A 105,086-nucleotide genomic window follows, 5' to 3' on the forward strand; every position below is an offset into this window, starting at 1 on the left:
TAAATAAAGTAATTAGCAGAAGCTGATATTCATAAAATCTGAATAGAAGAATAATTTGCTTTTTATCCAATTAAAAGTGGGATCTGAACACAGAGTACAACCCTGCTATCTAGTGGGCAGGGTTTAAACACAAGACTAAATGATCACCCAGATCTTTACATGTGAACTAATAATTAAAATTCAATATTATGTTAATGAAAAATGATACAGTATTACAAAACAAAATATTGCAATGACATCCCAGCTGGTGAGTAACAGAAAACGCTATATCAGTATTTCCTGATCACTGCTAGGGGGGCAACTGCCCTCTCCAGTCCCCTCCATGGCTAAAAGCATCACTAAAGTTCCCTCTAGAGTGGCAAAAAAGAGACAAAGTGCCATTTTGACTGTCCTTCTTATTGAAAGAACAGTAATAAGTGATGGAGTGCCCACTAGAGAACACCTTATTTCAGGATTTTTTATAATATTCTTATAATAGTCTTAATAAGTCTTAATAAGGATTCCCTTCTAAAAAAAAGGGTGCCTCTATTTTTTCATCGTGCCTTTTACACATCATAAACCCGCCACTGTTCTTGACTGTTATACTGGGATGTTCCGCAATTTAATACATTCATAATAAAATATTTTCTTCTTTTCTCTACAGGCCCAAAATAGATCAAAATCCAGACAAGCACAGCAGGCAGTGAAACAGCCTATACCAGCAGCAGCAGCCCAACGATTACTCCTGCCCGCTAAAATTCCCCATTTTCACTCTTTTTCTGCCCATTTCTATTTTTTACTTTCTATCTTCTTTCACTTCTTTTCTATATTAATGAAATGATTTGGTCAGTGTAATCCAAAAGGCTAATTTATGAGCTGAGCTCCATTGTTATAGATGTTGAGCTTCTAGTGTAACAGAATTAAAAAATTTATATTAGTGCAAATGTTTAATTTGGCTCTAAATTTAATATCATATTCGGGGGCAAAACAACAAAAGTGGACACTGTCTGTTGTCTCATTGACTGCTCAGTATTAACTGATAATCTAAGCTCCGTCTATATAGATGTTGAGTTAATTTATGTCAGTATATTTGTGCAGCACACTGAGCAGCAGACATCCCACTTCTCCCGTGACTTCGGTGATTTTAGCGCATATTAATAACGGCCCCCTGATGCCTCCAAATCATCTATAATTTGAGTAAGAGGTGCAGCTAAAAGTAAGACTGAGAGTGCATCCTGATTGGCTACTGCTTGTATTTAGAATTATCACTGAGCTCTGTGAGCATTATTTAGGCTCCACAGCTAATATTAAATTTAGTTTAGAGGGGATATCTGGGCACAGGTAAATTCATTATATATTGTAGAAGTACTGTAGATGATTTGCAGGCATCAAGGAGCCACTATATAAAAACACTGTATATGTGGTCTTAAAGTGACGTCATATCATGAATTGGTCATATGTGGTTTAGACCAGAGGAGGATGGGTCCCCCTTGTGAAGCCTGGTTCCTCCTGAGTTTTCTTCCTACAGGGGAGTTTTTCCTCACCACTGTCGCCTCGTGCTTGCTCACTTGGGGTTTTGTAAAAATCACTAGACTAATAAACTTGATGTGACGTCACTTTAGAGAAACCACATAACAGTGAACTTAGCCATGACCAAATCATTTCATTATATACTGATTCTTTACCCCAAATCCAATCAAATCATATAATTAAAAAAAATGGAAATTATAAAAAAGATTAATGCTGTTGTTATTTGTACCCTACAAACTTCTTTTTCTGTTTGAAATGAAGATTATATTGATGCACATCCAGAGAGCTTTGGACACTGAGGCTAGTCCTGGACATTGTGGGAATTTATAAGGTTTAAGTACTTAGTTACTGTAATTAAGTAAATTGTTGAAGTATCTGTTTTTTATTAGAATGCTCCCAAAATGTCACCTTTAACAAATTTATTTGCATTATTTTTAATCAGTCAGTGCTAATCACACGCACTGCTGATGGTGAGTCTGAATCTGTTAAAGCTTTGGATCGTGTGAAAAACAAACTGAGCTGAAGTTTGATTCTGTAATCTGATTTAAATTGTTTCTAAAATGATTTAAACTAGTTTAATGTGATGAACTACACTGACAGATACCCTTAGAAGTGCCTCAAAGAAGTGCCTCAAAGAAGTGCCCAATTATGGTCTAAATGAAAACACAGACAAAAGGCTACTAGTGTTAGTCACATGTTCAGGATAAAGACCTTATCGCTTTACCTGACTGACTATTTAGGGTCTTCCTGTTGCGCATGCTTTTCTTTCCCACTTATTGTCCTTAAATTGGTAGCATTCTTTGCAATAATCTAAGAGGAGACACATGATAAGGCTGGAGTTAAAGCTAACCTTGTGGAGTTCCACAGGGTTCTATTGTAGGGCATATGAAATTGATGAGAATAATTATGGTACTGTAAGTACGAGAGTACATAACTGAAGTGTGGGCTTCTAGCATGCTAATCACTAAACATAAACTAATATAAACTTGTAAAAATTACACAGGAACTCTTTATAGATTTTAGTCGTTAATATTACAGTGCATGCAGTAAATACTTCGGATACACATACCGCAGTTTGAGAACCAATTTAAAATTAAAGTAAGAGTCACAACACAGTAACAGCATAACTCATTTTTGAGACTTTAATATGGAATCCAGTACAATAACAGGTGTGCCCTGAAAATGTTTCTTGTTTTATCAATGCAGACAAAGTAACTAGGTTTTTAGCTTTTTACTGGTGGGCCGTGCACTTTAAACTGAAACTTATCATCATTTACTTAACAGTGCAAAAGCCAATTTAGAGTCTGTCTATAACTGGAGATTAAAGTTGATGACTGCCTGGATGAGCTCAAGGCCTGGGAAGTCCATGGCGATGATACCGAAGCAGATGTCAGGCACGTTATTCAGATAGACTTCCAGATAACTGTAGAGCCATGGGTCGATCTTCTCCGCCACTCTCTTGGGGGTCAGGAACATGCCCTCGAATGTGCCGATGCCCGTGCCACTGGAGTAGGTCAGAATGATAGAAGATCCTCCACACTTGGTCAAGGCCTGGTTGAGGTGTGAAGAGACCTCTTGCTCTTTATGCTTGATGTGGGTGACCTCATAATCTCCCTTGGTGTCGGTTTCCACCAGAGGGAGACCCAGCCTGAAGCTATCTTTCTGCACAAACACCACCTTGCCTCGCACCTGGCCGAGGGTGGGGACGGTGGAGGACACCCACACGTTCTGGTCGTTGTAAATGGCCTGCTCCACCAACCCCTGAACATTCTCTTTGTTGAGCAACTCTGGCTTCACGCGGACGAGGACTGTCTCGGTTGGGTACTGGGACAGGAACTTCTTGATGGTGGCCAGGGCCTCTTTAAAAGTAGAAAACTCGTAAACGATCCCGTGCATGAGGCGCAGCGAGTCTCCAAAGGCGAATGCTCTGAGGTCCAGGTAGCGAATGCCAGCCTTCAGCTGATCCTCCAAGGTCCAGACCTGGCAGTCGACTGCGGGACCTCCGTACCGTGCCATGGTGTCGTGGGTGCCAGGTAAGGTGAGTTGGGACAGGTAAAAATTGTCGTTCAGGTTGCTCATCCAGTTGATCTGATAGGACTGAGGGAGCTGGAGTTTCTCAGCATCGTTAAAAGCCTGATTTTGGCTTTGTCCGAGAGACTTCCCAAGCAGGCTGAAACAAAGCAAAACAAGTCAAGGACGTTAATTTGGAGAGTTTTTGAGCTTTGCTTTGATTAATATTTTACTTCTCATCCTTTATTACAGATATTTTTCCTTGTTTTAGATGTGATCAGTGAGATATGTTGTGTTAAAGGACTGTATCATGTCCAGGGAAGGCTTCTAGAAGCTACTAGGTTTTGGAGCTTTGCTAGGTTTTGGCCTTACACCCCTCTAGCCCACGCCTGACATCAGGCTTTCAGGTTCATGTTAATTTGCTTCATAGAGTCTTATTCTGTTGGCAGTACTTTTCTACAGGAAATAGACAATCTGTGTTAGCAAAGGTGTCACTTAAAGTCACCTTCGTTCTTCATTACAGTCACATTAACAGCCCAATTTTACATCAGTAAGCAAACACCAAACAGTGGCTCTGTTTTTTCTGAATGCACACTCTGGTGCACTATTTCATCAGGACAATACTTGTGCACATATTGCTGCCAACTTAACCCTAAAACATGTACATTAAAATTTGTAACACCATCACTAACATTGGGTATACACTGTATGACAAGTTTTGGAACACTTTTTTAATTTTACAACATGCAACATCAGATAAAATAAAAAGCTACAATGGATGGCCCTATAAAAAGCAGAAAAAATATTGTAAAATCCTTAACAGGTAATGTCCTAACAAATTCCTGGGACATGTGAGTGCCTGATTTAAACACACAAACACTAAAAACAGGTAAATTACACCCATTTAATAATGTTACTCTCTATCACTAATGTCGGATGAAAATCACCTGAATGCATGCCTCTAGAAAAACACATAGATAGGAGGATATCGACACTCCACACCTATCGTAAAATCTGCAGGAACTGTAGGAGAATATGGAATGGGATGGATTATTGCAGGACTCAATTAGGAACCTCTACAGCTTTGAGGAAGCATTACACACTACTTCTGTATGCGTAGCTCAAAAAATAATGTCCATATGAGTATAAATTCCTTAATAGTTTATTGTTGTATCTTCTTTCTGAAGGAAAATATTTTTGATAGTAAATATACAGTATATCCTTTAATTTCCCCAAAAATTGGTCATAAGGTCACTGCACCTTATGTATGAAATCTAACAGTCAGGTATTAAGAAGCAGTAAAGCCACTGAAGTACAGAGTTATACAGGAGTTTCAGTTCAGTTCTCCAGCACTGAGCCTGGAGCAGTATTAGCATTAGCCACTAACCGTGCTAAGTGCTAGCTCTTTCGCCATTTAGAGGTGAGTATTTGAGACTGTAGTCTGCATGTTTAACGTGTTAAAACAAGCTACATGGAACGAACTATAGTTAATATCCCCCTGACTTACCGTAACACTCCGAGTTTATCAGTGTAGCGCTGCTGGACAGTATTAGAGGAAATCTGGAAATCTAAGCTTACTGTAAATAAACGGAAGAGCTTTACTCATGTTCTCAAGAGAGAAATCTGTGTAGATTAACATCCTTTTTTTATTACAGTTTTGTTTATTTAGCTTAGCTTTACAGGGCTCACCACACAGCGGTATAGACGTTTATTGATAGTGCACCTTATAATCCGGTGCACCTTATAGTGTGAAAAATACTTATGTAATTTTTTACACTATAAGTGTGTAAATCTGTCTGACAGACCAAACTATATATTTATAACAGGCTGTTTGCAGATTAGTTTATTTGGATATAAGAAGGAAATGCTACATTTCTAAACATTTACAGTTACAGTTTCCATACACCAGAAAACTCTTCCATCACTTGAGCCCAATTAATAAACTATGTTTAACAGTGTAGCCTGAGGCCAGATACACATTTCATGAATCAGTAAGTCAGTCTCTTGATTCCTTAAAGTGATTTGATCTTATTAAAACTGTGTTATGTAATGGTAGTGCCACCCTGTACTGCTTGGCCACTCCTTATCGTGTTAACAAATACACACACAGGATAATGCCAGTCTAATATGAGTTTTAAGATAAGGAGCATTAGGGCACATTTTCCTCATTCAGCAATTGAATGCATGGATGGCAGCAAACCAGATTAATTCATTTTATAACTTCATTTACAAAAAAATAAGTTTGATGCTAATGTAGTGCTAATACTAATGTGTTAAGGCCATACATGATTTCCAGATTTCTCCACAAGTGTTCTCCATTCAGTTCACATATGTAAATTATTTTTTGTCTTTTAAACTATTTATGTCCAGAGATGCATAGTAATCAAGTAGAACTACTTTATTACTGTACTTAAGTACAATGTAAAATGCTGTATCTGTATCTACAGGATGATATTTTACCTGAGTTAATACTTTTATTCTGATACATTTTTATGTGCTGCATTATCTAACCACGTAAATATCATAAGTGACTTTAAATGTATTAATCATCATTTAATCATGTATTTATGTGCATACTCACACAATAAGCAACGACACACCCAACACTTGATTGAAGTTCTTCATATTTGCCTAAAATTTCAGACACAAAATAAAATAAAAAGAAAGCAGATAAATAAAGCAGATTCAATTACACACAAATTCCACTAACCCCTGCAGTTAGAATCTGTATAGTGATTGAAAGTTTAATAACTTTTATATAAATTATGAATTTGATGTTGGAATATGTTAATGCACTTTTCTTGTCTACTGTCTAATTGCTTCATAGTTCATAGTTGTAAGACTAATATAATATTAGATTACAATGTAGTATAAAACACAAATAATAAACAAATATTATTGAGAATGTGTGTCCAATTACATCTCATTACATTCAAACATTATATATATATATATATATATATATATATATATATATATATATATTAACACTGTTGTATATATATATATATATATATATATATATATATATATATATATATATATACACAGCTGGAAAAAATGAAGAGAGCACTTCAGTGTCTGAATCAGTTTCTCTGATTTTGCTATTTATAGGTTTATGTTTGAGTCAAATGAATGTTTTTTTTCTATAAACTACAGACAACATTTCTCCCAAATTCCAAATAAAAATTGTCATTTAGAGCATTTATTTGCAGAAAATGAGAAATGGCTGAAATAACAAAAAAGATGCAGAGCTTTCAGACTTCAAATAATGCAAAGAAAACAAGTTCCATAAGGTTTTAAGAGTTCAGAAATCAATATTTGGTGGAATAACCCTGGTTTTTAATCACAGTTTTCATGCATCTTGGCATGTTCTCCTCCACCAGTCTTACACACTGCTTTTGGATAACGTTATGCCACTCCTGCTGCAAAAATTCAAGCAGTTCATTTTTTTGTATTGATGGCTTGTGATCATCTTGTGATCATCTATCAATTTTGTAAAATCAAAGAAACTAATAATTTTTTTACGTGGTCTCTTATTTTTTGCCAGAGCTGTATGTATATCTAAATAAACTAAGATCTACAAGTTAGTATAAAATTTATCAATTCTATTAAATGAAAGAAAAATAAATATTACAGTTTTACACCCAATTTTCTGTTTTTCATTTAAAGCCTCAAATGTTTAAAAAACATACTAAAAGATGCTAGTCTGGCAGTAAACTGATTAAAAGGTGAAATAATTAGCCTTGATACTCACGTGTTGTGATGGAGGGGCTGCAGAGCTAGCTTTGCTGCTGGTCTTCGCAGTGAATTTGGACCAGGAGCTTCTGGCTTAAATAGTGCTGGAGTAGGGCGTTCACACCTAACATTAAACAAAAGAACATTAGTGAATGTTATCTGCTCACACCCAGCTTCTAAACACTGCACTGCAGCGCTTGGTCTTTTAGGGTAATGTATGAGTTTGAAATGAGGTCCAGATTAACGATAGTCATATTTTCCCATCGTGGATTTAAGATAGTAATAGTACAGTGTGCCTATACACACATTATAGGTCTGATAACAATAGGTACAGTGTGATTTGCATGATGTTGCAACGGGGTGACAATTGTTTCTTTTTGCATAAGATTATGACCACCCCTTTGTTTCTATACACGCTAACCATTTTCTCCACTCCACCACTCAAACATAGCACTTTGTAGTTCTATAATTACATACTGTAGTCCTGTTTTCACAGAAAATTGCATTTAATTGTAATAATTATTAACCTGTAAAGCATGGGAGGCCATGTGAGAGGATTTCTCACAGTGAGGGTCATTCCAACTCTCTCAAGGTTATTAGATAAATATGGCACCACAAAATTACATAATACAGTCAACCTTTGCTGCTCAAAATATGGTAATGTAGAATGTAGACCTAATCTAGAAATCTTAAAGGAGAACTCTGGTGTAAAATGGATTTATGTGCAGTAAAACATGATAAAAAGTACTTACCTTTGTTGCATAGCCCTCCTCCGCTCTCCCACAGCTTTCTGAGATCCAGTAATTTTATGCTTTTTGCCCAGCACTCTTTACAACGGCCTCTTTGGGGCATAATTAGCCCCGATAATGCTAGCTTCAGCTCCGAGCACCGCCATCACTGTACTGATAATAACATAGATATGTATACATCTGGCGTAGCAGCCAGATCCCAGTGCATTTATACACCTATACAGTGATGGGGGCTCCCGAAGCAGAAGCTAGTGTTATGGGATTTAAACAGTGGTTTTTAATAAACTTTTTGTGCACTTTTTAAGTTATTAATGCCTCGTTTTAAATGTCAGGGCTCTCCAGATTCTACCAATGAGTTGTGGGGCTACCTTGAGCTGGATAACGATGGAAAAAGCGATTTATCAGGGGCAAAATATGCCCCCAAGCGGCCATTGTAAAGACTGCTGAGCAAAAAGCACAAAATTACTGGATCTCAGAAAGCTGTAGGAGAGAGGAGGTGGGGTATTCAACAAAGGTTAAAACTCTTCATCATGTTTTACTACACTCAAAGTCTATTTTACACCAGAGTTCTCTTTTAAATCATTATTTAAAGGAGAAGAGAATGTAGATAGATCTGGAACATGCTGGGTTAAAGGCATGTTTATCTGTCAGAAATCTGGGTGTGATTTTTGATTCCAATCTAAATTTTGCTGCTCACATTAAAAGGCTTCTTCAATCTGGCTTTCTTCAGCTCAGAAACATTAGTAAGACCAGATATTTCCTGACCTTTTGTGACGCTGAGAAACTCATTCACGCCTTTGTCTCCTCTCGATTGGACTACTGTAATGCCCTGTTCACCGGTTTGAGTCAAAGAGAGGTGTCTCGACTGCAGCTTATTCAAAATGCAGCTGCTCGCCTGTTAACCAGAACTAAACGTAGGGAGCATATCACTCCAGTTCTGGCCTCTCTTCACTGGCTACCAGTGAGATTTAGAATTGATTTTAAAATTTTAGTGTTGAACTATCAGGCTGTACATAACGAGGTTCCAGCGTACATTACTGAGCTGTTATGTCCACTTAATAATGTAAGATCTCTAAGGTCCTCTAACCAAGGGATACTGAGTGTTCCACAAACAAAACTAAAGTTAAAGGGTGACTGGGCTTTTGTAGCTTACACTCCCAGACTGTGGAATGATCTCCCCACTGACATCAGACTCTCAGCTTCGGTTCATGTTTTTAAGAAACGTTTAAAGACCCATTTTTATTCTCATGCTTTTAGTAAGGCATGAACCTTGATTATTTGCTTCTTTTATTTGTCATTTTACTTGATATTTTGGTTTGTTCTTTTGTGTTTTTGATTACTTTTATTTATTTTATTTTATTTATTTATTATATGTATGTGTATGCATGTTTATGTATGTGTATATATGTATATGTGTATGTGTACATGTATGTATGTATGTACATGTGTATATGTATGTATATATGTATATGTATGTATTAGGTTTTTATTTCTGTCTGTAAAGCACTTTGTGAGGTGCTATAGAAAGGTGCTATATAAATAAAGCTTACTTACTTACATACTATTTACTTCTTAGTTTAAAAGCTACTATTCAGCCCATTCTGGCTTCGTTATTATATAATCACAGATTGGAAACCAATGGAACATTATAGAAAGAGCAAATAGTACATACAGGACTTAATGTTTTTTCACATTTATTTTGACTTTTATTTTATTGTAGACAGTATGAACCAATTATGGGAAAAAACTATCCAAACCAGTCTAGCCCTGTGTGAAAAATTGTTTAATAAATTAACTGTGATTAATCACACTTTTTGGAAAGCTGAGTTCAATTTCACTTCTAACCACAACCAGACCTGTTTACTGCCAGACCTGTAGAATCAAGAAATCACTTAACCCTTGTGTGGTGTTCATATTTTTGTTACTCGTTTACTTTGTTACTTGTATTTAATTCAGCAAAATTAAGCAATTCTACATTCAAATGCTTTACACATACTTGCTTCACCTAAATTGCAAGCAATATAAACAGCTTACATGGTTAATATTTGCCCTTTACCTTTCTTATGTTACATTTCTTTTAAAAAGTGCTGCTCTTTTTTTATTAGTTTTTTAATAAAATGTAAAAGAAAATGAATTAAACTCAAAATAGAGAAGAAAATTTGTTTAGTTTCAAATTTACAAATGAAGCAATGTTTATTAGCCCCAGGCCAAACATACTGTATGTAATATAAATGTGTAAGGGGGGTACCGTGTGTGTTTATCAACAATGTGTTTTGATATATGTTTTTCACAAAAAATGAGCCAATGTCAATGTGTTTGAGTTAGAAAAAACATTTTTTAGTATCATTTGATGAAAAATTAAAACAGGTCCCACAGACCCCAACACCACACAAGGGTTACATAGAACCTGTCTGACAACATGAAGCAGATAAAAGACCTCAAAAAGCAACACATTATTATACCCTAATCTGAAGAAATTTAAAAACAGATAAGACAACAAAGTCATTGATCATCTATCAGTCTGGAAAAGGTTACTCCAGAGAACCACAGTAAGACATAATATTCACTAATGGTGAAAACCTTCCCAGGAGTGGACGGCTGACTAAAGTTACTCCAAAAGGGCATGAACAACTCATCCAGGAGATCCCAAAATAACCCAGAACAACATTTAAAGAACTGCAGGTTGCATTAGTTAAGATCAGTGTTAATGATTCAATGGCAAGAAAGAGACTGGTCAAACATGGTCTCCATGAGCGTACAAAAAACACTGCTGACCAAAACTACACAATGACCCTTCTCACATTTACCAACAAACATCTTAATGATCCATCCAGATTGTTATTTGCAACAAATCCAATAAGATATGGTTTGCCATGGTATAAAAGCGTGTATTTCAGTACACTTTATTGATGCAGCATTAATGCAGAAAAGTACATTATAATCTTACAGCAACGTTTGCCGTCTTTTCTGCAAAGGACCACATCTTTTACAGGGATGTTTAATACAGTTTCCAACACATTACTAAAGCATGGCTGCAGAGGAAGAGGGTTCTATATCTCAAAGAAAGGGGATAAATGTGAGGTAATATGGGAGGTAATCTTTGCAACATATCCTACTTTAGAAAAAACAACTTTGATTACTAGAAGAATGGCTATTTTACCCTTTCAGGCATGCAGAACATTTTTAGATTTTATACATATTTTAAACATTTATATATGCTGCTTCATACCAATTTTGCACTATAGGCAAAGGTCATTTCTTCAATCATTAAGTGATCAGACTTTATTAAATCTTGATTACATAATGATAGTGCCACCTGGTACTGGTCTGAACACACCCGGCCATTTATTTAATTTGTGTCAATACATACACTCAAACAATTACGTAAAAGAAGTGTCAGAAGGTAGATAAAGTGCATTAGGACATATTGTTCTCCTTACTGAACTGGATTTAATGAAGCTACGTGAGCCCAGGGATCTTTATAAGGTAATAGGTTAGATAACTGCTGCTAATCATATGTAGACATAAACAGAGAAAGTAAATTAGACGGTGATCAAAAAGCTGACGGTTAGCACTTTTTATTTAAAAATGTATTTAACTTTTATGTATTTTGTCAATACCTGTTTACTGTAAACTGTGATATAACTAAATTGCACCAAATTAAATTTTAATTAAATACTTAAAAACTCCTGCTATATTAATAGTTAAGTTATCTATGTATTCCAAAAAAATGAATTTACTTAGTTCTGATAGTATTATTCTTTATTAATATTGCATATTTTCCTCTTAAGTCACCTAAACAGCTTCTACCCATAGACGTCTGGGGGTTTTCTTAGTACCAAGACTGAAAAATGGACTTTTGTGCTTGGACTGAAATAACCTTACAAGAACAAACTCAGTAGAACACAAGAACACAAGAACGGATGACCAATATATGCAGTGCACTTGCTATTTTAGGATATTAAATAATACTCTACACTCTCAGGTTAGTCACTATTATTAAAATATTACCATGCTAAGGCTAGCAAAATAGAAGAATAAAATTTACCCATTTTTTACCCATTTCCAACATTTTTCTTTTTTGAAAGCAGAACTAATAGCACCATTTGTTTAAAATAAAATAAATAAAATGTTTGATAACTGCTGCTAATCATATGTAGACATAAACAGAGAAAGTAATCAAGTAATCAAAAAGCTGACAGTTAGTACTTTTTATTCAAAAATATATTTAACTTTTATTTATTTTCTTAATACCTGTATACTGCAAACAGTGGTAGAAATAAACTGCACCAAACTGAACATCTTACATTTCTTAAATTCCAAATAATTTAAGAAAAAACAACTCCTGCTATTTTATTAACCCTTGTGTGGTGTTCGGGTCTGTGGGACCCGTTTTCATTTTTCATCAAATGATACTAAAAAATATTTTTTCTAACTCAAACTCATTGGCATTGGCTCATTTTTTGTGAAAAACATATATCAAAACACATTTTCGATAAACACACACTGTCCCCCCCCTACACATTTATATTACATACAGTCTGTTTGGCCAAGGGCTAATAAACATTGCTTCATTTGTAAATTTGAAACTAAACAAATTTTCTACTCATATCTTGAGTTTAATTCATTTTCTTTTACATTTTATTAAACTAATAAAAAAGATTAGCACTTTTTGAAAGAAATGTAACATAAGAAAGGTAAAGGGCAAATATTAACCATGTAAGCTGTTTATATTGCTTGCAATTTAGGTGAAGCGAGCATGTGTAAAGCATTTTAATTGCTTAATTTTGCTGAATTAAATACAAGTAACAAAGTAAACGAGTAACAAAAATATGAACACCACACAAGGGTTAAAGTTATCTATGTAATCCAAAATTAGAATTAGCTTTTTTGAATTGGTTTATTCTTTATTAATATGGCATAGTTTCCTCTTAAGTTACCTAAACAACTTCTACCCATAGACGTCTGGGTTTTTTCTTATTACAAAATTGAAAAATGTACTTTTGTTCTTGGACTGAAATCACCTTACAAGAACAAACTCAGTAGAACACAAGAATATAGGACCAATATATGCAGTGCACTTGCTATTTAAGGATATTAAATAATACTCTACACTCTCAGGTTATTGAAATATTGTCCTTGGTTTTTAAGACAGAGCAATAACACATCTGGGAATTTTCTTGATAAATGCATTCTTGAGTAATCTCAAGATTAAGTTCATCTGTAGTTATGAAACAGTCCAGCTTCTTAATAAAAGCAATATCTCAGAGTTTCGTGTAAGATATTTGTGTAAACCTTCCTCCAGAACAGTAAGACCCGTCTACACACGCCACACTGGAACACTCTCTCTCTCTATTTCTCTCCTTCCCCTCTCTCTTTCTCTCTCTAATTCTCTCTCTCTCTCTTTCTTCTTCTTCCTGTCTTGTTCTCTCTCTCTCTATTTCTCTCCCTGTCTCTCATCCTCTCTCTCCTTCCCCCCTTCTCCCAGTCTCTTTTTTCTTTCCTTTCTTCTTACTCACTCACTCTTTCTCTCACTCTCCCTCACTCACTCTCCCTGCCACTCTAAAATTGTATTGGTGGTCTGGAAGTGAGGTGTGTTCAGATCAATTTCTGGCATATTTCCCAACTTTTACATCAACAAAAAACTAAATACTATTAAAATAATTAATAATAATAACAACATTGCTGTTTCTGTAAATGATCTGCTCATACATCTGTACAGCGTGAACAAACAAGTCAGTTTTCTCTGCTGAAAAGCGCAGAAGCGCTGGTATAAAATACCAATCCGCCAAACTCAGAGCGCACCTGGCTCTTAAAGGGAATGGCGAGTGACACAATGATTGGTTTATTTACAGTATGCCCTTTGCACTTTTTAACCCTTTGAACCCTATGGACGAATTTTCCTTCCAAAATCGCACCTTGTGTTCTCAGCTTAATTACTCAGGAATCCCTTCACACATTAACATAATCCATATATGATTAGAAAGGGAAGAACTTACTCTTTCTAAAAATAGTGATCACATCCCAGTACTTACTGTAGCATCTACAAAAAACCCATTGAGAAAAACACATAATAAAGTGGGATCTCCTGCCCCAACCACTATTATTTACCTTTAGTGCTTCAAACACATTTATATGATGTTTCAAACCAAATAAATAAAGACTCAAAAGTGTCCACAAAAAAAGTGTGAAACTACCTGCTTTACTCAAACTAAAGCTAGGTATGGTGTGCGCACTACTTTATATAGTTTTTATTTTACTTGCACATTTTTATTAAGTAGTTATTTTGCACTAAACATTTTTATTTATTTAGACTGAAAAGTTACATTTTTGTATCTAGTTTTCTTTGTGTGTCCTGATTAAAATACTGAAAGGCATAGTCTGCTCTGAGTGTCAGGTTTTTAGTATCTACATGTATCCTAGAGGTGTGATTATTGATTATCAAGATAAATAAATCCACCTGATGCTGTTTCTCCATGTATTTTGTTAAAGTAATAAATAATAAGCTATGTAATGAACTTTCATCAATATTCTTATTATTTTAACTCATAAACACTCTAGTCTAACAGTTTTTGAAAAGATATCTCAGGTGTAAATATATTTTAAAGTCTATAGATTCAAAAATAAGTTAAAAAAAAAAAAAAACAGGCACTTGGTAAAATTTTGACCAAAACATGATCAGTTCCCTTTTACATTTTAAATGATTATATTTTTGAGCAGTCGTATGTCTTCTGGAGTAAAAGAGATCAGGGCATGTGACTGTCTGATATAATTACTGTGTTATAAGACCTGAGTTCATAGGGTTAGATAGAAACAGCCTAGGGTTCAAATGGTTAGACAGACAGACAGACAGACAGATAGATAGTTTTGGAACTTTTGGCCATCCAGCAGCAGATATACACAATACACAACAGTTAGTAAGGAAGGATAAAATAAAACAATACTATGAAATATAAAGTATAAGTACAGTAGTGTGTAATGGAGGTAGTGCAGTTGAACACATTAGACAATGAACACCAGTTGATGTGCATATTATGAGGGTAACTGATGCCAGCCATACAAAAGGTGCAAATACATAGTTATATAATAATTTAAATTTGCAGTGCAAAAACTACTAGTGCAAAATGAATCTGCACAGAACTTTACTGTAGCTGAAAAAGACTTGGTCAGGTCCAGCATCCTTCCTACATTTCTACCTTAGCAAAATCTGACCTCATGCTGCCTACAGTAAAGAGATGGTGCTATGGTACTGGTGAGTGGAAAGGTGAATGGTGTACTGGTACCATCTACAGGGCAGAGTGGGCAATGTTCTTAAGTAAACTGATCCCCTTATACTGAATCTAATAAATATCAGCATGAGCCTTCTTTTACCCATTATAGAAAAAAAAAAACATATAAAACAGAACTATTTGTTCCTGATGTGCTTCAACTGTTTTAAATTCATTTAAAAAGTGTACAAAGACCATTACAACCATTATAATTAAAATCTTGTTGCTTTCAGAATGGTGTATTTAATGCGTGAACGTATTCTGTATTTATTTATTTATTTTAGTTCCATCAAACATTGTTTGACACCCAATTTCAGGCCAATATAGGCCCAATATTAATAATTGGTTGACACCCAACATCGGGCCAACATAGGCCCAATATTAAACATCGGTTGGCACCCACCATCAGGCCAACATAGGCCCAATATTAAACACCAATTGACAACCAAAGTATAGGTCCAGTGTCAAATAGCGGTTTGCATCCAACATCAGGCCAACATACGCTTAACGCCAAAAATTGCCAAAGTAACCAAAGTCAATATCAGTAAATTTACCCATAGTACATGTAATTCGTTATTTTTTTCATATTTTGTCACAAAGTGTATTAATGTAATATTAATGCAGTTTCTCTGATTTTGCTATTTATAGGTATATGTTTGAGTAAAAATAACATTGTGGTTTAATTTTATTTATTTTTATAAACTACGGACAATATTTCTCCCAGATTCCAAATAAATTTGCTTTTATTTGCAGAAAATAAGAAATGGCTGAAATAACAAAAAAGATGCAGAGCTTTCAGACCTCAAATAATGCAAATAAAACGAGTTTATAGTCATAAAGTTTTAAGAGTATAGAAATCAATATTTGGTGGAATAACCCTTGTTTTTAATAAAAGTTTTTCATGCATCTTGGCATGTTCTCCTCCACCAGTCTTGCACACTGCTTTTGAATAGCTTTATGCCTTTACTCCTGATGCAAAAATTCAAGCAGTTCATCTTGTTTTGATGGCTTGTGATCATCCGTCTTCCTCTGAATTATATTCAGAGAAACTCTTTAAGTTTTTAAGTGGTCTCTTATTTTTTCTAGAGATGTATATGTGTGTGTGCGTGTGTGTGTGTAAAAGTGTGACTGGGCGCGCGCGGCTCCGCGTGGGGGCGCTGTTTCCGGTCCGCTCTTGTCGCTGCTCTCGCGGCTCTTCTCGCGGTGACGTGATGAAGTGAAGAGAGCAGAGAAAAGATGGCGGAGAACAGCGGCGCGGACCCCGCCGTGGAGGGAAAATCCGAGGAGAATGCGGCGACCGGCGGCACCATCATCATGGTCACCGTCAAAACGCCCAAGGACAAGGAGGAGATCGCCATATCCGAGGACGCGTCCGTCTCACAGGTAACCCGGGCCGCCGCCGCCGCTCCGTGTGTTCGTGTACATGTAGCTGTGTGTGTGCGGGTGTGTAGCTGTGTGTGTGAGAGCGGCTCAGTCAGCTGTCCGACATGAATCGGCTGATCCAGAATCAGCGGCGATCAGTTCAGCGCTGCTTTTCGGGCTGAAACCGTCTGTGTAACTCACATTTGAACACACAGCTTTAATGTTACACTCCTTATTAACTGGTGTGTGCGGGTTTTGAGTGGGTAGTGCGGATTTAACGCAGCATTTATGAGGAAAATGAAGAGGAGAAAGTCGGCCTGGCTCTCAGTTCATACCTGGTGTTCCGTCGAGTTCTGCTAGCCGTCGAATTTGTGCAGCTCAAGCGTTCTGCGCATGCGCGGACGAATTGTTCTTTAGACATATGACGTGTTTTTCGTGATGATTCTGTTTTTAAATCATTTTAAACTTCATTTCTATCCACCCCATTCAGTTTGTAACTGTTTTATTTAGGTTTATTTACATTTTAGTTTATTTAGTTTATTATTTATGTTCGTTATTTTTTATTTTATACTTTGTTGTAGCTTTTGTCATTGTATTTTTACATTTTGTTTCATTTTATTTTCCGTTTTGCCTTTTAGACTATTCCATTATCATTTGTTTTGTTTTTATTTGTTGATTTTAATGTCCAGTCTTCATTTGATTTTATGTATTTTATTTTATTTACACTTAACATCACCTTCCTTTTATTGTTTTTAGCTACTTAAGAAAATTTTGTATCTGTTTTATCTAGATTAAGAAGCTATATATATTTTTTTTACAATTTGTCCTCTTAATAGGATTTTCTGAGAAATATTTTAGCATTTTGAAACATTATAACCCATAGCATATACTATACTTATATTCACGATTTTAATTAAAATCATTTTAAACTTGTCCTCCACTCAGCTTGTAGCTGTTTTTGTTTTTTTATTTTAACTTTTCATTTTCACTTTTTATTTCATAGTTCATTTTAGCTAGGTAGCCTCATTGTACTTTTTTTTTGACAGATTTTATATTTTTCTCTTTTAATTTTCTTTTACGTTTTGTATTGTCTTTTTATAATGTCTTAGTAATAAGTCTTTATTTGATTTTATATATTGTATATAGTTTGCACTTTTCTATCCTTTTATTGTTAATTAGCTTATTATTTTCCTCCGGGCTTTTAGCTACTTAAGATTCTTTTTAGATTGAGAACCTATATACATTTCTCTTTTTCCCGCTTAAAAGGAATTTGTAATATGCTTATTTTACCCTTTTTGAGTATTATAACCCATATTAAAGACTGTTTTATTTATTTATAGCGGTTACACAGCCTTATCTATAGTAAGGTGTACATTGTAACTAGACGGTGGTAGCAGGTTTCGAAAGGGTAGCACAAATCGACAGGACACCCGGCTAGCTTCTATGGCGGCAGCGCGTAGCTAGTTAGCTATTCCTTCCTACTGAAACAACCTCTTTTTGTGCGTGTAAAGGTTTTAATCGCTACTTTAACCCTTTATTATCAGTTTAACGCGATTAAACACGGCAGGTTTGCTTCATAAGTGCTCGTTTTGTCTCTCTGGAGAGGGTAGCGGCTGTTCTGCGCACTGTCTGAGGCGACGGCAGATCGAGCTCGGTTGGCTACCGCTAAGTAAGCTAGGCTGTTAGCATTAGCTTAATATTAGCTGAGTTAGCCTAGCCGTTAGCTTAGCTACGGAAGGTTCTAGCCCTACAACTCAGCTGCTAATTTTTACTTAGTCATTTCCCCTGTTTTAGAGGGTTTTATTCACCTATAGTGTCCAAAAGGAGGCGAATTAGGCCTGAATTCACTATATGAACACTGATGTTTCACTCAAACGCAGCTAGTTAGCGATATAAACACGGTTTTAGCCGGTTAACCTGCTAATTGTTGATAATGGGGATTTAATTAACAGTGATGGTTAGCTAGCTAGTTAGGTTGGTTACTAATGTTTTAATGTGGATTTAAAGCAGATTAATGAGCTGGTAATACATTTTGTAGGTCTATATCTTTAATAAACATCAGGTTCAATCTGTCTATTTAAACTCGAAATACATTGAGGGTTTCACTCATTTACAATGTAGCCAAGCCAGTACACAGGTAAGGGACTGTCAAAGAAAAAGAATGAATAAATAAATAAAGACCCAGAATTTTAATAAGATTTTAAAATTACATCTCAAACAAATGAGATAATAAGAATAAGAAATTAGTTGGAATTATAAATTTACAGGTTAAAGGTAATAAAAATGTAAGGTATGCAGTTACAGATGAATGAATGAACAAATACATAAACTTGATTAAAATAAACCCTTGTGTTTCTCTCGAGGAGCAGGAGAGAACCAGCCAACTTTTCATACACTATTTTTTATTCAGTTTTTTGCTTTATTTTGTCAGCTTGCTAAAATGTCCATCCCTGTGCAGATGAGAGATTCCCTGTGTTAGATATTAGTAGTTTGTTTTATTATTTTATCTGGACCCTCTCTTTTATTTTCCTACAGGTCCAATAGACATGGCATACGTACCAAATATAAATCGTATGTCATAATTAAACTACGTATATAAAAATCTATACAAATAAATAAATAAGGAAAATAGAAAAACAACTACAACATATAGTTGTTTACAAAATGTGGACGAAAAAAAAAGGGGTAATGTTTGATATTCACAGTACATGTTAATAGTATACTGTTTGTGGATTTACTGGTATTTTGTCTATGCTGTAATTTGATAGTGGCCAATAACTGATTAGTTATTGGTTACATTTGTAGTGTTTTTTTTATGCTCAGTACATCTTAGTACGTCTTATGAATTGTAAAAAGAAATGAAGTTTTATTTATAAAGTTTTAATACATAATACACCGTCTCTGTTTTTACCGGTGTTCTGGGTACGTATTAATTTGATTATGCTGTTTGATAATTTGGTGTTTTTGTTTATGAAAGCTATCTTAATCTGCTGTTTATTGAACATTGTATCATATGTTTACACAATCTTTGTGTACACTGAGGTAACTTTCTGTTTGATTTTAAATGAATGAAAAAATGTTAGCCCTTTATGAGTCATTATTTATATTGTGTTAAATTTAAGATTGATACGTTTGATTGCTTTACTCAGAGTAGATTAAATAATCAAAGAATATGAGGTTACCTGTATACCTGATTGTATAGACAAATTTAAGTGTTTAAGCTCTAATGTTGAGTGAAAACTGAAGATTAATCCTCTATTTACTGATTCAATAATTTCCTGGATCTGACTGGCTTTGTTGGTTATTTATATATTTTGTTATTTAGAATTATTATTTTATAGATTACAGATTATATAGATTATTTGTGTATTCACTGTAGTTTTACAGGTGTGTGTTTAAATGTTCATTTGATTAATTGTTTATGCTTTGTTGTATGTAATTTTTAGAGGCTTGTTCCTTATTTATTTGCTCAAACCAATCACAAATGAAGGTTTATGCTTTTTTTTATTCTTGCTTAAACAGACATTTTGTCCTAGCAAATAATGTTTTCTTATTGTGTAAAATCCAGAAGAGCAATATTTGATTGGTGTACCCTTTAGAAGACTAAAACAATTGCCAGAGTGTGCTCAGATTGTGAAACAGAGCTCCAGTGTTTTACAGTCCTCTTCTCCTTATCTACAGTTCAAAGAAGAAATCTCCAAAAGGTTCAAGGCAAAGCAGGACCAGTTAGTCTTGATCTTTGCCGGTAAAATCCTGAAAGATGGGGACACGCTCGGTCAGCACGGTATAAAGGATGGCCTCACCGTTCACCTCGTCATCAAAACTGCACAAAAGTAAGATGCTCACAATACACTCAGAACTGCAGTCTCACAATACACTCAAAGCAGCGGACTCTCTGTACACAAGTTTAAAGCTAAATTTCACAATAGCCCTGCCACAATGACCATCTTTTTAGACAATGTTTTGTCCATAATGTATAAGTAATTTTCAGATCAATTTTAAACTACTGAAATTAAGAGAATACAGTGACATCTTTGTAACTGAAATATTAAAAGAAAGAAATAAAGCAAACCAATTGATCTTCCACACTATTCTAAACACAATGCGCAAAATTGAGGTAATGTCCAGTCAGTGATGTAATTATTGTTACTTATCTGTTACTTATATTGTTATTTATTTCTTATTGGAATAGGCTACCTGATTTGGCATTACTGGAATAAAAGGTTTATTTGTAGATAGTTTAAATATCCAGTGGACATAGATGGTCAATCGTTGTTGTGATTTTTTTTTTTTGTTGTATATATTTTAATGTTTGTGTGTGTGTGTACAGAGCTGGTTTTAATGTTGTGGCTGATCTCTGTGCTTGATCTGCAAATGTAAAAAGTATTGTGCAAAGTATACAATAGAAAGGTACACATTTTAATAGGCTTCTTGATGCTTTATATGCACACAGGAATGGTTTCCCAGAGTGGCTTACCTAATACTTACGTGCAAGTAAATTTGAACAATAAAACTAATACCACAAAGACAAAAATAATTAGGCGTTATTTGTTTGACATTTATTAAAACCATATTTAGAAAGTTTATAAGGAATAAAAAAGTGAAATAGCAGCTTATAGTGTTATTGAAAGCAGTTGAGATATAAAGAATAAAGTGCTATTTAGCTATAGAAGTGAAAAGAGAATTAAGACAGAGAGCAATGATTTGGATTAAAGTTGAAAGGACTGTTTTTGCTGGTGGAGCTCCTTGACTTTTCCACTCAAACATCTTAATCTCTGCTCTCTGCTTTGTCTTCTACTTCTTAAAACCCTGGACTTCTGAGTTTGGCTTTTGTTTGCTGTAATCATTAAGTTTTCTGTTTTAGCTAATGTTGAGAAAATCGATTCCTTTCATGTGTGAATCGATTCATGATCATCTTTGTCCAAATCGAGATGCATTTAAAAACCAAACGTTTCCCCCACGCCTAACATGGACAAAATATTGATACCCCTAGATCTAAAATTGAGTGTTAAAATGAGGTTATCTTGCTTTTGTTGCTGTTAGGATTTGATTGCGTTTAACAAGAGCATTAGAAATGTCAGGATATCTTTAATATGTACAGCTATTTGCAAATATTCTAGTGGACATTATAAACATGCTATATAATGCTATAAAACAGCATGTCTGGACCAATGCATTATTTTGTGTGTTTGCTTCTCCTGCAGAGCCACAGGTGGTAGTTCCACGGCTGCTTCATCCAGCTCAGGCACGTCACAGCCGAACAGCAGCAATGCGGGCACTGCTAACCCCGGCTCAGCTGCCAACCTGGGCACATCGCAGGGCAGTGGGCCGTCGCCAGCCCCCTCGCAGCCAGCCAACTTATTCAGTGAGTGTGTCTTTATAAAATGTTAAAAGTTCACTTCTAAAGGCAGCTTAGCGGTTCTGCGGTTCTTTAAAGTCTCTTAGTTCCTTTTGCTTGCTTCTCCTCCTGCCATGGAGGAGAGCCAGGGAAGGTCTGTAGAAGTGGTTGAATAAATTCAAAGTGAAAATGAAAGGAGGACGTCTTTTTTAAAAGGTGATGCAGACCAAATTTGGCAGGGGACTTTTTAATGATCTGTTCCTCACAGAGGAAAACACGTCAGAAAAAAAAGTTCAGTTTACTAATGGGCAATACTTGAAGCAGTAGTTTACATTTTATATTATTGAAGTATTGTAGAAGTGTTGGACTAAAATGCACACATTTGTAAATGTATTTATTTCATACTCAATTTGAATGGTAAGACTGGTTCACATTAGTTTTAGATTGATAGATAAGATTGAAAAAGGATGCAACACAATCACCCCCATCTTTTCTAATTTTCATATTGTAATGTGTGTTATTGCTTATAATGTGGATAATAAAAGTAAATAATTAATTGATCACAAAAATAATGTTACTGCTTTAGGTAAAAAATATTATTATTATTATTTTTATTTTTATTATTGGTAGTATTGGTAGTATTAGTAGTATTAGTAGTAGTAATAGTGATGAGAAACCAGGGTCGCTCATGTAAATTTCAAAGGATCACAATCGGATGAAACAGATCCAGATCACTATTGTATTAGATTTAGTCTGTCATGCATAACACTCTGCACAATTATTACTGTCTCACAAATAATACAGGGTAAAAATATGAGTCATGCTTTTAATATTGTGATTAACAGTAATATAAATCTAATGTAATTTAGCAAGTCTAACAGATTTTTTTTTATTCAAATTTAAATATGCATTATTAAAGGCTGTTAAGGCCACATGGTTTACACATACATGTGCTGTGCGTTTGATATTTGCACGAAAACCGTATTAATTGATTAATACAGTTGTGGTCAAAAGTTTACATACACTTGTAAAAAAACATAATGTTATGGCTGTCTTGAGTTTTCAATAAGTTCTACAACTCTTATTTTTCTGTGATAGAGTGATCGGAACACATACATGTTTGTCACAAAAAACAGTCATAAAATTTGGTTCTTTCATAAATTTATTATGGGTCTGCTGAAAATGTCACCAAATCTGCTGGGTCAAAAATATACATACAGCAACATTAGTATTTGGTTACATGTCCCTTGGCCATTTTCACGGCAACTAGGCGCTTTTGGTAGCCATCCACAAGCTCCTGGCAAGCTTCAGGTCGAATGTTTGACCACTCTTCTTGACAGAATTGGTGCAGTTCAGCTAAATGTGATGGTTTTCTTGCATGAACCCGTTTCTTTAGCACTGTCCACATGTTCTCAATGGGGTTTAAGTCAGGACTTTGGGAAGGCCATTCTAAAACCTTAATTCTAGCCTGGTTTAGCCATTCCTTTACCACTTTTGATGTGTGTTTTGGGTCATTGTCTTGTTGGAACACCCAACTGCGCCCAAGACCCAACCTTCGGGCTGATGGTTTTAAGTTTTCCTGCAGAATTTGGAGGTAATCCTCCTTCTTCATTATCCCATTTACTTTCTGCAAAGAACCAGTTCCACTGGCAGCAAAACATCCCCAGAGCATAATACTACCACCACCATGCTTGACAGTAGGCATGGTGTTCCTGGGATTAAAGGCCTCACCTTTTCTCCTCCAAACATATTGCTGGGTGTTGTGGCCAAACAGCTCAATTTTTGTTTCGTCTGACCAGAGAACTTTCCTCCAGAAGGTTTTATCTTTGTCCATGTGATCAGCAGCAAACTTCAGCCAAGTCTTAAGGTGCCTTTTCTGGAGCAAGGGCTTCTTTCTTGCACGGCAGCCTCTCAGTCCATGGCGATGTAAAACACGCTTGACTGTGGAGACTGACACCTGTGTTCCATCAGCTTCCAAATCCTTGCAGACCTGCTTCTTGGTGATTCTTGGTTGACTCTTGACCATCCTGACCAATCTCCTCTCGGCAGCATGTGATAGCTTGCGTTTTCTTCCTGATCGTGGCAGTGACACAACTGTTCCATGCACTTTATACTTGCGTATAATTGTCTGCACAGTTGCTCTTGGGACCTGTAGCTGCTTTGAAATGGCTCCAAGTGACTTCCCTGACTTGTTCAAGTCAATAATTCGCTTTTTCAGATCCACACTGAGTTCCTTTGACTTTCCCATTGTAGCTTTTGTAGCTGAGTCTAATCACTGGGTCAAATGAGCCCTATTTAAATGGGCTCATGAGAAGTCAACAGCTGTAGTCAATCAGAATCACTTACAAGAAGTGAAGAGGCCATGACATGAAGCTAATTTGATTGACACAACTCGCTACATCACCAAAATTGACAAATTTTGTTGCTGTATGTATATTTTTGACCCAGCAGATTTGGTGACATTTTCAGCAGACCCATAATAAATTTATGAAAGAACCAAATTTTATGACTGTTTTTTGTGACAAACATGTATGTGTTCCGATCACTCTATCACAGAAAAATAAGAGTTGTAGAACTTATTGAAAACTCAAGACAGCCATAACATTATGTTTTTTTACAAGTGTATGTAAACTTTTGACCACAACTGTATATGTAGTACGCAATTATCCTTTAAGAAGCGCAGGCTAGTACAATATAAAGTCTTTCACAAATTTTTTTTGTGATTAAATGGTATGTTTTAATACAATTTTAATAACAATTTAAAAACGTAATAAAAATAGCAGTGTTATTTATTGATTGATTTATTTACTGACTTGCCAAAGTATCGGATCGGAATTCTGCATTGGCAGATATTTTGCATCAAATGAATCTGGCTCTGGGCCAAAAACAAAAAAGCATGATTGGGACAGCCCTGCTTATAATACATTAAATTTCTTTTTGGCAGAATGTTAATATAATTGCACAATTAGTTTTCTTAAAATCTCTCAGTATTTACAAAAATCTGTTTTTGTAAGCAACATATCGATAATAAAATTTCAGTAATCTCTGATTATGCTAAGCAATATTTAATGTCTTTAATTTATATATAAAAATGTGAATTAATTGCCAGTTCATCACAAGGTGACTTTTCTCTGATTATTTGTTAATTGTGTTTCTGTTTCTTGTTAGCTGGCTTCGGTGACCTGTCCAGTCTGGCTAACTTGGGCATGGGCTCCTCCAACTTCATGGAGCTGCAGCAGCAGATGCAGCGGCAGCTGATGTCCAACCCGGAGATGCTCTCCCAGATCATGGAGAACCCCCTGGTTCAGAACATGATGTCTAACCCAGATTTGATGAGGCAGATGATCATGGCGAATCCACAGATGCAGCAGTTGATGGAGCGCAACCCGGAGATTTCGCACATGCTCAATAACCCTGAGCTGATGAGACAGGTGGGTGGTGGTGAAGAGCGGGCTTACTGCTGTAGGATTCTAAACGTGTCCCTTTTAATATAGGTTCAATGTAATTTCTTAATGTAATGTAAAAGTATGCAGCACAGACTATATTGATATGTCCTATATATTTTTTTCTTCTTTTAAGTAAGCTGTCTTAAATTGTAAAATATATAAGACCTTAATTTGTGTTAAATTAATCTTTCAAAGTCTTAAAACTTCTACAGATACTAAATACAGTTTTATTTTTCCTTTTTGCATTACATTTTGTTTCCAAATATAGTATGCTAGTTGATTTGCTTTTTTTATATTTTGAGATGATACTTTAGTTATGGGGTCAAATAACCCCAATTTTGCAGTGAACTCTATTTTTCCCCCTTTTTGTGTGCGAAGAAGTTAACTTCTGTTTCTTTTAAATGTTGGTTTACAATTTTCACAAGCTTACTGTAAAGCCTTTAAACATATTAGTGTTTTGTGCACTTTGCTATTTTGTTAAGGTCGTATTTTGTCTTTAAATGGTTTTAAACAGTCTTTAAACTCCTTGATTTAATGTCCTTCAACATGCAGATACCCTGACCAAAAATAGCAACACATCCTAAGTCAATAAGATGTTTTTTGCATATTCATTAGAAGTCTGCAGCTCTGGTGACTTTAAATAAATCCTTTAATCTTTATTTAGACAATGGAGTTGGCAAGGAACCCAGCAATGATGCAAGAGATGATGCGTAACCAAGACAGAGCGCTTAGCAACCTAGAGAGCATCCCTGGGGGATACAACGCTCTACGGAGGATGTACACTGATATCCAGGAGCCCATGTTTAGCGCCGCACGTGAACAGGTATACAAATGTGATTCTGCTGAGGGAAAAGGTCTTTTTGTATAGTAATGTTAGTTTATTACATGTAATTAATTAATTAATTATGTATTTGTTTTAGATGCTTTAAAGATTGTAACTGGCCAATAAAAAAAGTATTAGCTGAAAGCAAATTGTGTTTGCAAGCTGCTTCTTATTTTATATACTTAAATGACTTATCAATTTTTCCTTTCTTTTGTTTTGTTCAGTTTGGAAACAATCCCTTCTCTGCCTTGGGGGGCAACGCAGACAGCTCGGGAGCACAGCCCTCCAGGACGGAGAACCGAGAGCCACTGCCAAATCCTTGGGGGCCCCCTGACGCCAGCTCTACTGGGACTGGCACAACCACCACCTCTACCACAACTTCCACCACCCCCAGTGTCTCCAACCCCCTGGGAATTGGTTCCTCTAGCTTGGGCAACGGTATCTACTGAAAACTAATGTCACATATATGTACATATAGTTGTATTGTGATATTTAAAGACATTTTCATGATGAACTATACTTATGTTGGGAGTAGGGGGTTCTGGATTAAGGTACTACTAGTAGTTCTGGATAGTACCAGTCAGCTGCACCCCTAAGGGTGGACGAGTGCACTGGTCCTCATCCATCTCCTAAAGCTGTCAGGTGTTTGCTCCTAGCACCACACCCCAGTACACTACCTTAGATGGCGGGCTAAACCACCGGTCACGACAGAGGGGGGGTCTTTGGAACTCAGTGGTTAAGGCCCAATCCCATTTCACCCCTTGGCTCTACCACTTATCCCTACCCCTTGTTTTTGAGTGTAACCCTGCCCCTTGGAACATAGTTATCAGATTATAAGGTGCATTAAGTTACACTAGTAAGGAACAGTGTCGTCGCCATGTTTCCCTTCTAATTCAGCAGGTCTTGCTCTGGGGACGCCTGAGTAAACAAAACTGTAATTATTATTTAATTATTTATTACTCTTCTGAAAACTGTTTATTTGGGCCATTTCTGTTTATTTACAGTAAGCTTAGATATCCGAAATTTTAGCACGGTTAGCAGCAGGTTTAAGCGCTACGAAATGCTGCCCGATAGCGCTGCACTGAGAAACCCTGAGTGCTCTGGTAAGCCAGAGCGCTATCAGCTAGCGTTTTGTCCCAGGTAAATTGTTTTAACAAGTTAAATGGGCAGGCTACAGTCTGATATACTCACCTCTGACTGGCGAAAAACCTAGTACTATGGTTAGCGGCTAATGCTAATGCTACTCCAGCCTTGGTGCTGGAGAAACTTCACTGAAACTCCTGTATAGCTCTGTACTTCAGTGGAGTGGCTTTACTGCTCCTTAATACCTGACTGGTAAAATTCATATATAATGCAATATTTGGGAAAATTAAAGGATTTTAAGTCCCCCTTACATTGCTGATGAAGAATAATAATAATAATGATTATGATGTGAATATATTTTTCTCCTCTGCTTGCACAGGTGTATTTAACAGCCCTGGCATGCAAAGCCTGATGCAGCAGATCTCGGAGAACCCCCAGCTGATGCAGAACATGCTGTCTGCTCCCTACATGCGCAGCATGATGCAGTCCTTGGCCCAAAACCCTGAGGTTGCATCACAGGTTGGACATCTTCATTATTAACCCTTATGTGATAATTGGTCTAATCAAAGGCACTAATCTCGCTAACACTGAGTAAAAGGCAGTGCCTACTAATTAGAGCCGACAAAGGCAGACATACTAATTGCTGAATGCAGAGTGTAATGTTGTGCCAGTTGTTTTAACTGTTGGGTTTTTATTCTCTGCTCCCCAGGTTTTGATGAATAACCCTCTATTTGCTGGAAACCCCCAGCTACAGGAGCAGATGAGGCATCAGCTGCCTGTATTTCTACAGCAGGTGGGTCTGAATGTTCTGAAACGTTAGCTGAAATTACCTCAATTAGACATTTCTCATAATTCACCTATAGAAACATGTTCCCGCTTCTTCAATTAGTGAACTTTCAGCTGTGAAGTGTTTTGGGCTTTAGCAATATTTGCTATTGGACTTGGCATTAAAGCTACTTTAATTACTTTAATTTGCACTATTTGCTGATGCAGACAAGTAGATGCTCATGCACAGCTTTTCCTGTCCCTGTAAAAAGTCCTGCCAATAGATAAGGACTTTTTGAAGCCCATTAACCTAAGCATGTTTGCATAATGCCAGATGTGGGCTAGAGAACTTTAAAGCCCCAGTATTGATGAGTGTTCAGGCCAGTCACTGTTTAAGTCATTATAAGCAATATAATGAACATTGCTCTTTTGTTGATATTTCCCTTAGTGTACCACTTTGTAAAAACATTGACTTATTTAGGATGTTAAAAAAAAAAGGTCTATACTGCTCCGCAACTCATCCCAAGAGTACTGGAGCACAGTCTTTATTCGCTTTATACCCCTCTAACCCACACCACGGCACCAACAGGTTCACGTTTCTCTACTCCAGTAGTCTTTTTCTATTGGTTAAACTTGTAGTTGTAAGTGTTAATTTCCACCTCTGCAGTGCCCTTTCAGGTTTAACTGTGCTATGTATGTGGATGCCGTGTTTGTGTACTTTGTTATGCATAAATATTACCACTATCAGAGGCACACAGCTCTCTCTCTTGCCCCGCCACTAAACCCATACATCTCTCCTGCTACTCAGGTTTTGCCATTATTGCACAGCAACTACTAAACCAAACTAGATAGAAACAAGAGTCCAAACAAACAATTTGGCCCATAAAGTTCTGCCCAATTATTTGTTTGCTAATTTGCATAAAATGCATTACCTATTTTACGAACTATTATTATTATATCTGAAACTAGAAACATAGTTTATCACTTTTTTTTTCTCTAGGACAAGCGTGACTAGTAATGTTTGTTTCAGTTTTTGGACAAATGGTGTCCTTTTCAATCAGATATTCACAGCAGTGCTCCAGAATTGTATTATAATTATAATTTAAATTTTATATCCTTGTATTTAAATAATGAATTGGCAGGTGTCCCAATACTTTGGTCCATATTGTACATCTTGTTTTTAGTTGTCTTATTCAAAAACAGGTTGTGTAATAGTTTAAAACTTCTGTTTTTCTTGATTTTTCAGATGCAGAATCCCGAAGCTCTCTCTGTGATGACAAACCCTCGAGCCATGCAGGCCCTGATGCAGATCCAGCAGGGTTTACAGACCCTCCAGACCGAAGCCCCAGGACTCATGCCCAGGTACTACACATTCGTTGGCCTTGTGAAAGTAGATCATGTTCTGTAAATGTTTTGAGTTGTGGTTTGGGAATTCACAGGGTACATCCTCTTTATTGAAAGTTCTGTTTTTCTTAATACGTTACAGACAAATCGAGCTTTTTCCTTTTTTTTTTTTTTTTTTTCAGAAGACTTATGCTTATATGCTTATACCTTTACAATAACACATTGATTATCTCTCCTGTTTAACATGTATAAGCGGTACAGGTTTGAGAATTTGCAGTGCCAAAAAATGTACTTCCTCCTAAACTGCAAAGTCTTTGTCTTTTCTTTAGTCTAATTCCTGGCGGGGTCCCTCCCGGGGTTCCTCCTGGGGTCCCTGCTGGAGTTCCAGCTGGAGTTCCTGTTGGGATTCCCACGGGAGTTACTGTAACTCCAGAAAACCCTCCGCCTCCTTCCTCTGGACTGGGCTCCACCCCCGCTGCTGGAACCAACCCCACCCAACAGCAGCTCATGCAGCAGATGTTACAGATGTTTGCTGGAGGGAATGCATCGGTACATTTGCCATTGGTTACATTTACATTCTAGGAAGCAGTGTTTGCGTGCTGCTTTCAAAAGTAATTATGTAGATACATTATGGTCCAATCCAATTTAACCCCTTGGCTCTACACATATCCAGCGAAAGTGCGCTAAATAGGGGAGTGCGTTTATACTTGTGCGTGCGCCTATCAGCAGCTCTGTGTCACTCTGTGGGCTGGAACATTAAAAATGCTAGTAGTTCATTTCAGTAGCTAGCTAGCTGTCCTGTTCTGTTCCACCTTAAATGGTGCAACAGATGACCGAGGCTGCAGCATTTAAAGTGAAATGTAAAAATAAAAGAAAATAATAAAAGCTAATAAATGCTAATTTCAACTTCCCATCACAGAGAAAGTAAGGAATGGGCAATCAGAAACAATTGCTGCACTACCAGCCCCCTTTCTGATGACATGCGATGCTCTAAAGTTAACTAGTTAACCAGCTTTTACGTTGCTGAACTGGCCACTGCTAGATGCTATATATTTGTGTTGGGTGCTTGAATGGTTGTCCCAATTCTTAGAGGAAAGATTTCACCCCTTTTAACTCTGTTCTAGGGGGAAGGGTTACACTCGAGAAGTTCTGCCAATAGAAAAAGACTTCTGGAGCAGAGAAACGTACATATATTAGTGCCTAATGCCAGGTGTGCCCTAGAGTGGTACAAAGCGAATAAAGTGTAATGATGGTGCTTCAGTACTCTTGTGAGGAGCTGGGGAGCAGTATAGACTTTTTTCTTTTAATCCCTTTGATTTCTGGAAGAATAAATGAGCAAATGTCTTAATGTGTTGTGTGTGTAGTGTAGAAAGATGGAGATAAATAGATGAAAAGAGAAAATATGTAATTTGGCAATGGAGTGAGTGCAGTACAGTACTGTGCAGTTTAAGCAGAATGTAGTGAATGACTAATAAATGATATAATTTATAATTAGTGTAGAATGTTACATTTGCAGGTTTAGTGTTTCTGAGCTGACCTGTTCTCTTCTCACCTCTCCATCTAGACCCAAACACCGGAGGTGCGTTTCCAGCAGCAGCTGGAGCAGCTGAGCGCAATGGGCTTCATCAACAGAGAGGCCAACCTGCAGGCCCTCATCGCCACAGGGGGCGACATCAACGCCGCCATCGAAAGACTGCTCGGCTCTCAGCCCTCCTAATCGCACCGGGGGCCACACGCAAGGGGCCCGAAGCTGAGGAACGAGACATGAACACAGTCCTTCATCACATAATATCTGACAAAGCCCCCGTTAATAGACTGAATTCCAATTACTTCTTCTCTCTTTTACTCGGTTGATCTGAGAATCGTAGGAAATTGGGGTTTTCAAATTCTTTTCCTTTCGACCAATAAAGCAAAAATGAAATTGCAACCGAATAAGCCGAGGCTAGCCCCTCTCCTCTCCTCTCTTTCGTTTGAGTGCCCCCTCGTGCTGTGGGGGGGAACGATGCTTCTATGAAACGAGTGTAGGCGACCATTCCTTTTAAATTGAAACATGCTCACTCGAGGCACTACTTTCATGGTTTGTTTGGGGATTAGGGGACGAAACAAACAAAACAAAAAAAAAGCTAAATACAAAAGAGATTCTCGGACAGAGGAACCCTTGTCTATCATGAAGATGGTCAGTTCATATAATTTTTCTCTTTCTCTCTCTCTCTTGCTCTCTCTCCTACTTCATGCCTGACTAAACCAGTATTTATTGCAGACCATGTAGAGGAAGTTACCAGTTACCTTTTACTCCCTTACCGCACCTCAGCGATTCACAGTGCTTTAAAAGACGTCCTCCTCGTTTGACATTGTTAATTGAGAACCTAATAGATGATGACTATCATAATGATGATTATAAAAATGTTGGGAATTCCTGTTCGAGCATTTCTAACAGCCTCACGCAGACGACCGCTTACTCTTCTTCTTCAGCTGTTTAGAGAAGCAATGATTTGTTAAAAGTGAGATTCAAGCTATTCAAGAAGATACTCAGTCATCTCTTTAGTCTTTTACCTTTTTGAAGGAGTGAGTGTGACTGAATTGCCAGCACGGGCTTGTGGTTGTGGGGGTAAAAGGTTGTAACAAGGCACCAATAAAGAAAATTTCTCCGGCTTATGAGCAACACCGACAGCAGACACACTTTTTTTCTTTTTGACCATATCTTTATGCTTTGACATAGAAGTACTCTAGTGCGTGGAAAGGACTTGCATTGTGTACTGGATTGTGTCATCCTATACAGTTGATCCGGCAGCAGAACCTGGTAACAGCATGAAAGAAAGATGATGCTAGCTTTTCTGTGCACCAATCTCAGTGCTAACCAACAGCGATCTAATGGAACTAACAGTTGAGTTTTGATGTGAATTAAAATGTGTTCAACTTTGCTTTTTTTGCTGCACGTTCATAATCCACTCTCTCTCTCTCTCTCTCTCTCTCTCTCTTTCTTTCTTTCTTTCTCTCTCTCATCTTATTTGATTAATTACATTGCAATAATCTGAACTCATACTTGGGTTGGTATGTGTTTTTGTTTTGTTTTATGAAACCAGAGCAAGTCTGCAGGCCGTGAAGCCATGTTTAACCGTGGTGCTATTTTTTTTAAACACATTGAAGAAGTGAATAAGAGATGTGTGAGGAATACTGTGGTAACATTAATTGAAGAAGCTGACCTTGGTCACTTTGCCTTACTTGAGGCCTCATGTACTAAAGTTGTGTACGTAGAAAAACATTGTGTAGGCCATATTTTACGCTTATAATCTTTTTTTCTTAAATAATAGTAGGTCTATGCTTCTTCAGTGTTGCAATGTTAACATTATTCTAAACAGATTTAGCTCATTTAAACAGCCAGGATTGTTTTTTTAAAGCTTAATTTTAACACTGCTTACTAAAAAAATGTGGGGTTTAAATCAGGCTCTGGCTCAAAATGACAGTTTATGGGCTAGATTTTTTGGGGCCCGATCTAAGCTCTAATTATTGGTTAAAATCAGTCAATTTCTCATTTACAATTTCATTGGTTTATTAAATAACTTTAATGAACCTGTTTCTACTTAAATGTTGAAATGTTTAGTCTGTATGTTTGAGATGGCAGCGTTTGCAACAAGCCGAAGTGTTGTGCTTGTGCATGTGCGCTCAAGCTAAAGTGGATTTGGATATACTGAGAGTGTGTGCGTTGCATTCTACTTGCATACGATTGAATAGATCTGGGTTTTTTTTAGTCTATACACAATATTTTAGAAGGAATTCCACACAAGTCTTAGTACATGAGGCCCCTAATGTCATGTAATGCACCATTACCAATAATGATTATGTTTAAAACAAATTCACCATTAATAGCAGCCTGAATACACTTCATGCATTGTTCTAGTCATTTACATGTCCTTCACTTAAGTGTCTTTAAGGGGTTGCCTTGCATTGCACTAAGCTATTTCTCCATGTGTTTACCAGAAGCCAGTTGAATGAGTTCATGAGCACGAGGTTACAACTTTAACTCACTGACACTTTCATAGTATCTATAGTTTTACGTATTTAAAAACAAAACTCAGATTTCAGCAGCAATGCCATCAAAATAACCAGTATTAAAGTGTGAAGAACAGTTTTTTGTTTAGGTGTTCACACCTTTATTACCAACACGGTTCTTTATGGACCCAAAATTATGCTAACCACATTTACATCTGGCTTTATTCCCCTTTGGGTATTGTGACAATCTCATAATTGCATCTGGATCAGGCCAAGCTACATAAAAATGCACTCAAGACACTTAACTCATACAAATCCAGTAAATCAAACCTGTTCAGGATGTGACAAAGCATATTAACAATTTACTATAGCACTGTAAAGGCATCCATTACTACAAGATGCATTTAACAACCAAAATCCCTCCCAGTTTAACTGGAACACCAGTAATAACTGCTATGTAACAAGCAAATTTGCCAATTCTACGCCACAACAGCAATCAGATTTCAGTTTGACTAACCAGAGACACACAACTACTGAGTTTAACTACATGTGGCTAATGTCTGATCAGAATCCAATCCAGATAAGTTACTTTGTCAGTAATTCAGTTCAAAAAGTGAAACTCCTATATTATATAGATGTATTACAAACAGAGTGATCTATTTTAGGTGTTTATTTCTTTAATTGTTGATGATTATGGTTTACAGTCAATGAAAACCCAAAAATCAGTGTCTCAGAAAATTTTAATATTATATAAGACCAGTTGGTACTTTTGGCAGTGTGGGCAGTGTGCAAAGTCCTGCTGGAGAATGAAATCCACATCTCCATAAAAGTTGTCAGATGCAGAGGGAAGCATTAAGTGCTGTAAGATTTTGTGGGAAAACAAAACTGCACAGACTTTAGACTTGATAATAAAACACAGTGGATCAACACCAGCAGATGACATGTCTCTCCAAACCATCACTGATTGTAGAAACTTCACACTAGACCTCAATCAGCTTGGACTGTGTGTCTCTCCACTCTTCCTCCAGCCTCTGATCCCTTGATTTACAAATGAAATGTAAAATTTACTGATAATCAGTGATGTTTGGAGAGACATGTCATCTGCTGGTGTTGATCCACTGTGTTTTATTATCAAGTCTAAAGTTTGTTTTCCCACAAAATCTTACAGCACTTCATGCTTCCCTCTGCTGACCTTAACTTTCATGGAGATGTAGATTTCATTTTCCAGCAGGACTTGGCACACTATGTACACAGCCAAAAGTACCAATTTGTTTTATATAATATTCTAATTTTCTGAGAAACTGATTTGTGATTTTCATTGACCGTAAGCCATAATCAACAACAATAAAATAAATAAACGCTTAAAATAGATCACTCTGTGTGATATATATATATCTATATGAATGATATTTAGATTATTTGAGATGCACTCATATTTTTATTTATAGACCATATGAGTATTTGTTTGATGCATTGTGGGTACTGCAGTGTGAGAGAACATTCAAACATGACAAGGATACAAACTCAGGCATTTGCAGCCTGTCAAGCAAGTGAGGTTGAGGATGCAGTGCTTAAGTACAGTATACGCAGTCATGCCAAATGTCATGGAACTGGTATTGTGTCCCATGACTTTTGCAATGTTTAATTGAGGCTAAAGGACACTGCATTTAATATGCATACTGTATTGAAATGGGTGTGATTGATTTATGCCACAGTTGCTTAACTGTTCACACAGACAGTTCAAGCCAGATGCTGCTGGACACCAGCATTACCACCCACTGCAATTTTCTGTCCACTGGGGGTGGTAATTACTGCTTATGATGTATTCCTGCTACACTGTAGATCAAGGAATGGTAAATATCTCATCCATCTGCTCCCACTATCAGTCCTCCCTCCAATTCCCATAATTCACTTTACCTAACATTCAACCCCACTCACAAGATAACACCTCACAACTTATACATATGTGGGCATTCACAAGTTCCAAAATTCCCAGAGGTAACACTTGATCCATTAACATACTACTGTCACATGACTTGTGACATGTATCCTAGTATTACAAAACATAATATATAAGATTAAATATCAGAATTGTCCCTCAAATAAGTATTTTTTTATATTGAACATAGAATAACCAATAATTAGAATAGCTGAATAAAATGTCAGCACAAGCCACCAAAACTGCTTAGAGAAACGTACATTAGTTTAAATAGCTTCTAGCGTTTAATTTCCTTGGGCTTACGACTACTGGTAGTTGCTTTTAAATTAGAATTAATGCGTTAATGTGTGAGCACTAGTACATGTCTCTGAAATTACACCCTAATCCACCCTAATTTTGAATCCCAGTTTGTTCAACAGTTGTCTTGTGACTCACGTCAAGAAGTCATTAGTTACATATAACATATAGGGCTCTATCTTACACTCTGTGTAAAGTGCGTAGTGATGCTAATTGCTATCTTACAACCCGTCAACAGTCTTTTTTTCAGCCTGTGTCACTAAAATAGCAACAGAGTTTAAGAATATATCTACGGCAATGGGCGTGGTGGTCTGGAAGTGAGGTGTGTTCAGGTAAATATCTGGTGTATTGCTATCTTGGCAGTGGCAAACACAGGTGCTCCACTGACTGATTTAAACCCTGTCAACAGTCACCAGTCAGACGTCCATACCTATCTTAGCAACTCTGGGTGCATTCTGTGTGCTCAGCACACATACACTATTTGTTACACACAGCTGCAGTGCACAAACCCAACCTTTACATCAACAATAAACAAAATCAAGAAAAAAAATATAATTGATTTTCCTGTTAAATTGCTGGCTTACCTTCACAGCGTAAATGAGCAGGTCAGTTTCCTCTAAAGAGATGCGCAGAAGAGATGCACCCTTGAAATAGTGCACCTGACTCTTAAAGGGAAAGGCAAGTGACACCTGCTCTTAATCAATTTAAGAGAATTAGTACATGTCATACTTTTTCTAATGTTATGATAGCAAAAACACACTGGCATGCCCTCAATTAAGCTGTGCGGTGCATGGTTGAGGCTCACCTGTAGATCGCTAAAATAGGGCCCATAATAAGGGGCGGATTTTACCACCACGCAAACCACGCAATTGCTTGGCCAAAAGGTTGGCAAAAAAGAAAAAAACCTGCATTATTTCTCTATTGTTTGACACCGAAGAGACACTGTACACGCAACATTAAGCTAGGCGAGGTAGACTAAGGTACCTTTGGCACAACCATTAAACGGTCTTAAAAACAACCAATTTTCAAGTGTTTCACACTGAAGGAATGTTTCCTTCAGGATATTTACAGGACTTTAATGGAAGTCAAAGTAAAAAGATTTTATTAAATTCAAAATGATTTTGGAGAATTTCTCTTGGTCCAAACAACAGAAATTATTTTTTTTCCATGACATCAGCAGTGTGTCAGTCCTAATGGCACAGTACAGAAAAAAATTAAACACAAGTAAAGTAATGGATATGAGACATTTAAAAGGAAAACCAAGAATATAGCTTTACAGTAGGACATGCTTATATCCCCTACTACAGTGCTGTGAAAAATATTTGCCCCTTACAGATTTCTGTTGTTTTTGCTTTTTTGTCATACTTATAATTATCACTACATTTACAATACTATGTACTTAAATTTTCCAAAAATTGCAAAGCCATTGATCATCTATCAGTCTGGAAAAGGACCACAGTGAGAGCTATAATTCACAAATGGAGAAAACATTGTACTTTTTATGTTTATTCATGCTATCTTTGTCTGATATTAAACTTAGTTTGAAAATGTAAGTATAATAAAAAAAAGCACAAAAAAACATAAATCTGTATGGGGACTAATACTTTTTTACAGCATTGTATATACAATATTTATGATCAGCTATTTTCATCTACATATCTTTTATCATTTCAATAAAAACAACCTTTTTATATTTAGTTTTATTATAAAGATGCATAAATGAACTGTCTATACTCTTTTTTGTATCAAAAACAAACTGTGTATTCTCTTTAGTTTGATGATAAAGCTGCATAAATTAACTACCTATGATCATTTTATCAAAAACAAACTGTTTCTATAGTTTAATTATAAAGATGCATAAATGAACTACCTATGCTCATTTTATAAAAAATAAACAGTTTGAAATCTTTAGTTTATTTATAAAGGCACGGAAGTAAACTATCCATGCTCATTTTATAAAAAACAAACTCCTTAAACTCTTCAGTGAAATTATAAAGGTGCATCAATTAACTACCTATGATCATTTTATCAAAAATAAATCGTTTGAAATCTTTAGTTTAATTATAAAGGTGCATAAATGATCAATCTATACTCATTTAGCCAAAAACAAACTGTTTGTACTCTTTAGTTGAATTATAAAGACACATAAATGAACTAGCTATGCTCATTTTATAAAAAATAAACAGTTTGTTCTCTTTACTTTAATTATGAAGACGCATAAATGATTGATCTATACTCATTTAGCCAAAAACAAACTGTTTATACTCTTTAGTTTAATTATAAAGATGCATAAATGAAATATCTTAATTATAAAGGTGCATAAATGAACAATCTGTACTTATTAAGCTAAAAACAAACTGTTTATACTCATTTAGTTTACTTATCAAGGTGCATACTTAACTATATATGCTCATTAAAAAAAAAAAAAACCTTTTTGTACTCGTTAGTTTAAGTATATAATTGTATGAATAAACTATCTACGCTTATTGGGCCCAAGACTACATTTCCCACAATCCCCCTCGTGCCTGTGTTGCGGAAGTGTGTTAGTCAGCTGATGTGTGTGTGTGTGTAAGTTAATGCTGGCTGCTGTAAAAGTCCTGGTTTCTGTAGTATTTTGAGGGATTTACTGGGTTTTCTGATCATGTTAAGACCTAAAGCTTTAACTCAGGTGCTCAGCCAGGCCAACACTAACGGAGTCCAGAGCACGCTGTGAGTATTATCCGCTCCGTTTACCGCAGATGTGGAAATATTGTGGCTAAGGTTGCTAAGCTAACTCGTTAGCTTCATTAGCTAGTATAGGTTCAGAGTGAGATAAATATATAGAAACACAGTGAAATCAGTTTATTAATGTGGTTTAATGTTTGTTTACGTGTTAAATCTGCTTCAATCGATATGATAGTGTCAGTGTTAAGTAAGCAGCGCTTCTGTTTCTGATTAATTTATCTTCTTAGCATAGCTAGCTAGCTAACCTATCTAACCTAGTTAAGTATAAACCAGTTAATGTACTAAAGGTTGTTTTTATACAACAAATAAAGTAATTTAAGACATTCACATCACTGTTTTGCTTTAGTAAAGATAATATAAATTAAATGGGAATTAAATGGTCAACCTAGTGTCAAGTATTAAGGTATAAAAAGTAATAAAGCTTTTGTTTAACAAAATTTGCGAATAATAGTTTTTATATGATATAACATCAAGTTTTAAGCCACCCTAGATGTGTAGAAACTGTTGCTGTAGTAAATGTTATTAATAATAGTGATAAATTGCGATTACTTAAACTTTTTTTCTCCGTAAGGCTAAGCTTTTAATATATATATATATTTTTTTTGTGTAAATATCACATCAGTATTATATTTTCTAAATTAAGTTATATATAATAGGTGTCATTTGTTAAAAAAAATGTTATTTAATTATGAATCATATCATTATTCAAATACTTTAAATGCAGGTATTTCCCTGTATTTTTTATTTTTTATTTGTATGTGCTGACTTACTAAGTTTAAAAGTGAGCTTTAATGGAGGAAGTAAATGTTAGTGTAGCTCCATATTCCACATTCAAAAATGTATAAAGAGGAAATGTTCTGAACTCTGCAGTAGCAGTGCTGTGTTATCATGCTACATAAAAAAATGTAGTAGGATGTACTGTTGCTGCTAATTGTCTACTTTTTTTTAGGGTATTTATCTTTATCTTTATTTTATGGAAGCCCATTCCCGCCACTTAAAAAAAAAAAAAATCCAGCATTTTTTTTATTATTATTATTAAGTAAACTGCAATATCTCGATATTTTGACACAAGTCATTATTTTGAGAAAGTAAGTCATTATTTTGACATACTATCTCAATATTTTTTGATACTAAGTCATTATTTTGAAATACTATCTCAATATTTTGAGATAATAAGTCATTATTTTTGAGATACTGAGTCATTATTTTGATATACTATCTCAATATTTTGAGATACTAGTATACTGTACAGAGACAGAGGCAGGTGAGACAAAGACGCACAATGGATACTATTACTATATAGCGGTTTACTTAATAATAATAAAAAAAATGTGCTGGATTATTTTTTATTTTTTTAGGTGGCGGGAATGGGCTTCCATACTATTTGGTATATTCTATTTTTATTGTTTTTTTTTTTATTTTGTTATCTTATTTTATCTATATATCTATTTTAACAACAGCTCTTGGGTGTAAACTGGATCATGAGATCACAATTTCGTTCCACCTCATGTACCACGTGATGCAAATGACAATAAAATCTCCTTGAATCCTTGAATTAATGTATCTTTATGAAGGTCTAAACTGCATTGTTAGGCTTCTAACTGGGCAAAAACTTGTCAGGACAGCGGATGTTGTGTTGGTTTTGATGCTTGCTGTAACCAATTTTCCGATGTCACTTTCTTTCTTTCTTTCTGTGTTAGGTTACTAAATAATGAAGGGTCACTTCTGGCCTATTCTGGCTATGGAGACACAGACGCGCGAGTAACTGCAGCTATTGCCAGCAACATCTGGGCAGCCTATGATAAGAACGGACATCAAGCCTTCAACGAGGACAAGCTGAAGTTTATTCTCATGGACTGTATGGTAATAACTGTCAAAAAAATCAAAAATCAACTTACGGTCCTATGTTTACAGTTTCTATTTATTTATACTTGCGGTTTGTGGGTGGCTTGTTTGTTTAGACATCTATTCTGTAGATTTCAAGTGTAATTAATGTAGTCTGGAGTTCCTCTACCCACTATCAAAGCGCCTTGCCATGAGCATGCTGACCAGTAGTCATCCTAACTCACAAGGTAACACCTCACAAATTATACAGGTGTCTGAATTCCCACTTCATTATCAATTCACAAACTCCTGTCACATGATATTTGAAGTATATTTGAAAAGTTTTGTTTAGCAAATAAAGCTTTTTTTCTTATATACACTACTGCCTTTTAAAATGTTTAAATAATATTTAATTGTTATGATTTTATAGCAGTTGCACAAATGATCACCTCCTACTTAACTTAATAACCCATTGCTGAGCATGCCAAACTTTTGCTGATGGGGTCCATTCAGATTCTATTCATTGATCATACTGGACTACTAAATTACCAAATAAAAAATTTGATTGTATAAGCTGATACTGACAGTTAACAAAACATTGGCAAAAAATTGTAATGCATCATACAGCTCAGGAAAAAAAAAGAGACCACTTAATTGAAAACCTCTAGAATATAATTAAGAGGAAGATGGATGATCACAAGCCATCAAACCAAACTGAACTGCTTGAGTTGTTGCAGCAGGAGTAAAGGCATAAAGTTATCCAAAAGCAGTGTGTAAGACTGGTGGAGGAGAACATGCCAAGATGCATGAAAACTGTGATTATAAACCAGGGTTATTCCACCAAATATTGATTTCTGAACTCTTAAAACTTTATGAATATGAACTTGTTTTCTTTGCATTATTTGAGGTCTGAAAGCTCTGCATCTTTTTTTTTGTTATTTCAGCCATTTCTCATTTTCTGCAAATAAATAAATGCTCTAAATGACAATATTTTTATTTGGAATTTGGGAGAAATGTTGTCCATAGTTTATAGAATAAAACAACAATGTTCATTTTACTCAAACATAAACCTATAAATAGCAAAATCAGAGAAACTGATTCAGAGCTGTATTTATAGCAGAGTCTGTTATTAAGAAAAATGGAATAGTTAAACAAAATAATTCTATAGTGCTACAATATTTATTTTATTACAATGTTTGTTTGAGGTTCTGAAATGCGATTCAATACGGTATGCAAGAGCGGACAATAATGTCAGTAATGCACTTTTATCTAAAGCCATATCTTGTAAAGTCTAAAATATTTAACATATATATTATATCAGGTGTTTTACTGATTATTAAAATGTGTAGCCTCTCAAAAACTAAAAGCTTTACCCTGTGTACAGCATTTTCCTAGTGCTCAGTTCTTGCTGTATATCCCCTTTCAGAAAGTGTGACATGTTTCACTATCCCTTTACGAGTTTCTGCAGCACTCGAGCTGCTCTGAAACCCACAGACTGAACAGCTCAGGCAGCCACAGATTGGGAAATGTGGGCAAGTGTTCTTGGGTAAGAACTTGTGTAACGCAAGCCCGGCATAAGTAAGGATGAAATCCTGATATGAATCCTCCCTCCGGCCTGCTGCACCAAAATAGAACAGAATTAGAAGAAAAAAACTTTTATAATGATTAAAAATCCACAGTTTGGCTTAAGGCTGTTACACCAGGGCTCGCTCTGAGATCTGGGTGTTCAGGCAGTGCCTGTACCATCAGAGAGATAATGCAATATTGAGTTATGGAGTTCAATAAAATGTTAATTAGGTCATTTAGACCAGCATACAGTGTTTTCTGCTTTTGCCGATGCTGACAATATTATTCTTGTTTATATTCTTGATTACAGGAAGGCAGAGTGGCCATTACCCGGGTCGCTAACCTGTTGCTGTGCATGTATGCCAAGGAGACCGTGGGCTTCGGGATGCTTAAAGCAAAGGTAGGCTGGGTTCTTTAGTGTGGCACAAGATATTGCTTCAGCATTCACACTTCTCATTTTTCATGATGCTATAAAGTGGGGCAAAAAATGTTTTTACTCAGCCATTGATTGTGCAAATTCTTCTACTTAGAAAGATGAGAGAGGTCTGTAATTCTCATCATAGGTACACTTACCATTCCTCCAGGCAGAACACCTCTAAAGCAGTGATGTTTTTGGGCAACTCAACCCACAATTTTTTTATGGGGTTAAGGATTAGAGACCGGCTAGACTGACTCCAGGACCTTGAAATGCATTTTACAGAGCCACTCTTTCGTTGCTCGAACGGTGTGTTTGGGATCATTGTCATGTTCATATCATTCATGATATTCAAAAATATTGGTAATATTATTGTGTACAATACGATATGGCACACTCATACCACCAGGCAAGAAAATGGAAACTTTTGAGGGGAGAAATGAGAAAGTACAGGCAGCTACAATGCAGGATTGTAGTCAAAAGGTCAGTTTTAATACTTACTAAAAACAATTGGGATTTAAAGCAGACTTGGGCTCATAATGACAGTTTATGGTTCCGGACTGATTAGGTCAGGCTTGGATAGAACCTGCACGGGCTCGGGTTGAGTCGGGCTAGCTCACTCTAGCCTACCTCCTTGACGATGAGATGACAGTGGGTCTATGTTAATCTGCATAAGAAATTCTCTGTTCTATTTTGATTTGCACATCTGTTGGTACAACAATTGGTACAACTTCTTTTTATTTTGCTGAATGTGTTCATTAGAATGGGTTACAATCATAACATTCCACATGCTTATTTCACTTCAGATGTCCCTTCTGTATTTCCCAGCTTGTTAAAAAAGTAAAAAAAAATGTACACCTGTTTATAATTAGCTGCTTTGAGTGTGTTTTTTTTATTTGCAACAGAGGTGACAAAGTGAATTACATTCCCTAACTATAGGGGGAGCCCAGAAACAGAAAATACTATTTCTTACAAAATGGGCTTTTAAGTATGTGTTAATATTTAAATAATAGACCTTTATTCTTGAAAAGGGCTTCTGATTTTTTCTTACGTGATAGATTTTACTCATTTTTAACATAGTATGTCCAAAAACATATAAATAAGTATATTTTAGATTACATACCAGTAATTACATGAACTTCACGTGACAAAAACAGAGAATTCAACATTGGCTATTTTTCTGTAGCTTAGTTCCTAATATATATATATATATATATATATATATATATATATATATATATATATATATATATATATATATATATATATATATATATGGACCATAGGATGAATGGTGGCAGGGTTTGTGCAGTCATGAAAACAACTGAAAAATCATGGAATTTGAACATAGCAATTTCCAGTCCTGAATAAATTTAGGAAAAATACAACCCATAAAGTTTTGGAAAAGTCATAATTTACTTCAAATTAGCTAGCTTTTTAGAGTTTTAGCTGCACTAATTTCCTAAATTTCCTTTGGGATCAAAAAAGTGTCTGTCTGTCTGTCTGTCTGTCTATCTATAACTGTAAATTCACAGAGAAAAATAATAATTTAATGTTGTCCATCTTCATTCAGACAAATACAAGCCATAGATAGAAATGTTATTCAGCTAGTAAAATGTCCAATATTTCAAAGTTCTTTCATCCCTTTTTAGGTAAGATAAAGGCCTACTATAATCAGCTTTTTACATAGATTTTTAGTTTTATTGTTCATGTCTGTACTGATGTTTTAAAGATTGTATCAGGGTTCCGTAGGGTCATGAAAAACCTGGAAAAAGTCATAGAATTTGAAAATAGCAATTTCCAGGCCTGGATATGTTTTGGAAAAATACAAATACCCAGAAAGTTTTGAAAAAGTCATGGAAATTTGGTCTATAAATCGTTGTTTTAGTTTATTGATGAAGAAAATCTATTTTGAGCTAACAAATACGTAATTTAAGCCTATACAATGGAGCTCTCAGGATCTGACACACATTTTATTGTTAAAGATTGTGTATCAACATTTAATCTGATTCATTTTAGACCTACTATAATTCATTTCGATTATAGTTTTAGTTGACTTTTGGTTTTATTGTCCATGTCTGCGCTGTTAAAAAAAAATATCATAAAATATCATAAATATCATTAAATTTGCCTTGAAGGCATGGAAAAGTCATGAAATAAATCATGGTAATCATGGTATTGATTAAAAAGTGTATGAACCCTGTCGTATGGTTATGAGAATTTTCAGCAAAGCAATGGAAAAGTCATGAAAAAGTAATGAAAATGTACTGGTTAAAAAGTGTATTAAAGCTGTGGTGGGTACATCAACCTTCAACCAAAGTAATCTTCTATAAATAGAAAGGGAAATTCATTTGTGGCCTTTTAATAAAAGCAGGATTGCTCTCTGAGTGTTAAAAGCAGAGGCCTGTGTATTTTAAGCTCAGATGTTTCTTTTGTGTGTTTCAGGCTGAGGCCCTGGTGGAGTACCTTCAGGAACCATTAACTCAAGTGGCAGCTTCATAGAAAGCTGAATCTTGAATTGGTGTTTCTCCTGGGATTTTCTCACGCGTCTGAATTTTTTTGCTTGATTTTGTGACAGTCTGTATACTCTCTATAACTCTCCAGCTTTATTTATTTGCTAAGTTTTTTCATGCTTATCTTTGGACATGCTGTCAGTGCAGCTCTGCAGTCTGAATGTGAGTTATCTTTAAGCAGAAACCTGTTAACAGGCCTGTTTTACTTTATGTCAACCCTGATCTCTCAGTATTTTTGTGTGATTGCAAATAACAAACAGTTAACATAAATAAGCCAATATTTGGTGAAAAATAAAAACGATTTGTTTTCTAAATTGCTGTCTTCCTGTTTTTTTCCTAGTAACATTATTATTATATTCTTAGTTTTAATTGTGTTTTGTCCATGTTCCTCAGAATGGTGTCTCAGAATTAAACATTGTGTTCATTTTTAAGAAAATCCAGCATAACTAAAATTTCACTGTTGTCGATGTCACATACGAGTTGTGTTTTAGTTAAACATTTAGATAACTCTACACTACTTTAAAACCTTTCCAAAAACAGTTGTTTTGGAAAAACAATTTACCAGTGTTTTTATGGTGAATTCAGTCGCCATGTCCCATTTTTCATGTCACAAGTTATTACACATTAACCAGTTTAATTCTTTAATTAGCTATTTAAAAAGCTTAATTCAATAAAATTTTATTTCTATAGCGCTTTCTACAACAGAAGTTGTCACAAAGCAGCTTTATAGAGAAAACAGGTCCACACCTCTTATGAGCAGCACCACAGAGATCCTGTACATTAAGAGGAAGAAAAAACAAACAATAGAACAAAACAACAGTACGGTAATATAGAAACAGAATCTGTGTGTGTTAATGTTGATCAGTGCAGGGTTGTAGGGCGGTGGAGAGCCTGGCCTGACAACATCAGGAACAGGGCATCACCATACATGTAGAAGAGATAGATAGAGAAAACAGAAAGGAAAGAAAGAGGAAAAAGGTTAAACTGTCCATTAAGTCATGGTAAACTATTACCATAATTAAAATTATTTTAGGAAAGACAAATGTATCTTTGAAACAGAGCAAGGTCAATGTCTGCAAATCTAGATTAATCATGTTTCCACCAAATGCCAGTTTTCATTCAAATTGTCCATATTTTAGTACAGCCAGGCATGTTGCGTCAAGGCAAGAAAACCAATCAATTGCTTTGGGCCCCAAGCTGGCCTGGGGCCTCCACACAACAACAGGTTAAGCCCCATATATACGTTTGTGTGCAGAGTGATGCAGAGCCGCAGTGCAGAACTATACACGCACCCCACTGCGTAGCATACTCTGCATAGGCTACGGTGTAGGTTCAACACAGAAGTATAAATTGGCTTTTAAATGAATTAAATGCAACAACAACAAACTGTGGGAGCGGCCCTCTAAATTTTGTGATGGACAGTGCAGGAAAATACTACAACTCTGTTTTCAAAATCCCTCTCAAGGAGGCGTCTCGCACCAATCTTTATGCTCCCTAGCAAATTGAAGCCCTTTTTTTCCAGTTATCTTCACTGATAGGTGGTTTTCGTATGGCGACACAGCTGTTTAGTCCCAATCACTTGAGTTCCCTTCGCACTGTGCGTGTGGCAATGCTTTTACTTTCACTATTAAACACAGCCCTGAGTTTTAGTGTAGATTTTCTTCACCCAATTCACCCAACTTTTAATTAATCGCAGATTACAATAATCCGGCCACATTTCTTCCTCAAAGATGATGGTACCCACTAGTCTTCCAGTTTTTAATAATGTGTTGGACAGTTCTTAACCAAATTTTAGTCATTTCTGCAATTTCCTTAGATGTTTTCTCTGCTTGAAGCATGCAAACGATTTGACCCTTTACCAAAGAGACTGAAATATTTTTCACGACTACTTTCGACATGGTTGTTTAAGAAATGAAAAGCAACTCACTGCAGCAGTTAGGGTTAAATAACTTGTTGCCAGCTGAAAGAAAATCACACATGAAGTAGTAATTATCCAATATAGGAGGCTCGTACCTATTTGCTTAGTAAAATCCAGGTGGGGACTTTTTTTGTATCTACCAAATGGGGGTCCATTCTGCTTGGGGCCCCCAAATGCTTTGAAATGGCTCTGAGTACAGCTTGTCATGACTGGAAATTAAAGTGATAATAAAAAGTGATTAGGCAAGAAAATGTGATTTCTGTGAAGTTTAAAGTAAAAAATATGATAAATAGTCAAGTGATGAGATGCCAAAAGGTGTAGTTTTCTGATTATACATAGAAAATGCAGGATATTGGCCCTTTAAATTGTTCACCAAACTACCTGGTGAAGCCATTTGTGAAGAAAACCTCCACATAGCAACAGATGTCATCTGAACTGTTTGCACCAGGAGAGGCTCCCTGGAGCTTAGGCTGGTTCCTTTCCTGCTTTGGATATAGAGGACTGAGGGCCTGATTGGCTCTTCCTCATAACTGGGAGGAGCCTGAGTCTGCCTGTACCCTTATTGGCCGGGCAGGTGCAGCATATAGGAGTGAGTTTCGTGTGACTGCACCTGTCCTCGCCCTACTTGTTCAACCTGCTTTGTAGTCTCACTCACACACAACCACAACCACACACACACACACACACACACACACACAGTTACCAGCCCCACCCCACCTCCATCCCCCAGTCCACTTGTCAGCGGAAATGCCTGGCTGAACACTGCAGGTAGTTCCTCGTAGCAGCAGCAGGTAAACTTTCGCACTCAGGTGGGACTGAGAACACTAGCTATAACTGAGTCTGCTCTGTTTCAGTTCCCTGATCTACAGCTGAGACCTGGACCAGTGGGAGAGTTCCTCATTCCTGCTGTTTTTCCCTCTTCCCATTCGCACAAGCTTGACTCAGGGGATCTTGACTCATGCTCTCATCCAGATTTTGAGAAAGAGGAACTCATGTGAGAATGGGGTCAGATGAGGCCTACAACTTTGTCTTTAAAGGTGCGTTCTATCATCTGTTTTCACTTCTGTTTTATTGTCTTGCTGCTAATTTAAAAAGGAACATGTGTTCTTGTTTTAAGAAGTCTTTAGGGGTGTAAAAAAACATTGACATGTCGTAGGATTGTGATATTTTGTTTCGCAATATAACTTTTTTAATTATTACACAAGTATTTGGGTAGTAGAATGTTTTCTGAAGGTTTCAATCAACATTCTTATTACGTTTAATAATAATATGGCTGTTCTTAGAACATTTTTATTTAACATTTTATTCAAACATTCTGGTAACGTTGCTGCAAAGCCTCTTGGGACAATGTTGTATTTTAGTCATTTTTGTACTGAGTGATACTTTTAACATTTACATAATGTGAGAATTCATCTAGCCTGGAATATTTTGTTAGAAACATTCTAATATCTGTAACTTTGTCATGCAACAATTATTATGTCACACATTTTCAGAACATTCCTGAAATACTATTTCTGTATTGTTACTGCCTAACTTTTCTGAAAATTTTTAAATCATTGCTGAACATTCTTTTAATGTGTGGGTTGGAAATTTAGGTAACAACATGTTTACAGCAATGATTTCAAATATCCTGCCTTAAAAGTAGTAAAGTTTTAATGTAATTTTGTTTTTTAAAAAACAGCCTATGTTATAAGTAATATGTGGTGCTGTCACCCAAACCAATGTCACATTTGCTGTCATGTCATGTCTTATTTGACATCAAAATGTTCTCAGATTGCAGTTAAATTATACCTAGTATTGTATTTTTGCACTATAAAGGGCACCGGATTACAAGGCGTACTGTCAATGAATGTCTTTTTTCTGGTCTATTTTCATACATAATGCACAAGTGATACTGGGGAAAAATAAAGGATTTTAAAATATGGTACATGATAATGCATATGAATCTGAATAATCTAGATGTGCATCACTTTATGAGCTTAAAACCTTGTTTTTCCACTCTACATTTAAATAAGGTTATTTTAACACACAGCAGGTAAAAATGGCCCAGGTTTCATCATGCATCATACTATTATATAAACTGTCACTAAAATAATTGTGAATTTTCAGTTCCTATATGTAAAAAAAATTGTAAACAGGCAACACCAGTTAAAATGAAGCAGAACTTGGATCTCAATGACTTCTGTAAGAGAGAGAAAGAAAGAAAAGACAGAGAGAGAGAGATACAAAAAAATATTTTAATACAATAAATTTAGGCTATAAAACTTGATTCACATTCCGAACTCACATTCCGAATGTAATCCATCGCGTCCGCGTCCACGACCACTTCACTAGGTGGCAGTTTCGCGAAAACATAGGGTCCTAGAACTGCGGTCCTGAAACTGCAGGGTCCTAAAACTGCAGTCTCCGAGGCTGCAGCTATACCCTTCTCGAAACTATGTAAGAATATTCGAGATGTGTGGGATGGATTATCGCAGGATACCATTAAGAACCTCTGAAATCCATGCAAAGGTATCTGACATGTTGCATTACATATACATTACACATACATTACACACTACTTCCTTCCCATATCAGTTCCCATATGATCATTTATTGTTCCTGGTGATTTTTATTGCACTTCCAAATGCAATGCAGTCCAACATTTTTTTTCCAATTGTTTCTTTGACAATGAGTGTACAGTAGAGTATTTTTTCAGAGCAAGCGTTTCTGGGTGGGACTTTGCAGTTTGGTTTGACCCAATGTGAAAAACGCCAAAGTAGGAGAGAAAGACACACACACACACACACACACACACACACACACACACACACACAGTGTGGCAATGTGTAATACAGTCTATTCCTGCTGGATAAGAGTGAAATAGTTACAGTTTTATTAGCTGCACTGTTATCAACAGTGACTTGTATATTAATGCACCTTCTGTGTGGTAACAGGATTACATTTATTAACATTGCTAATGTTAATGGCTATAGTTGGCTATGTGTTAAGGAGCTGCTGTACTACTACATTAAAATCATGCTATATTATACAGTAAGTACAGAAGTCCTGCCGGAAAATAAAATCCTCATCTCCATAAAAGTTGTCAGCAGAGGAATCATGAAGTGCTGTAAGATTTTGGACTTGATAAAACACAGTGGATCAACACCAGCAGATGACATGTCTCCCCAAACCAACACTGATCATCAGTAAATTTTACATTTTATTTGTAAATTTAGGGGTTTAGAGTCTGGAGGAAGAGTGGAGAGACACACAGTCCAAACTGCTTGAGGTCTAGTGTGAAGTTTCCACCAATCAGTGATGGTTTGGAGAGACATGTCTGTCATCTGCTGGTGTTGATCCACTGTGTTATATCAAGTCTAAAGTCCACTTACTAATTCTAATCTTACAGCACTTCATGCTTCCCTCTGCCGACAACTATTAAGGAGATGTGGATTTCATTTTCCAGCAGGAATTGGCACACTGCCTACATTGCCAAAAGTACCAATCGGTCTTATATAATAAAACAAAAATTCTGAGACATTTATGTTTGCGTTTTCATTGGCCGTAAGCCATAATAATGAACAATAAACTAAATAAACACTTTAAATAGATCACATTTTGAACTGAATTACTGAAATAAAGTAACTTTTCAATGATATTCTATATTTTTTAAATGCACTAGTTTGTTCTTTTGGCCTGGGAATGGGGGTTGAGGGGTGAGGGATAGTGGTGAGCGAGAAATTCGGGGATTGAAGCCTTAATGCTTTCTCGCTGTATTTAATTTTTGTCTGAATGTCCCAATTGTCTGAATATACACACTTCCAAACATAGACTACTGTATATAGTGTAGTGTTTTAGTTCCGTGTTTGTTGTACGTTTGCCCTTTGTTGTGTATATTGTACTGTTTGTTCCATGTTCCACTGTTGCACCATGATTCTAGAGAAACTATTTCATTGTAATTTCAGTGCACTGTGCACTAGTACTCAGATGGAACGACTGACAGTAAAAGCCTCTTGACTGGACTTGAATTGATTAAACACAACTGTGCCATGTTGGAGTCCTTGAGTATGGTGGAAACTGTGAATCTGGTTTCATATTAACTAAAATAAAAATACCAGTGCTCTAGTAGACCATTCACCTCTGCTGTTTCTCCAATCACGGAAATCACTGTAAAACCTTACTTTCGGCTGTGTAAAGTAAGCCTGAGAGAAAAACACGCACTCCCCCTCCCTCGCTCGGTCACCTGGCTTGTGCAAACAGCACCCTGGTTGCTATGGCAAATCTGATTTGCGACCTTGGAGCTTGTGTTGATATGTTGGGGGAGAGAGACGAGTTCTCCGCTGGGTGAAAATATCCCAGCACAGTTTTTTTAATTTTTTTAACACACACTGATCATTACTTTACTGTTTATCTTATGTTCTGCTGCTGCAAAATTGTTTTAAATTGCAAAATCATTCAAAAGCAATCGTACTCTTCCTTCTCGAGACCGTTTACCTGAATCCTTTAGTTTCTAATCACTAAAATCATGCAGAAGTCACCAGTCACCATACCTCATGTGACCAGAGTTACAGCCACAGCTCCGCATACTTACATCAGCACGTCACACTGAGCTAAATCTACTTCCTCTTCAGAAGCACTGAAAACTAGATGACAGTGAGGCATGACACACTGACACACAACCATCCACTGGTGGTAGCATCAGACCATCTGTACTGTAACTGTATCTAGAAATATAATGTACAGTAACAGTCATAATGTAGGACAAACCATACTATTCAACTATGCACACTTTATTGCAATTACTTGTCCAAACACCCGTTGTAATAAATGCAGCATTCTACCGCTCACTGCTGACACAGGCATGCAAATGCACACAAATAGTTTGTTTAGTTCCTGTACAGAAGTATTGCTAATAGAATTAGACTCTCTGGATACCTAATGCCAGGCGTGAGCTTCTAAAGTGGTATAAAGGTGTACAAAGATTTCATTTTCCAGCAGGACTTGGCACACTGCACACACTGCCAAAAGTACCATTTGGTTTTAAATAATATTCAAATTTTTTGAGAAGGTCAGGTTGAGGCCTTAATAATAAAAATTACACTTATATGCACACTTCCACACATAGACTACTGTATTTATTGTGTTTTTTGTAGATTTATGTTTTTCCACTGTGGTGGAACATGGAAAAAACAGTATAATATGCACAACAAAGTGCAAACATGCATCAAATTGTGCAACTATGTTCTCTGGACTTATTGTTGAAGCCACATCCAGTACGTTTTGAATAATTTGGGGGTGTTCATTTTCAAATCCTTACATCAGTGCAATCCAAAATCTAGTAGAAAGCCTTCCCTGGACAGAAGAGACAGTTACTCCAACAAAACCACATATTAAAATATTACACTGATCTATATCCAATTTTTTATGTGCCTGATTTTAAAAAGTAGTATATGGGGTCGTTTAAAGATTTCTTTCTTTCTTTTCACATATTTACTATTATTTTACTTGTTGTCTGAGGACAACATTATTCAGTTACACCACATTTGTTATGACTGTCATGATGAAACAGTGGCTCTGAAATCTAGTCTGCATGTTCTAGATGCTTTCCTTCTCCAACATACCTGATTTAAATGATATATATATATATATATATTTTTTTTTTTTTTTAAGTAAAAATCAAAATATTTGATATATCAACAGGAACCCCCAAAACTAGACATATTTTTTTCTCCCCAAAACTTTAATTCATGCCATAGAGGGTTAATACCGTTAATTTGGGTGGCATGGTGGCTTAGTGTTTAGCACGTTTGCCTCCCAGCTCTGGGGTCTTGGGTTCAAGTCCTGATCTGGGTGGAGTTTCTATGTCTTTGCATGGATTTCCACCAGGGACGCTGGATTCATCCCACCATCCAACAAAAACAAGGTGATAGGGTAAACTGGACATTCTGAAAGTACCCAGAATAATTAAATAGTCTAAATTGATCTAGTGTGTGTAAATGTATGGATGGATGGTGGATGGTGGTTTCCAGTTAAGAGTATGCTGTGTGCGATTGGCTGTCTCTTCTCACCGGCATGGGCATGTGTGAGAAGAGAACCCGGTGCTTGGGGTGAACGTGCTGACCACTAAGCCACCATGCTGCCCAAATCAATGGTATTAATCAATGGTATTAACCATCTATGGTATGAATTAAAGTTTTAGGGAAGATTAAAATATTTTATACAATTTTTTTGAGCTTTGGGTTCCCTGTAACTACATTCATTGTTTTAGAAAATAAATAAAAATAAACAGGTTTCCCAAAACTTTTGTCCATACAGTGTAGCCACAGTACAACAAAGAGGGACCTTAGCTACTCAGGTATAAAGTATAATATGTGGTGTGGTAACATATTGTCTGAATGGACATTGTCTTGCTTATACAGTATTTTACCAAACCTCACACTCCTTTATGTGATTCACGCTCTGTTTAGATGGGTGTGACGTCCATGTTCAGTTATGAAACACCGAAATCTCCTCTGGCTTGTCTGAACATAGCTGCAGTTGTCAGTTGCTGTTGTTAGAGGGTGTGAAGGCTGGAGTTTTTAATGGTTAACTCTTAGAAAAAGAAAGAAATCATCTCAAATGACTCATAAAACCACCAACCCACACTTTATTCTGGTCTTTTAATCCTTGAATAGGCCCAGACTGTCTAAACTGGGCTAACTGTTTGGCAACCATGGTTGCTAAATAACTAGCACAGGCCAGAACCTGTAGCAAGGACATTACATTGTGGCTTATGGTTCTTTATCTGTTTTTCATTGGTGCTAATAGGGAAACAGCAGTGAGACATTTACAAGATATAGTACTTTGAATAGGCATTTTCTATTTGCTAGCTATGGATGCTAAATAGCTAGCAAAGGCCAGCCAGGTCCTTTATTAAAACCATTACCAAAGGTGTGAAAAGTATCTCCATTCATTACTCTGTAGGTAGAAGTATAGATACTAGGGTTTAAAATATTTCTGTAGAAATTGAAGAATCAACTTAAGTTTTTACTCTTTAAGTAAAAGTGTAAAAGTACTGCTTTCAAAACGACTTAAAGTATAAAAGTAAAATTAATATAAGGAGAAAAAATCAAGCCATTAAGAACAAAAGCTTAGACTGGTCCACATGGTCCTAGTGCACTACCCCCTCTCCCCAAAACACATTTTTCTAAAAGCCATATTGACTATAATGTTCTTTTAAAATGTTAATCCTTTTTTTAAATACTAGAAAACACAGCAACTCAGACTCAACTCGACGAGGCAAACTATGAGCTAATTTTTACTAGTTTTATGGGGTTTAGAACACTTTTTATAACCTTTATCACTTTATATTAGGGATGATTGGTCAGATAAAAGGTCAATATCAAATCTAAAATAAAAATGCTAAACAATGCAATGGACATTAAAAAGCAATGAAATGTATTAGCTATTATGATTTCATTTTTAATATAGAGTTTATATTAAAATATAACAGTGCTCATAGAACAAACTGCATTCTTAAATTCATATATTCTTATATTATTTCATCTCTGGAACATAATTCAGGTCTGAAAAAGTTAATGTTAATAATATTATTTGGGATGCACTAGGCTGTTTCCTGTTTCAGCTGTATATATGCTGATAGTAAATGAATGTATTTTAGTAGAATAGAGTAAATATATTAAAGGAGTTTAGTTAGACTGGAATTTGTCTGGAGTTCTCTTGAGTCTCTGCACCGATCATCTTCATACTAGACTCCATACGTCTGCTATGTTCTTACTGGAGTGTGTGTGTGTGTGGGTGGGGCGGGACGTGTGCAGGTGTGATGAATCACAGTATAAACCAATAGGGAGTCGGAATGCTATATGTTCATACTTCTCTACATCCAATCACAATCAGATTCACTCTATCTGGATGGAGAGATTTATCTGGATAGGGGTTTTATTGAAGGATGAGAAGCCGGAATTAAAACGAGCTGAGATTAAATAGGAGTAACGAGGCTGTTTTTAAAATGTAAGGAGTAGAAAGTTCAGATCATTGTGTGAAAATGAAGAAGTAGAATTAAAAAGTCGTTTGAAAAATAATAATTACTCCAGTAAAGTATAGATAACCTCTGAACATAACATTGCCAGGACCTCTAGCAAGTACATTACTGGGAGGTTAATGGTTCTCTGTTTGTTTTGCAGTGGTGCTGATAGGGGAGTCCGGCGTAGGCAAGAGTAACCTGCTCTCACGCTTTACCAAGAATGAGTTCAACCACGACAGTCGGACCACCATTGGCGTGGAGTTCAGCACCAGAACTGTGCAGCTAAACAGCTTGACCATCAAAGCCCAGATATGGGACACAGCCGGACTGGAGAGATATCGTGCCATCACCTCAGCGTGAGTAGAGGCCCTATGCACAAATATCACACATATACAATAGAGAGGCTATTAGAATGTTAAATATAGCCTGTGTTGTGGAGTTAACACTAATTATGCTCAATGATGCTTAGAAATTCCATAAATTACTCAAGAACATGTTTGTAATATGTTATTCCCTCTTAAAGAATTATCATCCAGAATGTATCATTCCTTAAAAGTAACAACGTGTTTTCATGTTTTATTTGTTTTCTGGCATAAACACAACAATATTACATGATAAAGAGCTAAATGAAATTTTCTGTGTATAATATGTTTTTTCATCTGCCTTAGGGTTTCGTGTCTAGTTTTTAAGTTTAAGTAATGTATAAATATTTGGATTATTGTATATATAACATCTACAATTTACTACTATTTCATCAATAAAAATGACTTTTAAAAAATAACATGTTAGCAAATCAAAAAGTTTATTATTTTTCTTATGTTAATTTTTATTGTTCCTACTTTTTATTTATTTATGTTTATTCATTTGTTCATTTATTTTTTTATTTTTTATTCTAATGATCTTAGTTCATTATTATTCATTTTACCATTTCTTATCATTCTTATCATTTTATTTTATCATTTACTTTTACGATTAATATTTTGTTTATTTTAAATTTGATAAATGCTTTACTTTTTATGTGTTAATTTTTTATGGTATTTTTATTTACAATTATATACAATATATAATTATATACAATATACATGCATATAAATGTTTTATTTAAAGTGTATATTTCTTGTATTTCTCCTTCCTATTATTATTTTCCTATTTTTATTTGTTATCTAATGTTTTTAATCCCCTTTATACTGTAAATGTTCTCCCGAGTTAAAATAAAGATTGATTGATTGAAACCTGATTGATTAAAAGTACAATACTAATTATTACTTAAAAATCATTAATAAGACATATAATGTAATTAACATTTCATTGCAGCAAATTAAACTGTAGGCTGCAAACAACTATATGATAATGATGATGAAATTGTTTTCATATAGTGCCTTTCTAGACACCAAAGGATGCTTTATTATCATGTTCCACAAAGAATCATTTACACTCAACACTAATCCACAAACACTCACACTGGCGAGAATCAGCAGCCAATCGCGCACAGCATAATCTCAACCAGAAATGACCGTCCACCTGAAGAACTGCAAATATAGATAATATTGTCAATACAGCATTTTTAGACCAATCCACATTTTCAGACAAATAACACAAACTTACCTTTTATATACAATTTCAAATTAGATTTAGTTAAAGTGTTATCTGCAAATACCTGAGTTTCAAATATCAATTCACTAGAACGAAATCCACAGATCTTTGCTTGGTCCAGCACTCTCCTGTCGGACTGTAAAACTGTACAGTAAATCAGGATCATCCTGTGTCAGTTCAGTACCTGCCCTGTTCAGTCCGGCTGACCTGTCTGTCTTCTGTTCCTCCTCTGCAGGTATTACCGCGGGGCCGTCGGAGCGCTGCTAGTTTATGACATTTCAAAGCACCTGACCTACGAGAGCGCAGAGCGCTGGCTGAAGGAGCTTTACGACCACGCGGACCCCCACATAGTGGTCATGCTGGTGGGCAACAAATCAGACCTGGCATCGATACGGTCTGTGCCAACAGAGGATGCAAAGGATTTTGCAGGTACTAAACTGTGAAGTGAAAACAGACCGTGTTCCAAGCATTTTTGGAGCAATACTGAAACTGAAGGATTAATATTTTTCGGACTATAAAGTGCACCAGATTATAAAGCGCATTAAGCGATACTAATAAGAATGCCTACATCGAAGTGAGCAAGGGTGTCACCATGTTTCCCTTTTAATGGGAAGTTTTGGGGAAGCGCCTAAGTGAACAAAACTGTAAAAAAAAAAAAAAAGCATTTTCTTTCAAAGTCAAATGAGTGCTGGATGTTAATCTACACAGATTTCTCTTCTGAAAACTGTGTATTTGGGTGAATAAAATGCTTCCGGTTATTCACAGTAAGCTTAGATTTCCAATATTTTGTCTAAACATAAGTTTTCAGTGAAGGTTCTCCAGCACTAAGGCTGGGTGCAGCAGCATTAGCATTAGCCGCTAACTGCAGTGTTAGCGGGACATAATTGCCGCCCGATAGCGCTAGAATCCTGTAATCCAGGGCGCTATCAGTTAGCGGTTCATCCCACGTCTTGTTTTAACACGGTAAACACGCAGACTACAGTCTGATATGTTCGCTTTTGAATGGTGAAAGAGCTAACATTGCCATTAATGCTAATGCTTAAAACGCTGTATTTCAGTGGAGTGGCTTTACTGCTTCTCAATACTTTATGGGTAAAATTCATACATAAGTACACTGTAAAACATTACAGCCACATTAAGTTATGTGAACTTATTTGTTCTTTTCAATTCCAATTGCCATGACAAGTTTAGTATATTGAACTCAAGTTCCTTCGTTTTACATAAAAATAACTTAAAATAACATATTGTCTTAACTTCCTGTGAGTTATTCAAATTTACCCAAGTTTATTCAACTTTTTGAATAAGTTTTTAAGTTATTGTTTAAAAAAATGAAAGTGTGAAGATTTGAAAATGCAGAGAGGTAGAGTGATAGGCAGCAAGTTAGAAAAGACTGGAGTACTTTTTACAACTTTAAAACCGTGGGCACATTGGGCTAAACACTTTTTAACCGACGCATAGCAGTTAATAATAACAAGGAGCAAAAAACTAAAGGGGATTACTTTCAGCTGCGTGAGTCACCAACACTCCAAAAAGTAATTCTGTGTTTTAGTCAGAAGAACTAATGTTATTAAGTTGAGTGAACTCACCGGCCAGTACAACTCCATTGTTTTCAATCGGAAAACTTAAAAAGGTTTGTTGAGCCAATGAAAAACTTTTAGCTCTTTCTACAGAGTTGGTTCATGCAGCTTTCCTATTGGTTCCTGGTACCATATATCTGCATATTGTGTGTAGCCGCTCCCTTACTTACCATCTTTGTGTTGTCTGTTGCCCAAAGCTACCTTATTCTGGGCGTGCACTAATTATAATATATACGTTGATTGCCAGGCCAATATTTGCATATTGGGTGTGGTCTCTCCCTTACTTACCTTCTTTGTGTTGTCTGTTGTACAAAGCTACCTGATCCTGGGCGTGCAGTAATATAATATATGTGTTGATTGCCAGGCCTCAGCGTTGTAGAGCTGTAAGAGCACATTAACTTTGTTGTGTTTGTAGTGATCACAGTATGCTGGCTTTGAGCTACAGAGTTCACTCTTTACTGAGTTTACTCTTATTCTGCCCCAGCAATATACTGTCAGTATTGGCAGTTAAATAATAATGTTAAAAATGTTTCTAATACTTATGTTTAACTTAAAATAATAAGTTGTGTGAATATTACTGAAGTTTTACTAACTTGAAAGTGTGTGTTAAAATAAAGCTGAATTGTTAGTTTATTGACTAAACAGAACATTTTTTTAAAAAAGGACAAATTAAACACTTGAGTTGTTTTAACTCAGTGCATCAAGTTGAAACAATAAGTAATGAGTATTTGAACAACTTGTTTAACTTAACATCTTGAGTTCATACAAATGTTTTCATCAAGTTGAGTTAACTTATGTTGCTGAGTTTAACCAACTTAAAATGTTTTACAGTGTATAAATAAGATTTTAAGTGCGCCTTATAGTCAGAAAAATACAATAATCTTAACTGATGTATGTTCATATAGTGGCTCATGTGGGTTTTATATGATGGGTTTACGTCTTATTCTGTGAGTTTATTGGCTGGTTTTAAAGCAATGATCTGATTATTGCATGCATTGCAAGTCTCATTATCGGATTATTCAAGTTCGTTTAAATCAGTTAAAGTACCAAACTCTGCCCTTAGAAGATGTTTTTTTTCTTTTATATTTAGAAAAAAATGGACTCCTGTTTATGGAAACTTCAGCCTTGGAGTCAACAAACGTGGAGATCGCCTTCAACAGCGTCCTGGAGGGTGAGTTTTGTATACTGTCAATAGCTCTGCTCAGATTTCTCTGTATTGTGCTTCCTCATATCCTTGCTCTTGGAATTAATGTGCACTTGTTGTACTCCTGCTTCATTACACTGTGGGATGCTGTGTAGAATGTTAATAAAAGAACATTAAAACAGATTTCAATGATGTGCAAATCTCTCAGTAATACATAGAATACATATTAGAGCTGCAACTTATGGTTATTTTGCTAGTCAACTAATGTAATGATAATTTTTTAGATTAGTTGATTAGACTACAGAAACAACAGAAACAGTACATGAGATTTAAAGGGCTTTTAAATGTCTTGATGTTGTTGAAATGTGGAAAGTTCTGATATTTTGTAAGTAAATATGTAATCTATTGAGTTAAGTTTGGTTGTGTAACCTGTGTGAGTGAGCCATTTACCCATCTCCCACTGTGCTTCTGTCCCCAGCACTTGTGTAATGCAGGACTGTCGTCGACAAATTTAAAAAATCGTCGCAGCCCAATTACATATCAGAAAATAAAAGCGAGACATTTTACCATTTTATGAAAAAACTCACCTTAATTAAACTTCTCAACAAAGCAAAACAAAAAACTGTAAATTTAAATTGACTGGGTACAAAAAGAGCATTTTAGAGAAGCAGAGTCTCTCAGAAGCAAAGATGGGCAGATGTTCATCAAATAAAGAAAAATAATTTGTAACATGAAATTGTGAAGATTTAGAATATCCCATAATTAACAGTACATAATGTTATTAATGGATTCAGATAGTCTAAAAAATGTGTGTAAGGGACAAGGTGGTGGCCATATTTGTGTAGTGATGATAAACACACAGGGCTATTACAATTTTTTAGAGGATAAACAATCACAAAAATGCAAATACCATGAGAAACAGCTTGCTTATGAAGCTTGGGTGAAGTGGATGCGTTGGGTGCTTGCTTATGTTAACCTTTATTTTCACTCTGTAATTCATTTTCAATGCAGCCGAACATTTACAACTTAAAGGGACTGAAAAATAAATCGAAATTAAAATTAAGTTTTGTACGCTAAAATAAGGAACAAGCTAATACTATAAGATTTAGTAAAGAGGAAATAAAATAAATCAGAATAAAAGATAAATGAACAGGCTAAAATGTGAAGCAAAAAAATAAAGAGCTAAAAAGAGATAAAATGACAAAATAAATAAAAAAAGGTAAAAAGTCCAAAAGTAAAACAGGTGATAAAATAAATAGAAAGATGAAATTAATTAAATAAAAAAAATTTAAAAAACCTAAAAGCTAAAACAGAAAATCAGATAAATACAATAATTAAAAGGTAAAAGAAAAACTAAAATAAACAGTAATAAAATAAACACACCCTCCTAGTGTCAGGAGCATTACTAGTGATGTGGATAGACAAAGGTAGTGGGTGGTTCATTCTAATCATTCTGTCTATAATATGGTGTTAATCATAAGTTATATATATGTATGTATATATATATATATATATATATATATATATATATATATATATATATATATATACATAATTTTTGCCCCAGTAGTGGCATTAAGTTACCCAAAAGCAGTGTGTAAGACAAGTGGAGGAGAACATGCCAAGATGCATAACAACTGGGGTAATTTCACCAAATATTAATTTCTGAACTCTAAAAACATTACTAATATGAACTTAAGGTCTGAAAGCTCTGCATCTTTTTTGTTATTTATAATTGTTTGCAAATAAATGCTCTTAATGACAAGATTTTTAATTGGAATTTGGGAGAAATGTTGTCTGTAGTTTATAGAATAAAACAACAATGTTCATTTTACTCAAAAATATTCCTATAAATAGCAAAATCAGAGAAACTGATTCAGGAACTGAAGTGATCACTTAATTTTTTATTGTAACATTAAATCTTAATAAATTTGGGAATTTTCAACTCTTGAACTTTGTTGTTGAGAAGTAAATATGTCTGATATCTCTTACAGAAATCCATAAGAAGGTGAGCAGTAAAGAGGTCACCCGCGGGTCAATCAACGCCGTGTCACTGTCCAGCCCCCAGCCTGCGCAGTCCGACGCACAGGAAGAGAAGAAGGCCTGCTGTAAGAACTTGTAGGACGTTCTTGAGAAACAGCAGAGAGGCAGAGAGGACCAGAAGAACTTCTCCATCATCATCCATGAATGGACAAAGGGCTCTTCCATTCACTTTTAATCCCCAAAAATTCATAGGAACCACTTTTTCGATGACTGACATAACCTGATGTATTCTGCATGCCATGTGACGACTGCATGACTGTCATGAGAAAGTATTTTTGTATGTCTTATTGTTTCACAATTCTTAAAAAAGTTTAAAAGTTTTTTTTTGACCTGATCTCTATTGACTTCATCTGCATAATAGAATAGATGACCAAAGACTAGGTGTTCAGTACTCTTTTGTATAATAACAGAAAACCCTTTTACTTAAATTAGACTTAAAATTGAAGCCAGTGGGCAGTTGCTGAATTCTATGAATGATTTTGAGATACAGTACCAGTCAAAAGTCTGGACACACCTTCTCATTCAATGGTTTTCTTTATTTCTTTCTTTAATTTATTTTCTATATTGCAGAATAATATTAAATATGTGAAAACAATCAAAGGAGACTTTTGTTGTAGTAAAACATGATAAAAAGTACTAACCTTTGTTGAATAGCACACCTCCGTTCTCCCACAGCGTTCTGAGATCCAGTAATTCTGTGCTGTTTGCCCAGCACTTTTTACAAAAGGGTGCTTCAGAGCATAATTTGCACTGATAAGTCACTTTTTACACCATTATCCAGGCTCAAACTAGCTCCACACCTCATTAATAGAATCTGGAGAGCCCTGGCATTTAAAACGAGGCATTAATAACTTTTTTAAAAAGTGCAAAAGAAGCTTATTAAAAAACACTATTTACAACCTGTAACACTAGCTTCAGCTCTGGGAGCCGTCATCACCGTATTGGTTAAGGGACACATATGGAATTATGTAGTAAACAGTAAAAAAAAAAAAAAAAAAAAAAAGTGTTTGTCCTCCACAATCCCCTGATCAACTGAGATGTAGGGCGTGAAGAAAGAGCAGCAACTATTGTTCAGCACCTCCAGGAACTCCTTTAAAACACTGAGAAAACACTCTTGGTATTTATAAAAATCTGTTTAACAAACTCAAAATCAGCGTCAGCTTTAATGTCTTCAATATTAAATTTACAATGTAAAAAATCAAAAAAAGAAAAAAAAAACACTTTGAATGAGAAGAGGTGTGTCCAAACTTTTGACTGGATATATATGTGTGTATATATAAAGGGAATCCAAGGCCTTAACAACTGTTACACTCTAACAATGCAAAGCAACTGACCAAAGCTCTCAATTCATTTTTTCTGAGTGCAGACCTTAACTTTAACACTACATTTCCCTTTAAATGCCACTTTTTAATTATGTACATTACAAACTGAGCAAATATTATAGTATAACGACTACTGCGCTGGCCTGTGGGATGTGGGTGGGGTTTCTGCTAGAGTCGCTTGTCTGTTGTCTGCTTACGTGGACAATTCTAGCCAGATGCCGCCAGTCACCATTATTATCCACTGCACTGTCCACTGTGGGTGGTAATGCCTTCTGTGACATATTTTCTGTACATGTGTGACACTGTGAATGCCATTACATCACCACCAGAATATATTCATTTACAATGGTTTCTGTCAAGGGATGAATATATATATATATTAGGCAGCAAGTGAACAGTCCAAAATAAGACAGCTGGTGAAGTAGTGACCAAAGCTCAATAATTTAACACATAGAGACCCTAACTCACAAGCACAGGACACATGTATTAAAATCTTCATATGTGGGAATCTGTCATTATGATACAGATGTGGTGGACAGAGATTGTGTTTAAGAAATGTTGAAATATTTCCTTTAAAAATGATTTATCTGCCTATCCTAATGTGTCCACATGCAAACCAGTGTATATAAATATGTGAGGAAGATGCCATTCATGGAACTCTACAATATGATCTTTTAATTTTAAATAGTGAGATCAGATTAAATATATTCCTTCTTGTTACACTAAACTGTTGAGTCTGAATCATTATGTAATATTCGTAGCAAATTATAAATAAAATTAAATGCACCCATATAGATTTACTGTTTTATCAGAGAGCTTTGAGTGCTGTTAAAAGATGAACATTATCAAGGAAAAGGTCAGCTTTAATACTAATAAATAAATACCACATTACGATTTGACTCCAGCTTTATTGTGCTCCAAATGCTTTATTACAACAGCAGACTGTATAATATGTTTTTTAAAGTAAATTTAGGTTAAGTCTAACCATATTTTGACAGTTGTTTTTTGTATTTTTCCTGCTTTTGTTCCTTCTTATATTCTCTATACCAGGGGTCGGCAACCTATGGCACGCGTGCCACTGCTGGCACGCCAAGGCATAATCACTGGCACGCGACACGCTGAACCAGCATCAGCAAAAAAAAAAAAAAAAAAAAATCAGACTGACAGCACGACCCTTCAATCGAATTCGCTCCTCAATGCTCTGCACTCAGCTCCCGCCCACTTTCCCACAGACCCATGTTTAAATTTAGCCTAATCAAAATCAGTTAGCCCACCTAATAGCGTTACAACAGATGACAGAGCTTCCAGCTTAAAAAACAAAGCTAGGGTATTTCAGCCCTCCTGGATGTAAGACTATGGTTTTGTGTATGTCAAAGATCGTGTCGCAGCTCTGATCGACTGGATGGATGTACAGGACGTGGAGATGCAGCTGATAGAGCTGAAGAGCTCACCACTGTAGGTGACGAAGTTTGCAGAGCTCCGAAAGCAGTTAGAATCCACCCCTGTGCAACAGCACGGAGCCTGCATCCTCGCACGCTGGACATCTGCACTAGAAAAGTTCGGCTGTCTCAAGAGCATTGCATTGGCCCTCTTGGCAGTGTTCGGCTCAACATACCTGTGTGAGCAGGTATTTTCGCACATGAAAAGTGTGCTGAGCCCTATCCACAGCCGTTTGACGACGGACAATTTCGAGTCATGTTTACAATTAAAAGGGACAAACTACAACCCCCAGATAAGAAAGCTCAGCCAAGAAAAGCAAGGACAGGGATCACACTGACTGGTAGGCAAGATATATTAATTCAGTGCAAATTACGCTTATCTATAAAGCCACGTTAATCCAGAGCTGGACTCACTGTTATTCTGATTACACAACAACAATAATAATAATAATAATAATAATAATAATAATAATAATAATAATAATAATAATTTTATTTGTAAAGCACATTTTCTATGTAAAAAAAAAATCCAAATTTGTAGAACATATTCCCGTAGTTTGTGTGTGTTTTTTTTACCATTATTGTTGATAGTGGCACACTCATTGACAAGAAATGTTAAAATTGGCACTCCATGTCTCAAAGGTTGCCGACCCCTGCTCTATACTGTTAGCCAGTATAGGGGGGGTGGTTCTTCTTTAGAGTCTTGGTTCCTCTCAGTGTTTTTGTCCTGACAGAGTCATCCTTGGCATCACTCAGTAAGGATCTAAATAAAAAGCACCTAATAAATAAAAAATTGATAAAAAAAACATAAATGTGTGTGGTTAGTCGAGAATATATATTTGGGTGGTGGGTCATTTATTCTCAGCACTGCAGTGATTAACACTGATAAGCATGGTGGTGGTGTATGAGGTGTGTTGTGCTGCTGCTACAGTGAGTGGATCAGCTACAGCAGTGCTGCTGGAGTTTTTAAACACTGTGTTCACTCATGGGCGTGGTAGTGGGGGAAAAGTGGACCTGACTACCCAGGGCCCGAGTAGAGAGAGGGACATTGAGAGTGTTTACAGGGCCCAGAATTTGCTGCTATGCCCCTGTGTTCACTCAGTGTCCTCCACTCTATTACACACTCCTACCTACAACAGCTCCAGTCAGTTGTTTTCTGCAGTTTGTGTTGGTCTTCCTCTTGTGTTTAAAAACTCCAGCAGCACTGCTGTGTCTGAGCCACTAATACCAGGACAACACACATTAATACATAATTAACTGAAGATCAACAGAACCAAAAGATGACAATCTGTTGTTATTTTTAGAGTGTACATAGGCAATATGTATATGAATATAGTATAGAATAGTTTGGTATATTATTATTATGGCAGATCATTATTATTATGGCAGATAAGCAGTCATTATTAGTATTGCAATGTATACATTATATGCACACATTTGGGGACCTGATTTGTGTAATGTGTAAAATAAAAATGAATAGAAATTAAATACAGCAGGTAAATACAAAGGTGTAACACATAATATTCCTTTCCCCAGAATATGCAGTGTTTTTTTATATATTTTTGGATACAACCGGTTGTGTAGTACTTGTATTTAAAAACATTTTGCTGTTTATTTATTATATAATTTTATATAATAATAATAATAATAATAATAATAATAATAATAATAATAATAATAGTAATAATAATAATAATAATAATAATAATATACATTTTAATGTTTTTAAGTTTTAAAGTAAGTCTAGGTACGGAAATATAATAAATAGTACAAATATATAAATATATAAATAAATATATAACCACACTGATGGGATATAAGTCACACCTGTGATCTATTTACAGCTCATATAATCCATTAAAGCCCCTGTGATCAGTGATGATCAGTGTGAGAGTGGTCAGCATTAAGCCCACCTTTCCTTTCCAGTCCTATACACACCCTCCACACCTGCCTACACACACCTTCAGAGCACCTGTCCCTCAGCCCGGGGCTGATTCTACCTGCGCTCGCTCATTCAGGTGTTTCAGCTCCTACGTGGCACTTCAGGTGCTGTCATCGCCATCTGTACTGTGTCACCGGGGGGCGGGTCTTTGAGACGCTGACGTAGCGTACCTGGGAACGGCAGCGCGTACTGAATTCTGATTGGACAGCGGTGCGTGATTGACAGCCGGGTGAGCCAATCAGACGGCGGCTGGTGGCAGGTGCTAACGTCGCTTAGGAGCGAGAGACGGGGACGGGGGCAGAAAGTTTAGGTAGTGTTAAAACCCGGTTCTGAGCGGCGGTTTCGGGTTTAAACTCGGGTTTATTCGGCGTTTAGTGCGGGTTTAGCTCATTAAACCTGGTTTAAGGGCAGAGTAAGGGAGGAATGCGCGTTTTGGGCGAGTTTACACGAAGTTTTAAGCTGCTGCCGCCGCTGTTTCATTCATGACAAGTTTCTCTGACGTTTGTTAGCCTGAAGCTAACTAGGCTAAGCTAACTCAGCTAACTAAGTTAGTTTAGTGACTGTAGCCTGGCTAGTTTTAACTCGACAGCTAGCTTTAGCTAACTGAGCCTCTCTCAGAGGAGAAATACGCGCTTCACTCGCTGATTATCTCTCCTAAAGAAGAAGAAGAAGAAGAAGAAGAAGAAGAAAATGACGGGCAGAGAAGAGGAGTATGACTATCTGTTTAAAGGTGAGTAGTTAACTAGGTAAGCTAGCTCAGCCTAGCTAACAGCTAGCTTAGCTAGCTAACTAACCAACCAACATCTACAACTTCACCATATCAGCTAAACTTTGCTGTCACTCTTCTGCACCTAACATAACTAACATGTAAGTTATATGTGTGGATATACTTAAATGTGAGCAGTTTGATATATTTGTGGGAAGTCCTGCTGGACAATGAAATCCACATCTCCAAAAATGTTGTCAGGCTAGTTATTGTCTATAGAACCAATTTTGTAAAAAAAAAATAAAATAAAAAAATAAATAAAATAAGTGAAGTTCCTCACACAGTTATTTCTCTTGCACCCATGGTTCCTCTTAGCTGTCACTCTTATTCACCTTGCATTCAACCAACGTTTCAGCATTTAATGTTGCTAATTTAGACAATAAACAACAATACAGCTCTAAATCAGACTAAAGTCTACTTTAAAGACTACTTCATATTGCTTTTTAGTCTACTAGTGCATCTGAAAATTTAGATTATTATTAAAAAGTTACTTTATTTCATGAATTCAGACTAAAATAGTGATCTATTTTAAGCGTTTATTTACCCAAAAATCAGTGTCTCAGAAAATTAAAATATTATACCAGACCAATTGGTAATTTTGGTAGTGTGGGCAGTGTGCCAAGTCCTGCTGGAAAATGAAATACACATCTCCATACAAGTTGTCAGTAGAGGGAAGCGTGAAGTGCTGAAACATTCTCCTGGAAAACACTGCACTGACTTTAGACTTAATAATAAAACACAGTGGATCAACACCAGCAGATGACCTGTCTCTCCAAACCATCACCGATTGTGGAAACTTCACATTAGATCTCAAGCAGCATGAACTGTGTGTGTCTCCACTCTTCCTCCAGACGCTGGTCCCTTGATTTCTAAATAAAAAATATATAAATAGCAAAATAGCAAAAATTACTGATGGTCAGTTATTATTTGGAGAGTCATGACATTTGCTGGTGTTGGCCCACTGTGTTATATCAAGTCCAAAGTCAGTGTACGATTCCAACAATGCCTTTACTTCCATTAGCTTGACATTTTTTCAGAATTTAATCAAAAAGACAAACACAGCTTAACATTATTCAGTTATTTTAATTAGTATGAAGTAATGAACTAATCAGATATTAAAGCTGAAGGTGTTGACAGTTATCATAGCTGTGAAGTACAATTGAGATGGGTAGGTGTATTTTCTTTTTGAACAGTTTTTTTTGTACTAATTAAAAGTAAAAATCCACCTCAGGTTTACATAGCTAGGTTTACATAGGATCTCTGGTGGATTTTGCGTTTTACAGAGACTCTAAGACTAGGTCAGTGGCTGAACTGCACTTAGCAGGGCATTACCAATGTTGTAAAGTAACATATGAACTTGCAAAGTGTAAAAATGTCTTTATTTTAAATAGTTTCTAACTGTAATCCGTCTCACTGCCTCACAGTGCTGTTACAGATATGTATGAAAATTCATAAGCAAGAGCCGATATCCTATTGTTTCTCCCCTTCACTTCTCCACTGGACTAAAGCAGCGTTATATCGAATCACCAGAGTGCTTTTTTTTATCCATCCATACTATAGACCACAACTAGACATTTAAAAATGAATGAAACAATTATGGAATGAGACCTTTAAAGTAGTTAACACTTTGCAGAAAATGGCAGTTTGTTTCCAATTAATGTACTTTATGAATAGGCAGTCTTTCTAATTGTAACTCCGGTTTCTGCTACGCCAAACATGGGTAAATCATCCAGCAGCACACATTTACTCCAGCTTTATGAAAAGTAATTCACAATGATGGTCACCAACCATCACTATTAGTTTTTGTTTAAAAACGGAAGATGCCCAGATGCAGTAGAACTGGAAATACCTGCATGAATATCTTACTTCAGCTTGTGTTTCCCACACAGACATGGAAAGGTGAAGAGAACTCGAGCCACCGGCAGTGTTAGATTTTAGTAGATATGTGATTTCTTGTTGACCCAAGGTAACAAAGATTAGCTTATCTTAATTTAGTCCTCTACTGTTATCACATGTGGCTTCTCACAGGTCCAGGTACAGCAAGGAGGGATTAATGAGCAGCCTGTGGGGGTGTTTCATTCAGACATGCTTTGAATCTTCTCCTAAACAAAGAGCTCCACCTCTCTAAACTGCTGCTGCGCCCCTCACTGCATGGTCATGACTCAGTCTGGGCTAATGAATCACTGCTCGGCCGGCCGGTTCCTGCTGAATAGCCAGTTGACCAACTTTACTTCAGGTGTATGTTTTTAGTCAGAGATAATATACATCTGTCAAAGGTTAATTTTGGGGTCCTTGTTGTTTTGTGTGTCGTAGGTTGAGAAAAAATTACCTGTAGTTGACAGACAAATGGAACAGTACAGGCATATGTAAAGCTATATATGTAGATAATGTATTTATCCATAACAGCACTAACTTTAAAATAACATTAAAAAAACGATTATTTAATAAAAGGAATTTTTAGTAGTAAGGAATTTATTTGCAGTAAGGAATAAAAAAGTAAAGATGTCTGTCTCTCTCTCTAGCTTTTTCAGTGATGTCAATGGGCTGTTACAATGGCATCACAAGTGTTTGCTATGGTGCTGCGGTGGTATCCCAAGATATTTTCAATGTGTTGCTAAGTAGTTACTATGGTATCTCAGATGGTTGCTAAGGTTCAGCCTGGCAGTTACTATGGTATCCGAGTTGGTAGTTAAGTTGTTACTAGGTAGTATTCTACAGTATGTGGTTGCTTAGGTATTTGCAAGTGGCGGCTATGCAATTGCTTCAGTATTTTAAGTGATTTCTTAGGATTATAATATCCTAGTTACCACAGTGCCATTTTACAAGACCTCTGAAGTTTAAACAAAGTTTCTACGTTAAGCCGCTGAGATTCTGGAAGAATAATAAGCAGTTGAAGAAGAAGAAAACAAGCACAAACAAGCACTGTATTAATGTCTCACAATGACTACTTTTACATTACAAGGCTAATCTATTTAAAATCTGATTTAAATCAGTTTTTTCTGCCTAAATATGGCACAGATCTATTTTTTTCAGGTCTGTGTGGACATGTCAAATCTGATCTTTTCAAATCAGATTTGAGTCACTTTGGTTGTTTTCAGGTTGCCAGTCTAAATCAGATTTTTTAGGTCTCGACTGTATTCAGAAGAAATTGGCTGGCTTTAAAATAAGTTTTTAATCGGATTTGTACACGTGTCTCAGTCTGGATATATACATTTTATTTCATTGTGCTTTTTGCATCAATCACTCACAACACAACAACAATGACCTGATCGCATGCTCTTATGGTACATGTTTACTAGCACTTTAGCCTTGTCGCGTCATATTCATTTTAATAGAGATAGCTACAACATGCTGCAGTACATAATGGGTTGCTTTGTGTCGAATGCAGCCTCACCGTATGGTAAAACAGTTCGGCATACTTAATACAAGCTGTCTCACTGCATCTAGCCAATTGGGGTAGGTTGGTCACACACATACAAGTATCACACACAGGACATACACACACCAGTGCATGCATGCATTCTGTTTCATGTACAGATTAATTTGAATTGCAGAAAGTCACAATCCAGTAAGGAGAAGCCACTACTTTGCATATTCTGTTCATTTTTGTGTAGGATTTTCATCAGATAAATATTAAACTAAAAAGCAGTTATTGAGAGCTGTATATCTAAAGCTATTGTTGCAACAAGACAAAAATAAAGCCCAATAATCCCCAAGCAGTTAGGTAAATTCAGTATGCCTTAAGATGCATTTAAAGCACACCCTCCATTGCTTAACAAGCAGGCGAGTCTAACTCTTTGAGCTATGTTCTGTATTAATCCTAAGGCTTTTTATTCTGTAACTCCTGTGTATTATTGAGTAGCTGCTGTGCAACTAGACTATATGTTCAAATGTTTGGGAACACCCCTCCTAATAAAAGCATTCAGCAATTAGGAGTTGCACCCATTGCTGACAGTGATGTGCAAGTGCAAGCACACAAACACACACAGCTAGTTTAGTCCATGTAGACAGGTACTGCAAATATAATAGGACTCTGTGGAGCAGATAAACACAGACATATTGGCACCATGGCATCCTAATGGCAGGAGTTGGGTAGAGTGAGCTGTGGAGCTGTTTGAAATGTGTTCTCTAAATTGATGGTGATACTCTCTCTTAGTATTTTGAGATGAGGTGGGTGGATTATACAAAATTTTGACCCAACTAATTCTCTTTTTACTGAAAGCAATACAATCCTACAGAACAGTGCTCTTTTCTGTATAGTAGAAACAGAGATCTTTATTATAATGAACTTTATTTGAGATGAATTAATGGATGAGCAGGTGTCCCTATACTTTTGTCCATATGGTCCATATTGTCAATGAAAGTGATTAATGTGTGTTTTGAATCAGCATACATAGTCACATAGTATTGTTTTAACGTATATATTTACATTTTAATGGGCTTTTCTCTGCAGTGTGACAAATCCCTTTGCAGTTTCTTAACTTAATGCACCACACTTACCGATCCACCTCTCTGTAATCTCACTGTCTGCTGTGTTGAATCTTCCTCAGTGGTGCTGATTGGAGACTCTGGTGTCGGGAAGAGTAACCTGCTGTCCCGTTTTACGCGCAATGAGTTTAACCTGGAGAGCAAAAGCACCATCGGTGTGGAGTTTGCCACCCGCAGCATCCAGGTAGAGGGCAAGACTGTCAAAGCTCAAATCTGGGACACCGCGGGCCAGGAGAGATACCGTGCCATCACCTCAGCGTGAGTATTAAAGCAGCAAACCACAAGAGATGTCTAGATTGTTGGATGAACATTTCTCAATAATTAACCCAGTTTGTGTCTGTGTGTGAGGTTTTTAAGTGTTCTTTGGGAGTTCACCTCATAGTTGAGTTGATGTGGCATTTCAACTATGTATCATAAACGAAAACAATACGATAGATCACAAAATCAATGTTTTGTTCTTGTAAGAGAGGAAGCAATGCATTGGTTATAGTATACTCATACTAAAAAAAAATGCACAAGAAGCTTATTATAACCACTGTTTACGTCCTATAACGCGAGCTTCAGCTCTGTGCGCAGTCATATTTGTATTAATAATGTCATAGACATTAAAGACGAACTTGAAACACTGCATTTCAGACATTCTCACCTTTTATTATTCACATTGCCTTGGGTGTTTTTGCAGATACTACCGTGGTGCAGTGGGTGCTCTCCTGGTGTACGACATCGCAAAGCATTTGACGTACGAAAATGCAGAGCGTTGGCTGAAGGAGCTACAGGACCATGCTGACAGCAACATCGTCATCATGCTGGTGGGCAACAAAAGCGACCTGCGGCACCTGAGGGCCGTGCCAACAGACGAGGCCAAGGCATTTGCAGGTATGCTTTTTACATGGGCAGTAATATTTTTTGCAGAGTTGTAATGTCTCAGGATAAACCATTTGCACATAAAGTAGCCTTTACATTCAGTTTACACTCATTTTAGGGTTCATGTGCTGAAGCGAGACTACGGCTAAATCCCATTTCTCATGTGTACCCATAAACCTTGTTTTCAAGTGTAACCAATCCCCCCTGAAACAGAGTTACAAGGGAAAGGGTTGAAATCATCCCCCTAAGAATTGGGACAAACTTCCGTGCTCTGTAGGTGACACTACTGGGCTGAGGTGATGGCGCTAATGTTTAGCAACCTAGCTGCTGGTTAGGAAGTTAATTTAATGGCATCTTTAATCTTTGTTCAGAAAGGGGGCTGGTGGTGCAACAATTGATTTATTAATGTCCATTTCTTAATTCCTTTGTGACGTAGTGCTGAAATTACCTTTTATTTTTTCGTTCTACCTTAAATGCTGCAGCTTCTGTGATCTGTTGCACCATTTAAGGTGGAACAGGAAAATTTGCTAGCTGGTGTTTATATAGTGTTTATCGTAATTTTAGTAAATAAAATACTTAAAGTAAATACTTAAATTTGTGGGGTTTTTGGTTGATTGTGCCTCAATCGTATCAGTGATTCTCAGCCATTTGGAGCTTTGGGCCATGCAGTCCTAACACTTCCCCCTCCTTCTCCAGCCTAACAAGAATCGCACAAAACAGAGGGGTAGGGTTAATTAGCAGGGCCAAGGGGTAAAATGAGATTGGGCCTAAAACAACAGTGCTGAAATAACGTTAGAACATAAAATGAATTAAATTAATAGAGAATTTTCTTCTTCAGCATCATAGCGTCTTTTTTCAGAGGTGTAGTCTATACATAACACAGGTTATTACCCATTAAGTCACTACAAATCAGACAGTAATTGTTGGTGGTTTGTGTTTGTATGCCTGATTAATCAAGCTTTATCATATCATACAATTAATAATAATGCATAATAGCTTCACACATTGGACTGTTTTACCACTGTATGTAAGATTTTGGAAAACCAGTTTTTCTAAATTTACTCAAATCACAGCATTGGTGTTCAGCAGTGATCCTGACTTTTTGTACCAACCTGAAAGATCAGGTTAACATTTGCTTGCCCATTCTTCCCTGTTTGTATCAGCATCAAATACATCATTACTTCTATAACTCAAAATAAATTACTACACAATCCAGTTGTTAGTGTGCCGTGTAAGGATGGTTAAATTAATATTTTTGCACACTACATTTAGGAAATTGAAATGCTGTCCTGGTGCAAACTTAAAAAAAATGTTTAAAATTTCCTGTGTGTTTTTCAGAGAAACATGGGCTTTCTTTCCTTGAGACTTCTGCTTTGGACTCTTCTAATGTAGAGCTCGCTTTTCAAACCATTCTTACAGGTAAGCACCTATGTTGATTTTCTAAGTGTAAAAATGTTTTTCTACAGACACACAGTTAAGTTTAAAAAAAAAATCTTAATATAAAAAAAGATATTGGTATAAAACATGCAGAAATGTCTTGTATATTTCAGTGTGTTTCCTGTAAAATATTTATTTACTTTTATTTACTAATTTTTCCAGGGGTGCATGCAGCTAGAAATCATTGCTGTTATGCAAATTCCTCATCTCTAAAATAGCAACTTTTAGTAGAAATCAGTAAAAAAAAAAGTGTTGCATTGATTTGACTTGAATCAAATGTGCACATCATTTTTCAAATGAATAAAATGTCTGACATAAACACAGTTTTTCTTCCAATCTATTTTTTAATTAATTTCAATAACTATGACCAAACTTTTGTTAATCAATACAGTAATAATACACACATCTGAATCTGTTAAATTCAGTGCAACATTTCTTTGTCTGTCAGACAGGTTATGCTTCCTATAGTTCTAAATATCTGCCATTAGGTGGCAGCAGACTGTAAGCCTGTGAATTAACACGTTTTCAGGTCAAATAATCATTATTTGCTCTACTAAAAGTGTAGATACATTTCAGAGGGTGGTTACTAACAAAGCCTTTCTAATTTAGTTGTATATGATCACACATATTGGCCTTTTTGCATATTGTGTCTGAGTATGGTATAGTTTATTTGCATTTAGCATTTTTATTCACTTTGGAAGATGCAAGTATTGGCTGAAAGCTAATTCTCTCTCTCCTTCTCTCTCTCTCTCTCTCTCTCTCTCTCTCTCTCTCTCTCTCTCTCAGCAATCTATCGCATCGTTTCTCAGAGGCAGATATCAGGGCGTGGCGAAGCTGATTTCTCCCCCAACTCCAACGTAGTGCCCATCACAGTGCAGCCCACCCAGAGCTCCGCCAAGCAAACCGTCTGCTGCCAGAACAACTGAGCAGCCACCACAGCACCACGGGATCATGGGTAAAACCGACATCAGGCTGGCCACAAGCTGCAGGATGAGTCTCGCACACGTACAAGTCACTCACTATGCAGCCTGTCATTAGCACATGCAACAAGCTTTATCGGTTATGCCCTTAATTTAGCAATTTATAAGCTTTAACGGTGGAGATGGAGAGAAAGGAACAAGGATTTTTTTTTATATAAATCTGAACTGGACTGATATATATTCAAATAGTTCTGTATATTTTCTCACTAGTTCGAGATTACACTGGGAAAAACATGTTTTTATGCACTTTTGTCAAAAATAAGAAAAAAAACAAAGCAAAAAAACTAGTTACAAACAAAATGCTGGAAAATACAATATGCAGTGGTACTCAAGAGAAAGCAGACACTGTTTTTATTATAACAGTTTTAGATAGAAATGGAGGACACTACAGTGAATGAAATGAAAGTCTGTGCATATTATTTTATTATTATTATTATTATTATTATTATTATTATTATTATTATTATTATTATTATAACAACCATTACACCTTGAGTCTATTAAAGGGAAGGATGCCCAATATTTAATGGCATCCTTGAACAAGGGAAACACAAAACAATTCAGAATTTATCTCATGATGTCCTCCTCTATATTGTGTCTTTGTTTTTTTTTTAAAGCTCAAGTAGTAAAGTGACCTCTTTTTATTTAATACATTAAAATATCAGAGATTATTTTGTTGAGATTAAATGGTGAGAGCCTGTGGATTTAAAAAAAAAAACACATCACAGCAGATTTGTTGTCTCGTGGTGATGTTAATTTGTTGTTCTGCCTACATTTAAGACTTTCTTTTATTTATGGGTTTATGAATTTATTGTATGTCAATAATTAATACTGTGTTCTGTACATAGGACACAGCTTACTAGGGATGCACCGATATGAAAATGTTTGTTCGAAACCAAAACTATGAGTTATGAAATTATGAAATAAAAAAACAGAAATTGTACAGATTTTTTTTTTTTCATTTTGTTTAAATGTTTAAATTAAATAAGCTAAATTAGTTTTTGTTTTGCTTTTTAAAGTAAAAACAATTAATAAACTATACAAGACAATTTAAATCAAATATCTATTGGACGCCGATCTCAGCAGACAACAAAGCACAATATAACTGAATAAATAATTCAGTGTTTTTAGTTATTTGGCCAAACATTTAAAATATTTTGCCCTTTTCAGACAAATAATTTTGAATATTCTAATATCTGGTGCATCCCTACAGTGTACTCTGAGCTTAAAGTGTCTGTCATTTTAAGTTATTCGACAGCTTTGCTTCACATGTTCAATAGAGATGATTGTTAGTTTATACTTCACATGCTGTAAATGATGTACTTGGAAACATGCACAATTAGCACAAATTTTTCTTTTTCTTTTTTCTTTTCAGTGGTTTTGTTGAGATTGTCTTGATGAATGGATTTAAATGGATCTGTCATGCATTAACGTCTTTTTTGGTGTTCTTCTTTCGGTAATAGTGATTTCTATCCTATTTTGTTTCCCCCTTGCGGCTAGAAAACAGAGAGGCAGGGACTAAGACCCAGGCAGGAAGCAGGCGCTCTCAGGCTGGAGGCTCATCCTCTAGGTGGATGTATTATGTTGCAGGATTGAGCAACAGTGGCGCTGGGAGCTGCTCACTGAGGAGTTTCTGATGTACTGGAAGGGGCTTGTCTTACTGTAAGTGAAATCCTCATTGACCACCACTATGATCTGCCATATGTAACCTGAAGAGAGCCATACCCTCCGGGATCCCTGTTAATTGTGTCCCATCTCTCTCTCTCTAGCAAGCACTCCCTCGCTCTTTCTAGTTCTAGTAATTGTGGAAAAATAGCTAGGTGGTGTGGTCAAAAGGGTTCAGGGCTAAATTTGTAGGTCAGGTTAGGAAAAGGAAAGTGCACTGTGGGGAAAGTCGTATAATCATTGTTTACCAACAGTAACAAGCTATTTAATCTACTTCAGAAAATACTGCACAATCACAGTCTGCCACACCTAAATCATATTGCTACTTTCATGCAAAATCCTTGTATCTCCCTCTTAAATCTTTCTTAATCATTCTGCTTAGAGAACATTTTGAGTCTCTATATCTTATTACAGTAAGGTGTTGAACTTGACCCAACCTGTTTGTACCATCTCTACTAATCATTAGAGCATTTAAAAAAGAGTACTTTTTAAAAATATGATGCTTATACAAGTGTTTGTCTGTAAATCACAGTCCACACTTTTTAAGATAAGCATATTTTTACCAGCATATTACAGTTAACCTGATTAAAAAGTCATAAAATTAATAGCTTACATGTTATTCTGCTTGATTATTATCATTTATCTGTATTTATGTTTTATGTTCAGATTTCTTATCACACAGTGTGACCTCAAACGTTTGGCAGTGGTATATTGAGAATTAATTTGCAAAATTGTTTAAAAATGCTATTTTTTAAACATATATTTATCTGATTTTGAAAATGAACAAATTGATTTTATTAATAACCCAACTACTTAAACTGTCGAGTACATAAAGGGTTAACTATTTGACGAACCCTGGCTTTATCATTCTGTTAATAATGCAGAAACTACTGTGAATTATTTGGTGAAACATCATTATATTTAGCGGAGACCCACATGGTTCTATTTTAGGGCCTATAATACTGATGACACTTATAAGAGTGATGCAGATATAAGGGTTAATAATTGAAGTGTAGGACTATGTCAACTTTGAATGGAAGGCAATGTAAAATAATGTTATACTAATATACAAATTTAAGTAATTTTGGCACATTTCTGTAAGTCCATTAACAACAAAATTCAGACAGAGTGTAAAGAAGAAATTATTATAGAGATACAAGGTTCTTGCATGACAGCAACGGTACATGATTTAAAGGCATTTTCAGGTTCTTAGTAAAAAGGGAAAAAAAAGAAATACTTGTTGACTTTAAGTGACAGTTATAATAGGAAACAGTGGGTGTGGCAGGTGTTAAAGTGACCAGAAATACTCTTGAGATTAAGCTAAAAAATTCTAATAAAAATAAAGAAGAGACCATATACTGTGTAAAGTATGTATACGACCTGTGTTAACTGTGTTTAGCAGTGATCACAGATTATTGCTCATTTTTACAACAGTTTTCCGTGTATTCCTGTTTTATGTACAACACCTAACAAAAACGATTTTCATACAGAGTTAATTTTATGCTTTCTTTAATAAAGACTGTTCTTAATAAAACAATCGCTGCATCAGAGCTTCAAGTAGGGTGCAACAATACCTTTCACCCAATAATAATAATAATAATAATAATAATAATAGTTGTAACAAAAATAATAATAATAGTTTCAGTTTAAAAGGGCAATAAGGTTTGTTGGGTTTGTTTTCCCAGAACACTAATGGAAAATTACATACTATTCCACTGCACTGAGAGCGGAACATTACATGGTGATGTGAAATTAAGGCTCACAGCAGTCTATAAGCTGGGGCTGTATAAAATGCCATTCTTTCCTGTGGTATTCAGCAGAAATATGCACCTTACATCTTATTGTGCTCACATAACTGGACGTGTGGCCGACCATGTGACCCTGAATGAAAATGCCTTGGACAAGTTAAATAAGACAAAGGAAAAAAGAGAAAATGTGACTTTGCTGTTTCTGTTAGCACTAGTGGTGGTGTTCACACTGGACGGGATGGAAGAGTGTTATGTTGTTTTTTTGGTTATTTTATTTCTGTGTAATATAAATAAAGTGTATATTTGCGCTTGCCTCATTTAGTCTCACACTGGTCTTAAGTTCTGAAATCATGAAAATAAACCAAAATGTCATATTATGATTTGTACAACTAATAAATTGTTGCCACAAAGCAGCTTTACATAAATGGGACATAAGTGGGACTAAGAATCAAAATAAAGCCTAAAACATAGAACCCCCAGTGAGCTCCTCTGGTCAAAACTGCTGATCTGATTAATCATAAAGACTTGACTATGGTAAGTCGCTTTGGACAAAAGCGTCTGCCAAATGTAATGTAATGTAATGTAATGTAATAAAGTCATCATACAGCCATATAGAGGGTTTGTACAGTCATGAAAAACCTGGAAAAGTCATGGAATTTGAAAACAGCAATATTCAGGCCTGGATAGGTTTTGGAAAAACAAAAAATATCCAAAAAGTTTTGTAAAACTCGTGGAAATTAGGTCTACAAATCATTGTGTTTCCGTTTATTGTTGAATAAAATCTACTTTGAGCTAACAAATACGTCAGCACAGAGTTAATTTAGTCATTTGGCCCTACACAATGGAGCTCTCATGATCTGACACACATTTTATTATTAAAGATTGTTTGTGAGCATTTTTATAAGATTCATTTTAAGCCTCCTATAATTGATTTTGTTTAGTTTAGTTATTTAGTTTTATTGTCCATGTCTGATCTAATGTTTTAAAATTGTATGATCATGAAAAGTTGCTTTGAAGGCATAGAAAAAAATGGAAAAAAAGGAAATTTATTGGTTACAAAAAAAGTGTATAAACCTTGCATATAGCTCTAAAATGTTCAGGTGTATATCGGATATAATCATAATAGTGGTGATAATATAGGAGTAAAATGAAAGTTATGATTGTAATAATGGTTAGGCCTGTCACAGTGACAATTAATTGTGATCTTCTATTTTACTTTCTTCTTTCTAATACCATAAAATATTATACCACTGATGTCATGATTGTTTAACAGTGTAATAATGCACTAACACCCTTTTTAAAGAGCAATAAACTTCCAATTGGAATGTATATATTTATTTAATATCCTAAATGTAATATTTTTAAAAAATAAAGTGCTGTATTTAGAAAACAGTAGATTAAAGCATGCTATTATACATAGTATCAAAAGCTTTTAAGTTTTAGTAATGGAATCTATATATATTTTTTTACATAATATTCTATATAAATAAAATATAAATGTAATAAAAGTGCTGGCATTACACAAAGAAAACATATTCACATGGCTTATTCACATTAATGGGCGCTCCTTTCTAAGAAAAACACATGGCCCAATAATATTGAGGTCAGAAAAACTTTGGATACTGAGGTCATGTTCACATATTGTATAATAGGTCAGTGATTAAATTATTGTGACAGGCCTAATGATAGTTTATGGTAATAAAGGTAACAATAACGTTAAAAGGTAATTTTAGCAAACAACAGGATTTGTAGCAGTTAGAAAGTTAATAGTGTGCGTCCATGTTAACTTTTTCTAAATATTAGTTGACTAACTTGCACAAAGTGCTGAGGACAGAAATGCAATGGACAAGGGCTTCCGATGCACACATACAGTTCATACAAATGCATTAAAGATATTAAGTGTAATTTATGCTCCAGTGATGGGAAAATACAAGAATTCTGTTTTCTGTCTTTAACACACAAAAAATACTAATATTGTAATATAAAAATAACATAAAATGAATTAACATTTTTTTTTTTATTTCCAACCATCTCTAAAGAGTTAAAATAAACCTGATAGAAGTGATCTACATCACATAAACTTACTTTCTCATGTTGGCTCAAGTTCTGCTTGTTTTATTTCTAGGTGTTTTTAGTTTTGTTCAGGATTATAAGAAATGTAGTGCTTTTTAGTGAACCAGCCCTTGTTTGCACCAGTACTAGTATAATCAAGAATAAGTCACAAAATGGGTTTCACTATTGCTTCGTGCTCCTGTACAACTAGACATGCCCAGAGATGTAGTTACGGTTTGTGCTTTAAAAAAAAAAAAAAAAAAGAAACCTTCTATCTATCTATCTATCTATCTATCTATCTATAGGAAAACACGTGATGTCCATTGTAAAAGATGCAGGGCCCAAAAGAGTTAAAAATGTGAACAAATGTAAAAACAAGCCAACAGATCTGGAACAATTTGGAGATTATTAAATTTGTTTTATTAGAAACATTTACAATACATTTGAAATTTGAAAATAACCCGAAATCAAAACTAGTATGGCATAGATACATTGATCAAATATCAAAAAATGGAAACTCACAAAGAACATGTGCTAAGAAATCAACCTGCAATTTTTCCGTAATGCCTCGTGTGGGCACGACACTGAATGACAAAAGTATTTAAAAAAGAAGACTTCTGAAAGTATCGGCTAGCCAAAGACTATGGTATGGCAAACCCTTCTCACTCACAATCGAGAAACCAAACACTAACAGCAGGAGATGCTGGTCCAAACTAATGCACTAAGACCACTACATGAGTTTTTTATTATATGAAACACTTCTACTGTGTTGGAAGATTCTGAAAGCTACCAAAGACAGACCGTTGGACCGGAGTTACCCATCAAAAGCAAGACCAAGAAAATGATCACCCCTAGAGCCCCCTTTTTGTGTCCCTATCATACTGAAAAACATACCACGCTACACAGTTACCTTTGCCATTACGAAGTCAAAACAGTTGAGATACACTTTCACCATAGATAGAGCTGTTAAGAGCTGAGGACCGTCCTGTTCGGCACGAGCTTGAAATCGACAAGCCACCGTTTACGTGTTAAACGTTACGCTAGAATTCCAAGTGATGGTACGAAAATCTACAAGCGGAAAAAAGAAGAAATAAGCTTCAGCCCTTCAGTGTGTGTAGTGTACACAAAAGCCCCCCCCTCCCACTTGTACGCAACTTAACATCTTCAGTACTGCGTCCCACCAGGCCTGGTGATATTGATGATGATGATGATATAAGATACATGCATTGTATTGTACTGTATTTACTGTACTACTGTATTATGAAGTATTATGAACTATGATGGTTTGAGTGTTGAGAGTGTCTTGTTTTGTGTTCTGTGTGTGCTGCCCCAGCATAGATCTACTACATTCAATTTACAAATCTTACTTAATAGAAAAAGACTATTCACTTCTATTAACTTCGGTTCACTTCTGTGACACTGGATCGGATTGTTCGTACACCTCCTGTGTACACTTCTCCGGCTCTTTATGTAGTAGATTTAGGCTCGAACGAAAAACAAAACCAGAAAAAAGAAAATGTGTATATGCACAATTATACGCCTGCTTCTCCATTCTAGGCACCTCTGGGATGCCCGTTCACTTCACTTGATTTAACTTAACTTCACTTCACTGCAGTCAAAACACAGATGAAGCATTAAAAAAAAAAAAAAGAAATTATTAAATCAAATGAAAATGTACTCTTTTGTAATATATATATATTTATAAATATAAAAAGCAAAAAATTAGGGAGAAAAGGGTTCTGTATTCAGTCAGCAGTGTGTATGGGGTTAGTTAAAGGACATGCAAGCAGCAACACTTTTGCCAAGTGTCGGTACAATGCAAAAATGTGATTTTTTTGAGGCACAAACTCGAAGTGACTAAAATACCTCCTAATCCTAAAAAATATTTAATTATTTTTTTTTTCCTGAAGAAATTATTCCACTGTTAATGCACGTCTTTCTCTAAAACCGTGCACCTCTGAAGTTAAAATATAAGCCTTTGAAAGCCCACACCGACCACCTCATTTTACACTGTTAGAAGTATGAAGGACTTATCTAACTTTTATAAATAAAAATTCTATAGTTTTAATCATTTTAGTAGAAATCAACTTCATGTGTTTTTTTTTTAGAAATATATTAAATTTTACTTTGTAATAAAAAAAAACAAAATGTCTTGAAGTTACTTATAAATAGGTTTGCTTCATTTAAGATATTCATAAATAACATCCAGATACTGACCTCTCCCTCTCTCTATGAAATAATAACCCGTGTTAGCAAAATAGAATCTTACGAAAATGCTATAAGACTTCTTTTCTATTTTCTTCTTTAGTTGCTTTCTACAGTGAGAATCTAAACAGAGGTGGGTGGAGCAACTAGTTTCTCTAAACCATGGCATCAAAAACATAAAGCTTTAGTCTTTGACTGATGGTCAAAAAGGCAAAAAATTATACACTGATTGGGTGGTCTTTCTTATTATTTTTTTTTTTTTTACATTCAAAATGCATTGGCCATCTATATTGAAGAAAAGGCATTAGAATTGCTTTATTTAGTGCATTATGTACATCTCGTCTCATCTTTTCACTTGACAATACGAATGCTGATGTGTGTGTGTGTGTGTATATAGATAATAGATAAATGCCTCGAGCCCTGCTAACTGGATTATGTAAAAGTAGGGGTTTCTTGAGCTACTAAATCAATCAATCAATCAATCAATCAATAAATAAATTGTAAATATTAACACTATAACACTATACAAAAAGTTAGATTGTACCCTTATAAAAAAACATCATTGTGACAGTCATTTAAAGTTTCATTTTAGGTAATTGTGCATTATATACTATAAGTTGGCGAAGAAACTAAAAAAAAAAAGGTTTTGGGGAAACAAAATAAATTAATACATTATTATTATTATCATTTCAAACACTAGATGACGTAATTACTAAAGCTCTCTGTATTACATGTAGCTCTTTTTATATCCACATTTTTAACGGATAATAGGTAAATGCTCTGTTTTAATTAATCAGCATGCATAACCAATATGTATCTAAGGGATTAATTATCAAACCATAAAACACTATGTACTTACTATAAACCACAGTGTTTCTTAATATTTACCTTCACAAATACAAACACATTGTCATTTAAAACTAAAATCTTTCCTCTTAAATCCTTAAATTATGAATTGGACCACTTTTCCAGCTCTGTACTCTCATTTTAAGCATTTTACACCTGCGCCCGCTATGCATTTACAACACTGTCGGTCGTACTAGATATAGTTTTAAGACAAACAACTAATTATGTAGATAATTAAGTATAATAAGGTGTGTTTTCTATCCACATAAACTGATGTTGAAAGACGGAAGTGTGATTAGTGTACAATAGTGTACCATTATTGCGATTTTGTGATCGGTATGGTTTACATATACATAAATGAATAACTTGGGCTTGTTTTAAGTGGACTTTCTGAGTAGTACCTTTTCTCTCTGTTAATTTAGAAGGCTTTCAGCCTCGTTAATGCTATATAGCAATATCTAAACTGTACGTTTCTTAAAACAAATCTTTTGAATCTCTTCTCAATTCTTTGGCTACCATAAACACTTTAACTTAAAACTTTCTATTGGGTTAACAACTAGTTATACTATGATAATAATAATATAAACAAACTGTCGAACAGAAGCATTAGTAACTTTTAAAATATTTTCATAATACTGAAATATATTCTCGAGATATGCCTATGGTAGTCACATTTAATATCTTATTATCTTCGTATATGTGAGTAAATACAATTCTTTTAAATTTAATAGCAAATAAATGCTACTCTGTTAAAAAAAAGTGTACCTGACTCCTGTACCTTGCTATGATGGGCTCGGTTGTTATACGTTCATGTTTGCTGGGAAAAAAAGTTTATATTGTATTTTATATATTTCATATTATAGCTGTAATCCATCCCACACAAAAATGCACTGACTATCTGTGTTGAAGTGTGAATTCAGAGTTCATGTCTTGCCACAAACATTCTACTGAATTAATTCAGTCTGAGTACTAATAAAACCATACTGAAAGTAGTGCTAACTTGAAAATGCTGGTAGGTTCTGCTGCCTGGAATTATGCATTTCTAATTCGTCAAACAGGAAACGTTACTTTAGAGATTATGCACTTTAAGGGGGCTCCATCTCATCATCAACATTTGCGTCATTGTTCTGTATGTCAAGATCAGTAACAATGCAGGGATTATAATAAACCGTCACAATGCACAGACCTTTCTGTGCTAAAAAAAAAATTAATAATTAAAAATAAAAATAAAAAACCTGACCAAAATAAGAAAGCCTGAATGAGACACTTTAAAAAACTAAAAGCTGAAAACGCTGACGTCATTTCCAGCTTTTAAGAGCTACCCATTAGGTTGTTCTAGGCTGTTCTAGTAACGTTACAAATAACAAATATATACTTTGTTATTGCTTTGTGTATTCCCTGACTCGATGAATGTACAGATCCAGGAATACGCTTGTGACACCTTGTTTTTTCTTCTTCTTCTTTTTTTTTTATCTACATGGGCACAGTTTTCTAAAAGTCCAAGCCAGCGAATGTGATTTGCATAATCGTTTTTAGGTGTTTGGCTTCAAAGAATACACATACAGATGTGCATACATACATTCCTCCAAATATTCCATTTGTGTTTCTTTTTTTTTTTCTTGATCAGAGAATGGGATTGATTTAATAATGAAATCGTTACAATGGAACACATGTGAAGCATGCGCTGCTTTGTTGTATTATGTTCGAGAAAAATCAAATAAATTAAAGTATAAGCCACTGTTTGCAAATGAAGCACACAAAAACCTCGGCACACGAGAGCCGGCGTCACCCAAATTCTACGTTCAAAGACGAGAGATCTGTTGAAAGACTCTTCATTCATTTTTCGTTTGTACCAGTGCAAAAGTTATAAAAAATAAAATGAAAAAAGTAACAGTGTAAACATCAATACTTATAACAGTAATAATAATAATGATAATAGCAATAACATTAATATACATTAATCAATCAAGCTGAGAAAGGATGGTTCTTCAACTACTATGAGTAATATGTTTGGTTTCAGACATGCTATTTGCCTCGACATAAGGTGCTTCACTCTTTATCCAAACGTTAAACAAGGGTAGTTGGAGCGTAAGTGCTTTTAATAGCTTTATATGGATCTCTTTGTGCACTAAAATCTCAATTTCATTTTTGTTTTAGTTCAAATGTCCAAGCCCAAGTGTAGCACTGTAAGCACAGGTTCAAATCTGTAGTTTGACGATTTTGTAGTATTTTTTTTTTTCTTTCAGGAACAAAAATCAAGGACATTTGTACGTAGTTGTGAACTACACAAATATTAAATTCCTTATCTACCCAAAAAAAATAATAATAATAATCAAACCCCTCACTGAATATAAACAGAGAGAGTATCATCAGTGAGGGATATATATATAAAAAACGTACCATCTGCTCTATTGTTTGGTGGTACAATCGTGAGCTTACCCTAACATTCGACCAGTCCCACACATGTGGCGGTGGCGCATGGAGTCTCCAAAGGGACAAAACTGACCCATTTCAGATGGACTACATTTTTCAGTGGCTCCTTTCTCTCTTGCTTTCTTTCTTTCTTTCGTTTGCTCGCAGCAGCCCTCTCGAGGAGGAAAAAAAGAGCGAAAAAGAGAGACTCTTTCCCTATCTCCCAAACACTCTAATCTCCTCTGCCAAAATCCCCTTGCCTGATATGTGGTAGGCGGTGGGTGTGTAATTTGATTCAGCCTGAGCAGCAGCTAAATGGGGCGTTTCCCCCCCTCGCTCTCGTGTCAATTACAATTGTCTGATTTCATTTCGGAGTTCAGGATCGCTCTCCTATTGGCTGCCCGAGGCCTCTGGCTGGCGGGGCTGTCTCGGGGGGCTGGGGTGGGGGGAGCAGCAGGATGTCCCGCATATGTTAGGAACTCCATGGAAACTTTGACCGACTTGCAGTCCCTCTCACGCACATTAGGGACTCGAAAAAGAGACAAAAAGAGAATTAATAAGAAAAAAAAATCCAACAGCAGGTTTTATTTCAAAGAGAGACTAAACCGAACACTAGTGTTTAATGAAAGGTTTAAAAAATTGGTTCATTTGTTACCAATTACAACGTTGGGGTAATGAAAACTTTGCTCAAACTAAAAACGCAAAGTTAAAGTTGGTATTAATTTACACACATAAACAAAAACAATAGATAATAGATAAGGGATTAGCGATGTGGTAAAAAAAAAGTGTGTAACGATATTTAAATAAAGTTTCACTTAAGACCATATTAGTAGTGAATTTTTGATTCTGAAAAAAAAAAAATACAGCAATTTTTTTTTAAATTAATTAAACAGGATTAATTTACAAGTTGCAGCTGATGAAATTCATCCAATCCAATATTCTGAAGAGATGCATATTATTAAATCACAATAATGAATTTATCACAATGTGATAAAATATCATAATATTGTCCCGCCATATAATGCCTAACATGTCTAGTTTGGAAGTAGTGTGAATCAAGGGTGAATTAAGGAACAGGTTAAAAAAATCTAAACAAATGTATTTGTATAAAACTGAAACTTTTAATTTAGAACTGCATCAAATAAAACATGCTGTAATCCATTTTTAGTGTGTTATCACAATAATGGATTCATCACAATGTGAATAAATATCACATTGTTCAGCTCTATAATGTCTTAGAATGTCTAGTTTTTTAAAGTAGTGTGATTTAAGGGAAGATTGTGGCAGATCAAATAATTTATCAATTTGTTTGATCAAAATATTAAATATGTTCATTTTTATTTTGTGGTTTTACAGCTGAGAAGCTACATCAAAATATTATTTTTCCATCACGCAATAAATTTTTTTATTAAATATTGTATAGCTTAACTGTCCCATTTGACCTTACTTCTCCTTCCCCTGTTTTATAAAACTAATAAATGCTAATAAATCCCAACTTTCCACACAATTTTTAGTTCTCACGTTAAGTTTGGACGAAACTGCGAACATTTAAACATTTAATTTAACACAACAACATAAGTGGACTAACTGTTGGCCAGCCTCGATTTAGGCTCTCTCTCTCTCTCTCTTTGAAATAAAATCTGCTCTTGGATTTTTTTTTTCTTTGTCAGGACAAAGGAGGCCCCTTTCTCCAATGGGAATACTAAAGCTCACAGGAGCAGGAGAGCAAAGAGAGGAGGGAGGAGGAAGAAGGAGGGGAGAGAGGGAGAGAGTGAGCGACAGACAGAAAGAGAGAGAGCAAGATAGAAGGAAAGGCAGAGCAGAGCAAGAGAAGGATGAAGGGAGGGGCCCCAGCTGTACCTATTCGAGCCCTTCTTCTGTGAGGAAGTGGTGTTGGGGCGGAGGGGTGTGTGTATATTTGTGTGGGTGTTTAGAGCACCATTCAGCTGCATGCACAGTGTCCACTGCAGCCCAGACCTTCCACATTGACCACATTTACTACAAACACCCCCCTCCCCCCCCCCCTCCCCACACACACTCTTCTATCTCAACTGCCCACTAGCCACTAGCTTGCACCTGGTCCATGTCACATGACTAATTATCAGCTCCTCATTGGGAAAGGCCAACGTCTGAGCGCTCCAGGGACCGTCCCACCACTGCGACAAAACAATGCGCGCTCTGGGAAGGGCCTGTGTAGTCGAGCAGTTGTAGTCATTAGAGCCCAGGCAGGAGGACGGTTGAGCGGCGAGTGCGATAAGGGCACTCCCAAAGAAAAGAACTTGGGTCAGATTTGGAGCACAATATGAAACACCTGCTCCTGAACAGCTCCAATAAAGACGGACAGGCAGCGGGCACTTTGCAACTCAAATGCAGAGCCGTGGGGACCAGGGGAGCTGCTGCATATTGTACTATAGCTCCCAGTCTTTCTCTCCCTCTCTCGCTCTCTTTCTTTTGTGCACAATCTATTCAAGCTCAGATTACCGACTGACCACCCCTCCCTTCGTTTCTCTTCTAATCTTTTTCTTTCTCCTTTTTGTGTAACCCAGAGCCATTTGTGATCTACAATTCGTGTGTCCACGCTAGAAAACTGCTCACCAGTGTCCAAGCTGAAGAGAAAAATGTGAATGAACCTAACTCGGGTCATCCCAGTGGACGAGTTCCAAAACGTTGAGCTGACAAATCAGTTTACTACCCAGTACTAAAAGCAGACCGTGCTGTTCATAAGGGTGTAAACATCTGACCTTTTCCTCTTTCTCCTATTAAAGTTTTGTAGTTGTGTAGTGTAAACGGAAAAAAAAAAATACAAAATTAAAAACGAACAAAACAAATCCATTTTAGTATCAGTTATTGATTGACAATTGGTATACGAATAGATTACACATTAGTTCGCTGTCCATGTGTGATTTTTTTTTTTTTAAGTTTCGAGTGCACAGTGTCCTGTGTCTTGATTCAGGATAGTGTGCATTTACAATTTCTTCCCATTTTTTTTTTAAGTTCACATCTTCACAGAGGCAGAGATACAAAAAAAAAACAAGTCGTCTTTTTCAGTGCCGTCTGCAGTTGTTGACAATCAAGCTATCAATTTTAAGGTGCAACAATAGACGTAAGATTCAGTCAATATCTTCCTTTAAAAAGCATATTTGCCCCTTTGCAGAAAATGCTGGGATGTAAAACTATATTCTTTCCAATCTTACAAATTAATAATAATTTATATAATAATAATAATGGTAATAAACTTACAAAGTAAAGCAAAAGTGTAAAATGTTCACATTATTTCCTCTGTTTCCGTCCACACTGCAATCCGTGTGGAAAAACAGCAGCAGTATAAAATTAAAATTAAATTAACAAAAACAAAAAAAACACTAAGCGCTAACTTTTCCCCCATTTTAACAAAACCTTTATAAAATATATATATGTATATATGTGTACATATAAAAGAAAAATCTGAAAATACTTCTTACTCTTTTTAGTAAAGCAAGCAGTGTCTTCTAAAATATCTGCTTGTTTTGATTTTTTTTTCTCGTTTTCTGAAAAAAAAGCAAGGTGTACAAGGGGCAAATACTGACAAACGAACACTAAAACAATAGAGGTAAAGGAAAATAAAAATAAGATAGTCAAATGAATGCACCAGAAAAAAGAAAAAGGAGAAAAAAAAGAGCTTTTAGGAGAAGATTCGGATGGCCTGTGTGACGAGGGTGTGGCAAACAGGGCATTCAGGATGGTTTAGCTCACAGATTCGAATGGCGCACTCCATGCAGAAGAGGTTGTGGCCACAGGGGACCAGAGCGGCTGTCACCTTGCTCTCAAAGCAGGTCATGCAGTCCCGGGCCACGGCAGGTGGCGAGTCCGGCACTGGGAGGCGGCCAGCGAACGGCGTGGAGGCGGAAGTGGGCTCGCTGTGGGCGCGGCGCGCCTGGGCGTGGGGAGACCCGACGCTGGTAGAGCCGCCGCCGGTTCCGCAGGGCTCCGGAAGGCTGGGTGACAGTCTGGTCAGAGGGAGGGGCAGGCCTCCGAAGCTTTTGGAGCGCTGCTGGACGTAGTAGGCCACCTGTTTGGGATAGTCGGGGTCACCCCAGCTCTGGGAGCCCTCCGAACCGAAATAAGAGCACGGCTTGTCCCCGTTACTGGGATTGGGGAAATCACCCTTACTGTAAATCCCTCCGCCCCCTCCTCCTCCGCCCCCACTACTTCCAACCATGGCGTCTGAGAAATTCTGGCGGTAGCTGCTGGTGAGCGGCTTGCGCTGGCCCCCCTGCAGCCCCCACACCTGCTGCAGGCGGCTCTCCAGACCCCCGTTGCTGCTCTCGGGGCCCAGGCAGTCGTTCTCGTTGTTGTGGTCGTGAAGGCCGCCTGTGCGGAAGGCGATGTGCGCCTCGATCTCCTCGCGCGCCCGCTCTGCGTTCCCTGGAGAACCGGTGATCTCGAAGACGGGGTCGCGGTCCCTGCTGGGCGTGACGATGTAGGTGCACGTCTGCTGCTGGATGCGCTTGATGGTGGAGCCTTTGGGTCCCACCACCAGACCCACCACTCGGTAGGGCACCCGCACCTGGATGGTGGTCTGGCCAGGCAGCGGAGTTGGAGGGGAGCCGTTGAAGGAGACGCCCAGCTTGTTCCTGGATGCCCTCAGCATGGAGAAGTGCTCTGCTGCAGAGATGATCTCACGCCTAGCCAACGCCACGTCTTCCTTTCGCCCGGTGATGAGAAAGACTGGCTCTTCGCCCCGGACTGGGGTCTTGATATAGGTGTTGGTCTTGGCCCTCAAGGCTTTGATTTTGCAACCTGTAAAGTGGAGAGGGGCAGTATAAGTAATGATGATATGACCAAAACTCACAGTACACTTTTGCTTCTTCCTGAATAAACATTTGTTTTTGTTTTTAAAAGTTTGCATCAGTTACCTGTGGTAAAAAATTACCAATTGATCATACCCAAGTTTACACCTCAACAGGCTTTAATTGATTGTAAATTATTTTTAATGTCCATTTTTGGTATATTTTTGGTGAACAAATTATTAGAAAACACAAACTTCTTTGTACTTTGTACATTGTGTGAAACAGATATGTTCCAAAACTGCTTGAAAAAAACGTGTCATATTAGCGAACATTAAGTCTAAGAATTAAAACCTTTTGCCTTTAGTTTTAATTACATTTATTGGACAAAACTATTGAGAGACAGTACATCTACAGATGCTTTCATTTCATTCAATATTAAGTTACACCCCCCCCCCCCCCCCCCTTCCAGCTATAACAGCTCAATTCTAAGAAATAAGATTTGTAATTCCACAGAACATGTTACCACTGCTGCAGAGTGCAGTGGCGGGGTGTGCTTTACATCACTCCATTGGATGCTTGGCTTTGAGCTTTCTATGTCATGAATCTCCTTGTGCTGTGCAACTGCTTTTGTGCTGATGTTAATGCCAGAGGTTTAAAACTCTGCAGGAAAGTAATTATATCCAATTACAGTGCCATACGTGAATTCATGAATGAGCTCGTAGGTGCTGACTTTTATTACACCTGTGGCAATGGGGCTTGATAAAAAAAAAAAAAAACTAAATTAAGGATGCACAATATTTTAGCTTTGATATTAAAAAATACAGAAATTTCCCTAAAAAAGCAACGATTCAACATGTCATAATATTAATAATTTCCTCTATGTATGAAAATTTAGTAAAATAAATATACTGGTCAAAACATTTAAGCTTTCTCTTTTGTACTGAAAACGCTGTAGCATGATTAGTATGATGTCATTTTCCTTACCTGACGTGTTAACACTGCAGTGACGATGCTAAAATGATATATTGTGCAGCCCTAGCCTAAATAAAGTTATTAAGAGATGTGTCCCAGTACTTTTCTCCATAAAGTCTGTATTAAAACCCCAGTGCATTGTTACATGCAGAACACACTGGCTGAGATATTAATATTAATTCCCACAAATCAGAAATGTAATTTTCCCCCAACCTCTGGTTATGCTTTTATGGTCTGGTGTAATTAATGAGATACTATTAATAAGGTGCACTTTAGAATAAAACTGTCTGTGACAGGACTGTTGCAAGACATTTTTTCTGCACCTTTGAATTAGTGTAAATTAATCCAGTAACCATTTGCTCTCAGAATGTAGTGACGTGTACTTATTCCTTTTTTAATTGCATCATATATTCTTGATGTGAAGCTAAAAAAATAGTCTTACTTCAAATACAAATGTCTTAAAAATGAAATGTTCCAAATATCACCTAAAAGAGATTTTTTATCTTCTTATTTCACAGCACACAATACATGACATGGCAGTGCAATATGAACCCTGTATCACAATAATATGATGAATCGCTAGGCCTGTAAAAAATAATTACAGTATCAATGTATCTTACAATAAATGACATGCACTTAATTTTTACTGACCTTAAAATTGCCCATTGTGTTTACTTACTAGCTAAGGAAATTCCTTATATATGTTTGGGCCACAATGTGATTAACAGTGGCTTATTATTTATTTTTTTATTTAGGATATTTACATATTTTTGTATTCTAATCACAATGTCTGAATATCATTAAAATAATTCTTAATATTTTTGAATGCCATTAAATTATATCATCACTGTGGCAAAAAATTGTGTAAATGACCACAATATCACAAAGATTTCTGGAAAAAACGCTACACGCTTATTTTAAAAGCAAGTTCCAAAAAGTATTAGGATAATATTTTTAAGATAAATAGTGTATGATTTAATTACTGGACAAAACCATATAACTCTGGGGGCTTTAAAGGTCATTTGGAAGCAGCAGATCTGTGAGCAGGCCTTCTGATGTAATAGGAAAGTATGCGTCATGTCAAATTTAACACATTTATCGCAAACCAGCAAAATTGGGCATCTCTAAAACAAGGCTTTTATTGCTTTGTCTGCTGTTTTTACCAAACTCAAGCAATGTTATTTGTGAAATCCTCAATGGAAAAATTAAATGGCCTTTGTTTCAAAGAACTAATAAATCATTCATAATTGTTTTGCCCCCATTCTGGTAAACAAATAACAGGCCCTTGAATTTCTTGCATGCTGTCTAAATTAAATTCAGTCTGAAGTAATAAAACGGTGCTTAACTAATAAGTCGCAAACAATTACTAATTGCAATCGATTAATTCACTATTAATAAAAAGCCTTTTAAGACAATTACATCAGTGATATTGTACAGAACTAGAATAAACATATATACACACTAGAAATATTTATTATCACACAGAAATATTATCCAGTTTTGTTATGCAGCACTGTATGTTGGAGAAGCACTCTACATGCTATTGATTATGCTAATGGAGAAAAAGGTCACCTGAGGACAAAGAAAGGAATATGTGAGATGCATTTAAAATCAGATTAGTATTCAAATAGGCGAATTCATGCACAAACTGATTAGCAAATCCGCATGGAATTATTACATTTGTTTGGCGTACAGAAATCTAAACCAGAAAGCCGCAGTATTGTGTCGTAGAATCTGTTTGGGTGGTTCACATGCAGCATAGCGATGTCTGCCGCCGCTGTGATGCTTCTTAAACGCCTGACTGCTGAGTGGGATTTGGTGAAGGCCGTGGCCGAGGGGCACGTTTCACAGCCAGATCATGGCAGCAGCAGATAAAAAAAAACAACAAAAGAAACACTAGATGGAACATCTAGCAGTGACAACCAGCAGTGCAGGCTCCTCTCCCACTGTTGAATAGCTCTGCACGCTGCAGGACTACAGCCCCCCTAACAGGCTTGGCAGCCACTGCAGGTGAATGAAGCATGCTTACTACGACCATTCAGACTGAGCGCGTTTCCTACGAGCATCCAAGCAGACACTGCTGTCTAATGACTGGAGGAGGACCATGTGGCCTTGAATGATGGCCCATATTGATTGGGTTCTGGATATTATAGCTAATAATGCTTATTTTTGTGGCGTGTTTTATGATGTAGTCAACAAGTCACGTCTCTAAGTGCCTTACGTCAATGATAAAACCAGCTGCGTTTAGACAAATAGTGTGGAAAAGGAAATAAAGGAGTCCTAATTAATACCAACAATTAACAAGGCATGCGGACATGCCTTGTTTACACAATTAGCCCTTTACAAACTAAGCAAACAAGACCATGATAAAGGGCAGTATTCACCAACACTTGCAACGAAAGGTCTTAATTCAATTCCTCCAAATAGAAATCTGTAAATGCAACAAAACACAACACACTTTTGTGTCATTTTCTTCTGAGCACAAGGAACGGCAGCGATAAATTCTGAGTTGCCCAAAGCAAAGTGTGCACTCGAACCGACTAATAAAGCACCAAATCAAAAGAAGCTCTTCCCAGATCCTCCTAATCAGCACTTTTCAGTCAAGGCAAAGCCCTCTGCTGCACTTGGACTGCCTGGTCCTACCCCCACGGTACTACCCTCCTTCGTTCCCCGCCATTAAAATTCAAGGGCACACTTCACAGTACCCATCCAGAGCCACATAGGAAAACGCAGGCACTTTAGTGAAACGTAATGAGCCCACATGTACAGGATTGAGACAGCCAAGGAATGGGTTGCGCTTCTGCCTTTCAGGGGGGTGTGGCATGTTGAGTTTTGCATGCAGTTGGTGTACGCTTTGATAAAAGCTCCATGCTCTTGCTGTTCTTCCTTGGATCCTCCCCTGACCCCTCGCTGGTGAGCATGTGGATGAAGGAGGAGAGCTGTGAGGACAGTGTATTAGTTGCCTGGGTGTGACTCTACAGTGCTAGAGTGAGCAATGACAGCCCTGAGCTCCAGCAGCCCTTCTTTCTTATCCGATCATCTCCAAAGGCTGAACAAAGCCTGGCACTGAGGGGATGCGCAGACATTGAATTAATAAAGCATCTGTTTAATAGGAAGCCGCCCAAAACGGGACAACAGAGAAGACAATGGAAGGAAGCCTAACTGAACTAACAGCAGAGGGGATTCACCTTAAACTTGAATGGGTTGCCCAACAATAGGCCATTACGTCACTGGGTAGCAGGGTCATACTTATAGCTCATATCTATTATTCACACTGGTCCAAACAAAAGCCATTAGTTCATCCAGATGAGTCATGTTTTGATCATCTTGTTTTGAGCGAGGACCAGTCTCATACAGGCAATCCACCACAGCATCACCCTCAAACATCAACCTGCCATTTCCTCCCCACCCTTTGTTTGACCTTAATCTAAAACCACCACAAAGTCTTGGAGACAAGCTTAAATTTGCCATTGCTGTTCAAGACTCATGCTCTCGAAACTTCAACAAGCCCACTCTCTGGACACCATTCGCTATTGTTATCCAATCGTGTCAACAAACAAGCCATGTGAGCCAGATCTGTGTCTCTTTTATGACTGACTAATATATTAAACATTGCAGATAACAAGCTGTGAACAATTTCATTCCAAAAAGTGAAACTGTATTTTGTGTATAATAAGCCAACATATATTACTTCACTTACTACACATTTCTAAATTTATTATTTACATATACTGCATGCTGATCTAATTTTGTTGGTGTTTTAAACAAATGTGGATACTGTAAACCAATGGATTTTAAATTTAATCATACTTTTCCACTTCTCTGAGACATTTTGAGCTATAATATTTTAAGAAGCCTATGAAGGCATAATGCAATAACTGGGTTATTTCGCTATTATTACTATATCTGTGGCACAAAATAATCTTTAAATGGCAAGATCATTGGTGATGGTAATTATTTCCAGGACTGATCTGTTCCTGAAGTAAACAAAACACACTTCCATTCCTTTGTTTAACACCTCAACTGAAAAGGAAACCACCACACAAAGACAAAGTCTTCAAGACAAGCTTAAAAGTGTTCTTGCTTGCCAAGACACAAGCCTTCTAAACTCCACTCGCCATTGTTGTCTGTGTCAGCAAAACAACAACTACTTGCACTGGTCTGTTTGCTTTTACAAAGAAACTTTAAAGACAACTTGAAGAAAACAAACATAAGCAATCTTAGTATCATTAAAATGCCAAATTCAACAAAACTCAAAGCTCAGACACTGTCCAGCATCATTTATTTACTCCAATCATTATAACACCTATGGTTGGGGTGAAGTGTGTAGGGTATTATTTCATCCATGGCTTTGAGTCATGTTTTGTTTTGATGATCATCTTCATGTCAGAGAAGACCAGTCCTCAGACAGACAATCCCCCACAGCATCGCCACCAATGTCCACCTGCCACACTTTCACCTCACTCCTTTGTTTGACACCTTAACCACTAGAAAGTCTTGAGAGACAAGCTTAAAACGTGATCTTGTTGTCAAAGACACAACATTTTAGAACTTGCACAATCCCACTTTTTTATCTTAATATTCTTCTAAACAGTCCAAATATTCTTCGAAATAGTCCAAAGCCATAGTTTATTAGATCATGTTTTGATGATCATCTTCATGTCAGTGAAGACCAGTTCTCATACAGACAAATCCCAACAGCAACACCACCAACGTCCACCTGCCACACTTCCACCTCACTCCTTTGTTTGACACCTCAACCTAAAACCACAACAAAGTCTTGCGAGACGAGCTCAAAATGTGTCCTTGGCTCAAGACATAAGCATTCAGAACTTCCAAAATCCCACTTTTTATACAATATTGTGCAGTCATACCATCTTACTATTCTTCTAAATACATGACTTTGAGTCATGTTGTGGTGATTATCTGTCAGTGAAGACCAGTCCTTGGGACAGACAATCGCTCACAGCATCACCACCAACGTCCACCTGCCACACTTCCACCACACTCCTTTGTTTACACCTTAACCTAAAACCACTATAAAGTTTTGGGAGACTAGCTTTAAATGTGTCCTTGCTGCCCAAGACACAAGCCTTTAGCACTTCCACAATCCTACTTTTTTATTCAATACTGTGCGGCCATATCATCTTTTTATTCTTGTACATAGTTCAAACAAATGGTATTGGTTTATTTATGGCTTTGAGTCATGTTTTGTTTTGATCATCTTAATGTCAGTAAAGACCAGTCCTCAGACAATCCCCCACAGCAACACCACCAACGTCCACCTGCCACACTTCTTTGTTTGACACCTAGCACGAGAGCCTAAAAATACCAAGAAAACTCTCCTTCCTGACCAAGAGACAAACCTACAAGGCCTTGAAAAACTTCAACTTCAAGCCCACTTCACTTTCACCACACCACTCGCCATTGTTGTTCAACCGTGTCAGGAGAAAGCCAGCCACTACTACAAGCAGTTGTTCCGTGTGCTTTTACAAAGAAACTGCGGCGACAACTTGAGGAAAACAAGCAGGAGCGGTCTTGGCTTCCTTGAAATGTCGAATTTGACGAGAAAAGCGTAGAAAAAGTGGAGGAAAACGTTGAGAAATCGGTGAGAAACCGCAAACTTAGCCGCCATAGCTCCTCAAGTCTCTCAGGCTAACGGTTAACGTTTTTTTTTTTTTTTTTTTCAAAAACACTCCCTCGCGCTCAGACGACAAAGGAAGCGCGCGCTTCCAGCCCCTGAAAGTGTGCACGCTGCCACGGGGATGCTTTTTCGCGATAAAACCGAGCAGGAAACGAGTTTTCACCCCGTTTCTTTTGCTCTTCTCCCTAAAACCACACACTCTCTATCATATGCACGTGTTTTTTGGCCGGTGCGTGCCAAGATAGCCGCGTTGAACAGTCCTTTGTTTCGGATGCCTCTACACACAGCAGCGTGGCAGCAGCAGCGGCAGAAGCAGCAGCAGCGTCTCGTCTGAATAACAAAAACATGCAGCACCACTCCCTTTCTCCCTTTTTCCAGCGTGAGTGGAGAGAAATCAAGCTGCAGTTTTTTTGTGTGTGAGTGTAAGTGTGTGCAGAGAGAGGAGAGGAAGGCCTCTAGTTAACTCTAGTTGTTTAAAACAAGCAAGCACTCTTTATCTATTTATCACTCTTTCTTTCTTACCTTGCCTCCCCACTATCTCGGCCACATGCTCGGAGCTTGGCACAGGGACGCACTCAGTGATGTTGCAGCCCCGCGCCTTAGTCTCGCCTGCCGAGCCGTCGTACAGCGCGCACAACTTGCTCTTGCCCTGCAGGATGCCGCCCGCGTCTCCTCCACCTCCACCGCCTCCCCCGGCGCCTCCGCCGCCGTGCCCGGGCTGGTGCACGCTGCCACCGTTGTTGTTGTTGTTGCTGCCTCCGCTGCTGCCGCTGCTTCCCCCACCAGCAACGCCGCCGCGCTCCTGAACCACCACCCCGCCGCCCTCCTCGGCTTCTCCGAGCCCGAGCAGGGAGAGCTGGCCCAGAGCCACGCGGAGCGCCCGTGACTCGTCCTCGTCGTCGTCCGGCGGCGGGGCGAGGAGGCCCTCGGCGCCGAAGCCCGAGGCGGCTAGGTCCCCGCCGTAGCCCCCGTTCTTCTCCATGATCCCTGCTAGGAGCAGCAGGCTAGGCATGGCTAAACAAAAGCGAGTGAGGAGACAAAAGACGCGCGAGCGAGACTGGAGGGAACTGTAGAGCTCGTGCCGCCCTCCTCCTCCTCCGCCCTCGTGCGCTCGCCCCGCCCACACGCCCCGCCCATCCTATCCATCCCTCCCTCCCTCTTTCCAGCCCCGGTCCTCCACTCACTCTCTCACTCACTCATTCATTCTCGGTTGCAATGCGATGAACTCCATACCCTCTATGTTCTTATGTACTAGTGCATCTCATAAAAATCTTACAGCACTTCACTTTTATGGAGATGTGGATTTCATTTTCCAGCAGAACTTGGCACATTGCTCACACTGCCAAAAGTACCAATTGCTCTTAAGTAATATAAAAATTTTCTGAGACACTGATTTTTTGTTTTTTTATTGGCTGTAAGCCATAATCAATAACAATAAAATAAATAAACGTTTAAAATAGATCACTCTGTGTGTAATACACAATTTCCACAGAATTACTGAAATAAAAAAAATATATATATATTTTTTGATGAACTACTATGTAAGTAGGAAAGCTGTCAATCGACAATAATTTTAATATGCTATGGTGCGATAGCTATCATGATACAGGATACAGGGATACAGCGGTTGCAATTCAATATATCACACAATTTATAGCGATGCTGCAAGCAAGCCTTATTTATAAACTCTGAGTAAAAAAAAACTTTTCATCCAATTAGAACAGTGGGATCTTTCATTGATTGGTACATTTTCTTTTTTAGGGGGGGAATTCAGTAAGGTTTTGGACTTCAGACTTGTAATTGAACTTATTTCTGAACTGTTAGATATTAGACTGATTACATCCAGTGCTTTTGTTGATGTGTGATGAATGTGTGAGTTGGGAATGTGTGTGTTAGTGTGTACTAGTTGTAATTATTGTGAATCCAAATAAATTGTTATTTGCAATAAAAAAGAACATTAAGATCTAATGACATGTAAGGACAGAGTACAGCACTGCTAACTAGTGGGTGGGGTTTAAAACACAACACTAAAGGTGTTTTCACGTTCCCAGCAGTATGCTGCATTTCTTTCTGTTTGGCAAAGTTGGCCAATTGTGGTCGTGCTGTGCTGCTGCTCAGCGTCATGTTTTTTAAACCCTTCACGTTTGTGACCTGTATTTTGGTGTAGCTACAGCATCTGTAGATATGTATCTGTCTCTCCGTGTCGGAAAAAAAAGCTTTGATCTTTATCTTACTTCTATTACCTCTTACTATATCCTATTTATCATGGTACTTTAATATTTTCTTACACCACTATTTACTATTAAGTTACTGTATTTTTTATATATAATTAATAATATACATTATTGTTTTATTGCGTATGATTTAGGCACCTAAGAACCTTATTTTAAACAAATTTATCTCAGCTATAAGAGTTTTTGTTACTAGCAAACTCCTGGGGTGGAAAACTCAGTGGCTGGTGTGGCTGCAGGTGTTCATTCTAAACAACCAACAGCACACCTAATTCCACTTGTTTAATCAATTGGTGTGTTTTCAAATAACTTGTGACATGCTTGTGCATGGCTGCACTCTTGAACCGTATTATGCACAGTTCTGGGAAGTAACAGCACTTATTTAGGGCTGACAGCAATGTTTTAGCTGTTTATGATTAATTAAATACAGCTCTCTGATACAGTTTCTGAATCAGTTTCTCTGATTTTGCTATTTTTAGGTATATATCTGAGTAAAATGAACATTGTTGTTTTATTCTATAAACTTTGGACAACCTTTCTCCCAAATTCCAAATAAAAATATTGTCATTTACAGCATTTATTTGCAGAAAATGAGAAATGACTGAAATAACAAAAACGATACAGAGCTTTCAGACCTCAAATAATGCAAAGAAAACAAGTTCATATTCATAAAGTTTTAGGAGTTCAGAAATTAATATTTGTTGAACTAACCCTGGTTTTTAATTACAATTCTCATGCATTTGACATCTTCTCCTCCACCAGTCTTGCACACTGCTTTTGGGTAACTTTACTCCACTCCTGGTGCAAACATTCAAGCAGTTCAGTTTGGTTGTTTTCTTTGCACTATTTGAGGTCTGAAAGCTCTGTATCTTTTTTGTTATTTCAGTCATTTCTCATTTTCTGCAAATAAATGCTGTGATCATCCATCTTCCTCTTGTTTATATTCCAGAGGTTTTCAATTTGGTAAAATCAAAGAAAAGCATCATTTTTACATGGTGTCTTATTTTTTTCCAGAGCTGTATAGTAACTAACCATTAAAGACAGCTTGTTCTATTACTTTTATCCATTGGTTTAGAAAACAACTTTTTTTTCCATCGCCACTACATGAAGGACACTAACCCTACCCAAAATAAGAAATTACTTTTATTACTCTACAATTCCCTTGATACTCATATTATACCATTATATACAATTATAACAATTTTATGGAGTAGTAAAATGTGTCAATTTATTAACAAGACCATTTCCCAACCTCACTTTATCCCTAATCAGTGAACGGGTGCTGTTTGTGTTGCTGTGTCTTTAAGACTGACAGACTGTGTGTAAATAACATCTGTGTTGATTGGTTACCCCATGTTCTTTCCTAATTCAAAAAGCAGCCTGGGCTGAAACACTCCACTCATCTGAGTGTGAATAAGAAAGGGATAAACTGCTGTAGACTGAACTGGCGGATGATTCTCATGACAGAAACAGGGAACGCAAAACTGAGGCTTAATTTGAAAGCAGTAGTTACACACTAATTACACACTTTTAGCCAAATAGATAGACAGACAAACTCAGAGTTAGATATCACACAAGTTTATTTTAAGTATAAGTCAAAAAAGCTTCTCTGTGTTGCCAGCAAACGCAGATTTAAATGAAAGGGAGAGGAATGCAGTCTCAGTTCCTAGTCTAAAATACAAGGGTTTGGTTCTTGTCTCCAGCATTATAAGCCTCTTGGAAGCATTAGCTAAAAGCATTGTTTTGTAATGCTGTGGGTGAATGGAGGTGGGCTGTTCAACAAGTTTATACTCGTTTTCATGTACCACTCATATTTAAGTATTAGTAAACAACTTAAAGAAATGTATATAAATGTTTTTTTTTTTCAAAATCCCGATCAGGCAGCTTGCCATCAGTTGCCAGAGCCCTGAGAGAGCACAATTAGTCTTGCTCTTTCTGGGTGAGTAGATGGTGCTCTTTCCCCTCATTACTACTAGGGTGATGTCAATCAGCACAAGGCTGCGTCTGTGAGCTGATGTATTGTAACCGAGCTGCTATGCTTTCCTCCGAGTGCCCTGTGATGCTACTCTGTAATGCCGCATCAGCAGCAGTTGGAAAAGAGGTGAAGTCTGACTTCACATGTGTCGGAGGAGGCATGTGCTAGTCTTCACCCCCCTTGTGTGGTGGCATCACTAGTGATAGGGGATATACAGCTGAGTAGTTGCTGAATGGGTGGGATAATCGGCCTTGCTAAAATGGGAGAAAAATTGGAGAAATTAAAAATATGTTGGATATATTGTAAGTTATGTTGGAAGATAGTTTCTTTCTTCAGATGTGTTTGTTTAGTTATGGAAGCACCATGTTCAAAAGAAACTCACATTTTAAATATACTGAAAAAGACAAATGTTTTCATGGGGTGTCATAATTGTTCTTTAGAGCATCTGCTCTAATGGGATGCCTTAACATGCCTTGCCCATATACAGGATACAGGTGTAGGTGATACAAAACACTTTTTCTCTGCAGTAAAAGAATTTACATATTTATTTACATTCTGAAAATTTGAGGGCTTTAAAGAATCTCCTACAGGACACTTGGGCTGTTCACTCTCTGCTTCACTTAATAATTACAGATCAGTAACAGGAATCAACCCAAATTCTGCATGTTTGAAAATAAAGATGTAAAAAAAACTAGACAAACATAATGAAACTAAAGGTTTGGAGGAAATTAACTGTTTGATTTGTATTCAGGAAAAAATTGATTTTAAAATGAAGTTCAGGAAAGAGCCAGTTTTATGATTTTATTCATTATATTTTGACATTAGCAGATTTAAGAATTCAAGTATTCAAGGAGACTTCATTGTCATTCACATCACATGTGGTACATGAGGTGGAATGAAATTGTATTCTCATGGTCCAGTTTACACCCAAATATTAAACTAAAATAGATACAAAGTAAAATCGAATAAAAACAATAATAAAATAAAACAAATAAGATAAATACACAGAATGATATAAAGGAGTAGGGAAGTAGCAGCAACATGAAGTCCAAAATGCAAATTGCTATAGGAGCATGATGATTGAATGCATATCAGTAACACAAAAGTAAAAAGTGATAAAGTGTCTCAGTGCGGGTAAAGTGACAGTGTTGTTTTTAATGTGTATTGTTCTTGTAAAGTTTCAGTGCAGTGTGTTGTCTAGGTGGAGTTTAAGAGTCTTACAGCTTCTGGAATGAAGCTTTTTCTCAGTCTGGTTGTTTTGCACTTGATGCTCCGCAGCCTCCGGCCTGAGGGTAATGAGAGTAATGTTTCTCATCAATCATGAAAGCTTTTTATGTAATGCTTGAATAGAAATCTTCAAGATTTAGTGGTGTAATGTCATGCAGACAATTGAAAAAATAAAAAATCCTGGGTTTTATGGTAAAAAGCTCTTATTACTGCTGACAGTAACTATTTATAAAACCTGTAAAATCTCTTTATAGTATTATATATGTGGGTTTTCTGCTGTCAGTGTGCTCTTTGATAAGCTGGATATGTGGATATGAGATCTGTGCTGTAGGAATTACACTGAACTGAAGTGCACTGGGGGCGGGGCCAGATTGCGCCACTGGGCGGGAGATGGGCGGGGCGTGTCGCGGTGGCCCCGCCCCGTCTGGCTGAGGTCTAGCGAGCCGCCCGCTTTCTGCTCCAGTCTGGATCTGTCTCGAATCCCTCAGCAGACTCTTCCCTCAGTGCTGCTTCTCCCTGCTGCTCTTCTGCTGTGTTATCTATCTGCTCTTATCTGTCTGCAGCTCATCTTCAGGAGGAGCTCGCGGCCGCTGTGATCGCTGGGTCATTGTTGTGTTAGTGCTGTTAGAACGCAGCGCTGAGGATGAGCAGGATGGAGACCCACGTGCTTCTCCACTCTGTCTCGGCCATTTTCTCTCAGACCGACCCCCTCCCCCCCTCCACGCGCACGCAGGCGTACAGGCTGATAAACAGCGCGGGGCTCCGCCCTCCGGAGGGGTTGCGGTGGGTCAGAGAGAGAGAGAGAGAGGGAGGGAGGGAGGGAGGCGGACTGCGGAGAGAAAACAGCGCGCGAACAAAGGAGGAGCGACTCCTGTCCAGACAACAGCGCGCGCGCTCACACACCTGGACCAGAGGAGACACTTCATCATAAACACTGTATAGTAATAAACACCTTCATTATACATCTGCTTTAATCATCAGGAAAAATAATAATAAATAACAGCATATATTACACCATGCACTGATTTAGCACTAAGTATAATACATATCATAAAATAATACATTTAAAAATAACAAAAAGTAAACATGAATATTACCAAATATTTATGATAACAATCAATACAATTAAGTACCATAACGAAAAAAAAAACATAATTTAATAATAGCACTAAACATATAATATAAAGTATACATAATAAATATCATAAAATAAAAATAATAGGTTTAAAAATTACAAAAAAAGTAAAGATGAGTAGTACATACCCAATAATTATAATAAAAATAACAACAATAAATACTATTAAATACTATAACAACAATAATAATAATTTAATAATAACACTAAAAATAAATAGAATATAAAGAATATATCATAAATAAAAGTAAAGAAGAAAAATAACAAATATTAAATAAATAATTAAATAAAAAGATAAATACTGTAAATGCTATGACAACTACACTAATTTGATAACACTAAAACATAATAGTAAGTATATCTAATACATATCATAAAATAAAACCAATAGGTTTTAATAATAAAGTTAAGATAATTAACACCACTGATTATTATTAATAACTAACTAAACTAAAAAATATATTACAGTTATAAATAATAAATATCATGAAATGATTTTTTTTTTGGCAATAAAAGAATAATTATGAACTATTTCTAATAATCTATTTCTAACCTCATTCCACTGCTCCCCCTCCACCTACTTTTTTTTTTGCCTTGGATACTTGATTTAGTCCTTGATGTCCTCTATTGCTACATTATGTAATGTAATGTAATGTAATGTAATTACACCAAATATGTCTAATAATAATAACAATACATAGTAATAAATTTAATAATAAAGGTAATAATAACTCACTAATAAATCAGTACTCATTACTGTAATATGATGGTTTTGAGTTCTGTCTGTTACCTGGGTTTTTGTCTTTGAGTGTGTTTGTAGAGGCATGTCTAGCAGTCAGCAATCTCTCACCAGGAGGTACACTACCCAAAAGCAGCATCTGAGAGGTGTTTTTTAAGGACTTTCACAGCCTGTTGTGGCCAGAAGGGGTGGACGAATCGATTAAAAATTTTTATAGTATTGATACTAACGTTGGTATTGGGTATTTATCGATACTTGTGTGATAAGATCGATTCTTAAGTTTCAGTTTATCTTCGGTACTCTTCCCTCACTTCACTCATGCTCAGTTAATGCAGATTACCACCCCAATTAACATTTCTATAAACATTTCTGAGTTACTTAATAAAAGTATTTTATTTGCCTGAAAACTGTGTCCTGTGTTTTATTATTATAAACATGATTAATTAAAGGAAAACTAAATAAATAACTAAATAATCAATTGAATAATTCACATATTGATGATGCATTGACTTAATATATTATGATACTTGGCTCTTCCTTGCACAAATGTAGATGGTAGTAGTAAAAAGTATCGGTATTGGTATCGGTACTGGCAATACTGGCCCTGTATTTACTTGGTATTGGAGCGATACCAAATTTTGTATTATTGCACAGCCCTAGTGGCCAAACCACAGACCACACCTGTAATAATTTAAATATATGCCTCAGATGAAAACACACGTCAAGTTTAAAAGCAATCAGGGGTGTGTATTTTTGTCAATGTGTTTATATGCCAACAGTGCCACACCTAGCGCCCCTGTATTTCCAGCATTTACATATTTCTCTCTCCCATATTGTCTCTTTTATTACCTAATACATTTTAAGTTCATGTAATATACTTTTTAAGTACAGTGAACCTAACAAATACATATACATATATATTTAAAATTAATATTTTGAACTCTGATCTTGTATTTAGTCTTCTTTCTGGTTTCATTCAACTATTTTTTTTAAATACTCATAGAAAAGTAGATGAAAGAAAAGAGTAAAGAATTAAAAGTACTGAGAGCACAGCAAGAACACAGAATTACTGCAGCTCAGTAAATGATGCTTGTTCTTACAGCCTACAACACAGATGCCAAGTATTTAATCATAATATATAATCTACAAGTTTACCTAACCTAGCCTGGGAGGAATCAGTACACACTGATGGTGAGAGTTAGTCAGAAACTGTTGGACACACTCAGTATGCAAATAGATTGTGAC

At 36.5% G+C, this 105,086-nt stretch overlaps 6 protein-coding genes across 7 annotated transcripts; 4 read left to right on the forward strand and 2 right to left on the reverse strand.

The window, feature by feature from the left end:
- Window positions 1-2,637: 2,637 nt before the first annotated feature.
- On the reverse strand, window positions 2,638-7,381 carry LOC103041431 (1-phosphatidylinositol phosphodiesterase-like). The gene is made up of 3 exons (XM_049467664.1): window positions 7,277-7,381; window positions 6,101-6,150; window positions 2,638-3,679 (listed from the first exon to the last, which is right to left on the reverse strand). Exons 2-3 carry the CDS (start codon window positions 6,142-6,144, stop codon window positions 2,818-2,820), a joined length of 906 nt encoding a protein of 301 aa, XP_049323621.1. The 5' UTR covers window positions 6,145-6,150; window positions 7,277-7,381; the 3' UTR covers window positions 2,638-2,817.
- Window positions 7,382-16,476: 9,095 nt separating this feature from the next.
- ubqln4 (ubiquilin 4) lies at window positions 16,477-32,356 on the forward strand. Its single transcript, XM_007242164.4, has 11 exons — window positions 16,477-16,657; window positions 20,318-20,469; window positions 21,841-22,001; window positions 25,143-25,405; window positions 26,085-26,243; window positions 26,468-26,681; window positions 27,706-27,845; window positions 28,036-28,119; window positions 29,338-29,453; window positions 29,765-29,984; window positions 31,000-32,356. Exons 1-11 carry the CDS (start codon window positions 16,511-16,513, stop codon window positions 31,150-31,152), a joined length of 1,809 nt encoding a protein of 602 aa, XP_007242226.2. The 5' UTR covers window positions 16,477-16,510; the 3' UTR covers window positions 31,153-32,356.
- A 5,832-nt stretch (window positions 32,357-38,188) lies between these two features.
- On the forward strand, window positions 38,189-45,017 carry lamtor2 (late endosomal/lysosomal adaptor, MAPK and MTOR activator 2). Its single transcript, XM_007242165.3, has 4 exons — window positions 38,189-38,370; window positions 40,086-40,248; window positions 42,086-42,175; window positions 44,636-45,017. The coding sequence occupies exons 1-4, from the start codon at window positions 38,303-38,305 to the stop codon at window positions 44,690-44,692; spliced, it is 378 nt and encodes a 125-aa protein (XP_007242227.1). The 5' UTR covers window positions 38,189-38,302; the 3' UTR covers window positions 44,693-45,017.
- A 2,251-nt stretch (window positions 45,018-47,268) lies between these two features.
- rab25b (RAB25, member RAS oncogene family b) lies at window positions 47,269-63,196 on the forward strand. Of its 2 annotated transcripts, XM_007242166.4 has the most exons (6): window positions 47,269-47,389; window positions 47,476-47,658; window positions 54,787-54,982; window positions 56,455-56,648; window positions 58,887-58,967; window positions 60,935-63,196. In XM_007242166.4, exons 2-6 carry the CDS (start codon window positions 47,622-47,624, stop codon window positions 61,060-61,062), a joined length of 636 nt encoding a protein of 211 aa, XP_007242228.2. In that variant the 5' UTR covers window positions 47,269-47,389; window positions 47,476-47,621; the 3' UTR covers window positions 61,063-63,196. The 2 variants fall into 2 exon arrangements, with proteins under 2 accessions (XP_007242228.2, XP_049323693.1); XM_049467736.1 differs by having other exon boundaries at window positions 47,269-47,658.
- Window positions 63,197-65,948: 2,752 nt separating this feature from the next.
- Window positions 65,949-77,951, forward strand: rab11al (RAB11a, member RAS oncogene family, like). Its single transcript, XM_007242167.4, has 5 exons — window positions 65,949-66,416; window positions 71,003-71,198; window positions 71,623-71,816; window positions 73,143-73,223; window positions 74,028-77,951. The coding sequence occupies exons 1-5, from the start codon at window positions 66,377-66,379 to the stop codon at window positions 74,165-74,167; spliced, it is 651 nt and encodes a 216-aa protein (XP_007242229.3). The 5' UTR covers window positions 65,949-66,376; the 3' UTR covers window positions 74,168-77,951.
- A 2,138-nt stretch (window positions 77,952-80,089) lies between these two features.
- Window positions 80,090-97,613, reverse strand: mex3a (mex-3 RNA binding family member A). Its single transcript, XM_015604023.3, has 2 exons — window positions 97,057-97,613; window positions 80,090-89,928 (listed from the first exon to the last, which is right to left on the reverse strand). The coding sequence occupies exons 1-2, from the start codon at window positions 97,544-97,546 to the stop codon at window positions 88,811-88,813; spliced, it is 1,608 nt and encodes a 535-aa protein (XP_015459509.3). The 5' UTR covers window positions 97,547-97,613; the 3' UTR covers window positions 80,090-88,810.
- Between the last annotated feature and the right edge of the window lie 7,473 nt (window positions 97,614-105,086).

The sequence above is a fragment of the Astyanax mexicanus genome, chromosome 1 (genome assembly GCF_023375975.1).
Source record: "Astyanax mexicanus isolate ESR-SI-001 chromosome 1, AstMex3_surface, whole genome shotgun sequence".
In the NCBI taxonomy this organism is placed as follows: domain Eukaryota; kingdom Metazoa; phylum Chordata; class Actinopteri; order Characiformes; family Acestrorhamphidae; genus Astyanax; species Astyanax mexicanus.

Coding starts and splice junctions, on each gene's coding strand:
- LOC103041431 (XM_049467664.1), bottom strand. CDS start 6,144: ATGAAGAACTTCAATCAAGTGTTGGGTGTGTCGTTGCTTATTGT. Junction 3,680..6,100: donor GGTGTGTCGTTGCTTATTGT/GTGAGTATGCAC, acceptor GCTTTGTTTCAG/CCTGCTTGGGAAGTCTCTCG.
- ubqln4 (XM_007242164.4), top strand. CDS start 16,511: ATGGCGGAGAACAGCGGCGCGGACCCCGCCGTGGAGGGAAAATCCGAG. Junction 22,002..25,142: donor GCAGCCAGCCAACTTATTCA/GTGAGTGTGTCT, acceptor GTTTCTTGTTAG/CTGGCTTCGGTGACCTGTCC. Junction 26,682..27,705: donor TTCCTCTAGCTTGGGCAACG/GTATCTACTGAA, acceptor CTGCTTGCACAG/GTGTATTTAACAGCCCTGGC.
- lamtor2 (XM_007242165.3), top strand. CDS start 38,303: ATGTTAAGACCTAAAGCTTTAACTCAGGTGCTCAGCCAGGCCAACACT. Junction 38,371..40,085: donor AACGGAGTCCAGAGCACGCT/GTGAGTATTATC, acceptor TTTCTGTGTTAG/GTTACTAAATAATGAAGGGT. Junction 40,249..42,085: donor TTATTCTCATGGACTGTATG/GTAATAACTGTC, acceptor TCTTGATTACAG/GAAGGCAGAGTGGCCATTAC.
- rab25b (XM_049467736.1), top strand. CDS start 47,622: ATGGGGTCAGATGAGGCCTACAACTTTGTCTTTAAAG. Junction 54,983..56,454: donor TATCGTGCCATCACCTCAGC/GTGAGTAGAGGC, acceptor CCTCCTCTGCAG/GTATTACCGCGGGGCCGTCG. Junction 56,649..58,886: donor GGATGCAAAGGATTTTGCAG/GTACTAAACTGT, acceptor TTTTATATTTAG/AAAAAAATGGACTCCTGTTT.
- rab11al (XM_007242167.4), top strand. CDS start 66,377: ATGACGGGCAGAGAAGAGGAGTATGACTATCTGTTTAAAG. Junction 71,817..73,142: donor CGAGGCCAAGGCATTTGCAG/GTATGCTTTTTA, acceptor TGTGTTTTTCAG/AGAAACATGGGCTTTCTTTC. Junction 73,224..74,027: donor TTTTCAAACCATTCTTACAG/GTAAGCACCTAT, acceptor TCTCTCTCTCAG/CAATCTATCGCATCGTTTCT.
- mex3a (XM_015604023.3), bottom strand. CDS start 97,546: ATGCCTAGCCTGCTGCTCCTAGCAGGGATCATGGAGAAGAACGGGGGC. Junction 89,929..97,056: donor CGAGATAGTGGGGAGGCAAG/GTAAGAAAGAAA, acceptor TCCACTTTACAG/GTTGCAAAATCAAAGCCTTG.